The sequence below is a fragment of the Carex rostrata genome, chromosome 15, assembly GCF_964058835.1.
Source record: "Carex rostrata chromosome 15, lpCarRost1.2, whole genome shotgun sequence".
NCBI classification, from domain to species: Eukaryota; Viridiplantae; Streptophyta; class Magnoliopsida; order Poales; family Cyperaceae; genus Carex; species Carex rostrata.
Genome location: NC_135932.1, coordinates 9,585,119 through 9,726,923, shown reverse-complemented (window position 1 = coordinate 9,726,923; position 141,805 = coordinate 9,585,119). Strand labels below are relative to the sequence as shown.

At 35.1% G+C, this 141,805-nt stretch overlaps 12 protein-coding genes, 1 non-coding gene and 2 pseudogenes across 23 annotated transcripts; 8 read left to right on the top strand and 7 right to left on the bottom strand.

Moving 5' to 3' along the window:
* The first annotated feature begins 22,346 nt into the window (after window positions 1–22,346).
* Window positions 22,347–29,211, top strand: MGP2 (MALE GAMETOPHYTE DEFECTIVE 2). Its single transcript, XM_078316426.1, has 12 exons — window positions 22,347–22,600; window positions 23,558–23,851; window positions 23,957–24,036; window positions 24,407–24,493; window positions 24,589–24,666; window positions 24,770–24,861; window positions 25,396–25,597; window positions 25,816–25,906; window positions 26,327–26,385; window positions 26,480–26,628; window positions 28,313–28,394; window positions 28,582–29,211. Exons 2-12 carry the CDS (start codon window positions 23,737–23,739, stop codon window positions 28,969–28,971), a joined length of 1,425 nt encoding a protein of 474 aa, XP_078172552.1. The 5' UTR covers window positions 22,347–22,600; window positions 23,558–23,736; the 3' UTR covers window positions 28,972–29,211.
* A 2,217-nt stretch (window positions 29,212–31,428) lies between these two features.
* LOC144566389 (prolycopene isomerase, chloroplastic-like) lies at window positions 31,429–36,695 on the top strand. 2 transcript variants are annotated; one of them, XM_078316406.1, is made up of 13 exons: window positions 31,429–31,897; window positions 32,348–32,554; window positions 32,702–32,801; window positions 33,095–33,177; window positions 33,287–33,343; window positions 33,706–33,858; window positions 33,941–34,019; window positions 34,295–34,443; window positions 34,821–34,955; window positions 35,073–35,186; window positions 35,449–35,559; window positions 35,903–36,011; window positions 36,200–36,695. In XM_078316406.1, exons 1-13 carry the CDS (start codon window positions 31,487–31,489, stop codon window positions 36,271–36,273), a joined length of 1,782 nt encoding a protein of 593 aa, XP_078172532.1. In that variant the 5' UTR covers window positions 31,429–31,486; the 3' UTR covers window positions 36,274–36,695. The 2 variants fall into 2 exon arrangements, with proteins under 2 accessions (XP_078172532.1, XP_078172533.1); XM_078316407.1 differs by having other exon boundaries at window positions 33,706–33,862; window positions 33,945–34,019.
* A 544-nt stretch (window positions 36,696–37,239) lies between these two features.
* LOC144566388 (protein VAC14 homolog pseudogene) lies at window positions 37,240–40,095 on the bottom strand (annotated as a pseudogene). The gene has a single exon (XR_013515178.1). The product of XR_013515178.1 is annotated as a protein VAC14 homolog pseudogene (transcript).
* A 1,059-nt stretch (window positions 40,096–41,154) lies between these two features.
* On the bottom strand, window positions 41,155–43,221 carry LOC144566390 (transferring glycosyl group transferase). The gene is made up of 2 exons (XM_078316408.1): window positions 41,896–43,221; window positions 41,155–41,551 (listed from the first exon to the last, which is right to left on the bottom strand). The coding sequence occupies exons 1-2, from the start codon at window positions 43,197–43,199 to the stop codon at window positions 41,311–41,313; spliced, it is 1,545 nt and encodes a 514-aa protein (XP_078172534.1). The 5' UTR covers window positions 43,200–43,221; the 3' UTR covers window positions 41,155–41,310.
* A 1,043-nt stretch (window positions 43,222–44,264) lies between these two features.
* LOC144566278 (myosin-binding protein 7-like) lies at window positions 44,265–46,708 on the bottom strand. The gene is made up of 4 exons (XM_078316268.1): window positions 46,200–46,708; window positions 45,272–45,721; window positions 44,732–44,790; window positions 44,265–44,647 (listed from the first exon to the last, which is right to left on the bottom strand). Exons 1-4 carry the CDS (start codon window positions 46,572–46,574, stop codon window positions 44,536–44,538), a joined length of 996 nt encoding a protein of 331 aa, XP_078172394.1. The 5' UTR covers window positions 46,575–46,708; the 3' UTR covers window positions 44,265–44,535.
* A 1,496-nt stretch (window positions 46,709–48,204) lies between these two features.
* TRNAR-CCU (transfer RNA arginine (anticodon CCU)) lies at window positions 48,205–48,277 on the bottom strand. Its single transcript has one exon. It is a non-coding gene; the product is annotated as a tRNA-Arg (tRNA).
* Window positions 48,278–49,500: 1,223 nt separating this feature from the next.
* Window positions 49,501–93,354, bottom strand: LOC144566277 (ubiquitin C-terminal hydrolase 12-like). 5 transcript variants are annotated; one of them, XM_078316265.1, is made up of 32 exons: window positions 93,148–93,353; window positions 92,671–92,782; window positions 91,625–91,775; window positions 90,937–91,094; window positions 90,285–90,550; window positions 89,925–90,143; window positions 89,386–89,494; window positions 89,036–89,151; window positions 88,566–88,664; window positions 87,616–87,725; window positions 87,199–87,273; window positions 86,742–86,820; window positions 86,499–86,645; window positions 86,306–86,386; window positions 86,076–86,195; window positions 85,498–85,620; window positions 84,901–84,978; window positions 84,720–84,808; window positions 84,515–84,623; window positions 84,217–84,285; window positions 84,020–84,130; window positions 83,710–83,765; window positions 83,228–83,405; window positions 82,689–82,790; window positions 82,526–82,597; window positions 82,143–82,208; window positions 81,794–81,859; window positions 81,559–81,642; window positions 51,183–51,299; window positions 50,695–50,769; window positions 50,517–50,591; window positions 49,501–49,576 (listed from the first exon to the last, which is right to left on the bottom strand). In XM_078316265.1, the coding sequence occupies exons 1-32, from the start codon at window positions 93,175–93,177 to the stop codon at window positions 49,541–49,543; spliced, it is 3,378 nt and encodes a 1,125-aa protein (XP_078172391.1). In that variant the 5' UTR covers window positions 93,178–93,353; the 3' UTR covers window positions 49,501–49,540. The 5 variants fall into 5 exon arrangements, with proteins under 5 accessions (XP_078172391.1, XP_078172389.1, XP_078172390.1 ...); XM_078316263.1 differs by lacking the exons at window positions 49,501–49,576; window positions 50,517–50,591; window positions 50,695–50,769; window positions 51,183–51,299 and adding exons at window positions 79,626–80,067; window positions 80,452–80,538; window positions 80,641–80,715; window positions 81,101–81,217 and having other exon boundaries at window positions 93,148–93,354; XM_078316264.1 differs by lacking the exons at window positions 49,501–49,576; window positions 50,517–50,591; window positions 50,695–50,769; window positions 51,183–51,299 and adding exons at window positions 79,626–80,067; window positions 80,452–80,538; window positions 80,641–80,715; window positions 81,101–81,214.
* Window positions 63,505–72,265, top strand: LOC144566689 (LEAF RUST 10 DISEASE-RESISTANCE LOCUS RECEPTOR-LIKE PROTEIN KINASE-like 2.1; annotated as a pseudogene). The gene is made up of 3 exons (XR_013515263.1): window positions 63,505–64,265; window positions 65,273–65,314; window positions 70,984–72,265. The product of XR_013515263.1 is annotated as an LEAF RUST 10 DISEASE-RESISTANCE LOCUS RECEPTOR-LIKE PROTEIN KINASE-like 2.1 (transcript).
* A 5,112-nt stretch (window positions 93,355–98,466) lies between the features above and the next one.
* On the top strand, window positions 98,467–103,061 carry LOC144566493 (uncharacterized). 4 transcript variants are annotated; one of them, XM_078316524.1, is made up of 8 exons: window positions 98,473–98,884; window positions 99,629–99,691; window positions 99,947–100,042; window positions 100,355–100,513; window positions 101,171–101,332; window positions 101,908–102,024; window positions 102,128–102,235; window positions 102,369–103,058. In XM_078316524.1, the coding sequence occupies exons 1-8, from the start codon at window positions 98,567–98,569 to the stop codon at window positions 102,807–102,809; spliced, it is 1,464 nt and encodes a 487-aa protein (XP_078172650.1). In that variant the 5' UTR covers window positions 98,473–98,566; the 3' UTR covers window positions 102,810–103,058. The 4 variants fall into 4 exon arrangements, with proteins under 4 accessions (XP_078172652.1, XP_078172651.1, XP_078172650.1 ...); XM_078316527.1 differs by lacking the exon at window positions 98,473–98,884 and adding an exon at window positions 98,908–98,967 and having other exon boundaries at window positions 102,369–103,055; XM_078316526.1 differs by lacking the exon at window positions 101,908–102,024 and having other exon boundaries at window positions 98,467–98,884; window positions 102,369–103,061.
* Window positions 103,062–108,530: 5,469 nt separating this feature from the next.
* On the top strand, window positions 108,531–111,038 carry LOC144566009 (uncharacterized). Its single transcript, XM_078315869.1, has one exon. It carries the CDS (start codon window positions 108,531–108,533, stop codon window positions 111,036–111,038), a length of 2,508 nt encoding a protein of 835 aa, XP_078171995.1.
* A 2,115-nt stretch (window positions 111,039–113,153) lies between these two features.
* LOC144566482 (glucan endo-1,3-beta-glucosidase 8-like) lies at window positions 113,154–115,741 on the top strand. The gene is made up of 4 exons (XM_078316513.1): window positions 113,154–113,197; window positions 113,328–113,776; window positions 114,274–114,461; window positions 114,559–115,741. The coding sequence occupies exons 2-4, from the start codon at window positions 113,340–113,342 to the stop codon at window positions 115,584–115,586; spliced, it is 1,653 nt and encodes a 550-aa protein (XP_078172639.1). The 5' UTR covers window positions 113,154–113,197; window positions 113,328–113,339; the 3' UTR covers window positions 115,587–115,741.
* A 166-nt stretch (window positions 115,742–115,907) lies between these two features.
* Window positions 115,908–121,239, top strand: LOC144566829 (TCP-1/cpn60 chaperonin family protein). Its single transcript, XM_078316858.1, has 12 exons — window positions 115,908–116,238; window positions 116,884–117,146; window positions 117,580–117,726; window positions 118,059–118,220; window positions 118,633–118,844; window positions 119,298–119,370; window positions 119,449–119,526; window positions 119,625–119,747; window positions 119,880–119,974; window positions 120,216–120,425; window positions 120,698–120,755; window positions 120,849–121,239. Exons 1-12 carry the CDS (start codon window positions 116,091–116,093, stop codon window positions 120,921–120,923), a joined length of 1,644 nt encoding a protein of 547 aa, XP_078172984.1. The 5' UTR covers window positions 115,908–116,090; the 3' UTR covers window positions 120,924–121,239.
* A 1,622-nt stretch (window positions 121,240–122,861) lies between these two features.
* LOC144566916 (protein SINE1-like) lies at window positions 122,862–125,266 on the bottom strand. The gene is made up of 2 exons (XM_078316959.1): window positions 123,886–125,266; window positions 122,862–123,529 (listed from the first exon to the last, which is right to left on the bottom strand). Exons 1-2 carry the CDS (start codon window positions 125,233–125,235, stop codon window positions 123,050–123,052), a joined length of 1,830 nt encoding a protein of 609 aa, XP_078173085.1. The 5' UTR covers window positions 125,236–125,266; the 3' UTR covers window positions 122,862–123,049.
* A 2,945-nt stretch (window positions 125,267–128,211) lies between these two features.
* EIF3G1 (eukaryotic translation initiation factor 3G1) lies at window positions 128,212–131,014 on the bottom strand. Its single transcript, XM_078316292.1, has 2 exons — window positions 130,584–131,014; window positions 128,212–129,034 (listed from the first exon to the last, which is right to left on the bottom strand). Exons 1-2 carry the CDS (start codon window positions 130,930–130,932, stop codon window positions 128,502–128,504), a joined length of 882 nt encoding a protein of 293 aa, XP_078172418.1. The 5' UTR covers window positions 130,933–131,014; the 3' UTR covers window positions 128,212–128,501.
* A 7,090-nt stretch (window positions 131,015–138,104) lies between these two features.
* LOC144566828 (pumilio homolog 12-like) lies at window positions 138,105–141,440 on the top strand. The gene is made up of 5 exons (XM_078316857.1): window positions 138,105–139,253; window positions 139,535–139,700; window positions 139,896–140,059; window positions 140,584–140,845; window positions 141,150–141,440. Exons 1-5 carry the CDS (start codon window positions 138,196–138,198, stop codon window positions 141,258–141,260), a joined length of 1,761 nt encoding a protein of 586 aa, XP_078172983.1. The 5' UTR covers window positions 138,105–138,195; the 3' UTR covers window positions 141,261–141,440.
* Window positions 141,441–141,805: the final 365 nt, after the last annotated feature.

Below are 141,805 nucleotides of genomic sequence, written 5' to 3'. Positions count from 1 at the left end.
ATTTTCAAAAATGCTTAATAAATAGTAAAAAAATTTCAAAAAATGTAAAATTTGGTCTCCAACCACATTTCAATATGGATTAAACATCTAACTGTTCGGATCGGTCGTTTGGACTTTCAAAATAAAAATACGGCGTGAAGTAGAAACGCGTTTTACTTCACAACTCACCGTAGTCCACCTCTTGAATATATATATATATATATATATATATATATTTTTAAACAAAAGCAAGTACATGTCAACTAACTTCATAGAATTTTTTTCATAAACCATAATTAATAAAACAAATTTTACGGAATCAATATGATTGGGGTTTTTTTTCAAAAACCGTAAGGACCATACGTCCTTACGGTATCCAAAATTGTATTTTTTCAGAACGTAGGGACCACACGGTCTTACCTTTTTTTTTTAAACAAAAATTTAAAAAAAAAAATTGTATTAAAATATTAGAAATATTGAATATATTTCTTTGAAAATAGATGAAATATAATATAATTTGATTTATTAGAAAGACTGCAACAAATAACCCAGAACAATATTTTTCAGGACGGATTTTTCGTGGCTGTAAGAAAAATTAATATATTCCTTTATGTGTTATTGGGAAAAAAAATGCTTAGATTCTGAGTTATTGATCCTGGTTCAAAAGTCACTTCTAGATAATCTAGAAAATATTGTGATCCTTCTAGGACATTTAATTTATAAAAAGTTGTATCTGTTTTTGAAAAAAAAATAAAAACTTTAAATTATTTAATGATTGTTATTCAAAAAGAATTCTCAAAACAGATACACCAGGCATCGTCGCATCGGAAACATCAGAATTTAAAAAAAATGTCGTTTAGTGCCTCAAAAATCCAGTTTAAGTTTTCGTTCGACGGTAGGCTTTAAAAAATAGCGATTTTCAAACCATCTTAATAATTAGTAAAAAAATTCAAAAAAATATAAAATTTGATCTGCAAGCACATTTTAATATAGATTAAACATCTAACGGTTTGGATCGGCTATTTGGATTTCAAAACTAGAGATATGAGCGCGAATTAAAACTGTTAGTTTGTAATAATCTAGAAGTCAATAATACGATAATTTATCATAAAGCTTTGTTCATGAATTGAATGTTTATTTATATATCATTTTGTTGCCTTGAGTATTATTGAATTTATGGATCATTTCGAGTTCATGACTGAAATTGTGAAACTCCATAATATAGATGATATATACTCTTAAAAAGTCACTGACCAAGGTAATTAGCAGGAACACTAATTACCGCGATAAGGTTAGTATGTGGATTAAAAGATGGTTAAGTTTTACAAACCACCTGACACGAGATGTCATTTTAATCACATAGATACATGTTCTAGGAAGATGGTATTTGACAGACCTCGAATGAAACATTAAATAGAATTGTGTTCGTGTCATTTATGTTTTCATTCAGTGTCAGGTTCTACAGTATGAGATATTTATCGTTCCCACTGAGAAATATGTATGTGTGATTGTTATCTAACGCTGTCCGTAAAAAGCAGTCATAACGGTAGCTTTTCCATATGTATAGCTTAGCTGAGGAAGTGATAGTTTACCAAGAATACTATTTGTCCCTTGTATTTTATACGAGCTATAGCATCACTGGGCCCCTTGATAGAGTAAGATTATCTGCTAGCGGTATAATTACAAGAGTAATTATATTTGATAATCTGCTCAAGATCAAGAAAAGATTCAGTTAGCAAGGATGACACACATCTACCTTGAAACTAATCTGATAGCTATGAAACAGAAGAACAGACACAAGTAAATTGTTTACTGGAGTGTGATATTGTACTGTACAGCATCATCTGTGTAATTGGATGGTCATGATGTATACTGCCAGATACCGCTCATGATTATAGAAGTTAAAACAGTTTTAACTCTATTTACCAATATAACACAGATCCTATTGGGTCACACCATATAGGAGTTAATCGGAGAATCTTATTGTTATTGATTATAAATTGGTTATGATCAATAGTAAGATGGTTATAATTAATTATACGTGTTATAATTAAATTATAAATGTTATGTAAAAATAACAAGCAAATACATTGGTTAATTTATAAACGTGTGTGACATGTTGTATAAAAGTTAACCGGTTAATTTATAAATGTGCAAGACACGTTGTATAAATTACCGAAACAACAACCGCAAGAAATATAATTGTTCAGAATAATTATACGAATATTATTTGTATTCGGGCCGAGGGCATTCGGGTCTTTTCAGATTCGTTCTTATCCGCATGACATGTCATCGATCTCATCCAGATGACACGTCATCAATCCTATTCACATGACACCTCACCCCCTAGGTGGCATGCCTTGTCATAGGGGTATTTTGGTCTTTTCACACCATTTTAGAGGCTATAAATAGAGGGGTGCATGAAAGGATTAAAATACTAATTCACTCGTACCGTTTCGTGTCGAAACGAATCAGTATTTTCTCTCTTTCTCGGTTTCTCTCCCAAATAGTGTTTCGATTAAGGAAAGAAAGTTATACATAGTTGACGTATAATCTTGCGGGTTGTTGTGAAGTATATTTACGGGATCGATGAATAGTGTTTTCCCGAATTTCGCGGTATGTCAGTTTTGCTCATTGATGAAACTGAGTAACCGAAAATTCGTGTTTACGGGTTTTCGTCTTTTTTCTCTGTGAATAGTGTTTTTGCAGAATTCCACGGTTTATGATATTTCTGGCAAAAGAAATAAGCCACTCTCCGGTTAGTCCTGGTGGATAACCGATAGAGGCATCAGACGTCTGATGCTCCGAGGAGAATCATTCCCGTGATGTAGCTCTACTCGCTCGGTCTGCATTCCAACTGTGATTTGGAAACAAGGTATAAATATGTTATATTAATTATTTAATTGGTAAGTAGATTAAAGTTTTAGAAATCAATAATGGAGTAGATCTGTAAAAAGGATTAAATTGGGTTTTGATGCCAAAGGAATACTGAAGGTGGACCGCATTGGAAAGTTTCCTGACATACCCCGTTTAATCCTGAGCTTAAGTTGGCCGTTGAAATTTTTGTTCTACGGTCATTCCGCAGCTTAAGCCTAAACGGGTTTTGGTTACCCCGAAACCCAACAAAAACACCCCGTTTAATTCACGAAGTAGCGTAGCCTTAGTCTACATGTATATATATGTATATTATATATATAATATATGTATATATTTATAATATATACATATATAATATATTGTATATGTATATATTTATTATATATACATATATACATATAGAGTAGAGCTAGGGTGCTCTTAAGCTCACAAAAGTTTTGGTGAACTTAACTCTAAAACTCATCAAATCGATTTTAAATGACGAATTCGAACCGTTGAATCCCGCCTACTTTACGTGTGATGCATCTACATGTGAAATTTTTAGACATTCGAATTAATTTAGTATAAAGTCAAGCGGTCAAAATTAGAAGGTTAATAAATTAATTTTAGTGCATTCATTTTTTTAACGTTTTTTGACCGCTTGACTTTATACTAAATTAATTCGAATGTATAAAAATTTCACATGTAGATGCATCACTCGTAAGGTAGGCAAGTTTCAACGGTTCAGATTCGTCATTTAAAATCGATTTGATGAGTTTTAGAGTTAAGCTCACCAAAACTTTGGTGAGCTTTAGAGCACCCTAGTTCTACTCTATACATATATTATAAATAAATGAGTTTATAAAAAAAAAATTGTATATATGTATGTGTATATGTGTATATGTGTATATGTGTATATGTATATATTATACATGTATTATAAAAATCAGAAAAACATAAGAAGATCAACAAGCTTGGAAATTTTTTAATAAAGACCATGTCCTTATATTTAGACTTGTGATAAATAACTCACAAATAAAATCAAAGTTCACCAAAAAAAAAAAAATCAAAGTTATAAAGAATTACGACATCACTTTATAAATATATCAAATGTCTTATTTTTTGACATACACTGTAAACAAAAAAAATCACAAAATTATTAAGATCTCCAAAAAAAAAAGAGACCGCCCCTGCTAGGGGCGATCTGGTTGGGGTGTGGCCCGCCTCAGGCCCAGGTGGTCCGCTTTATTTTTGGGCCGCCCCTGGTGTTACGTTACAGAATTTTAACAATTTAATTTCAAATGATTTAAAAGCAAGGATCGAAAATCGTGCTAACAAAATTGAAGTTTAAACCTTAATTAAGGTTCCTCTAAATAAGTAAGTTAAGTGTGAATCGAAACCGCGTCGAAATTTTAAAGTTCTGAACCTTTATAGGTCCAGTGAGTCCGCACTGGTGATGAGTGCGGGTGACTGACCCGCACTGGATTCTGTTTTCCTTAAAATTTCTTTCTAAATTTCTGTGAGTGCGGATGGATTGACCCGCATTGGATCCCAATGGGTCCGCACTCATGAATTTCTGTGTTGATATGAAATTTCTAAAAATCAACTAAGTGCTAGGTAGAGTTTGAATAAAACCCGGGTCGGGTATACCCGACCATACCCGCCTGTACCCGTGCCCGGGTATGGATCGGGTACTCGGGTACGGGCAAAAACCGGACCGGACCCGTTATTTTGGACCAATACCCGACCATACCCTACCCGAGTTTACCCGTATCCGACTACTCGAGTACCCGTACCCGTATACCCGACCACTGTTCATCCCACCCGTACCCGTCCCGGGTATACCCGGGGTACCCGTACCCGCCCGAATATAAATACACTAGTGCTGGGTGCGGATGAGCTCCCCCGCACTGGAGTCTCAGTGCGTCCGCACTAGACTCGGACTTTTCTAAATTTTGCTGAAAAATAACACAAAGTGTTGAGTGCGTCCACACTGATGGTGAGTGCGGATGGAGGACCTGCACCGACACCAGTTATTTCCTCTGGAAAGCGCTGAAAAGATCATCTAAGTGCTGAGTGCATCCGCACTCAGATCCAGTGCGGGTGAGCGATCCGCACTGGATGATTCTGAGGGTTTATTTGCATGATTCTTGTGCTCTCTGTCTCCCACTTCATTTCCTTCCCATTTTCAAGTGAAATTATGCCAAAAGAGAAGAAAAAGAAAGAGAGAGTTTTCGTTCCGTCTCAAACCCCCGATTATTGCCAGAAATCGAAGTTGGAACCGAGCAAGCGGCCATAGATCTCTCCTAGCTCTCCTATTCGGTAATCCTTTCTATTCCCGTTTCTCTCTAAAATCTCGGATTTGTCGATTTCTCGGGTTTTTGTTTTAAACCCGAGATTTGTATTCGAATTGCTTGTAGACTAGCTCCTTGAGCTTCTTTGACCATTTATTTGCCAATTCCTTCCCGATTTCATCTCAATTTCGGATATCGATTTCTAGGGTTTCGTGCCAAAATCGAAAGTAGGCATAATCGTGAATTGATTAGTCTAATCCAACCGATTAGACTTGTAATCAGTAGGATTACCTCGTGATCTTGAATTTCTAGAACGTTTAACGATTAATTTGAGGTTTTTACCAAATTAGGGTTTAACCAATCAGTAAATCGAATTGTTACGGGAACCAAAATAGAGAACCGGTACCTAGATTGTTACCAAATTGAATTGTATATGATTTAGAGGACCTAGATGCAAAGGTGAGATTGTTGGTAAGGAAAGAGGAATAGGAAAGATCGGTACCAAAAGACACAGAATTGATTAAGGAAAGTATAAGCCCTAATATAACTCGAGTAAACCTCTCAATTGTGAACCAAGGTTAAACCAAGTATATGTGTAATATAGGCGTAGACTCGGTCGAGCAAGACCTTGCGGGACACTTCGAGACGTCTGATCCATAAGTACGCGGTACGCTCGTCGTAATCAAGTGCGGGGTTCTTGAACTTGTTTGATACTTTATTTTCAGGAATTAAACTGTTTATTCGTTTGTCATGTTGAATATCTGATGGATTGCATCATTGAATTGTTTAAATCATTTGCATAGCCCAATCAAATTAAACTCGAATTGATGTGACTTGAGTGATTTGCATGCTGGTATGGTTGTTGGTTGTGTCGATCTATTACGATCTAATTTTGATTGAAAGTCACCACGAACTATGTATGTGAATGGATTTACGAAGTTGAGCACTTGGATCCAATGAATTTGCAAAGTCAAGCTGTATAGCTGGCTTTGATTCCCAGGATCCTTCTGGCGCATTGGGTGAACGGCCTCAATGTTTCCCAGTACCGGTTGGGACGAGGGAGGGTGATTATGTTATGATGTGTGAATTGGAAATCGTGGGTGACATGTGTAACGTCTGTGGCTCGGTGGCATTCTCCTACGTGTTAATGCGTTTGGACGGTCAATTGAATATTACGAATATTGGAAATGATTCTAAAGAGAATTTTTTTTATGTGACTTGAACCAGACCTTAATAAACTGTTAAGCCAAGCAATTGCAGATGGGTGTCAGATAAAGGGTCCAGCTCGAATGTACATCTGCAGTTGCTACCAGCCCTAATGAATCGAGTTAAGCCAAATATGTGTTGTGTTTGAAATTCATCTTGGAAATTTTGTTAACTGTGATTCAGTTTGATTAATTGTTGTCAAGCATTGGCATTCTATTATTTATGAATATATATATCCGTTTGAATTGTGATGGTTTGGATTTCATTTTTGAATATGGAGTCTGATTGGAAGTCCAATAATCTAATTGTGGCAAATTTCGTACTGAGAATTTATTCTCACCCCCACCCTTCGGGTTATTTTACAGGTACGGGTGCGACTGATTCCGGAGAGGCACGCTAGCAGTAGGCCTTAGTAGTTTACCATCACATGACCCTAGATATGTTTTGTTGTATAGTTTTAGGGTAGGCCTCATGGTTGGTATCCGTATGATATACTTTTATTGTATTATATTCTGACCAGACTGTGTACTCTGATTTTATTTAGAAACTTGTTATATATTGCTTGTTGTTTGGATTAAATTGTTAATTGCCTGGTAATCATACACGGTATTGTATGCTTACGGCGGGGGACTGTTACGACTCGTGGCCACGGGGTGTGACACCAGGCCCAGGCGGTCGGGGCATTTTAAAAAAAATGACATATGGGGTTATTTTTTAAAATTTTGTTTTCTTTGAAGGGTATTAATAAAAATGGCCGACAATAGATCTTCAGCACAAGTATTTACAATGAGGATGGTTGAAATGCCTCTATTTTTTGTGCTTTCATCGTGCCTTTATTTTTAAAAACTTTAATAACTCAAAATTTAAATCTTAGAATTCAAAATAAAACCGTTAGATATGAACTACATCATTTTATCTATGCACATGTAAAAAATTATAGCATTTCAACTTTATTTTGGTTGTCATCTTGAGCTTGTAAAAATGTATACTAATGTGGATAATTTCTAGACGTTGATTTTTCAACTTATTGATTCATGTAAAAACAAAATCAAAATGTAATAATTTTTTATGGGCACATAGAGAAAATAACATAGATCTAACGGTTTTATTTTGACGTTTAAGTTTTAAACCTTAAGTTATTTAAGTTTTTAAAAATAGAGGCATAATGGAGGAACAAAAAATGGTGGCATTTGAACCTCGTCATTTACATTTACAATAGCTGTCAATCTATTCTTGCAAATAATCGTAATTTATTGGCGTGGATGTAATTTTGAAATTTTGGATTTTATATATTTTGCAATTGTCAATTTCAAACCAGTTACAAGTTGTTGTGATACTTTTAAATAAATTGTTAATTTAATAATCTTGCAAAGTTCTTTCACATTCTTATAATTGAAATTACAATTGTTAACGTTAGGTTGAAAATGTTCTCCTAGATAATAAATTTAAGTCTTGAGATGAATTCTTAGAGCATCTCTTTACCAATAAAAAAGTAATTTCACAACATGATATTACAGTTATAATTTTAATTAACAGAAGCAAAGCAATTTCTAATAAAGAATAATAATAAATGTGCAATTAATTTCAACTAAATTGTTTTTTTATAAAAGAAAAAAATTCAAAAACACAGATAATTATTTAGATGGGTTGAAAATTTATTCAAATATACATATACACATATACACATATATAGATACATATATACATATACACATACACACACACATATATACGTATACACCTGTACATGTACTCATATACATATATCCAAATTTTTTTTTTTAAACTCATTTTTTTATAATATATGTTCAACAGAATGACCCAATGAAAAAACGATATGAATTAATGAATACCCCTAGCCTTATGCATTAGAAGTCTAGAACTTATAAGTTTTAAAATAAATAAATAATAAATTGAGTTTTCTTTTACACTGTGATCGGAACACAACAGTAACAATTGTTGGAGTTCAATTGATTTCAATTCAACTTACTTTTCCAGCGCTACCCTTACCTTTCGCTGAGCGCAATTGGTCTTTTTTTTCTACCATTTTGCGAGAACAGTGTGAAGAAGAAAACGGAGCAGTCCTACGAGCTAGCCGGCGCTTGTAAGTCACTAGACCCTTAAAGTAAGTTGTCAGACATATTTTCTTAAAATCTCTCCAAAATCTTAAACGAGTCACTTCAATGTTCAAATCAGTCAGTTCGAAATCATTAATAAGTAACCAAAAAATAATTAAATGCGCTCCCAGTAATATCTCCTAAAACCGTCTAATCCTTAAGACTCAACGTGGTGTTTGGTTATGGATTAAAATTAATGACTCCTAATTTAGATCGATCTCAATTATTCATATTTAATTAATATCTAAAGTTATATCTTAACTTAAATTATTTCTTATTTGATAAGAATTTGATATTACAAACTATTTTGCCTTACAAAATTTGTAATATAAATAATAAAATTATTTTTTCGTATTTGTTTTTTCGTTTTGTTTGAAAGAAATTGGACAAGAAAATGAGTTATGTATAAATTAATAAGATTGGTTATTCTACTTCCATAAGCATATGTGGATATATTCTTATAATCGTTTTTACATTTTCAATGTCTAAATGATCTATCTGAAGCGCTCAATATATTCTCCGTGTTAATATGTGCTTGGAGATCAAATTTTATATTTTTTGAAATTTTTGTACTATTTTTTCAGAGTTTTAAAAGTAATAATAAAAAATATGAAAAATCCTATTTTGAAAAATTCTGAAAATATAGTAAAGAAATTTCAAAAAATGTAAAATTTGGTCTCCAAACACATTAATATAGAGAACATGTTGAATGCTTCAGATCAACCATTTCGACATTGAAAACGCAAAAATGAGTTATAAGCATATGCTCTCATATGCTTATGGAAGTAGAATAACTAACCTCTAAATTAATTCTATATCTTAGAGAACCACATTGCATTTTATTGAATCTTGTTTAATTAAAGTTATATGTGTACCAATTTATTTATCAAAAATATTTTGGGTTGACGAACAAAAAAATTATTATTATCTAGTACAACTTAAAAATATTTTATTAATTATTTTCTAGATTGCATATTTTGTTGATTTAGAAAGTTATGTTATTTAAAATATATATATATATTGATTCTATAATTAATAAAGTTATAAGTTCCTTCACACTTAAACGGAAATAAAATTAATTGCTTATTTTATATTACATCAAAAGTAATTAAAAAAATAAAATTCCTCATACTCAATTAAAATTAAACCACTTAGAGAGATGGGTTAGTTTAGACCAATTTAGACCGGTCTAAAGATCAGTTTATACTGTCTTAGCCCGGTTCAATTAAACCACATTTAGTGAAATAAATGAGACATAAATTCCTTATTCCACTGTTTAGTTCACAATCAAACATGACCCAAAGATTTAAATAATTAATGTCACTCCTTTTCTTTTATTTTTTTAATACAGTTTTAATGGTCTTTCTAGCTTCCTATTTTAGTTACAAATTTATTAATCAAGCTGTCACTTTTGTCTTGACGAAAGGAATGGGATTATCGGCTGTCCGAAATTACACGAGACAGGATGAGAATTTACTTTTGAAAAGGTGAAAACCACTGTTGTAAAAAACGATCTTAATGGCCGTTTAATTGTTAACAGCAGTCAAACTACTATGAATACAATTAACGGATGCATATTTGCGGATAAAAACGATTAATCGACCGTTTTACTGTTTAATCATCTTTTTATTTCCGTTTATTTTTATTTATTCCAATTTATTTTAGCGAATATTTATTTTTCACTTTGATTTATTTTTTCTGTGATTTGTGTGATAATAAGTTTTATAAATCGTATACTGTAGTTTTATTTGTGCCTGAATATACATTCAATATTATATATATTCTTATTTACATTGAAATTAATTAATTTATATGTTATTTATATGCCATATATTTTTCTAAGGTTTAAATAGCGTTTATCGCGTCATAGCAGACTGGCTAAAAAAAATAGCGCTATACTCAAATAGTGACGCTATAGCGCGGAATAACACTGATAGCGACATAGCTTTTACGGTTTGAAAACGTTATAATGGTGCTAGTTAGAACCTTGATTTTTCTTACTAATTACTAATGTAACCTTTTCAATTAGTACGACATGTTCATTTATGAAACTAAGTTGTTATCATAAACTAAATTTAGTGATTTTACGTTGAAATATTTCATTTTTTTCAAATAATATGTTATTATTAGTATTTGAAAAGGTTTAATTCTTGAATTTATTTTTTCATTAAATAAATGTGTTACTTACACATGTAAAGTGTTTATGCGTTAAGAACAAATAAACATAGTGTCATGTTATAATAATAGAATTAAGTTAAATTAAGTTTAATGAGTTAAATATTTTTTTTAATAAATTATGATATATATACATAAATTTAATAAAAATGTTACATTGTCCGCATAATTCCGATTAATCGGCCGCATACCAATTAATCGTTTAGCGGTACCCCATTCGTCCGACAACCGTATACCGTTATTTACAACACTGGTGAAAACTCATGAATATGAATACATATGTGATTGATTATTAAAATGTGTTGAAATGAGTATTCGGTTGTATCATGAAAATAGTTATAGAAAATTTTATTTTTCTTTTTAAAAATACTTGATACCTATACAATTATACTTATTAATAATTATTAATATAAGTAAATAAAATGATTAAACAATAACATAATAATATTTATTAATTATTATTTTTAAATTGAAATTTTGTAAAGAAAACCAACTATTCTTTTAAAATGCATTAAATATTTCTTAGAATGTCTTGCATATAGGCTTATTTTTAATCTTATGTTTCAATTCTTATATTAATAATTTAAAACTATTAGCTTAATTACAACATGACAAATGATAAAAATATATATTTTAGATTTTTATATACCATGGACAAGTCAAAAAGCATTTAAAATTTTCAACTATTAGCTAAATTCAATTTCATATTAATAATTATGATAAAATAATTCAATCACATCAAGCCAGGTAATAACAAAAATGATTGGTCTTTATGGAACTACTGTTGCTGCTCCAAGCCTCCAAATTATCAAAACATGCAATGGAAAAAAAATGCATAAATGTTACTTTTTAGGAGAATCCGTATCAGCCTAGATACCCGACGTGAATAATTTTAATGCTTTTTTAATGCTTGAATAGTCTCTTCACTTTAATTAATTTTAATGCTTTTTTAGGAGAATCCGTATGACCCTGACCTAGATAGTAGATACCTGACGTGCAAGTGAAAAATCAGTATCGAATTGAGTTTGATCCGAATGAATCTGAGCTGTTCGATTTTCAAATTGTACCGTCTCTGTACCTCAGTATCTGGGATAAGATAACACAGACTCTTTCTTACATTTACTCAAGTTACATTATCGTTATTTTAAGTCTTCAAATTTTTATATTTACGAAAAAAATTAAATTACAAATTTTCGACCATTAACAAAAAAATTATCAGTAATTTATTTATTTTAAGTTTAGCAATATAAAATCTTCAGTGTGGACTATTTGTCTTATTATCAGAACTAGACTGGACATCGACTCGGTAAATCTTCGATTCAACGGTTTACTGGTAAGACCAATAGATCAACCGGTTTAATTGCTGATTTATTCATATACAAACAAATATATATGAGATATGATGATTGTTATAATCATTGTTAATATTATATCTGTGAAAATTCACACGTACATATTCAATAATATAGTATAAAATCAAATAATATATATATTTCAAAATTTAATATCTAAATAGAATGGTAATACCGATTTATTAAAAATGATCGGATGTTTTTCTTTACAGGGAAAAATAAAATCTCTCAACTTCATTTATTTTTATTTGATAATTATCAAGATGCAATTTTGGTAAATAGTTACGCAAATTTTAATCAATGATAAAATTAAAATAACAATAATTGTGTTTTGAAAAGAAACAAATTAATATACACAATACACATACTTTTTGTAAAATATCTAAGTCTTTGAGGTTTAATGTGCAAATTTGACAAGACAAATCAAATACTAATTTATCCGTATACCTTTTGAATTATCACAGGAGCATGTATATGATCATGGTAGCCTAAGCCTAGCTATCTACTTTTATTCTCTCTTCATTTAATGCATGGAAAAAGCACTAAAAAACGATTAGTTTAAAAAAAAGCTCCTTTCTTTAAAGCTAGTTGCGGTTTTTTAGCCCAAACCCGGTTCGTTACTGGTTCAATAGCATATGCGGTCTGTTAAACAAACCAAGCCAGGAAAGAAGCCAGTTCCGGTCTGTTTTAATAACAGTGCATATAACTATATAAGTATATGTGCTTATAAATTATATATCTATTTTTTAAAGATCAACTAATAAATATGAACAATTTAAACTGATTTTCTTCATGAGAATTTTGTTCATATATATATTTTTTTTTAAGTTTAAATTATTTAGTATAAAGTTAAGCGGTAAAATAATAAATATTTTTTAGTTAATCTTGATACATTATTTTTCTGAAAAATCTTCATTTAAAAAATTCTAAAAATTAGTAAATAAATTTAAAAAAAATATACAATTTGATCTCATATTTTAATATGAAAATCATGTTGAACTATTCAAATCAATTATTTCGACCTCAAATATATATATATTATTTATAAACATATGTTCTTATATAAGTAGGATAACAGACTCTCCAATAATTACACTTGACATAATTATTTTAAATTAAAAGTCGCATATTCTTTTACCTTGCATACGTACTTCATTTTCGTTTTTGTGCTACAAATGATTTGCCTTTTGTGTTATATCATACAAGTACGAAGTCATTGTTAGGAATATATCAATATAAATAAATAGAATGTTGATGTTAACTTTCTGCTGATCAAAGTTGATAAACTAAATCATTTAGATCCAAATTATTTAATAGATAACTAATTAATTCTTAAATTGTATCAAATTTGATATACAATGTTATCTATCAAACTTTTGAAAATATTTTGTTAATAAGTGCTTTTATGAGTTGAATAGATAATGAGGATAAGAAGATAATTCGTAATGCATGCAAGAGTAATGATAAAAAATTATCTCGTATATATATATTTTTTCATCTCACTTTCAAACATAATATTTTTTTTAATAATAAATAATATTGTGAAAGTAGCTCGTGGGCTGAAAGATTATTTCATCAATTTCCATAAGAAAATAAATTTTCCTACAAAAAAAAGATAGCACACTCTTATGAGTTTTATTTTTTATTCTTTGCTTCAAAGTTGTTGTTGTTTTTTTAAGGAGAGCTTGTATTTTTTTAAGATTCGTGCGTATTTTTTCTTTTCGAAGCATGCTATAATTTTTTAAAGTATTCAGGAAAAAAAATTAAAGATTTAGAAATCAAATTGAACATTTAAAATTCAAGAACGAAAGTGAAGCATTTTTAAAACTAGAGAAATTGTCTTTCAGATTTGTTTCAGAAACATAAAGGATATTTTTTTAAGAGAAAACAAAGTTTTTAAAAGAAGATAATCCCTCCGGAAAAAAAAATGTTCGTCAAATTTTGGATAGAAATAATTTATTGGAACTAGGGCTGGCTAAAAAGATCGTAACTCGTGAATCGCTCGTGACTCGTCTCTAGCTTACTCTCTAACAGCTCTTTCGATAGTGGACCGGGCTGTTAACAAGCTGAGCTAGAGGTCAGCTCGGCCCATAACGAGCTATACTGTATAGCCCCACCCCCGTATAAATTTTGTGTGGATTTATAATATTTAGTTGTGAATTGGCTTGGCTGTTGGTATATATTAGTTGTGTGAATTTATGTATGAATTCTATCATATTTTATGACTTGGATTATTTAAATAATCAATGGGCTTTCTTATTTTATATTTTTGAATCTGTATAATAGCAGCCCAATAAAGCCCAACGAGCCAGCTCGGACCGGTTTGTCACAAGTTCAAGCTGGGTTTTTAGCTCGGGTGACCTAGATCCAGGTTTGGACTAGAATTAACAAGCCGAGCTAAGGCTCAGCTCGGCCTGAACCAGCTCGTTGACAGTCCTAATTGGAACTCATAAAGATGTATATAATGGTAAACAACACGATTTTAGTCACATAGTAATTCATTTAGATGATCTCAATAATATGTATTGCTTGAATAGTTGCATTGCAACTTGGCACGTCAAGGTGGAGGGATCTGTTGAGGCATTTTTGTCGGCCTGTTATTTTGGTGTAGACCGGCGCGAACGTCTCTGCAGATACACTCCCTCCCTTGAGAAGGTAAAAGGGGAGGAAGCTTATTATTTGATTGTGGGGATTCTTTTCCTTCCGACAGGCGCAAGCCACTGCCGTTAATTACCCTGGATAGTACCCAGGAACCTCCGATTAAGGGGCTGGACGAAATGACATGATTAGGGTAGGGTATCAGAAGTGCACTTAAGAAGAGAGGGTGATACTGAATCAGAGGGGTAGTACTGATTCAACCCTCGAGGAGCATACTAATGGTGTATGCTTAAGATTTTCTATAACTTTTATTTGATTTGGGGTTTGCCTAGGATTTTCTAGGACTTTTGTTTAATTTGGGGCTGCCTATTACATGCAAGGACTTTAGCTGGTTTTGGGGTGCCTAGGATTTTCTAGGGCTCATGCAAGGGCTTTAGCTGATTTGAGGGTGCCTAGGATTTTCTAGGGCTTTTGTTTGGGATGCCTGTTTCATGCAAGGGCTTTAGCTGAACATATATGTCATGGGCGACACCGGACTACTTGAGTAGGTGTCTGGAACACTTCGACAACCTACGGGTCGGACTGGCGCAGAGGGTTTAGACCAGGGCGTATCATGTGCCCGTGGCTTCTATAGGGTTTTCCTTCCCTTGGGGTGCCTGTTACATGCAAGGGCTTTAGCTGAATTTAGCGTGGAAGCCATTAGTTTGGGTGGCGTGGAAGCCTTTGTTTGGATGGCGTGGAAGTCTTTGTTTGAATGGCGTGGAAGCCTTTGTATTTGGTTTGGCATGGAAGCCTTTGTTTGGATTGGCGTGGAAGCCTTTATTTGGGTTGGCATGAAAGCCATTGGATTTGGATGGCATAGAAGCCTTTTATTTGGGTTGGCGTGGAAGCCTTTGCTTGTGTGGCGTGGAAGCCTTTGTTTGGGTGGCGTGGAAGCCTTTGTTTGAATGGCGTGGAAGCCTTTGTATTTGGTTTGGCATGTAAGCCTTTGTTTGGATTGGCGTGGAAGCCTTTATTTGGGTTGGCATAAAAGCCATTGGATTTGGATGGCGTGGAAGCCTTTGGATTTGGTTGGCATGGAAGCCTTTGGGTTTGGTTGGCGTGAAAGCCTTTGGATTTACTTTAACGAGTCAAGTTTATTCGTGTTTGGTTTATGTTTGGGCTTGCTCGGGTTTATGCTTGATTTTTCTTGGGTTTGACTTGTATTTGGCTTAATTTGGTTTTAGGTTGGTCTTTGACTTGGACTTGATTGTGGTTTGTTTGGCTAATTTTGGTTCACTTTGAGTTATTGGTCTGTTTGTATATGTTTGGTTTATTTGAGTATGTCTGATTTATTTGGTTAGTTCCGGTTCGCATTTAGTGTAGGTTTCGGGTCTTGGATTTGATTTCGGATATAATTTTGATATAAATTGGAGTAGCCTTTTGATTTAAGTCTTTAATATAAACTTGTCTCATGTTTATTGTAGATGTCGGTGAACTTGCTAAGCTCGGGAGTGTATGAAGATGAACTCATTTGGTTTAGGGCTTGAGCTTCATCTATCTTTAATGTGGATTCGACTTGAATTGGGGTAGTTTATGGGATTGTCTCGGTTTGTTGCAGGTTCGATTTTTGATGTCTTGGATTTGATTCACTTAAGTCTTCGGTATGGACTTATTTTGAATTTGCTTTAGCCTTGGGCTAGGTAAGGATTCACTCAACCGAAGATTGGGCAATTTGGTCGTTCCAGTGAGATTGAATTAATATATTTATCTTTTCTTTTGAAACTTGTGGGCTTTGATCGTAACTCGTGCCATCAAACAGTGCCTCATATAAAATCTCCTTTTTACCTTTTCTTTCTTGCTCAACGAAAGATGTTGTATGTCGTCTTCTTTTTTTTTTGTATTATTCTCACTCAATCTCTCTGTCAGAATTTTAGTATAGTTTTGGCTATCTCTTGATTTCTGTTTATGTTTAGATTTGAGTATATTTTTCACTCTATCTTCCGGTCTCTCCGTTGTCTCTGTGTATTCTTTGCTTGTCCTTTTATAGTGCAGGATAGGGGCACCTCTGTTGCCAAGAATCATGCCACTCTGTTCCTCAAATTAATCCAGCCGCGTGCAACATTTTAATTTCCATATCTCTCACAATCGCTGTTATAACTATGTCATTATGTTAGATTACACCTGTTATAGCTGCAGCGGAGAACATGCTTCAGTTATTATTTTTTTGTTAATGGCATCGAATCATAGGTGACTATTGTTACACCGTTACTGATCGTGCAAAATTTGTCTTTAAAGGATTCATGATTTGACAGCTTCTTAATTGCATCAAGATAGATAGATATATATTATTATTTTGTTTCTTGCACCGTTATGGCGGTGTCTCAATTGTATCAAGATTGATATCATTTTAATAAGCATCACTCTTTTATCATATATATTTATTTATGCTCTTTATCTTTCATTTATATTTTTATTTTCCAGGAGCATCATAATTTCTTTATATTTTTTTCGTTAACGTTTGTACAATATATCTTTATGAATTAATTTGCACTTTTGTTGCCGACTAAGCAAAAAGAATCATCATTGAATCTGGTCATTAATTTTAAGAAGCCATTTGGGCAAGATATGTCGCTGAAAGAGCCACCCCAGCAAATGAGGGATAAATTTCATTTATTAACGGTGATAGGCATTGTTATATCTATTAAACTCATGATTTATTTTCAGAGAGATTTGAGCATACAGCTTGCGTGAAATATATCATCATTATTACAACTGCGCACCAAATGAGATTAATGTTTAATGGGCCAAAATACATATGGCAGAAGGTAATAATCATGAATTAATATAAATGGGCTGCGGGCTTCTTGTTAACGGGCTCAAACAAATAGCGAATATTAACAACTCATGATGCGGCCCAAATAGAGCAGACTCGTGTTTCGGCACAAATTGAAAGCCTTGATCTTCTTCTTTTCTTTCTTTCTATTTCTCTTATTTACTTGTTTGTTTTTAACGTATCCCCCTTTTTTTATTATTTTTTGTTACTCATAAGGGTACATCAGCGACCATTTTGTATGTTCTCAATGTATATATATATTTTTCTTTTCTTACCGTGTTGCATTATTTTACAGTAGAACAAATATTACGGTCATCCATTTATGTAGGGTTTCCATCGTTATCATATTTTGCCGCAATTTTAGACTAAAACAGGATCCACTTACATTTTTTTGGTGACATCAAATTACACCTTACATTTTCAAAGATTTTAAAGTCTAAAAAGTCGATTCAAACCATTTAACATAATTGATATATTAAAGAGGAGGGTTCAAATGCACCCAAATTTTTGTGCACCCAAATGCATCCTATCTTTCAAAAAAAATTTCTCCGTTTTCAAAGTCCGAATAATCAATCCGAACCGTTAGATGCGATCTATATATTAAGATGTGCTTGGAGACCAAATTTTACATTTTTTGAATTTTTTTTACTATTTAATAAGCCACTTTGAAAATCGCTGATTTTACATTTTCTGGACCATTAGATCAGCGATTTTCAAAGTGGCTTAATAAATAGTAAAAAAATTCCAAAAAATGTAAAATTTGGTCTCCAAGCACATCTTAATATATATATCGCATCTAACGGTTTGGATTCACTATTCGAACTTTGAAAATGGAGAAAAACGATAGGGTGCTTTTGGGTGCACAAAAATTTGGGTGCATTTGAACCCTCCTCTATATTAAAATGCTCTTGCAAATCAAATTTTACATTTTTTTTGAATTTTTTACTATTTATTAAGCATTTTACAAAATCGTTATTTTCAGATCATTAAATTTTTGTAAACATCTTAATAAATAGTGAAAAAATTAGAAAAATATAAAATTTGATCTGCAAGCACATTTTAATATATCCATCATGTTGAACAATTTTGGATCGACTATTTGGAGTTTAAAAATGTAAAGTATTATTCGATATCATCAAAATAAGGTGTCATCCGATCCCTCCTCCTCTTTCAAATAATAAGAGAGTCATATGATCAAAGATAAATGAGAAGAGATATCAAAAAAGAATGTAAAGATTAACCATTTTTATACAGTATAAATTTAAGGAATTGTTAATGTAATTGCGTCAGAATTGTTTTGGTTTTTCGGGCAGCGTAACGTAGCAGGCTGAACATTAAGAGGCTTTAAGAATGTCTGTTTATAAGGTTGTCGTGGAGGCCCATTAATCTGCGTCATTATTAATTTTAAAGTTCTCCTGTCCATATAAAGTATGGCTAATATAACATCAGTGTCATTTCAGTCTATATAACACCAACTCCAAAACCTATCAAATCGAGTTTAAATGATTAATCCAAACCGTTCAAACCGATATACTTCATTAGTTGTGCGTTTACAGTTAAAATTTACAAGTTTTTGAGTTTGTTTGGTATCAAGTCAAGCGGTCAAATGTTTGAGCTTTTAAGTTAATTTTAATACATTCAATTTTCAATTTTTTTTGCCGCTTGATTTGATACTAAAATAACTCGAAAATATAAAAAATTTACATGTAAACGCATCACTCGTAAAGTAAATTGATTTTAACGGTTTGGATTCACCATTTGAACTCAATTTGATAGGTTTTGAAGTTGGTGTTATATAGAATGAAATGACACTGATGTTATATTAGTCATACTCGTCCATATATGATTTCATTGTTGTGTTGGAATTTTTTCTCTTTTTTGCGTTTTGTCCTATATTATTTTTTTGTCTTTTTCATCAATCACCAAAACCATCTGAAGAATTTTTTTTTTCTTTTTAAAATGAAAGATGAAGATCTAGTAGGGGTGTAAACGGATACGGATAATCCGCTCTGTATCGGATTAAACAAATACGGATACGGATAATTTTTGCATATGATGAAAAAATGGCGGATACAGATAATTTCATGAAGGTGAATATCCGTATTAACAATTATTCGGATCTGAAATTATTTCCAACTAGCTTTAACTTTACTGCTCCGAATAGAAGTTGTTATATATTATCTCATATTTATTTCAGTCTTGGTTGTGATGTAAATGATAATACGATATGATTTTTAATTTAATATCTTTTTTGCTGGTGATAGTGCTACAATAACGCAATTTCCTTTCCTTTTTACCTCCATTTCTTCATTCTTCATTCTTTTTCATTCAAGACTTTAGTCCTTGAATGTAGTATGCTTTCAGTCTCTGCTAAATTGATTTTAGTCATTGTTTCAAGACAACAACAAGTCATTTTTTTGTATCTTAAAGTACATAACTCAATTATCCAACAATTATTTGTTTTGTATCTGTATTCGTTGATTATCCGCTCCGTATTCGTATCCATTTAAGACAGATATGGTTTTAAATTTTGATATCCGTTTACTATCCGTATCCGTATTCGTATCCGCTCATTAAGAAATGGATACGGATATAATATTAGCATTATCTGCTCCGAATCCGCTCCGTTTACACCTCTAAAATCTAGCCTATCAGTTTTCTTCAAATTCAGTATATAACCATAAGATTTTTTTTTTTACTTTGTCACTAGATTAAAAGTTCGTTCTCCAAAAAATCTCCTTTTCCAAAAAGCTCAAACAACTCAAAATTCGACCTCATATTATCGTGCAAATTGGTACATTTTGAGCGTATAGTTGTACACTGACCTCTCCTTTCTTTTAGACTCTCAGATCCCATCTCTCTTGAATTTCTGAGTTCTTCGTTGAGAGAGGTCAGAAAGTTAACCGAGTGCATATCCATATCTCAACTTTTGCGTGACCCACGTGTATGGTGCCTATTCGGGGATAGCGCAGGGGCAGTATTATTTGTGCTTTGAGGTTCGTGCAAAATGTATTTCAACGGTTGAAATTTTTTAGAAAAACACACTCCAAGTTTGAGATATCTCAGAGAATGCAAATTCCACAACTATTTTTCAGAAAAACGCTTGGCCGCTTGGATTTTCACACTTACACTCTCTGATCGGAACAAAAATATAATAAAAGTTCAATTCATTTCAATAGAATAGAGTTGAAAAGAGATGATTTGGAATTGAATTATAGTGGTTAGAATGATTGATTTAGAAAGAAGAATTGAATTGAGAATAAATCAAAATAGTCATAAATTTCATCTTATTTACTATTATGCCATTAAGAGTTTCATGTGCCATTCTTATTACTCTCTCCCTATTTCTTTCTGGTCTGATTGGAATGAGAATATAACAAAATTTCAATTCATTTCAATATTATAGAATTGAAAATAGATGATTTAGAATTGAATTTTGATGATTAAAATGGTTAATTTAAAGAGAAGAATTGATTTGAAAATATATTAAAATAGTCACAAGTTTCTTTTTATTTACGGTGATGCCATTGAAATTTTTTCAGCCCCATTTCATTTCTCTTCGAATCATTTTCGCTTCATTCTCTTTCCCCCTCCGTGTCCACTATGATCCCCTGTCCTGCTCCAAAGTCTAAACCATTCTCCCTCTCCTCTACTTTAGTACTCCTTATTTAGATTCTTCTCCCTTTCATTGTTCTTTCGTCCAAATCTTTCCTCTCACTCCACTCCTTTTGCTCCAACACTAATCACAGTTCGGAGAAGATAAGGTTATAAAAGACTGTTCACGCCAGTAAATCAAATTCTCATCAAATATCTACCTTTCTCCCGTGATTTCTCCACAGGATTTGGCCTTTTAAAATCCCGTTAAATCATTTCTATTCTCTTTTATCTCATCGTTCTGATCACCTGATTGTGAAAGATTTTCTAGTTTGAACGAAAATCCCTCATTTCGATCACAGTGTTCCTCTCCTACGCCTCGTTGCATTTCTCTCTCTCCATTATGCTGTGATCAGAATGGAAGTATCACAAAAATTCAATTCATTTCAGTAGAATAGAGTAGAATAGAATTCAAAAGAGACGAACTGAAATTGAATTTTGGTAATTGAAATGGTTAAATTAAAAAGAAGAATGATTTGAAAATAGTCATAAAGTTCATCTTATTTACAGTGATTTTTCAGTCTCCTTTCCATTCGACTCATCTCTTCCCTGTTTCCTCTCTCAAGCTTTTCCTCTCCACTTCTCTCCTTCATTCTTTTTTTTTGAAAAATTAGCAGCGTCTGCCAAGGTGCTCCCCTCCTTTTCTGCTCAAGATCTCTCTCTCGAGTACTCTTCTAGTACTCTCAACTAGTCTATTGTTTTCCGTTCAAATTTTCTCTCTTCACTGTTCTGTTCCAGCACTCACCTTAGGTTAGAGAAGATAAGAGTATAAGAGACTTTTCACGTCAGCAGATTGAATTCTCATGAAATACCTTCCTTTTTCATGTGATTTAGAGCTCTTGAAATCCCGTCGAATCATTTCTATTTTTTCTCTCTCTGTGTTTCGATCAAATTGAGAATGAATTCTAATTCTTTCTAGTTTGAGAGAAATTTGCTCGTTCCAATCGCACCCTTACTCCTCCGTTCAAACATTTGTCCTTCTTCACTGCTGCTTCGTGCAGATCTTTGTCCCTCCTCACTGCTACTCCGTCTTTTGGATGTATTGAGAATAGCGAGAATAGCTAGCTATTCCGAATAGCGTTGTTCTAATTCATCCAAACGTACTCAATTTATGTTTGGATGCAGGAGAATAGGGCTGTTCTCAGAATAGTAACACTATTCTGAATAGTAGTGCATCCAAACACATCGACTGCTATTCGGAATAGCGCTATTCAGTGCTGTTCTCCTAACCCCACCAAAACATGGAATAGCGATTTCAGCCCAAAAAAAGGTGCAGCGTGAGGAGAGAGAAAGAGTCATCTTCAATTTTTTATTACTTTTATTTAACTGTCTTGAAACGAGAGAGATGAAAAAAAGGAAAGATGGAGGCGATATTGAAACCTAGATCTCCGTTGATCTAGCCGACGATTGAGAATAAGGTTGCCGGTTTTGACCTCTCCACGTCAGGACGAACAGTTAGACATCTCGAATGCCTCCTCTCGTCTCCTCTCTCTCTGGCCGATCCTCCCTTCTCCTCTCTCTGGCCGCTCCTCCCTTTGACGAATCCACAATTTGGTAAAGCTCTCTTCAATTGGGGTTAATTTTGTGTTAATTTGGGGTTTCGTCTAGTAGAAATCTGTTGTTAGCTCTCTTCAATTGGGGTTAATTTTTGTATCAATGTGAGTTCGTTTTGACTTTGTTAGCGAAAATCTTTTTGTTTGTTACAAAAAAATATTCATCGGTGTAGACCTGCGATTAGTTTAAAATGATCTGGATTACTGGTTTTTTATTATTATTTTTTGAAGAAGAAAAGCCCTGAGGCCTATTACTGCTGATATTTTACAAACAATCGCCTGATTCTACCCCTGCAAACGAATACGGATTTAAGTTTGACTAGCAAATAATCCAAATGGCATATCTCCATTAAGGTTGAAAAGAATGTGATCAGTTTTATTCTTGCAAATTCAGTAATAATTAAAAATATAGTTCTGAATTGTTTGTTTTTATTGTTCATGCTAGGTAAACTCAGTTCAGTCTCCTTTCCATTGGCTGGAATTACAATTGTTGTACCAGTATCCTTAGAATATTTGGAAATTTTTCTTATAAATTTTGAATGTTTTCCTACCAGGACATATTTAAATACCCTCTGGGTTATTGAAATATGTGGTAATTACTTGAATGCTTCATATTTCACTAGTTAGATATTTTTAATATATTTTTTTTATCTTCAACAATATACATATTGGATAAAAAGATGCTTTAAATATTTTTTAATTGCTCTTCGATGAATTCCCTATTTTTAATTATGTTGATGTATTAAATTAGCTAAAAAGATGCTTCAAATATTTTCAACAAATAATAATTAAAGATTAGAAGGTAGTTGCACAAAAATTATTACTTTATTAATTCCCTCCAAACTCTATTCCAAAGAGTGCATCCAAACAACTTTTTAGCTATTCCGAATAGCTTTGAGTTAGCGCTATTCTTAAACAGTAGCTATTCTAACTATTCTTAATCTACTATTCTCAACAGTAGCTATTCTAGAGTGCATCCAAACGCATGATCAGAGATGACAAGGGTATAATTGACTTTTCACATCAGAAAAATTGAATTCTGGATTTGGAGAAACCTCTGGTTCCGATCGCAGTGACAAGCTCACTATTCGAAGATCGCTTGGCCGAGGAGTATAATTTCGTACAGTGAGATCGCTGATGCCTAGGGTTCCTCCCGCATCCGGCGGTCGACAATCGACGGTCGTCATTCTCCTCTGCGCCGCGCTTGTCTTCTCCATTTCGGTCCTCTCCATTCAATCCTCTTTTTTCACCCGTGAGTGCTGTTGCATGTAGATTTCAATTGCATTTATTTTCTTTAGCATTTGATCCGTTCACTTGTTGATTTGTTTCTTTTTTTCTAATTTATTTTGGATTTTAGGGGGAGGCAAATCGGATCAGAGGGACAGTGAGGAGATCCGGAATCTTTACGATTTCCAAACTAGCGTCCAGCAATGCGTGGTATTCTGTTGCCATTTGTTTTGTTTTGCATGAAACGATGAATTTGTTAGAAATTGGTCCATCAGGTGTTTTCTATTAAATTCTAATATATGTTCATGTTGTTTAAAATGTAAAACTTACCACCTTTTGTTTCTATTGTTTCAAGCAATTGATAATGTTATTGAGGAGTTAGAATCAATTTCAATTAATTGCACATTTAAGTAGACTCAATATCATCCAAACGAAGGAATGCTAACTTCTTAATATAATAGTTAGAAACATTGAAAAATCAATGAATTGAAAAAGAAATTTTGGAACGAGATTGTGTCTATAAGATACATCTATCATTGGTACATTTATCATAGAGCTAATATTGAAATAATTTTTTAAGGCAAAAAGAGGTCTCGGAATGACTGCTGACATAATTGATCATTGCAATTTGGTACTTCAATTTCCTGAAGGCACCAACAGCACTTGGGTACTATTATCTCTTCTATATTTCAATTTCTCAATATTTCGGGGTTTCTCTTCATACCACTAATTGTTCAATGTTCCTGTTTACAAACTGTGCAGTACAATGCACAGTTCAAAATATTTGAGCCATTAGAGTACAAGTACGATGTTTGTGAGGCTATCCTTCTCTGGGAACAGGTGAGATTTCTCTTTTCTTTCTAATTATTCAAATTTTGATGCTCACAGAATGTGTTTCAAAAGTAGAACGGGGTACTAAAATTGAAACATATGTTATATGCAGTACCGTAACATGACAACGGTCTTAACAAGGGAATACCTAGATGTAAGACCAGATGGATGGTTTGACTATGCTGCAAAAAGAATTGCTCAATTGTAAGTTTATTTTCTCTCTTAAGAATAGCAATGAGCTAGTACTGTATCATACTACCAGGTTTCTTCTATAATGCATTTGAGCTCATTAACACAATTATGTTGCCATACAAATTGGAGGGAATCTCAAAGCAGTGCAGATCCCGCTCGTTCTTGTACATCATACCACATGCCATAGTGGTACGGGGCCTAATTGGTCTAGCATGGTATAGTTAGTAAATGAAATTCCATAAAACATATTTATTTACCTTAATTTAATTATTAAATTAAGAACTAGTTACTAAAACTAACAAACAAGATGAAGTAGTCTGGCACATCTTTGATTCTAGCTGCTACATTTCTTCTGAATGCACACCATAACCATACCGTACCAGTATACTTTAGTAAACCATGCAAACTGCTGCAACAAACAATGGTGTAATAGAGTTTTTTTGTATCAAGATCATAAATATTTACTTGTTATGAGCATGAAATCTTTGGTAGCATTAAATTTTGATATTAACAAAAGTGCCACTTTGGCGCTGATTGATGCAAAAGAGGATCTGACAAGTGCTACAACCGGTCTCTATGTGAAGAGCTACTTCACCCCATTTTACCAGCGAAGGCTCCTTTTCACCCGCGCCAGTTCAGTACATGCGCAGTTGTTGGCAACTCAGGAGATCTTTTGAAAACAGAGTTTGGAAGAGAGATTGATGAACATGATGCTGTTTTTCGGGACAATGAAGCTCCTGTTAACGAGGTACACAAATTCTGAATGGATATAATTTTATATGAATGAAAAATTTGTGGAATGAATTATCTTTTTAGGCTCAAAGACCAACCTGAAATTTTCCCCAAATTATATGTTTTTGAGTATTATACGGTGTCTGGTATTGATTAAAATACCATGCAGCAAATTCTTTGCTTGTTAGTTGGTTATAATTAAGACATGTCAATTTTTTCCCTTTTTTTTTACAGAAATATGCAAAGCATGTGGGGCTCAAAAGGAACTTTCGACTGGTCGTCAGGGGGGGCGCTCGCAACATGGGTGAAATATTGAAGGGATCCTGTAAGCTTAACTTTTTTGTTTTTCCTAGTGCATACTTTCTGGTGGCCGCCCACCACATGATGCTGTTCAAAAGAATTACTTAGGTAATAAATATTGAAAGGCAATGAATTTCATGAATTGGATGAAATTTAATTTGAAGTCCAATAGTCAGACATGCACACTACTTCCTTTATACGCTAGGTACTTTGATCCCAAAAAAAACGAACACTTTTAAAGTAGTAAATGCTGAACACCAAATTTTGGATAAGATTTATGGCCAGTGAGGTTCTATTATTGCATGTCAGTTTTGAAGCACTTTCGGTCCATACCCTTTAAACTAAAGCATTACTCTTTCCCAAGATTGGACAGTAACAAAAGTAGTATCTGAATCTGTGCAATATCTCTATCCAGACTAAGTGAAAAGTCATTCTCTGATTGCAGCTGATGAGGTGCTTGTAATAAAGAGTGTGACCCATAGGGATTTCAACCGAGCGATTAGGGTACAGTTTTCTTAACTTTTGCACTTCAAAATTATGTTAAACATGTATGTAATGTTATATAACATTATAATATGCTATTAGTGCCTTTAAGCAGGAGTTACCAAATCCAATATATTTATTCCAAGGCATAGTACTCAGGAGGGGTGCCAAAGGGACAGGAATGAAATCAATAGAGCTGGCTCTATCCATGTGTGACATCATCGACATGTACGGTTTTACGGTTGACCCTGGCTATACTGAGTGGTATGTATCAGAAAAATTGAATTATCAATTATTAGGATACTTGTGCAAATTGCACCCAGTGGTTTCTGATATATATATATGAGATGGACTTGGGTGAGACGCAGAGCACCACGTGTTTGTACTTCACGCCATATTTTCATTTTGAAAGACCAAACAACCGATCCGAACTGTTAGATGTGATCTCCATATTGAAATGTGCTTGGAGACCAAATTTTACATTTTTTGGAATTTTTTTACTATTTATTAAGCCACTTTGAAAATCTGAAAATCCGGGTGAACAGTAAAAATTTCCGGACCACCGGATCAGCGATTTTCAAAGTGGCTTAATAAATAGTAAAAAAATTTCAAAAAATGTAAAATTTGGTCTCCAAGCACATTTCAATATGGAGATCGTGTTGAGCGGTTCGGATTGGTTGTTTGGATTTTCAAAATGGCTAAAATGTACCATGGAGCACCAAACGCGTATACTCCGCGTCTCACCCAAGTCCATCTATATATATATATATATATATATATAAATTTGACTGCACTTTTGTATAAAGAAATATGTATCCGGTAAATACAAAAGCTCATCTCCTTGGTCAGGTTTTTTCTTCCGGAACCTTAATCAAAACGAAAATCAAGCATATGTAAATGTCTTGTATGAACTGTGTTTGATATGCTTCAGTCTAGTTGTAATGCAAAAGTATACAGATAATTTGGTTATTTGCATAATTTGGTTTTGGTGGTTAGGTGTTTGTTGCAATCAACCTTAAAAAATATATATATATATTTTTTTTTTCTTTCTGTTTTATAAATCCATAAATGTCTTGTATGTTTTGCAAATTTACTATATTATTTTGTGTGTAATTTGCAACAAAAATACTTGTGTATTTTACTTTCATTGGTAAAGTATAATCATTTCTTCAATGGCAGCATAGTTTTGCAATTGCTTGTAAATAACTAGATGTACTGCTCTCTTTGTTGTCCCCTTGCATCATTTCACTTCCTGACTTCCACATTTACTTTGTTCCCTCCAAAGTTACAACTTTCTTATACACCTAAAGTTTTTTTGGGTTCCTTTTTTGATTAATTTCCTGGATGAAATCCTGGTCAGCCAATGCTATAGATTGTATTGTAATTGAAACATTTTGGACAGAAAGGTTTTTTTTTTTTTTTGGGTACATTTAAAAGTATGGAAAGATGGGGACTTGCATCTGAGGTTAATTTTACTGGAGGTTCCTCAACTAAACTTAAATGTTTTCTTTTCGCTCAACTTTGATTTCCCTCGAGAACAATGGACCTGAGTTGGTCTGAGTTGGGTTCCTTCTTTTAGTAAATTCAGATTACAAGTTAAAACTTTATAACAATAAATCTTGTAATTCATCTAGTCATAGGTCTTAACCAGGAAACTGTCTAAACATATCCTTTTTTAAAAGCATATGGTCTTGTGAAAGGTCGAATCAGTTTTGTATTCTCTTGAAATTAAGGAGAAATATATACCTGAAAAAGTGCTATATCAAAATTCATAGTTGTGGGGCAAAAATTAACAAATTCACTGTTTTGTAAATCGGGAATTTTCTTTGTTTGGTGTGCCATTTATTTTCTGATTTCTTGCTTCTAGTAAATACTATGTCAGAATGCAAGGAATCTAATAACATGAGATACGGATAACAAATAAAAACACAAGTTTCTGTTATTTCAGGACGAGATACTTCTCAGAACCTAAAAAGGGACATAATCCTCTGCAAGGACGGGCTTATTACCAACTTCTAGAATGCCTTGGAGTAAGTGCAAGATGTTCTTTTGTTTCATTTTTCATTTGCTACAGGGTGTGTTTTGTGTGTTGGTCAATTGAGGTGAAAGAAGGAGGGGGGAAGGCCTCTTAATCTTACCCCTTAATCTTCTTTTCGGTAATTCAATGTATCTGTAAAGCTGTATATGTATCTGTAAAGGTCTCCCATTTTTCACTAGGTAATTCGGATACGCTCTCCCATGAGATCCAAGAGAAAAGAAGACTGGTCAAACATCCCAACCAAAGAAGCAATCAAAAGAGCACATGCCACTGCATTTCGTCTTAAGAGAAGGCAACTTGGCCAACCAAGAGAAATCACTCCCTTTAGCAATTGCAAGGTCTGGGGTACTGTGAGGCAGGACTATGGACCTGTTTCGGGATCTAATGACATGACTGACACCCGCCGTAACTCAAACTATAGCAAGTGGGAGTTGCTTCCAATTACTAGTCTACGAAAGGAGGCGCAAGAGCATTATGCGCAAATGGATCGTGTCTCACAATATAAGATGGATGGGAATAAGCTAGATGATCTTGTATGTGTGAAGCATGAGCTAACTTCTAATTCATAGAGGTGCTGAATTCTGAGTTAAGAGTTTGATTTTGAGGCTTTTTTTTTTTAATGGATTTTCTTAGCTTGTTTATGTACAAGTTTGATTAGTTGATTTTTTTGATACACAGCACTTATTTAGGATATAAAACCTTGTTTCATAGTTGGAGTTGGTTTGGCTTCTCTCTATGTGGACCAAGTTTCAGTTCCTTGTCATTTTTGGCTTGACTAACTATGGTTCTATTCTCTTATTAATTTATAATTCATGGTCGTTTGCTTAGGTTTTATATTTAGTTGGCTAACAGAACTCTTATCCACATGAGGCTAAATTAAATGAAAATTTTCATATTCATTTTTAAATTATATATTAATTGCAAGATCGTATCAACAATACAGAGTGGGTCAAAGTGCTAGTGGAATTAAAGTGAATATTTGAATGTACGATGTAAATATTTAATACCAATCTATGATTTTGGTATAATTCCGTATATTCTTCAAAAACATTTGTCACCTCGATCAAACTTTAAAATATTTCTCAAATCAATTCGAAATTACTCTAAATAAAAATAAATTTATAACTATGTTGTTAGAACGCCCATAACGTTACAAATCTTAATCATTTGTTATATGTATAATGTGAATTAAATCTATAATGTTAACTTTTTATTTCAAAAAATCGCAATCATAAAACTAAATAATTATGACCTTTTATTTATATCACGACGGCTCTTGACCGCAAGTGATGACCAAAATTCCATTCGAACAAATAATCCTACCAATACATATATTCTCTTATTAAGAAAAAGAAATAGGATCGGGCCTCTAATGTATATTATATATTTTTATTTGAGTAAAAAAATAATAATTAAAGCTAAAGATCTGATCATGATTTTTTTTTATATATATCTAAGTGGGACATTGACAATACTAATATTTTGTTTATTTATCAAAATGAAATGAGATGTTATTACATTCCTAATTTTGATTTCACGCGTGCTTAGATAAGATACAACTTTAAAACATGACCATGAATGATCTTTTCACATATCAATATGTGAGAAATGTTGTTTCCATCTCTAATTTTGCGGTGATTAGCTACAATTGTACAAATGGAGCAAAGTTGAGACTGTTATATGCTCATTAAAGAATTAAGTAAATATAACTCTAAAATTTATCGAATTGATTTTAAACTAGACGAATTTTAATCGTTGAAACTTATTTACTTCCGAAGTGATATATGTACATGCAAAATTTTGAAATTTATTTAGTATAAAGTCAAGCGGTAAAAAATTAATGAAAAATAAATGTATTAAAATAAGTTGTAAATCTTCATTTTTTTACACATATAAAATAGTATATTTTTTTTACATTTTGACTTTATACTAATAAATTTGATTTTTTTGAAATTTTGTATGTACACACATCATTAAATTTAACGGTTTAGATTTATTTAGTTTGAAGTACGATACATTTTGGAGTTAACACAACTTTGCTCGTACTAATTTTTTGCAAACGGTCCGGTCCAGTCCACGGGTCCGCATGGTTCGAGTTAGATGGTCCAAATTTAGAGAAGATGACCCAAATCCGTGCTAAGGACCATGGTCTAGACCCATACAGGTTGGTCCGGTCTGGTTTGGTTGTTCAACGGGTTAGACCATGGGTTTAGCACAATTTTGACCACAGGTTAGGACGGTTTTGCAACGGTTTTGACCATGAGTTAGCACGATTTTGCATGGTCCAGTCCGAGTTTAGTCCGGTTATGGTTCAGTTCGGTCCACGAGTTTAGAACCGTCCAAATTAGTCCAGATTTAGTAGAAAAAAAAACACCAAAAACCTTGCTAAGACCCTCTTTATCCTTGGTCCGGACCGGTCTGAATTTTAACCACAGATCGAATCAGTACGGATCAGTTCTATAGTTGGTCCGATCCGGTTCTGAACCGGCCAGTTTTTCCAAAACACTAGCTCGTACCAAAGTATGGAAAATCCCAAAGAACTCAAGTCGGGTCAAGAAATGAACCCATTAAAGGAAGCGGTATCGGATCCGCTTTCGCCTCTAGAGTCTGGTGACTGTTGAGGCCGTTTCTGCTCAGGTACCTGAGGTACAATTTAAAGAAACGAACGGTCCAGATTAATTCCATCCAGAACCAACTTCCTATTTTGACTGTAGGGGTGTGCTTTGAGATTTGTGCCAAGATTAAACAACGGTCCCGATCTTTCTCTTGCACCTCAGGTACCTGAGTGCGTATCCTCTGAGATATCTCAACTTTTGCGTGACCGACGTGTCCGGTGCCTATTCGGGGTTGATGTAGGGGTCAGTATTATGTGTGCTTTGAGATTCGTGTAGAACGTATTTAAACGGTTGAGATTTTTCATAAAGTCACGCAAAGTTTGAGATATCTCAGAGGATACGAATTCCAGGTGATACGGAGTCTGGTGACTGTTCTCTCATTCTCTGTCACTGGCCTCCTCCCAAATCGAGAACAGCTAACTAAACCATTTGAATTCTCCTTTCCTTTCCTTTCCTTTCCTTTCCTTTCATGGCAGGTACAGGTACAGGTACAGCGCTAAAATTAGGCTTAAACTCTCAACAGTTACCAGCTTCCTCTCTCTTCCCTCATCAAAACTGCTCCTTCCTCGTCGCCACAACCAACTTCTCCCTTAGTAGAAGTAGAAGCTTCCAAAATCACAACCCTAAGGCTCTTCTCAGTACCGATAACAAAACAGAGAGAAGAGATGCGGTTGCGGTGAGAGAAGGACACAAGTACGATGCTATAGTGATTGGGTCGGGTATAGGCGGTCTTGTGGCGGCGACTCAGTTGGCTGTCAAAGGAGCTAGAGTTTTGGTACTGGAGAAGTACGTGATACCGGGAGGAAGCTCGGGATATTATACTAGAGATGGATTCAAGTTTGATGTTGGTTCTTCTGTCATGTTTGGGTTTAGTGACAAGGTAATTAGATTTTCAAAGTTTCTGTTTCATTGTTACTTGAGAGATGAGGTTAAGCATGGTTAAATTAAATAAGCTTTTCAATTTGAAAGTTTAGTGCTTTCCTGTTGATCAGAGCTTATACTATTGTACCGTGATTGAAAAGCTCAGCTCAGAATTGATGCTTTTCATGCTTTATATTGATATGAGCTTTATGTGAGCTCATTGACCAACTTCAAATTATTTGAGGAATGTTTCAAGCAACTGTTTTAAGTCAAGTTTCAAATAATGCATCTTTCTGCCACACCTTTTTCTATTTTAGTATCCATTGCTTTTTCATTAAATGGTAGATATTTTATTACTTAACTCGCAAAAGATTAGAATGGGTACTTAATTCAGTGAAAGTTGTGTCAAATGACTACTCTTTAAATTGGTTTAGAGAAATTATCTTTTATGTTTTGAATATGTGATCAGGGCAACCTTAATCTGATTACACAAGCGTTGGCAGCAGTGGGTCACAAGATGGAAGTGATACCCGATCCTTCTACAGTACACTTCCACCTACCAAATCAATTATCAGTCCGTGTACATAGAGAATATGACAATTTCATTTCAGAACTAATTAGCAAGTTTCCTCATGAAAAGCAAGGGATCCTCCAGTTCTATGGAGATTGTTGGAAGGTATATGATTTGTTGTTTTTTACTAATTTAAATTTTTGAAGAAAAAAATGTTTGTACTGTAGGTCTGTCAGCTTGTCTGCCTGTGAATTTGATTTTTTTTTTTGGTTGCTGTATTGTTAACTAATTTTATTAACTATTTTTTCGTAGATTTTCAACTCATTAAATGCATTGGAGCTGAAGTCACTTGAGGAGCCTCTGTATCTATTTGGACAGTTCTTCAAGAAACCTCTGGAATGCTTGACTCTAGGTGAAACATGCAATCAGGGTTTCCAATTTCATCTTCCACTCATAGTAATGTTAATAGCCTAAGAAGTGTTAATCTATGCCTCAATTGTGCATTTAGTCCCACTTAAATCCAGTTTTGTGTCCGTTGCCAATTATGAAGTCAAATACTAGAAAAATCGAGACATCTAAAACACAAAATCTAGTACTAGCTGGTGCATACCAATTCATGCTTGTCTGAGATCTATATATTAGTGCTCCTGTACTATATATTAGTAATTTGCTGTCTTTTCACTCGGATTTTTTTTCTTATCTCAGCATATTATTTGCCGCAAAATGCCGGTGCCATTGCTCGAAAATATATTAAGGATCCAGAATTATTGTCTTTCATAGATGCTGAGGTGTGAACATTTTGTGAGTTTCACATATGTACAACTTTTTAGTAAATTTCTGTTTGACTGATATTTTAACTATATTTTTGTATTCACTACTTAAATTTGTACCTTGTAGTGTTTCATTGTGAGCACGGTTAATGCTTTGCAAACACCCATGATTAACGCAAGCATGGTGAGTTGCTTCTTCTCAATTACTATATTCAATTGGGCATATATAGATAGATATTAGTCTTCGCCATCCCTGTAAAATCCTCAAAATCACACTTCCCTTTCTACCTTTTCAAATTGTAACCAAAGATGCCCTCATTTGACCTTCATTCATGTAGTCAAACATGGAGGGAAAAGTTTGGGTACTTCTTTTGTGAAAAAAGGAAATAGGGATTTCATGCCTGCAGTGCATATGTAATGAAAAGATATTTCAGAAATCCTGTAAAAATTGTGGGACTGTATGTGATTATTCTGATTTTTCTGGGGTACATGTGGAGTTGCCCTTTACCAAGTTACTGGTACAAATTTCTTCATTCTATATGACAGGTTTTATGTGATAGACACTTTGGTGGGATCAACTATCCAGTTGGCGGTGTTGGTGGAATTGCAGAGGCTTTGGCAAATGGCTTGGTCAATATGGGAAGTGAGATAAAATACAAGGCGAATGTTACTAATATAATTCTTGAGGACGGGAAAGCTGTGAGTTTATAGGTTATTATCAATTGTCATGCTACACAAATAATTACAAGGTTTTAATGGAATTTACCGCATCCTGTAACAGGTAGGAGTAAGGCTTTCTAGTGGAAAAGAATTCTTTGCTGGGAAGGTGATATCAAATGCCACTAGATGGGATACATTTGGTACTGCTTTAGTTGGCACTGGTCGAGATTTAGTAGTATTGTTTTTGCACCGGCAGATTGTTGTTCAGTTTAATGCTTATTATAATTCATAATAGATGTGGTCATTGCTGAATTGACGATTATTAGGTGTAGTACAAGGATATGCGTAGAACGAGAATGAATTAAACCTGCAACCCAAATGAGAGATATAGCGTTCTTATTTTCACACCTAATACAATAAATTCTTGTACTATTGAGTGGTTACTAATCTTGAATTTGGTCCTAAATTTAATTAGGGAAACTCCTTAAAAAGGAAGAACTTCCTGAGGAGGAGAAAAACTTTCAAAAGAGATATTTAAAGGCTCCATCGTTTCTGTCAATTCACATGGGTGTGAAAGCATCTGTTTTGCCTCCTGACACTGACTGTCACCATTTTATACTCGAGGTAGTTTTTGTTTATTAATGTGACAAAATCTGGGATTATTTATCTTGTCCCAACCTCTCAATTTGCATTTGTACCAGTGTCAGCATAACACTAATTATCCTGATCCTGACTAATTTGAATGTACCTGCTAGGTTTAGCATTTGGTCTTTAATGGTTTTCTCTGAACATAACAACAACAACAAAAACAACCAAGCCTTTAGTCCCAAACAATTTGGGGTAGGCTAGAAATGAAACCCAATCGTAGTCACAAAGTCAAGGTAGATAGTAATAAAATTATAATGTTTTAAAAAAATATTTAAATCCTGATTGAGCATTGATCATAGCCCCAACCTAGTGCACATAGTTAGAGCTAATTTATATTTCTTTTCGATGCATAGGATAGTTGGGCTAACTTGGAAAAGCCATATGGAAGCATTTTTTTAAGCATACCGACTGTTCTTGATCCATCTCTGGCCCCAGAAGGACATCATATACTTCACATCTTCACAACTTCAGGAATTGAAGATTGGGAGGTGAACAATCCCTGAAAGCTTAGTAATCTCAATATGTAGAAAGCTGAATTGTACCTGCTGAGCTAACATTCTACTTTTTGGATTTCCAATATTTCTCTGTCTTCATACTTCGGTTAGGGGCTTGGCAGGAGGGACTATGAGCATAAGAAGGAAACTGTGGCAAATGAAATTATACAAAGGCTAGAGGACAAACTTTTTCCAGGACTTCAAAGCTCTATTGTGCTGAAAGAGGTTTGAGCATTTATATAAAATTTCATGTCTTGGAAGTGTTGCTAGCTAAATTTTTTTGGCTTATTTGAGGCTAATTAAGAGCTCGGAGGGTGATTAAGATATCAAATTTGTGGTCAAATAAATCCAGAAGTACCCAAATTTTATATCACCATAGTTTAGTTTTTTTTTTTTTTTAGCTAAAGTTGGTAAAATGCTATGTACATTGTTAGCAAGTGGTTACAATTTAGGTTGCGTAATTATCTAATTTCATTTTGTGTTTCAGGTAGGAACACCAAAGACACACAGGAGATTTCTTGCTAGGGATAATGGCACCTATGGGCCTATGCCACGTGGCACACCCAAGGGCTTGCTAGCGATGCCTTTTAACACCACTGTAAGTTCTTTGCCCACCTTTCATCAAGGTTACTAAAATTTTGTAAGATTATCCTATCAACTATTTGATTTGAATAAATTAGCTTTTGGAATGATTCAAATGCTGGATTTGTGTTGTACAGATAACTCCAAATTTGCAATTAAGCACAAGAAGCCTCAATTCTGGTTAACTCATCTCATGATTAAATATTAAATTGGCCTTAGAAAAATTCAACCTCAAAGGAGGCAGTAGAAAGTAGCACATAAACTGAAAATGAACAAAAAGATCTAAAATTGATTGTCTTGAAATCAAATTAGGAAGTCTTGGTTTAAGGATAGATTGAAATTGCCGATTTGGATTGCAGGCTATAGATGGTCTCTACTGTGTAGGCGATAGCTGCTTTCCAGGACAAGGTGTCATAGCCGTAGCCTTTTCAGGTGTGATGTGTGCTCATAGAGTTGCTGCTGATATCGGTATTTGCATCCTTTCTAGCTGCTTTGTGTATAGTTGTTACTTGGTTTTCCGTCTAAAATAAAATAATCAATGGCCTAATTAATTGTTTGGACCTCAGAAAGTGCTTTTTGTTTGGCTGTTATCTCATTTTGTTAGTAAACTAACTAATCCTGTTATCAGCATGATTTATAGTGTTGTAAAATTTTAGGGCTTGAGAAGAGATCTCCAGTACTAGATGCTGCTCTTCTGAGGTTGCTTGGTTGGTTGAGGTCCATGGCCTGACTAAAATGCGAGCTGTAGCCTTGATATTTCAGGTCGGGATTCTGAGGACTCCTCACTTGGAACTAACTAGTGTCAATACAAGTTGCATCTGCCACATAGAAGTATGAGTTTTGTGGATCTAGAGGAGAGAAGCAGACAACATAACTTTGTAATTAAGCAATTAATCAAATTTTGTAGTCTCGAGCTTCTTTTCTGCAATGTAATAGTTGTACAGTCCTGCAAATATTATATTACAGGGAACCTTTTGTTTTAATTTATAATTATCTTTTGAGGGGGTGGGGAGGTACAGTGTACAGTTGAGATGAAATATTGCAAAAGTTCCTATTGCTTACCAATTTACACCTGCCCAAGTCTCTTGTGTGCAAGTGAGCATGCATGTATCCTTGGCTTTCTATATCATTATGAACCATTTCTAACTCTCATTTCATCTCTTGATCGAATACTAGAACTGATGTGAACCAAAATCGTTTTGGATTTGGGTATGTTAGTGGAGGTTTGACTTAATTTGTAATCCACAGTACTGGAAAGACGGCTCCAAACATATTAGCCACTTTTAGTTTCATGCATTCTTATTGCATGGGGTAACAAGATTCATGGTGCCTTTTGTTTTGCATTCTGGATAAATTTATTGGTGGTAATTTTTTGAATGGAAATTGTATTCAATTGGATGACTACAGGAAAAAATCAAGTCACACAATCATCATAAGGTGTGTCTTCCCTATCTTACTATTTCTGTATGCTTCCTTCCTGATTAGCTTGTGCAAAGTATATCTAATACATTTTATCAAGGCCAAAACCTGAATGCATTTAAGGTAGCTATAAAACCAATTCTGTTGAAAACAATTAGTACGTAATTAAAGAGAAGCAGCTTGGTGATGGACTGGTAGTTAACTTCAATAGTTCATTGAAAAAAAAAAATAGTACAACAATGTTTTCTAAAAAATGTGGCAAGTGTTAACTAAATGATGCTGTCTAAGAGAATTTGACTGTATAGTAAATTACAATTTTGACTGGGCGAGTCATATAGACAGCAAATGTAAAAAAAGTGTGGAACAGAATAATTCCTGTAGGGTACATAGTCTTTGAAAAAGAGTGAACTTTGTGTCACCAGTTTCCACTGTACAATTAAAAATTACATTATACCAGGATGTCGTGAGTTCGGGGCACTGTGGGGCCCATATGCTTCTGGTCTTAGTACATCCTCTGTAGATGTCACCTCAATTGGATCTGGTTTTGGTACATAGGTGTTGGTCAGGTACTTCATCATTGTGAACTCCCGAACTGCTTCCTGAGCAGATGGCCTTGATGATTTCAGTCCAGAATCAAGGTCATCAGTAAGTGACAGCTTCGATTTGGCAAACTGATGCTGTTGCTGCTGTTTTTGCACAAACTGGTCTAGCTGGGCCTGGAAATTGATTGAGTGGTAAATAGAAGCCATGTCTTGTCTGGGGTTACAGCTGTCGTCTTCAGTTCTTATGGGTATACTATTATGGGCTGGGGATGGCTGGGCCATAGCATCTGACAAACGAGACATGGGGACCGTCTTCAGCCGGGTCCGCAAGATCTTGAATGCCAACCTTTGCTTGGATACAAAGCCTTCATCTGAAGTTTTTGAATATAGGTCGGGAGTCTGAGGAAGCAACATTAAAAGACCATAGAGACACTTCACAAGCCATGTATGCTTTTCAGGCTCAAGAAGCTGCAAACGTAGGTAAGAGAACATAGGGGTTTCAAGGAGCCGAACAAGCTTGTCAAGGTGAACCAAGAATCTTTTGTCTATGTCCTCCTCCTTCAATGATTGTATAACACAATTTGCGAGATAGTATGCCTGAGCAAGAAAGCAGAGTGTTATAGTCGCCATGGTGGAGTGACACCAAGAAGGGTACAAGGACAAAAACAATTCTTTGCCAGATGAGTTCACCAAAGCCTGTCTTAGTGTCGCTCTAAGCCCAGACAGTTCAGCTGATGTCACTAGAATCAAATTCAGAACCTGAATCATAGTGTCAGCAAAGCCGAGGTCACTTTCTTTCCCAAGTATAGCTGAAAACTCGCAATATACCCTTTCAGCTCCTAGAAGCTTACAAAGCCGCTGTACTATCAAAGGACCCCTCTTTTCCAAGAGGTAGTTGTTGGCTTTGAAGTTACAGAGTAGATGGGTCAAAAGATCTGTGAAATGGCGAGTCTCTTGGGCTACGCAAGCATGCACTTCTAGTACCAATAATACAAGCTCTTCTAAAGGATCCGAGAGTGAACTCAGAAGTGAAATAAAGATGTCGTCCATGTGGATTATAATCTCATTCTGATATTTTAGAACAAGATTTTGAATCCAGCGCATTGCTTCTATCCTAGTTGGCCCATGATAGCTATTTAATTCTCTCCTTGATATTTGAAGAACTTTCCCAACATCAAATCCTTCTGATGGATCAGGTTTCAGTTTGCGGAGCTCTTTATTTGTCTCACATGCAATTGCTCGTATTTTCTCTTCCTTGTCAGATATGCAAGGTAATATGGCCCCCACAATATCGGCATAATGAGCCACCAGCTGGTCACCACCAAGGTTAACAAACTCATTGACCCATATAACAGCTGTTAAGCGAGTGAATTCATCAGTAGATCCACAGCGTCTGACCAATATTTCAGCCATGCGACCATAATCTACATTTGGAGGGTTAGGACTTACCGGGGAGTTCTTAATCTCGTAGAGAAATTCAGAGAGAGCAGCATCAGCCTGCTGCCTTATTTCAAGGCTAGAATCACTCAACATGTTGAATAAACCATCGAGAAAATCGGGGAGGAAACCAATCATGGCAATATCTGGAACACTATCCAGAACAGTGATCCATCCCACCAAGAATTGCCGCACGTAAGGATTGAGTACATTCATCCTCTCTTTCAATAGAGGTACAAATTCTTCTATGCTGAAAGCATCACTCTCGGTGACGATATCCTTAATAAGCCTATCTAAGAGATGGGCAGCACTCTGTACATTTGCATCAGAATCTGCACTGAGCTTGCAGAGGGCATCAAATATTCTATTAAAAAAGACAATGAACTCCCCTCTCACAACCTTGGCAATGTTATAAAGAGCTTCACATGCATAGTACCGGACTCTGCTATCATGGTCCAGAAAGGAGTTGACTACAGGTGGAATAATGTTCTCGAGGTGATCAGACATGAAGTATTTCAGATCAAGGTGGGGACCAGCTTCAGTCGTCAGACCAACTGTCACTGCCGCCAGTCCAATTAATCCACCCTTTCTGTTATGTACCTGAGCAGAATAGGTGAAGTCGTCAGTCAGCATTTTAATAAGAGCTGCTATCTTGTCATGATCCCCTGATGCTGCCAACTTCTTCGTGATGCCTTCTATCTCAAGTGCCGCATTTTTCCTTTTCTCGTAAAGCTTATCTGAAAGGCCCCTTTGCACAGAAGTGGGAACAATAGTTGATGCCACAATCGCCATGGCGATGTAATATGATTTCTACCTGCTTCTATCAAGGATCAAAACATCAGTTTGCCTCCTGATTTTCTTCTCAATAATTGGAATATACAGCTTTCTCCTTGTCTCGAGAGATTGGAATAGAAAACCCTAGCTCTCGATCGAGCGAGCGAGTAGAGAAAGAAACCTAGCTAGCTCCTTGAAAAAGAGAAATGAGAAAAATAGAGAGAGGAAGAGAAAACGGGACCATCCGTCTTTTTCTAGTTTGTGTATATTTAGAATTCTAGTTTGCATATTTAGACTTCAGAGTATGGTTGGAAAAGCCTCAAGATGGAAGGAACTCCTGAGTATAATTGGAAGAGCCTCAAAATGAACTTTTATTTGAATTGTAGTTGTTGGTCCTTTTGGTTTGCATCTTCTTTTAGGATATCATATATCATAAATATTTTTATTCTAATTTTGATGATTTTTGTTCATTCTCATTTTTCTTTTTTCCCAGTTCATGATGTATTATCAAACGATTTATAAATAATTTTCAAATGTTTGTTAATTAACCTTCAATTGTGTCCAAATTTTCAAATATATACCTTTAAATGGTTCTGAAGGAAGTGTTCACAATCACATAATGATTCAATAATATATTCTGAAAGAACATGATTGTGAAGCATTAACTCAGTAGCTATGGCTGGAGAAATTTTTTGTTCCTGATGTGGCTTGTTTTATGTTCTTTCGTTGCATCTTAATTTGGAGGGTAACAAGTTGTACTTTTTGAAGGTCATGAGAGGTTAAAAGCTCAAACATTAAAAAAAATGTACTTGTAGATCAAATTCAAACAGTCACTATGTAATATGCATTATGAATCAAATTCGAAATGTACTCCCACTATGAATTAATATCTCCATTTTCAAAGTTCAAACAGTTAATTTACACTGTTCAACATGATCTCCACATCAAAATGTACTTGTAGCTCAAATTTTACACTTTTTTCTTTTTTCTTTTTTTAGATAAATAAAAAAATCACTTCATATTCTAAACCATTCAGAAATAATGATTTTCTACCTATCTGAAAAAAAAATAGTAAGAGAATTCTAAAAAAAACATAAAATTTAATATGAAGATCATCTTGAACGGCTCAACTCAATTGTTTAGACTGTAAAAGCAAATATATTAATTCATAGTAAGGACCACAATGTAATATGCATATTACCATGTCCTCACTCTATCTAACCAAACAAGATTTATTTATTTTAAAAAAAAGTCCTTCCCTTCCTCTAACCTCTTTTCCACACATAATTAATTATACAATAACCAACTTTAATTTATGTTTGGCCAAAATTTCTAGCTGTGGTGAATAGTTAGCAAGACTTGAAAACCTTCGAGAACTCCAGACTAATGATGAATTAGTTTAATCAGGCAAAGACCGCAATATTTAATCAGATAGAAAATAATTCGAAAGGGCGACATATCGATTATATATCTTATAAATCTTGAAGATACTTGTATTGCCAAATGGGCACTATAAAATAAAACAGAAGTTCAATTGCTATCCCGATTTCTGATGAGGGAAAAAAAAAATCAATTTCAGACCTTTGTTCAAAATCTCACAAAGCAAATTTGAAACCACCCGTACTAGAATCAGCAGCTGATTCCCAAAAGGTCAATTTTTTTTGCTTGGCAGCCTTCTCTTGGGCTTCTAGCTTGAGTAGATTGATCAAGCCAGGATACTTGACATCAATGGCATTCTTGAATTTATCATGTAGGTTAACCCGATCATTAGTTCCTGAGACAAGCACACTTGCATTGGGTTTATTTAGGAAGTCCAAAACGTTCAACAAATTTCTCCTGTGATAGGAAAAAAAAAAGATTCATATCAGTTCTCTGTTAACTTGAATTCTCATGTCAGAAGCTGAAAATTCCAGCTAGCAGGTACTAGTAAAAGTACTGGAGACAATACAAGAAATCTGGTTACACTGAAACTACACAATACAAACCAGCAATAACAAGTTTCAGTCCAGCACTTACTGGTAAACCAGGAACCAACCCAATACCAAAATGCAGCAAAACACAAGAAATGGGACTACAAGATCACTTTTACCTAATACCATAATCTGACTATTAGCAACAAATTTTTCTAGTTAGACTTGAATGTACCCATGTTGAAAGGCAAACCACATAAAGAATTGTACCTGCTCACATAGTTCTGAGTAATAGCAATCGACTCCTCCAAGTTAATCACCAAGTGCCACCATCCATTTGGTACAAATATTACCTCCCCTTCTCTACATACACATTCAACTGGTCTCTTCTCCCAGTCCCTGCACGACCCATAGAAGTTCATAAACCACTCCATTATGGAAACTGGGCATGCCACTTCAGCACCATCCGGGCTGGGATGCACCCCAGGTGGGACCACTTCAGGTGGAAACAGGATCCATTTCTTTGACCCCTTAATGACAGCATTCCAAGCTGAAGTTGAATTCGGGTCAACATGAAATGATGAACCCGAACCGGCTGGGCCCATTATGATCCACCTGTAATCAGGTCTATCTTGCCCCAAAACTGAGAATAAATCTTCTCTGAAATAATCAGGAACATCATAATCCAAACCTAATTGTGTGACTTCATCAGTGAATTTTGGGTCGAAAAGGTATAGAGGTCTTTCTTCCTGAACTAAATCTGAGTATTGGAAGTATCTTTCTAGCGGCATTTTGACAGGCCCAACAGCAAACTCAGTCCCTGAACAAGTCTCTAAAAGGTACCCACGTGTCCATTTCTTCAATGCTGGCCATGTGTCAATGCAACCTTCTAGAAGCACTGGCTTGTTTGGTTCCTCAAAGCAGGATATAAATTCTTCGACTGAAATGCCCCTTCTTCTTTGAATGTTATCTCTTTTGAGCCATTCAGGTTTGAATTCCATGTTGGCACATAGATAGCTCTGGAAGAGGTAGTCTGAGTAGAAATTTGTAATCTTCAGTGATTTGGGTACCAGAGGTGGTTTACCAGTAAGCGAGTTGACGTAAGTATACTTCCACGAGTGGACGAATGAGAATTGTCCTTCAAATTTTGAAAGTACCAGGGACCTCCATAGAGGATCATGGGACGAGAACACGTAAGTCGACTTGCTGGCAGTTGAAAACACCGCAAGGTCGGTTGCATCAAGGAGAGATAGAATGTCATGTAAGAGGTCATCAGGGAGGCAGTAAAGGGCACCGAGACCGGTATCTCGCAAATTGGTTTTTGAGGTGGGACCCAGGAGAAGGTTGCCTAGAGGCTGTATGGGGAAATGCGTGAGAGAAAAAGAGGTGGTTTGTTTGAGATTGAACGCAAAGTTGGAGTCTTGGTCCTGCTCTTGTGAGGATTCAGGGGTTTTAGGTTTCTTTTTCTTCTTCATTTTCATTTTGGGTTTGGTAAGTTTTAGCTTGGTGACAGCGAGAAAGCCACGAGGCATTTGTGTTGACAGGGAAGTCGCTGCAAGTGCCAAGCCCTTCATAAAGAAAGAAAAGGGAGGGGAGAGGTATCTCAACTTTTGCGTATCCTCTGAGATATCTCAATTTTTGCGTGATCGACGTGTCCGGTGCCTATGTAGGGGGTCAGTATTATGTTTTCTTTAAGATTCGTGCAGAACCTATTTAAACGGTTGAGATTTTCCATAAAGTCACGCAAAGTTTGAGATATCTGAGAGGATACGAATTCGGAAAACAGTGGGAGGAGGAAGGAAACGAATCAGGGGGCTTAGAAATGAAAGACTGATTAGTTTCGTTTAGGGTTACAGCGAGTAGGCCAGAAGCCCAGAAGCCCAGAAGAGAAATGGAAAGAATGGTAACAAAGCCCAGAAGGAAGGAAACAGGGGCCTATTAAAGCCCACTTATCTATGGACGGACATTGTCCCATCCCACCATAATTTGCCTTCTCTTGCTTGAATTAGACGACTTGGGTATCTTTATCTGGATCCATATCCTCCCAGGTACCTGACTCAACAAAATTGAAACGGACGGCCCAGATTTAATATCAGCTGGTGCCTGTTCGGGATGACAGAGGGGACAGTATTATTTGTGCTTTGAGATTCGTGCCACGTTAAAAATTTCAATCTTGGGCCGTCCAATTTAATTGTACTCAGTCAGGTAACCTGAGGGGATGTGAATTCATCATATCTTTACTGAGGTGGCAAGTTTGCCAGTTGGTGTTGGCTTTAACAGTTTAACTGGATTATCAAGAGTCAAGACCTTGGGTCTCTCTCAAATAGAAGATCTTGTCTCAGTCAGATTCAGATCATATCAATTTGGCGGGGTCACATTTTTGCGTCAGAAGTTTTATACACAGTTTGAGGCCGGGTCAGTTGAAAAATCAGGTCAAACTACGATGATTCACATTCAGGTCAGAATATGTTCCTCAGAGTCAGAGGATTTAGTTCAGATATATGAACTGTTAGAAATCCTCGTTAGCATAAATATACATAGAGATAAACAAAGACAAACATGACCAACTATAAAGAGAAAGACTAAGCACCCATGAGTTCTCTCTATTGTCATGTCTAGGCTCAGTACACAGAGAATTACAAGATTAAATTCTTCTAAAATAGATTAGTTTTCATAGTTCAGATACACCCGACGCTGTAATGTATCCAAAGATATTTGAACAGAATTTACACCAACCATTCAAAAGAAGGAAACAAATGGGATAGAAAATAGTGACAAAGCAGAACACGAATAATACCAAGAAGCTAGATCACTAGAATAGCAATCAACAAATAAAACACTTTACTTTCAAGTGATACATCAAAAGATAAACACACACTGGCTCCAGCATTGACATCGATGTGCTTCAAACTAAAGACCCTTTGGCTCTCTTAAGCAAAGACTTTTTCTTTGCCTTGTGGAAGGTAGCATATGTAGGAGCACTAACAACCCTACATTTTTCGCTGTTTGACCAAAAGTGTACCTGATATTTTCAACAGAAAGTACCAATTGAGCAAAAGTTTGACAGCACAACTCAAACAATGTATTCCAAGATGTTTAAACATACCTAATTCGCACAGGTTTCTTTCTGGTGAAAAACGTGGATTTGATCCATCGGAAAGAGCACTGGGTAATAATATCAGAAAAATATTAGTATTTTTAGTGAAAGAACGTGAGACATTGCTTACATAAAGCAAAATTTACGAGATTAGCTTTTGCAATTACACAACACCACAAGTACCTGTACCAAATAACTCCCACATTTCTTTAGAAAAAACTGACTTGACTACCACAACTATTTTCATATCAACTCATACAATTTTTGCTAACTTGAACACAAACTACTAAATAGAGTTAGCCCAATAAAGACAGAAAATAATAATTATTTGGGGTGCCATTGTCAATATTTAACTGAAAGCACCTCCATAGCCACTCTAATCTAACAATTAGATGTTTGGTAAATGTCTTGTGGTAACTGCAAATATGAAAATGTTGTGGACAAGTCATAGGTGTTATGTGCAAATAAATCTTGTTGATGCCTTTATATAATGTTTAATGCTTAAAGCAGTGAATTGTGAATATATAACAAGTAAATATAAAAAACCACCTTCAAGATAGGTAAAATTGAGAACCTCTTGAAGAAGTTACCCCGCTTAACAACCCTTTTCTTTTGTGGGGCTGCTTCCTCGTATAACTTTTGCTTAATCTCCTTCAATATAACTCCCTTCTCTCTCTTCACTTCCATAGAATCCATTACTTCCCTCATAGATTCTCTCTCTTTCTCCAGTACATTCACTCTCTCGCATAGCTTTCGGATCTCCTCTTCCTCCACAGCCACCACAAAACCAGATTTACTATCCATAGGATCTTCATAGTTTGGTATTGATGTACCGTGCACAGTGTCTATGATACATGCACGGTCAGTGATGTCATCAAATTCATAATTGTCAAAATCGAGTCGAGATCCAGAGCTAGAGCTTAACAAATGTCTAATCTGATTTGGAGAATTTGGAGATTGTTTGACAACCCGTTTCTCCATTATTGTTGCGTCATCCAACTGTAATATAATATGGAAAATTGTATGGAGAAAACAAATAATTAAATTAAAGTGCTTCTCTGTCTTTATTTGTAAACAGAAAGAAATTGAAGTATGCAACAATTCCAACTTCCAAAATGTGAAAAAAAATCTTTAATTTCAATACCATACATGGTTTATTCTTAATTCTTCTTATGTATTTCTATCATAAGTTGGCTGTTTGTTATATGAATCTAATTATGAGAATATTGAGGCTAATATGATGTTTTCCATGTCTAAGTAATAGTCATGAACTATTAGAGATCCAAGTCATGATTGAACTGCCCGGTTATAAACCAATCAGCTATACAACAGATGAAAAAAGCAATTATAAATATTGAACCATTTCTGATATAATGTGACAATGCAGCATCATAAGCAATGGATCTGATAATCCTGGAAAGACAATTGCTAAGGAATCAAGTAACTAACCAGGAACTTGACTAATTGATTCACTAACCGTGTCATTCACCCATTGTGGCATATCATCAAACACCTTCTTACAATCCTCAACCTCATTTGACAGCGACATAATAGTTTCCTCTCTCTCCACCAAAACCTCGTCCAAAGCCTCTATCTCAAAACGATAGCGAGCAATTTGCTCCTCGGCAAACCGCCTGAACTGCCTCGACTCCAGCATTGCGTCAGATTTCTCGCGCTGGAGGCGCCGAATCATCTCCATCGACTCAGCCGCGGCGGTGGCAGCGGCGGCGCGCTCAGCATCGAGCTCTGCCAGTAATTGGTCGATTCTTCGTCGGTGGTCGGAGCAGCAGCGGCATGGGGTGGGCTGAGATGACACGTGGCAAGGCGCGAAGTGGGGCTCATTGTCTGACATGAAGGGGTTTTGACTTTTGAGAAGGTTAGGCGGGAGAGTTCAGAATTTAGAAGGAACAGAAAAAAAAAAAAAAAAAAAGGGGGCGGAGTCTGTTGTGGGGTTTGTGGTGTCGTTGGTGGTTGTGCGCAGGAATTGAGTTGCTTGGGGAGTGAAATGCAAGTCAAGACAAAATGAGAGAGAAGGGTAGGAAGGGGAATCCGCATCACCCCAGGTACCTGAGGTGCAAGTGGTGAATCTTAACCGTTCATTTTACTTGGCACGAATCTCAAAGCAGATCCCCTACAGCCTCAACTAGGGGTGAAAACGGATCGAATACGGATCGGATAGTGATAAAACCATATTCGTATCCGTTTTTATTTTCCGAATACGGATACGAATCGGATATTAATCGGATACGAATACGGATCGGATATTAATCGGATACGAATACGAATTGAATATTAGTCGAATACAAATACGAATATGGATATAAATCGAATTTCTAATTCGGATATAAATTTTACAACAAGATTGTATAACATCAGTGTAGTGAATTAAAATTTTTAATTGTAAAACAACAAGTATCCACATTTGAAATCAGAACAAAACTAATTAACTAATGTGTTATTTAATAAAAGTAAAATGACCCATCATAAACAATAAATTACATCAAAACTCAATTAATTAAATGAGAAAATAATTAAAAAAATGATTATTAGTATTTTTGAAAATTTATTATGGATTTTTAAACCTAAGATTTAACTTAATGAGAGAAATAAAAATTCAAGATGTTGTTTGAATGACGATGGAGTCTCGTGGCAGGACTTCTCACTCACGGATGGCCACATAGATCCCACCTCTTAATTCTCCTCTCTCTATTTCTATTATAGGCGGACCCCACCTGTATCCGAATATCAGAAAAATTCAAAAATCCAGATATCCGAAAAATTGTCCGAAAAATTATCCGATTATCCGAAAAATATATCGGAAAAATGAAAAATTCGGATATCCGAAAAATCAACGTATCCGGATTCGGATAATTATCTGAATCCGTATCAGTATTCACTTCCGAAATTAAAATCGAATTCGCATCCGTATCCGGATAAATCATATCCGTATCCGTATCCGTATCCGGATAAATCATATCCGTATCCGTATCCGTATTTTTATCCGCAAATTATCCGTATCCGACTATCCGAATCCGAAAAATTCGAATACGAATCCAAATTCGGTCGGATAATATCCGACCCGTTTTCACCCCTAGCCTCAATCTGCACGGATTGAATTTGATATGAATGAAATTGATATGGACCGTCCATTGTTTTCAATTGCACCTCCGGTACCTGGGGAGATACGGACTCTAGGAAGGGTAAACCGGAAAGCACGGCCATTTAAGAAAAATTATTAGTAGTATATATTTGGATCACAAAGGCAATTTGGTTGCAGAATAAAATTAATTATAACTATTTCATATTTGACGATCTAAAACTAAATGATGGCTAAATTTATTATTTTTTTTGGTTTAATTCTCAATCAAACATGGACAAAGCTCAATTAGCGTTATTCCGCTAATTTAGCAGAAACATAGAACAAAAAACAAAAGCTAAAAAAAAGATACCCTCATTCCATTTTTTTTTTTTTTAAAAATAGTCGCGCCAGGTAGGGGTCGAACCTACGACCTTCTGCTTAGGAAACAGACGCTCTATCCACTGAGCTACAGGCGCTTTATGTCTTCTAACGAATCTTTTTTTATATATAATTACTACTTTGGAAATAAGTCCGACCATTCGAATCGATTTTCAAGAATACAAAACCGTTCCAGGCTGCAATTTATCCTATCACCTCTATTTTAAAATTTCTAGATTTATAATATAATTTGGATTCTGATTATCTCGAGAAATAAATTTAAAGAAGTACATATCAACAATCATGTTTAAGTTCAGATTTGAACGCAATAAATTAATTATTGTTATCTATGTGATATTTCCATCATGCATATAAAATCCTATTGAAAATTTGTTGCATAATTATGAGACGAATTGAAGAAGTCAATGATAAAATAAAATTAATTAGTTTCTGATACATGATGAACCATACAAATACAAAATTGTATAAAAGATCATATATATTTGAGCCATGGTAATGTCTAAAGACATAAAAAAATTTATGTGAATGTCAAATTAAGGATAGTACCAGACTAGCAGTGATCACATGCAAGTGGAACCAGAACAAAAGTGTATGGTTGTGATTTTTGATTAAAAGGCCAAGATTGGAATCTTTCAAAGTGTAACTTTAAAGACAGAGATCACTAGGAACTAGGAAGCCAAATTTATGGACAAACTTGCCCTTACTTGTATTTGAGAATAAAGAGAAGTTAGCTCAAGAAGGTTCATTTATTGGATCCTATTCCTGCCTGCCTAACAGCCCAAGGCATTACCGTCAGCTCATCAATTTTTAAAACATATCTATAATTTTATTTCTGTTAATTGTTGCGATTGTTAAATTAGTTTAATTGTCCATATATATATACCATCCCTGATCCCTCTATATTTTATTAATAGTAAAAATTAGCACATTAATTACAACATTCGCCGACAATATGAAAAGTTTGATACTGTACAGTAACGTGCCTATGAACTTGATGTTTATTAAATTTGTTTTCGTTTGATGTAAGCACGATCGATCTGTTGTTCGATCGGATCCCATCACGATTCTATCGATCTACAGTCGGTTAATGGACTCTCAAAAGCAAGTGATTCCAACAAAACAAAAATGAAACTATAGCTAGGAACAGAATAAAACAACACCGCAACTTATCTGTTTACATCATTTTAGAACTGAAGAATCGTAGAAATGCTCAAGTTTTACAAGTTTTTCTTCTTACCCAATAAAAATTAGGAACAGTTCAAGCTATGAAAAAAGACCATGGGTGTATCTTGGATCCCACACCCTCAATGGGATATCTTTGATAGCTTCTGGCATCCTGTTCACTGTAATTTCCTTATTTTGTACATTGGTATTACCTGTTCAGTAGACAACCAGAGAAACAATTAGTACTATAACATATCAATCTTGCAGTTTTAGGCTGCATAGATTGAAAATGAATTTCATTTCTGTGCTTTCAGAGTGTCCAACATATTGGCATGGCACTGAACACTAACAGAAATATTAATGGTGCTCTCATTATCTTTAGGGAGATGTCAAGCAAGTAGAAATGTCGTCTATAGTTGACCTCAGGGGCAGATCTAGGATTCTCGTCGGAGGAGGGGGGTAAAAAATTATCAAATCGGGTTTAAATTCATTAACTAATTGGATACTTGATAAGAAAATAATGTTTTGAATTATATTTTTCAATACTCTGACTTGTAATTTCTTATGCTCTAATTTATAATTTTAATTACCAATCATAATTCAAGAAATTTATTTTGATTTTAACCCTAAATTTAATCCAAATTACAAATTAAACATTCAAAGGGGGAAAAAAATTCAGGGGGGGGGGGAGGGGAGGCAAGTCAATCGGAACCGATAAATCACCACTAAAACTCAAAATTTAGGGGAGGCGGCTGCCCCCCTTGCTCCACATGGGTCTGCCCCTGGTTGACCTGACAGAGTTGGCATCTAGGGTTTCCTATCCACCCTCTTTCATTAGATTGTCTTTTGTAATAATCCTATATTTCTTCATAGTATTATCCTTACTATAATATATATGTAACTAGGGTTTTCCAACTAAAATATGTATGGTCCTTAAATTTTCACTACCATTTGAACGGTAAGGCTATATTCATAATCCCCCAAATTCTTTGGCCATACATGAAATTTTCCAATTGAGATAAGATGTTATGGAGAATTCATTTTCTTGTTAGAAAATGCTTAAAGCATAGGACCCATCTGGCATCTCACATGTATGGCTTGTAGATACATATAATAAAAAACCGAAAAGAAAAAAACATACATGGAGTTAACCTTCAATGGTCTTTTAGTAGGATCAGTGTGCTCCAAACCAAGGTACTGCTCCCACCCATGATATACATCTCTTATCTGTATCCAATCAAGAATGCAAACAAGCAATGTTACATTCAACAAAAAAATCAAATATGCATACAAACGAAAACATATTAACAAACGGATCAGAATTATTCACCTGAAAACGGCTGGAGACGACATCACTGTCCTTGAGGTACTCAGGGACATTCAGAGATAAAAATGCAAAATTCCACTGACAACAAATCAAGAAAAGGATTATAACATTTTGGATCAAAGATTAAAGATCTCAAACAACTTCCATGAAAAAAAAAAGCAGAATATACAATACAATCCTTTCAAATGAAGAAAGGAAAATCATCCTATAATAATTAAAAGGAGATCCATCTTCACTCAATTTCAACAACAAAAGAAATGAGAACTTTACTTGACACTCTTCAAAAACTCATAAGCCAGTCAAAACCCTGAAGAAATGAGAGGCACTCTACTTCCTCAAGTACCCCACAATTTCTATCTTCTAAGATATAAGAATGCATCTTATTGATGGAATCAGCAATGGAAAAGTAGGATACAATTAATAACTCCTAGTTTCTATAGAGACTTTATAGCAAATATTTAATACTTTACAGAGAAAGAAAGAGAGAAAACCTTGGCAAATTCCTCATCTGGAACTCGAAGTTTTTTCTGAATACGCTTTTTTACCTCCGCTAAAGTCTCGCCTTCATGAATTACCAATAAGAACGGGTCTCCAAAGTTATGCACCTGCTGTTGAATATTAAAACAAGAGAAAAAAGATTCACTAACGGAACTTTCCAAATATGGTAGTTCAAGTAGTCCGAATTTCTTCGCTCAAATTTTTTCTTAAAAAGTAGTACATTATTTGGTACTGCCTGTTTTTTTTACTTGTATATTATTTCTTAACCTGCACAAACTTTCAGGGTACCTGCCCCTCCCAATAGTAACAACAGTCGGAAATTATAATTAATGTGTCATTTTGGGCTTTCCAATTTGATAAAAACCAATTTTGTCTTAATACAAGGGAACTGAAAGCATATTAATTTTGCTTGGAACAGTCAAACTAGGTTCACTCGGTACCAGCTTATGATTTGGATCTTTCATGAAATGGCAAACATGAATCCGCTGATCCTGAGACCCTAGGTTAGTCTCTTCCTCCGGTATCTGTCAAATTAGAGAGGAAAACACAATAAATAGAATATTACACAACTATTGGTGCGTGTGACCTTGTCTTTGTAGCCAACAAATGTAAAAGATAAGATCATAGGTATACATTTTGTTGTAGACAATAATAAATCAGGAGTTGATATAAGACATACCTCCTCTGCACGTACTGTCCAGTAATGATCATTTATATTTTCTATCTTCTCAGAGGGAGGGTAAATCTACCATGGAGTTTAAGAAAACCAAGAAAACCAAGGTTAATGTGATAGCACTAAAGTGAGAAACAGTTTTTATTGTCTTTCTATTTGGTTAATAATCTACAAGTTCATAAAACAGAACCAGAAAATAATGAAAAAAGAAGGGGCAAAAAACATTATAGATCTTGTGATAGAACAACTGAAGCAACCGAAGTTCCGCATCTGGATGAGCAAGCTCCACCTGAAACATATATACAGAAATTTAGACATGCAAATTGTTATGAGAATTATATTCTAGAATTAGAACTCAATATGATTAAGCACACAACTATTTCCATCAGGTGGCCTCATTTGATTAGTCGCACTCACAACTAACCTACCTGCTCATGTTATCTGACGGGTTGGGTTAGTACAGTACAAACAAGTACAAGTCGTCTTTGGCAATGAAAACCCAATTCAAAATGCAGAGTACCTTTGACTTCAAGTCATTGATCACATCACCAACAGTGCTATTCTTTGGGAACCTTACAGTATGAATCACCACCTGTTCACCAATATCATTGTATCAAAAGCATTCAATAACAGATATGTTGGATCTTTTGCAAGAAAATGATAAGCATCAGGTTGCAATGTACCTCATCCTTTGTAGAATGGTGAAATTCGACTTTAAGAGTTTTCAAATCCTGCAACTCAGGCAGTGGGATGTCCAACACTTCATAATACAAAATATCTGAAGTCTATGCATGCCAAATCATTAGGTAGTGAAACAATCTCACATCTTCATAGTGGTATATTTTTTTTTAAAACTGCTGGATGCTTAAAAGAAAATGCTATCAAGCCCCATTGTGGGTAGTGATAGCAGATAACAGGAATTAAATTGGAAGCCTTTAGTTTCACACAAAATCATTTATGCAAAGAAGCCAAGACCAGTGCTGGAATGGTACTTATACCACGCTATTCTTGTACAAAAATTCAGTCTATTTTCTAGTCTATTTTTGTACTTGATTTCTATATTCTGTCCTTTGCAGTAAACAGCTGCTAAATTCTTATATTTATAATTGTTAAGAAGAACTTGCACTTAAACAGCTTTTTTGGAACACTACAGAGTGGCAAATCAGTTATTACAAATAGTGCTACAATCCGGTGGGTAAGATCGATATAAGAAATATGAACACACCTGATTATAATGGATAAGCATGTCAGAGAGATACTCAACACCTCTATACCGAATTGGCTGAGGCTTGGGCTGTTGGGAGTAGCAATTATGAGAGGTAAGACGTATCTTAGTCGGATCATCCAGTCCAATGTGACGTGCAACTCTCTCTACAACATCATCATATGTGTGAAGCTTTGACCTGTAAACAGAAGAAAAAAATTATATAAATGTATCTCAAAATAGAAATAATTGGCTTTCTTTTCCCAAGTAACTAGCTGGTACATATAGGCCGGTACCATTAGGTATAGACAAAAATAAATCACTGCCACATTATAGATCATTCTGTTCTTGTTTGGGTTATCATTTTTCTTCTGTTTCTCTCTGGCAATTCAGCATATATGGGGTTGCCTTTTGCACTGGTAAATATCACTGGGTACTCAAATAGATGAACACGTATATTCTTAATCTCGACTATTACAAAATAACAAAAGTTTGCTTACAGTTCTAGACTAAAGTCGACTTCCTTTGGTTTTTCCAGAAGTCTGAAATGTACTACTACCTACATTATGCATTCAGCAAAATTATTAGAGGGGTTTAATCTTTGCAATTTTTAAGGGAGTAAAATAGTAGTCTGTAGAACTTTTACTGGTAAATGTGAAATGGGCTGTTACAGGGGAATAGGGTGCGTCCGACTACCATTGGACTCAAATTTGAGTTCAATGGGTTCCACTTCCGTCTGATCCGCTTTTAGATCAGTGTGCATTGCTTCAATATTTGTGCGGATCTAGCACGCACAGATCCTAGAGCAGATCAGACAGAAGCTGAATCCATCGAACTCAAATTTGAGTATGATGCGCATTGGACGCACTCCTTTCCCCTGTTACACAGACGTTTTTCTTAAAAAAGAAAAAAATTAAGAGAGTCATTCTATAATTTTTACATTTCTGCACTGATTGTACACTCCTTTGTTATGTCATAACAGACCTTGTTATTTTTTAAACTGATTCTCTTGTCTATTGGCTCACACGTGATGTTTTGCTCAAATTTAATCTCCAATGCCTCTATCTCGGTACAACAGCGAGCCATTTGCTCCATCGACTCAGCAGCAGCGGTGGCAAAGGCAGCATTATCCGACATGAAGGGGTTTTGAGAGGGTTAGGCAGAAGAGTTCGGAATTTAGAAGGTTCTCGGTTTTGAGGTTTGTTCTGCGTGGGTGGTTGTGCGCAGGAAGTTGCTCGAATCCATATGTAACGTACTATTTATGGTTAGATATGGACACGTCGGCATTGAGATCAATCCGGGGTGGAATGCAATGATGCGCACAACCCTTACTATTTGGTTGGCTATTTTGAGCTAAATTTTTGCAATATTGAGATCAGAGAGAAATTTTTTTCTTTGAATATCTGTTTTACTTTTGTACTCTCTTTGCCATCTATTTTAATTAATATAGAGAAGTTAATATAGAAAAAAGTTAATAAAGAAAAGTACTTTTGTTAGAGAAAAAACAATCTGTTTGAATCCCAGAAATTCTTAATAAAGTTAATAAAGAAAGGTACCATGTCGCATTTGTTGAAGAAAAAAATACAAGTAATTATTCATCTTCATTACAAATGAAATATGAAAATACGTGATAAATTTGAAGATTATGTAAATCTTTGATCAACTAATAAAACTCATGAAGAATTAACGTATACCATGTGGATTACTAACAAGCTTCATTATGGAAATAGATCTCTTGATCTGACAAGAAAAAATACATATAACATATAAGAGATATAGAGAGATGGAGGAAGTCGAGAAGCTAATTAATAGATCGTTTCCGGTTGAATGCACTACCCATGGTGCTGTTCGGTAAGGTTGAATGCACTACCCAGAAATCGAGCTTTTTGGGGAGGCATCTGTACGTGAGGCAACACTCTTCAAGCAAATTTTGCACGATTTCTCCAAATTCTCGGGTCAACAGATAGGACCGTTCAAAAGCTCGATTTGGTTTAGCCATACCCCTCATAACAACACCAGAGAGGAAATAGAAGATGTCTTTCAAGTCCCAAACCAATTGGGGGCTACAAAGTATCTGGGAGCACCTATTATTGCAAATTCGGCTGGTTATGAGTTCTTGATTGAAAGATTGTCTGGGAAGTTGCAAGCATGGAAGGGTAGAATGCTATCACATGCAGGAAGGGTTGTGCTAATCAAAACGGTGCTTCACTCGTTACCAATATACTACATGGCGACTTCCAAAATCCCGCAAAAGGTAATGCAAAAAATAAAGGGCATAATAGTCAGATTTTTCTGGGGAAAATCGGATAAAAAGAGATATATGGCATATGTGTCTTGGGAGAACATGTGTCAGCCAATCACCATTGGTGGCCTTGGGTTCAAAAATTTAGAGGCTGTAAATGATGCCATGCTACTAAAACAGCTCTGGAAACTTGCTTCTAATCCAAACTCACAATGGGCTAAGTTTGTAAAAGCAAAATACATACCTAGATCAGCCTTATGGACATCCAAGCGCACGTATAATTGCACGGGTTTCTGGAGATGCATTATGGGCCTAAGGGAGGTGCTCTTGCCAACCTTGAAGTGGGATGTTGGTGATGGTCGAACATGTAGAGTTATAGGGGAACCTTGGTTTGAGGGGTCTATGAATATCCATAGTTCATCAGGATCAAGGCTATCACTCACAATCAACCAATTAGTCGATACGGAAACTGGGATGTGGGATTCGGCACGAGTGATAGAAGTTTTTGGATACGTTGCAGGCCTAGAGATTATCTCAAATATCAGACCTCCGACTTTGGTAGAAAGCCCTGACAGCTTGGTTTGCAATCTCTCCTCCAACGGGAGTTATACTGTTAAGGGTGGTTACAAGCACCTCCTGCAAAATCAACAAGAAGTAGACAGGGAGCAGGTGGATTTCTGGGATCTTGTATGGAACAGAGGCGACTTACAGCCCCGCGTGAGGCTCTTCATTTGGAAGCTGAGCAAGGGAGCATTGCCACTATCAGCAATTATTTCTTCACGTATCACCAGTGCAGACCCAACCTGTGCTACTTGTGTAACAGGTACTAAGGATGTTGCTCACCTCCTTTTTAATTGTCCCTTCTCAAGAGGCTGTTGGTTTGCAAGCTGCCTTGTCTTAAGATCCGACAAGCTGTGGGAACTTTTACAAGAAGGCCCCCGGTTTCTAACCAAACACCTATCTGATGAACAATGGACTGACTTTGCAAATATCACATGGGCAATATGGAGATGTCGAAACGATAGGGCATACAACGGCAAGATCCCAACAATTGAGTTGTTCCACAGGTATTTCTATCAAATCTCGTCTGAGTCGAAAATTTCAGCAACTGGGAAGTTTCTCACCAAATCAGCAGTGCATAATGAGGTGTTACCAAAATCGGAATACATATGCTGGTCAGATGGGTCCTGGTCCACAGACTGGAAGGGAGGAATTGGGGGAGTACTATTCAAGAATGGGGTTTTAATTGCTTACTGGTCCAAATCTGTCAGGGCATGCTGTCCACTTTTAACTGAAGCTTGGGCTTTAAAAGAAGGAATCCTTGAGGCTTTGAAATATGGGTTAACGGGTTGCCTGTTTCTCACGGATAGCAAAGAATTGGCGGGTCTGGTTGCGCAATTGTCCCCGCCTTTACAAGCTGATTGGAAGGTGTTTAAGGAAGTGCAAGAGATATGGAACCTGTTGCAGGACAACAAAGAATTCAGGTGTCACTCGGTGCCAAGAAGCCACATTGAGATGGCTGATTATCTGGCAAAGAAGGGGCGCTATGAAGACTGGAATTTAACAGGGAGTACTTATCCATTGTATCAGGATTACATGGGTGCTTAGTTCTCAGTTCTTACCTTTTTTTACTTTAAGTGTCCCTTGAGAGTATACGGTTTTCTTTTCTGACATATCATATGTAACTCAATCCATTTGGGATTTTAGTCAGATGTAAAAATTGGCCTACGGGCCTTCTAATGATCAAAAAAAAAAAACTATACTGAGCTGACTGAATCCTATAATTTTAATACCATAATCAAAAAAATGATAAACCAAATAACCATGATTCGGTGGAAATTCGAGAAATCATATGGCTGCATCTAGGCAAAGCGGCCCAGAAATAGAATACTCTTCTAGGGGATGCCCCCCCCCCCCCCCCCCCCCCCCCAAAACCTGAAATTGTTATTTCTATGTTTTGATTTAGAAATATTAACTTAATATACGCCTAACAAACATGAAATAAATATTCATTATAATAAAAGTACTCCTAAATAATAATATTCAAAATACTACAAAAAACAAGCAATGCACAACATAAAATTGACTACTAAATAAAAATACTTTGCTTGCCTCTCAACCTAAAAATTGATAAACAAAAAGATATTGTTATTATTAAATCTCAATTTTTAAAATTGGAATTTAATTTAAAAATATGAGTTAACTACCTCGTTATCTCGAACAGCTCTGTTTTATTGTTCCTGTGTATCTCGGCCAACCTGATATCATCTCCTTCTATTATGCAGTAAATCAAGCCACATTGGAATCCTATTGACTCGCCTTCGATCCAAAGTAATATTTTCGTCATTTGGAACAAGGATCGTGCCTTCATTTTTCGGCCAATCAGACTGATTGTCATACACATATACACATGTCATTCACCCATCCATATGTTGATCAGTGTTTGGATGTGGTAGTAGTAATGTACAAACCTGTCAGGGTCGAGGCCTCGGAGACAGCACATTGCCAGAACATGAGAACACAGTATTATGTTTAATTGCGGCTTCTAGCATGTGCATGTAATCGTGTTCTCATCCGTGATTATCACCGTATATTTGAAATTCGCCTTAGTAAACCGACCAAAAGCGTCAGACATGTATGCATTAATTTTCTCTTGTGTGGATGTTACCTCAAACTCATTCCAGTTGCCAAATCCACCGATCGTCTTCATAGAATTTGATCTCCCTCACCGTTTGTTAATCGACTACGAAAAATTGATGATATTAATGTTTTAAAATATATAATTTTAATAAATATAAAATAATAATTTAATGACAATTACAAAAATAAAATACCTCGTGCATACGACATGAGAATTGTTAACCCTGGTTTGTTTCAAATTGCGCTTTTGCCCTCCTTTGAGCAAACCATTGTTGACATTTGTTAAATGTGTCCTCAATTATTGTTGCTAGAGGTGTTCATTGGGTCTGGTTTATTCGGTTTTGGCACTGTATTCAGGGGAAGACTGCATGATGGCCGTTTTGTTGCTGTCAAAATTTTGAACAACTTTTCATGTGGTAGATAAGAGCTTTTGAATGAGGTCCTGAGCATTGGCAGAACTTCTCATGTCAATGTTGTTAGTCTACTAGGCTTTTGCATTGAAGGCTCTCTAAGCATGCTCTAATTTATGAATACATGCCAAATGGATCACTCGATAATTATATATACTCTGAAAATCCAAAAGCAGTTCTTGGTTGTGAGAAACTATATGAAATAACAATTGGTATTGCAAGAGGTTTAGAGTATTTACACCGAGGTTTTAATGCACGTATTGTGCATTTTGATATATAACCTCAGAACATTCTGTTAGACGAAGATTTCAATCCAAAAATTGTAGATTTTGGCTTGGCAAAATTGTGTTCGCCAAAAGAGAGCATTATTTCAATGGCTAGGATGAGGAGGAACCATCGGGTACATTGCTCCCGAAGTCTTCTCTAGGAGTTTTGGTATTGTTTCAACGAAATCTGATGTTTACAGCTATGGAATGATGGTGTTGGAGATGGTAGGAGGAAGAAGGAATGCAAAACCAAGTGCTAATAACCCAAGCCAAGTGTACTTTCCACATTGGTTTTATGATTGTCTTGTGGAAGGAAGTCCAATACAACTACAAGATTATGATGTATTATCAATGGAAATTAAAGAAATTGCAAAGAAGATGGACATAGTTGGTTTGTGGTGCACACAAACGACGCCGGCTAATCGGCCCTCAATGAACAGAGTTGTGGAAATGCTGGAGAGAAGTTCAAACGAGTTGGAAACCAAAACCTTATTTCTGTTCTTCTCGCCTCATTCCACTATATTATCATATACTTCTCATACTCCCAAGTTTGGATTAAATTCAAAGTATGATTCTGACTGTTTAATGGGGGCTAACACACTATGAATATATGGGTATTCCGTTTGACGGGTATATATTCTTCAATGTTATTTGAGTAAAATAATTGAAATTTGCGTTTATATTTGGAATGTTTACATTTGACGCTATATCTAAATTTGGTAATTTTATATTTCACATTGTTTTAACTTTTAAAAACACTGATGGAAAAGAATTAAGATTTATGTACATTTATGCATATTTAGATGCTACCAATAATGTATCTTCTTCAAAGTATCCTGTAGTTAAAATGAAAAAGTAGAAACCTTGCTCTGACCGCCTTTGTCCTCCGCTGGTATTACGAAATGTAGTAATATATATCATCTTCTTCAACACCTCCAACTGGAAAAGGAGATGGGCCCAAGGAAGTTCATGCGGTTCACCAAAACTCATGCGATTTAGTCTCAAACCGCATGGAAACCATCAGGTTTTAGAATTTTTCTGACAGTTACGACTTCAAAGATTACTCGGCCTCCACGCCCCACTACTCTCCAAGGACTAATCAGAGGCCTAGAAACTATGTCATACCACACAAATGAAGCCTAGCTATAAATAGATTAGATCTAGAGTTTTTATTTATCTTCCAATTTAGAAAAGTTAGGGTTAGTCTAAGGTCAATTTCAAGCAGAAATCTGCAAGGGGCAGAGATGATTTATTGGAGACTAAGAGAAACTCTCTAGATATATTTCTTCCACCTATCTTCTATTGAGGTACAAAAGACATTTAATTAACATATGACATTTTGAATACATTTCAAAATGACTATATATGTTTTTTTTTTTTTTTAACAATAGGGCATTTTAGCCCTCCCTCATGGTATGCTCAGTATTAACATTGCGCCAATACATTCACGAATAATCATCGCTCAAATACAAGAAAAGAATTAGAACTGTGCAAATCAAAAAATACCGTTTTAAAGCACATGATGAGACATGTACACGAACTACCACAAAAAGGGATCTTCTATTGCTCATTTTCTAACGGTTTAGACCGATCCTGGTCTGCAGCGGATAAACTAAAGGTATTGTGTCAAATTAGTAAATAAGTTGAAATATTTGTCTATCGGTTGGGCTTTCCAGAACCAATAGGATATGGACATATTTCTTCTATCAGTCTGTTGTAGTGTACCGATAGTAGAGTTTTAACTTATTATAGCGGTAGTGTTGTCATACCAGATCATACACATTAGTACCGATAATAAGGAAATGGAACTTGTTCTATTGGTTGTGTTTTGAATCGTTAGAATATAGAAACTTTAATTCCACGTCTCTTCATTGGATCGAGGTATTTAATTTTCACACCGTCCCTGTCTAATCTAGTTAAATTCTCTCCACTCTCTCTTCTTCCTCTTTATTTCTTCATTTTGTCTCTTAACCCTCCTGTTCATTTTTCTCTCTTCTATATCTCTTTCACAGTGGTAGGGACAAACTTAGCTCATCGTCAGTTTCGGGTGCCACCCTACTATATATTTTAGGTATTGGAAATTTGACACAATGACACGCGAAACTCTTGATGAGCTCAATCACTGATTGCAAGACCGACCTAGGGTTTTGGTTGGGTGATCTATGTGGCTCACTGACGCAAAGCGGTCCTATTACGATCTTGCCCTTTAAGCTCACGTACCGGTTAAGTAGTAATAGAGAAGATTAAAAAGTCACAAATAGAAGAAAACAACAAAACAATACATATATATTTCCTTTCTATCATTCACTAAATTTCCAAGTAGCTCACGTACATATTTAAAGTAAAAATGATAATCAAAGCTAACTTTGAAAATGGAAACAAATAAATACTTTTAATACTAGTCCCAACGAAAATTTAACTCTTATAAAAAAATCCATGCAGTCAAAAATACTTAATTGCTTCATGAATCTTGAAACCGCCCATGCATGCATGCATCCAATTGAATTATGGCACTCCTAGTTTCAAGATTCTTGAAGACCAACCATGCAACTATCCGTACAGTCAACAAAATTTTAATTCGATAGCCTTAGATTTAATAAAAGCCCATTCCATTAAAGCACAGCCCTTGATTGGATTGGATTGGATCTGGTGTGGCCATCGTTTACACACCTCGTCAGGCTCCCCGGGTTGATTGAAACTTGACCTCAAACTTATGTTTTCACCATAGGGCCCAAACTTGCATTTTCTCAAATCTTTCTTTTCTTCATAGAACTCTTTGAAACAATACAATTTCAGATCAAGTGCTATTAAATCTTTGTAAACCTCTTTCGAATTGGATTTTCTATGAATGTGTTTCGTCAGATACTGGGCACAGACATAGGTTGCAAATAAATCTCCATGTTTCCACTGCACTGCTCTCGAAATCAACAAACTAAAGCCAGCTTCAATCGTTAACGGTTTGGAACTTAGTTGTAAAAATGGATAGTTGTAGTTGGGCATGAATGCTTCATTGTTGGTCACACACAAATGTTTGGCTTGCAACAAAAAAATATATCTAACCTCCATGGACAAAGCATTTGCTAATTTACTCGTAAGCATCGGAAATCACCAACAAGATGAATTCTCAACGATCTTTGTTTCTGTCTTGACTTCATCTTTCAAGGTGTTGACTCTGCCTTCATCATCGAGCTCTTCAATTTCCTCAACTGCTACAAGCCTATCGACAAGCTCATCCGGCTATTCTAGGCGCTCTTCCACTGGAGTGGTTGCCCTTTGGTCACTTACTTGTTGGGAACATGTGCTCAGTGGGGTGTGGTGTTGATGTTGAACATCTTCATCATATGTCACCAAAGATTTGTTGTTGTTGAATGGATTGATCTCTTCATATTTTTTATTAAAATTTTCTTCTTTTGATCCACAAGGCAAATTTTCTTCATGTACAAAGCCTTGAAAATTTAAATGGTTGTAGATTAAGATTTAAAAATTTGAAAATTTAAAGTACTCATGAGCTTTATTTTAAACAAAAAAATGACTTAAAAATAACTCAAAAGTATTTCTTCATAGATTTATTTGAAAGATAAAATTGAATATAAAACGTTCATATTTTTAGATTCGTAAAATTTTCATCACGGATCATTGGAAAAATGGACGATAATGATAAGAGAAAAATAAAAATAGAGTGGGTAAAAGGAATATTTCTTTTTTTGACTTGAAGACAAAAATAATTAAAAGTTAAAATTATATAGATTTATAATTTTAATACTTGCAGATAGAAATTTCAATACTTTTGAGTAGTATTGTAAAATGTTATAAACAAAACTTTAAAACTTGAATATGAGCGCTGGAAATAGAAGTTTGAAAAAATTAGAAGATTTTTTCTGTTAAATTAGTTGGAGGCATACTCGGGTATGATGGCTCGGAGAACAATGACATTTCTCTTCTCAAAAACTGATACCATGTTAGTATAAATTTACCAATTACCAATGCAGTCATTTGCACGGCAAACAATTATTGTGCTTGAATTGTTTTTTTTTCTTGGAAGATTGCATGTGGTTTCAATTGTCTATTTATCGTTACCCAATCTACATGCTATATGAGTCCTCTCTGGACTTAGATGACTTTGAATATTCTACTGTTCTTTTCAAATGGTCAATTTTATTTTTATTTTCCCCTTCATATCTATAAAATATTTGATACAAAGGCATTTCGAACCATTACAGCAGAAAAATAAAAAATATAAACAAAAGTAAGGATAACTACAACGCACATTTACTTTGTTAGAGAATAATTTTTATCCTTTTTTTTTAGAAAAAAAAATGTATCACTATACCTGTTTCCCTTTCTTTTTAATTTGGAGACGATTTTTCGCACACAATATCCTTCACTCAACCATTTTCCCAGAGAAATAAACATAATAACTGTACAAGTGTACAAATTGCTACTAGTAAAGGCATAATGGATATCTTATAAGACCAACATCTTTCCTAAACAAGTTACAATTTTTTATGTTTTTAAAAAAAAAGTATAAATGGGTACTTTATAAATTGAAAATGAATTTTAATATAAAAGACAATAAAATCAATAAATTTGTGAGTTTTTCAAAGTTTAGAGGAGAAATTCGTAATTTTGAAGTTTTTGAGGGGTATACATGAAATCTCCCCTACATTTGGGGATATAGTCATATAGTACATATCTTCTCCAAAATTTAGAAATATCTTTTTTTTTTGAAAAAACTGATAGTGGCTATCAGCTATTACATTATCCTAACAGCGAATTACATCATTGCACTAAAAGTAAAATTACATCCTTCTCTTCCCTGCACTAATAGGAATACCTCAACAATGCCGCATCCACAATTGTGCCTCCTGTACCGCTATATCAGCAGCTCTTCTTGGGTCATTAAGCCTTCCATCAAAGATGCTTCTGTTTAAATTTAGAAATATCTGTAACTAGATATCTCGCTTGGTTCCATCTTTAATGGCCACTTCAGTACTGACCTGTCTTATTTTCATTTTCTTCCTTCCCAGCTGCTTCTCAAACTCATGTACAACTACACTTCCATGTGATCCTTCTATTCAAATTAAGCCTCCTTTCTATTTCCAATCAGACATTACTATGGATCCTAATTGTCGTAGTAATTTACTGATTGGATGTGACAATAATAATAAGCCATTTCTCTCTTTGTTTTTTAAGTTATTACCATTGGAAAGCATCGCATATGATACCAGCATCAATAGGGTTCAAGATCCTTATCTTAGTAGTTCTTTGGAAGAATCTGGCTGTGGTAATCTTTATTTTAATTTTTCTAGTCCTATCAATGACTTTAGCTATGACAAGTATGAGTTACTCAATACTAGCCTTTCTTCTGTGAGATGTTACCCTCCTAATCAGATACAAATATCACCCAAGATATTTGGAATGGATTACAACCTTAGCTACTCGTCCTTCAATGAAGATGATAAACATCCGCATCATTGTTTCAGGCCTGATAATTCCCTTGGGTCTTTTGAGTACATTTTCTCATTCAAAAATGACAGCAAACAGCTTTCTCTGATATCAGCTGTTTACTCACGTAACCTTGTAGCACAGCCCGATTGCTTTACAAACTCGACAGAGGTTTTCGATCAAGAGGATGGTAAAGGTTACTAGCTTGCATATATTATCAGTTTATCCTGTTATTTTTCTTTAACCTATTTGTAAATTATGGACAGTTCATCTCATTTTTTGGTAGTTTTTCTTTAATCTCTTTGTAATTTGTCAAACTCGACAGAGAAATCCAATCTTTTTGTTTTCCTCTTGTGTATTTCCTTATTCCTTCTACTTTCATAGTTTATTCTTTAAGCTGCCATCATCAATACATATTTGTAATTTATCGAAGGATTTGTTATACTTTGTTTTCTCCATGCATCTCTTGTCAGCTGCCACAACACAACTGTCCTTGTAACCATCATCCCTGCATATTATATAGGCTTTCTTATTGGGTATCTAATTATGTTTCTCAATTAGCGGAATCAAATCTCCCAAAAAAAAATAGAAAAAAATTGTTGACAGTTCCTTTTTAAAACTTCTAGTTGATTAGCTAGCTTGTTTCTTTTAGTCATCAGTGAAGTCAATTTTATAAGAAAAGCTTTCAGTCTGAAAGTAATGTGACAGAACAATTATTTCGTGATTTTTTCAATTTTGTTGCAAAAATCAGTGTGGTGGTGGTTTCCTGAAATCGACAGGAGAAGACTTTGACCAAGTCTACTGTCTTTTCTATTTCCTCTCTTATTAAATATTGACAATGACTTTGCTTTTTAAATGGTTGAATTCACTATTAGATATGTATTTAAAATTCTTAAAGGATCTTTACATTCAGTTGGCCATCTATTAGATTATTTCAGAAAAGATAAAAGAGTATATGTAATACTTAGCTTTCACTTGGCTATAGAATTATGGAGCATATGTAATAAAAATCATAGTCTGAGGCAACTATAAAGGCTAGTGGCTCACAACAGAAAGACCCTATTAAATTCTTCTTTATTTTTTTTTTCCTTTTGAAGCTCATAATTTGTTTGCAACACGTCTGACACTGATGTAATCTAGAATTTTCAGATTCCATTACTAATCACACTCACTGACCTCTCTATTTTATTTTATGCAATACAGGAAAAAAGAAAATACAAGCAAGAAGGATAACAATTTTCATAGGTGAGGATAGTTTTTCTTCATCATGATTGATCTCAATACAACACATCTGAGAGTAATTTTACTCTTCAATTTTTCACACTTAAAAGTGTTCATCATTCTCTATTTTCACCTCTATATTTTGTAAAATATTATTTAGCTTGCATCCTCTCTATTCATCCCATTTCATTACATGTTTTTTCTGACTATTCTTTCAGATCACCAGACAAGGTGTCAAAAACTCTGAAAGAAACTTCACTTTAAAATTATGCAATATTAGGTTATATATTAGATGTAAGCTTGTTGAGGTTTGGAGGCTGGCATGAATCTGGGACGTTTTGATTTGGTTTCATTTATAGTATATTTTGGGTAGTATGTTAAGAAATCTTTTGTTTATTGCTTTTGTAAAGATGTGGGAAATAAGAAGCCACGTCTATTTTATTCCTTATTGTTTTAGGTAGTTTTTTTTATTTTCTATATTTGAATGTAATTCAAGAATAAAAGCAATGAGAAAAATCAGAAAACGGTGCGGCTCTTTTGCACCACAAAACTCTTCTTCTCTATTTCTCTAAACACATAATTATCTCTGAAATTCAACATTTGGTATCAGAGCATAACCATGGGCGATGATAATGCAAAGGCGACGGCAGCAGCAGCGGCTGCAGCGGCTGCAGCAAGTAATGGACCAAGGATAGTAGTCAAGGGAGGAGGAGTCCCAGTTCAATACCCAATGTTAAACGACACGAACTATGGGTTGTGGGCAGTGAAGATGAAAATTTTGCTGCGTGCATTGGGAGTATGGGATGCAGTAGAGTGCGAAGGTGAAGTCGACAAGGAAAAGGATCAAGGTGCCATCGCGGCAATATCTCAAGCAATTCCTGATGCGACGATCATGGCGATTGCAGAGAAAGAAACAGCTAGAGAAGTCTGGCAGGTAATCAAGCAGATGGCAGTTGGAGAGGACCGTGTCAGAAAGGCAAGGGCACAGGTAGTAAAGAGACAATTTGACCGATTGGTGATGTCTGATTCATCAAGTTTGGTTGAATTCTCAAAACTGTTAGTAAGCCTGGTTGGTGAATTGCGCTCTTTAGGGGTGGATTTGAAAGAGAGTAGCGTAGTTGAAAAACTTTTTAGTGCTGTGCCAGATAGGTTTCTGCCTATTATTAGCACTATTGAACAGTGGGGTGACTTGGCTACCATGACAGTGGCTGAAGCAATTGGTAGATTGAGAGTTTTTGAAGAAAGTTTGAAGGGTAGAAAGCAGCACAAAGAGGCAGAAGAAGAGAAGTTGCTTCTTACTCGTGCACAGTGGGAGGCCCTGAACTTGAAGGAGAAGACAGGAGGAGAAAACTCTGAAGGTCAAGGTGGCAGTCAAGAAAGAAAGCAGAAAAAGAGGTTTGATAAATCCAAAATAAAATGTTTCAATTGTGGCATTTATGGGCATTTTGCATCTGAGTGTCGAAAACCAAAGAATGAAAGGGCATTTGTGGCAGAAAAGGAAGATAATGAAGAACCAGTGCTACTAATGCATGAAGTGGTTGTTGGCACAAAAGGAAAAGGTGCTGAGATTGATGTTGCAGAACTGAATCTGGGTGAAGATGTGAGTCAGAAGAAGCATACTTGGTATTTAGATTCTGGAGCAAGCAATCATATGACAGGTAATCTTGCTTGGTTCTCAGATCTAGATTCAAGTACATGTGGTGCAGTGAAGTTAGGGGATGGACATTTGGTACACATTGGAGGAAAGGGGACAGTGTTGATTAAAGGAAGAAGTGGTGAACACAAGGCACTAACTGATGTGTATTACATTCCAAAATTGTCAAGCAACATCATTAGCCTTGGCCAATTAGAAGAGAAAGGGTGTAAGGTTGAGATGTGGTTAGGTGAACTCACTGTTTTTGATACAGAAGGCAAGTTGTTAATAAAGGTGAGAAGAACTGAAAATCGGTTGTATGTGCTAAAGTTGGAGATTGCTCAACCTGTTTGTATGTCAGCAAGTACTAATTCCAAGGCATGGAGGTGGCATGCTCGATTTGGGCATTTGAACTTTCAAGCTTTAAGAAGGATGAGACAGGAGGGATTAGTGGAAGGGCTACCTTACATTGACCATGTAGAGCAGGTCTGTGATGGTTGTCTAGTTGGCAAACAAAGAAGGGCATCATTTCCACACAAAGCGCAGTTTAGAGCAAGTGAGACTCTGGAATTGGTGCATGGTGATCTCTGTGGACCAATACAGCCTTCAACACCTGCAGGCAATAGGTACTTCTTGCTCTTAGTTGATGATTTCAGCAGATTCATGTGGATAGCTTTACTGTCTAGCAAAGAAAAGGCATTCACAGCTTTTAAGGCAATAAAGGTGATAGCTGAAGTTGAACAATGTAAGAAACTGAAGGTTTTGAGAACTGATAGAGGTGGAGAGTTCAAATCAGTTGAGTTTGAAGATTTTTGTACAGAAAATGGCATTAAAAGACACATGACTGCTCCCTATTCTCCTCAGCAAAATGGAGTAGTAGAGAGGAGGAATCAAACTGTTATGGGTATGGCAAGAAGTATGATGAAAACAATGAAGGTGCCAGCTGAGTTTTGGGGTGAAGCTGTTACAACTGCAGTATATATCCTGAATAGATCTCAAACCAAGAGTGTTGAAGGGATGACTCCTTATGAAGCATGGTACAAGCACAAGCCATCTGTGCATCATCTGAGAACTTTTGGCTGTCTTGTTCATGTTAAGGTGACAGGAGGACAGGTGAAGAAGTTGGATGATAGAAGCATTGAGATGGTGCTCTTTGGTTATGAGAAGGGTTCTAAAGCTTATAGAGTATACAATCCTGTTACAAGGAAGGTGGTGGTAACAAGAGATGCTGTTTTTGAGGAAGACAAACCTGGTCCTTGGTCCTTTAACAGTGAACAGGTGAGTAAGGAGAATGAAGCAAGCCAAATGATATCCTTTCAATTGCAGGATGAAAGGGTCATAGTCAATGAGAGCAATGGTGGAACCTCTGAACTTGGCATGCAGCCCACTAATGAGGATGATGGAGATAACATTGAAGGTTTGGATGATAACAGAAGTCACCAGCAGACTCCAGTCAGACTGCGCAGTATTGCTGAAATTTATGAAGAGACTGAGCCTGTCAGTTTCTTGGGTGTATGTTTGATAGGAGTAGAAGAGCCAACATGTTTCGATGAAGCTAGCAAGGAAGAGAGTTGGAGACAAGCTATGAAAGAAGAGATTGACTCAATCAACTCTAATCATACATGGAGTCTTGAGGAACCAGTAAAGGGCAAAAAGGTCATTGGGCTCAAATGGGTCTATAAGCTCAAGAAGGATTCAGAAGGCAAAATCGTGAAACACAAGGCACGTTTGGTTGCAAAGGGGTATGTGCAGCAGCAAGGTATCGATTTTGATGAAGTTTTTGCACCTGTAGCAAGACTTGAAACAATTAGGTTGATCATTGCTTTGGCTGTGCAAGAAGGTTGGTTACTACATCACATGGATGTCAAATCGGCATTTTTGAATGGTGATTTGAAGGAAGAGGTTTATGTAACTCAGCCACCAGGCTTTGAGGAGAAGGGAAGTGAGAATAAGGTGTTGAAATTGCATAAGGCACTTTATGGTCTAAGACAAGCTCCTCGGGCTTGGAATTTCAAGCTAGACAAAACATTGAGTTCTCTTGGTTTTGCAAGAAGCAAGGTGGAACATGCTGTGTACAAGAGAAAGCAAGGTGTCAATTGTATTATTTTGGGCGTATATGTTGATGATCTCATCATCACAGGGACAAGTGAGCAAGAAATTGAAAATTTTAAGTCACAGATGAAAGAAATTTTCAGAATGAGTGATTTGGGGCTGTTGAGTTATTATCTTGGTATTGAAGTCAAACAGGAGAAGGGTGAAGTCATGTTAAGTCAAGAAGGCTTTGCACATAAGATTCTAAAGGAGTGTGGTATGTCAGATTGCAATTTGACAAAAACTCCTATGGAAACTCGGCTCAGGCTAAAGAAGAATAGTGCTTCAGAGTTAGTTGATCAAAACAGGTATAGGAGTATTGTGGGAAGTTTGAGATACTTGTTGCACACAAGACCTGATTTGGCCTATTCTGTAGGGATTGTTAGTCGTTTTATGGAGTCTCCAAGATCAGAACACATGGCAGCTGTTAAGCAAATTTTGAGGTACATAAAAGGTAGTGCAAGTCTGGGTTGTGTGTATAAAAGATCTCTTGACAGTGAGTTATACTTAACTGGTTTCTCAGACAGTGACTTGGCAGGAGATTTAGATGATAGAAAGAGTACCACTGGTGTCATGTTTTTCTTAGGAAATAATCTCATCAGTTGGTTTTCTAGAAAGCAAAAGGTTGTTGCTCTATCTTCTTGTGAAGCTGAATATATAGCAGCTGCTTCAGGTGCTTGTCAAGGTGTGTGGCTTGAGGCTCTTCGTTCTGATTTGCTGAGTCATAATTTGAAGAGGTTCAAGCTCAAGGTAGACAATCAGTCAGCAATTTCTTTGAGCAAGAATCCAGTATACCATGATCGAAGCAAGCACATTGATACGAGATTTCATTATCTCAGAGAAAATGTTGAAAATGGCAGGATTGAAGTTGAACATGTGGGAACTCATGACCAATTGGCAGACATTCTGACAAAGCCTTTGGGACGAGTTAGATTCTGTGAGCTGTGTGACAAGATTGGTTTACAGGATGTGAGAAAGTGTGCAACAAGCTTAGGGAAGTGAATATTAGATGTAAGCTTGTTGAGGTTTGGAGGCTGGCATGAATCTGGGACGTTTTGATTTGGTTTCATTTATAGTATATTTTGGGTAGTATGTTAAGAAATCTTTTGTTTATTGCTTTTGTAAAGATGTGGGAAATAAGAAGCCACGTCTATTTTATTCCTTATTGTTTTAGGTAGTTTTTTTTATTTTCTATATTTGAATGTAATTCAAGAATAAAAGCAATGAGAAAAATCAGAAAACGGTGCGGCTCTTTTGCACCACAAAACTCTTCTTCTCTATTTCTCTAAACACATAATTATCTCTGAAATTCAACAATATTTACTTCTATGTCACTAAGTTTCATCTTGCAGTTCACTATAGCAAAAAAGGTCATAGCAAAATGAAGGAAGAATGTACTTAATAGAAAATTAAAGCCTTTTCAATTACCTGATTTGTTTTGTCAGAAATACTAACTGGAACTAATGCTTGTCACTATCCATTCTCTTGTTACTCCTTTTCCTAATTATCTCTCAATCCCTGCTAATTTTGTATTTATTCCCTAATCTATTTGTTTTGTTCTCTTTATTTTCTTCCCCCTGTATGTCAAACCAATATTAATTCTTTGATATGAAACCTAAATTCTTTTGGTTAAAGTGAAACTGATCCTAGTAATAGAACTTACTATATACAATATCAGCTACCAGACCAGTTCCCTAGCCATGATCTCTGTGTTGAGCTATCAATGTAAAATATCACAACATGCTAAAAATATTCTACCTAGAGGAAAGTAATTTTAATTTCATATTTTATATATTAGTGACTTCAATGGTTACATATGCAAGAGATTGTTTGCCAGTTTAAATGATTAAAATTATTCTCCTGTTTGCATTAAATCTCTAATTAGTTTCTATAAATAATTAAAAATATTTCCACTCTATAGTTTGTAATGTGTATACATACTGATTACTTGTATTTCGTTTTCTTGTAGGTACTACAGTAGGATCTTTAGCATTCCTTGGAGCATGCCTTATTTTGTATTTACAGCTTCGAAGAAGCAAAAATCCGGCCGAATGCATTTCATGGAGCAAAGACAGGCCTCAAGGAAATATTGAAATTCTCCTAGAAAAATATGGATCGTTTGCACCAAAAAGATATAAACAAGCAGAGGTAAAGAAAATTACCAACTCGTTTCAGCATACACTAGGTAAAGGAGGTTTTGGCACCATATACAGGGGAAGACTAGATGATGGCCGTTTGGTTGCTGTCAAAATTTTGCACAACTTTTCATGTGGTAGAGAAGAACTTTCGAATGAGGTCCTGAGCATTGGCAGAACTTCTCATGTCAATGTTGTTAGTCTACTAGGCTTTTGCATTGAAGGCTCCAAGCATGCTCTAATTTATGAATACATGTCAAATGGATCACTCGATAATTATATATACTCTGAAAATCCAAAAGCAGTTCTTGGTTGGGCAAAGCTTTATGAAATAGCAATCGGTATTGCAAGAGGTTTAGAGTATTTGCACCGAGGTTGTAATGCACGTATTGTGCATTTTGATATAAAACCTCAGAACATTCTGTTAGATGAAGATTTCACCCCAAAAATTGCAGATTTTGGTTTGGCGAAATTGTGTCCGCCAAAAGAGAGCATTGTTTCAATGGCTGAGATGAGGGGAACCATCGGGTACATTGCTCCCGAAGTCTTCTCTAGGAGTTTTGGTGTTGTTTCAACGAAATCTGATGTATACAGTTAGGGAATGATGGTGCTGGAGATGGTAGGAGGAAGAAGGAATGCAAAACCAAGTGCTAAAAACCCAAGTCAAGTGTACTTTCCACATTGGCTTTATGATTGTCTTGTTGAAGGCAGTCCAATACAACTACAAGCTTGTGATGTATTATCAATGGAAATTGAAGAAATTGCAAAGAAGATGGGCATTGTTGGATTGTGGTGCACACAAACGACACCGGCTAATAGGCCCTCAATGAACAGAGTTGTGGAAATGCTGGAGAAAAGTTTAGATGAATTGGAAATGCCACCAAAACCTTACCTCTGTTCTCCACCTCATTCCACAATATTATCAAATACTTCTCATACTCCCAAGTTCGTATTAAATTCACAGTCTGATTCTGACTGTTTAATTGGGGCTAACACACTATGAGTATATGGGTATTCAGTTTGACGGGTAGGTATTCTCCGATGTTATTTGTGTAGAAAAATTGAAATTTGCGTTTATATTTGGAATGTCTACATTTGACGCGATATCTACATTTGGTAATTGTATATTTGACATTGTTTTAATAAAAACATTGATGGAAAGAAATAAGATTTATTTACATTTATGCTTATTTAGATGCTCACTTGTACAGAAAGCGTGACCATACACTTCATATCATAAACATATGATAAAAAATTACACATTAATGATGTGTAATGGGAGGAGGCACTTGCACGAAAACAAGCTCATACTTATCTATATGGTCATTTAAAACCCAACCTTGTACTAAAGCCACCAATATTGTACACGGTTTGCATTATTAGTGAACCGTGCATGATAATATTGATAATATAAAATCATACACGGTTAGTGAAAGGTCGTGTATGACTAGCACCAATCTCCAAACACGGATTTTTACTTTTTAACGTGTAGAATTTGTTCTCGCTTTCTCAACCAACCTTTCTGAAGGGCCTCCTCACTATGTGCGTCTTTTCACCTTTTACCCCTCGAATCCAATTTAAGTCCCGCCACTTCTCTCCTCTCTTCATTTTCTCTCTTAGGATCTTATATGCCATCTTCATTTTTCTCTCTTTTCTCTCTTATTTCATGGTGTGGAGATTTAGATTATCAATTGTGTCGGAGCTCATATATCAAGATGAGATCCGACACAATTAATAACCTAAATCTCGACTTCACATGTATTCACTTGATTGTTTTACACTTGTAAAGAAGAAGACCAGATCATATATCTTGAATTGACCAATATGGAGGAAGTGGAGGACATGTCATTCCGAAAGAGCACTTAAATAGATGAGCTTTGTCCTTCTTCATAGTTTTCCTTTCTTGTTTTTCAACCCATTTATAAATTATGTTTGTTGTTTGTTAAATCAATATTTTATTCATCATGTTCCATATAAATCTATATGTGTAGAATCTGTATATATACATTTGATTTTTTTTATTAATATTCTTTTAATCTAGTAAAGTGAATATGTTTGACTATTCTAGAAATTTCTTAATTGCAAAATTAATTTCAGATTCTTCTAACATTTTCTATTTATAAGATGTATTGGACCAATGTTGCTTTCTGATATCATGTTATTAGAAACCTAAATTAACCAAACCACACGTAAATATATATCTACTCACGCACAAGATTTTAAAAATAAGTCAACAATACAGTCAATTGCACGGCAAACGATTATTGTCCTCGTATTTTCCCTTCTCCTTGGAAAATTGCCTGTGATTTCAATTGTCTATGATGTATCGTTACCCAGTTGTCTACATTAATTTTTTTTTTTTTTGGTTAAAGCCCGTAGGCGCTTCATTAATTCCATCAAGGAGCTTACAGGACTTTTACAGAGTTACCATTATTATATAAAACAAACCTAATTCCTGTTACCAGAGCTCCATTTTAAGTGCTTCTATATTCTGAGAAGGAAGGAAAGGTGAAACCAGTATAGTTGAACTCTTCCACCCTTGCCCTATTAGCCAATAAGTCGCCCTTGGTATTCTCTTCTCTTGGTATAAGTCTGCAGCAAAATTTTGAGTATGCTTTCAGAATCAGAGCAATCTGGTTCATTTCCGTGTAGCATCTCTAGTCCACCACCTGTATGACTTGCCGCCTTCTTTTGGGTTCAAAAGTATCCACTAGCAGTTTAGAATCCGTTAAGAACTGACATTCTTAAATTTTTAGAGAAACCGCTTGTTCCATTGCCATTAACAATGCAATGACCTCCATTTGAAACAGTGAGCTAGTAGATTGAAAACCTCGCACTTCATACACAATAAGCTGCTGATTGAATTGAATCACTTATGCTGCTCCTCCTTTTCTTGATGCATGAAAAGAGCCATCAGACCATGCACAGTACCCCTCATGACACTGAATCGGTTGTAGAGCTCCTGATTCAAGATTGACAGTTCGGCTTGTAATTGAACCAGCAAAAAGAATAGGTTAGTCGCATACTGATGATATTTGCTGGTACAGAAGTGACATCTTGGAAGACTTGCTTGCACCTGGCTTTCCAGATATTCCAAGCCAATGGCATGAAGAATGCAACATGCACCTCAGTAAGACAGCTCCAGATTTGAGACAGGGTAACGAGCAATTGCTGTTGAGGTAAGTCTGATGTTCTCAAGCCCAAATGAGACATGAACCAAATTGCTCTTGCATGGGGGCAGTGAAGCATCGCATGAGCAGCATCCTCAACCGGGAATTGACATAGTTTGCAGTGCAGTGCAATGGTACGTATTCTTTTTGAAAGCGCTCCAGATGATGGCAAAGCACCATTGATCGCCTTCCCAAAGAACATACACACTCTGGGCACTACTCCTTTGGTTTTCCAGACTTTTTTCCAAAGTTGTTTTTCCAAATCAGTTACTATTGGTCTCTCCAAAGCTTGCAACGAGTCGAGCATATAGTTGATCAATCTCTGAATATCCCAATGCATAGAATTGTTATCGAAGAGGGACACTACCTTTAACAGCAGCTGATGTGACGTTGGTTTCGGGAGCTGTCTCCAATCATTTAACCATGGTTGTCCATAGGCCGGACAGGTTAGCCCATCACCCAAGGACCATCTTGAGTTGTGTGCTAGCACTGCACGAAGTTGTACCATCGCTCACCATAACCTTGTGCATGGGGCATCCCTTTGAGTGAGCCAAAAGGATGATGCCGGGAAGTATTTCGCACGCATAACTTGAACCCATATTGCCTCATTTCCAGAGACTATATTCCAGGCACATTTTAAAATCAGTGCATTATTCATTGTGGACAGATTTCGGAAACCCAAATCCCCGTCAGACTTTGGCCTTGTCAATTTATCCCATCTGACCAAACAGATCAGCCTAGTCTCAGTTTTACCTCAGAAAAATTGCACGTATTTTGACTGAATTTTATCCAATACAGACTTGTGAATCGGTGTGCTGCTCATATGGTACATAGGGAGTGACTCCAACACTGATTTGATGAGGACCAACTTACCAGCAGGCCATGACACATTTACCGGGCCTCCCAGATAAGTCTCATTCTCATCCGCAAATTTTGCCCCAAATATTCGCATAATTGATCTCACCTGGGCCAGGGTTGTAACTCTAGAAAACCAGAGTTTTGATTTTTCCGGAGATATGCGCTGACCTGAGAGATTACAGAAGGTTTGGAGCACCTTGTTGATGAGCTGAGCCTCCTGCCGATTTGCTGACCCATTAAAAGCAGGCCATCTCCATACACGAGATTTGTCAAGGATGGTGCTTGTTGTGCCAGGATGAGTCCTCTTATATTGCCTTGTTGAAGCTGGTGTTGCAGCATCGAAGTTAGAACATTAATGCAGAGAATAAAAATGTAGAGAGACAAAGCACAACCTTGCCGGAGTCCTCGCATGGGAGTTATGAAACCACCCCTGATCCTTGAAATAGGATAGTTAAGCAAGCGGATCGTACACAAGCCATAATCCAAGTGATATATGGCATTGGGATGGAGTGCGCAGTGAGGGCCTTCTCAATGAAAGTCCAACTCATTCTGTCAAACGCCATAGACAGATCCAACTGTTAAGTAGATAGCTTGTTGACGGAAATTTCTTTGTGAAAAGGAATTTTTCTCATGATTATGATTTGATCTGAAATCGAAATGTTGCTCAAAACATAAATAATTGCTTTCTTTCCCAAGTAATTATCTGGTAAATATAAGCCAGGATCATTACGTATAGACAAAAATAAATCACTGCCAAATTATAGATCATTCTGTTCTTGTTTGAGTTATCATTTTCTTTTGTTTCTCTCTACCAGCTCAACGTATATTGGGTTGCCTTTTGTATTGGTAAACATCACTGGGCACTCAAATAGATGAACATGTATATTCTTAATCTCGACTATTATAAAGTAACAAAAGTTTGCTTACAGTTCTAGACTAAAGTCAACTTCCTTTGGATTTTCCAAAAGTCTGAAATGTACTACTACCTACATTATGCATTCAGCAAAATTATTAGAGGGGTTTAATCTTTGCGATTTTTAAGGGAGTAAATTAGTAGTCTGTATAACTTTTACTGGTAAATGTGAAATGGGCTATTACAGGGGAACAGGGTGCGTCCGACTACCATTGGATTCAAATTTGAGTTCGATGGGTTCCGCTTCCGTCTGATCCGCTTTTAAACCAGTGTGCATTGCTTCAATATTTGTGCGGATCTAGCACGCACAGATCCTAAAGCAGATCAGACAGAAGCTGAATCCATCGAACTCAAATTTGAGTATGATGTGCATTGGACGCACTCCTTTCCCCTGTTACACAGCCTTTTTTTAAATAAAAAATAAGAGAGTCATTCCATAATTTTTACATTTCTGCACTGATTGTACACTCCTTTGTTATGTCATAACAGACCTGGTTATTTTTTAAACTGATTCTCTTGTCTATTGGCTCACACGTGATGTTTGGCTCAAATTTAATATCCAACGCCTCTATCTCGGTACAACAGCGAGCCATTTGCTCCATCGACTCAGCCGTAGCAGTGGCAAAGGCAGCATTGTCTGACATGAAGGAGTTTTGAGAGGGTTAGGCAGAAGAGTTCGGAATTTAGGAGGTTCTCGGTTTTGAGGTTTGTTCTGCGTGGGTGGTTGTGCGCAGGGAGTTGCTCGAATCCATATGTAACGTAGTATTTATGGTTAGATACGGACACGTCGACATTGAGATCAATCCCGGGTGGAATGCAATGATGCGTGCAACCCTTCATATTTGGTTGGCTATTTTGAGCTAAATTTTTGCAATATTGAGATCAGAGAGAAATTTTTTTCTCTGAATATCTGTTTTACTTTTCTACTCTCTTTCTTATCTTTTTAATTAATATAGAAAAGTTAATATAGAAAAAAGTTAATAAAGAAAAGTACTTTTCATAGAGAAAAAACAATCTGTTTGAATCCCAGAAATTCTTAATAAAGTTAATAAAGAAAGGTACTACCACATCGCATTTGTTCAAGACAAAAATACAATTATAATTCATCTTCATTACAAATGAAATATGAAAATAGATGATTAGGGAGAGGTGCTTACAGTGTTATCTAATAATTCACCACCGGTGATAAAGATAAATTTGAAGATTATGTAAATCTTTGATCAACTAGCAAAACTCATGAAGAATTAACGTATATATAACATATATGTGGATTACTAACAGACTTCATTATGGAAATCTCTCTCTTGGTCTGACAAGAAAAAATACATATAACGAGCTGTAAAACTAGGGTGTTCCTAAGTTCACCAGGCCTCTTGGTGAACTCAAGTCTAAAATCTGTCAAATCGGCTTCAAATAACGAATTCGAACCGTTAAAATCCGCCTACTCATGAGTGATGCATCTACATGTAAAATTTTTAAACATTGGAATTAATTTAGTAGACATGTGAAATTTTTAAACATTGAAATTAATTTTTAAACATGTGAAATTTTTAAACATTGGAATCAAAATTAGAAGGTTAATAAATTAATTTTAATGCATTCATTTTTTTGAACGTTTTTTTACCACTTGACTCTATGGAAAATTAATTACAAAATTAATTTTTTTTTTCTTTACATGTAGATGCATCACTTGTAAAGTAGGCGGGTTTCAACAGTTTAGATTCATCTTTTAAAGCCTACTCGATGGGTTTTAGATCGACTTGAGTTCACCAAAGAACTTGGTGAACTTAAGAACACCCTAGTTCTACTCTACATATAACATATAAGAGATATAGAGAGACAGAGGAAGTCGAGAAGCTAATCAATAGATCGTACCCAGTGGAATGCACTACCCATGGTATTGTTCAGCAAGACTTTTTTAAGCCTCAAAATTAAAGAAGTCTCTTTTATCTTCCTTAGCTGCTTAATTTTGCTGAATACTGATTCCTTAGCACGGATCACCTCCTTTAGCCTCTTTTTTTATTCAAATCTTAATCCTCTGTTTGAGTCTTAAGGCACCTCTACGGCTCTACCCCTTCCTTTAAATTCCTTAGCTACCATCCACAAATTAAGACAACCAAACATTATCGATTCCTTAAATCTCCTTAGACTTAACTCTAATGCAAATTAAGAGGTGTTGCCGAACATTTCTTATAAGTATGTTCTCCATTAACATAAAACATACATGTGTGTGTTTATATTCAACTTCCAGTATGTTTCTATATTTCAAATTTATTTTTCATGACAAAGTCTTCAGCCGCCATAACATATATATACCGATTATATTCAACTTGCAGTATGTTTATATTAGTTAATGATATATAGCGTAAAATTTATATATTATAATATAAAGTATTGTTATCATAGCATGAATATTAATTAGTGTGACACTGTGACCTGATAATTAATGAAACTATTATATGGTCAGCTATATATAGTTGATGCACATATAAAGTAATTAATTAATTAATTAATGTTAGTAGTTACTTCATATATGCTAAATATGATTAAAAAAATGGTAAAATAAGTCTTTCATAACTAAAATATATATGTTATTAATAGCATTATATTATGACAAATACATTACTTGAGAGGCTGAAAAATAATTAAGAAGAAATGAGATATAGAAAGGAGAAATTAAGAAGATATGGAAATTAATATGAGAAGGAGAGAGGAGACATGGGATTCCAACATTTTATTTTACTTTTCTTTATTAATTTTGAATTAAAATTGAGACAGAAAAGAGAGAGAGTAGAAGGTAAAACATATATTTAGAAAGAAAAAATTCACTCAAGCTCAATATTGTAAAAGTTAAGCTCAAAATAACACTCTCCTTAATATTTGTGCAATTAATCTGACCTTAACAAAGGACTTGTGACAAAATCCATTCACATAAAATACAAAGCCGTATGTATGCTTCATAGATTAATTAGAAATCGATTGAGTTATGCAATAATTGACAAATAAATTTTTATAGAATTAGACTCTATCATCAATGAATTTTTATATTGACAATCTCAACAATCATGTTTTAAGTTTAGATTTCAACCTGATACGTGGTCAGGAGCTAATAAAATTATAACCCTATTGATGTAATTCAATTAATTAGTCAACAATTAGGCAAAATTTAAATCAATCAACCGCTTAATTTTAATATTGTACTAAATTTATTACATTATGATACAAACCATCAAAACTATACAAAGCATATCTATGATCTTATTTATTTTTTTATTTTAATAATTATTTTGTTAATCGTTGCTTCCCATCCCTATTACAATATTCGTCGACAATATGAAAACTTTGATACAATAGCGTGCCTATGAACTTCATGCATATTAAAAAAAAAAAAAAAAAAATTCGTTTGATGAAGGCACAATCTGTGATTTGGGTAATGGACTCTTAAAAGCAAGAAACTCTAAAGAAAAATGAAACAGGATGATGTAAAACTATAGGGACTGAATAAAATAACACCGCTTCCCATCTGTTTACATCATTTTTAGAACTGAAAGATTCGTAGACATGGTAAAAGTTTTACAAATTTTCCTTTTTACCAAATAACAATTAGGAATAGAGACATATAAAAAGCGAAATAAACGGTAATAATAAAACATATTCTGACTAGACTAATTATCCCTGCTGTATACATGAACCCGTTGCCAAAAAACCAAAACTTTATGCACTAGCCTTTTCCAATGAGACATCCTTCCTAATGGGGCCCTTTTTTTATAAGGAAAGACAACAACAAAAACCAGCAATAAAGTATAGTCAAAAAGCCTTTGTTTCTTACGACTTTTAATAAACAATCTAATCAATTCCTCTCATTTTTTTTTTTTTCTAGTTCTGAACTAGGACCCAAACAAAGAGATGAACCACTAGGAGAGATTCCTCGAACACTAATTGTAGATCTTCACTGGTTTTTCATAAGCGTGTCGGTTCTGCATTAAAATGAAGGTTTTCAATGAAAAGATGTAAACAATGCTTTGAAAAATCAAATTGCAAGGCATGTAGAAATTGAGACAGAATAAGATGTTCTGGAGAGAATTCCTTTTCTCATTAGAAAATATGCTTAAAGCAACCCATTTTAATTGTATCTCACATGTACAGCTTGTAGACATAATAAGTTAATAACCCAACTTTGCACTTTGCACTTTGCACACGCTAGTTTTATAAGATGCATAATTTTTTTTTTTTTATCTTTCAAGCACCTCTTCTGTTTCTGATGGAAATAAAATGAAGCAGGTATCCCCCAAGGAATTAACTTTCAGACATGTCTCTAGAAGAGAGAGAGAGAGAGAGAAACATGTATGACGTAGGTATACCTGATTTGCAATCATTGGTCTTTTAGGAGTAGTATCAGTGTGCTCCAAACCAAGGTACTGCTCCCACGCACCATATACATCTCTTCTCTGTATCCAATAAAGAATGCAAACAAGTAATGTTGCATTTAACATAAAACAAATATCCATATAAAAGAAAAAAAGATTAAGCAACAGAGAAGAATTATTCACCTGAAAACGGCTGGAGATGACATCACTGTCCTTGAGGTACTCAGGGCGATTCATGGATAAAAATGCAAAATTCCACTGACAACAAATCAAGAAGAAGATTATACATTTTGGATCAAAGGTTGTAGATCCCAAACAACTTTCATGATACAAAAGAGCAGAATATACAACACAACAAATGAACAAAGGAAAATCATCTTTTATAATTAAAAGGAGATCCATGTTCACTTAATTACAACAACAAAAGAAACAAGAACTTGACACTCTTCAAAAAACCAGTTAAAACCTGAAGAAATGAAAGGCATTCTACTTCCTCAAGTACCCCATCATTTTCTATCACCTAATATCTAAGAATGTTCCTTATTGATGGAATCATTCTGTATAGAGATTTTATAGCGAATATTTTATACTATATTTCTCATCAAGTGGCCTAATTTTATATGGGAGAAAGAAAGAGTGAAACCTTAGCAAATTCCTCCTCTGGAACTTGAAGTTTTTTCTGAATACGTGTTTTCACCTCCGCTAAAGTCTCGCCTTCACGAATTACCAATAAGAACGGTTCTCCAAAATTCTGCACCTGCTGTTGAAAATTAAAACAATAGCGAAAAGATTCACAAACGGAACTTTCCAAATATTGTAGTTCAAGTAATCCAAATTTGTTCTCTCCATTTTTTGGTACTGCCTGTTTTTATAATTGTATATTTTTTCTTAACCTGCACAAATTTTCATGGTACCTGCCCCTCCCAATAGTAATAACAGTTACAAATAATAATTAATGTGTCCTTTTGGGCTTTCCAATTTGATAATAAACAATTTTTCCTTAATACAAGGGAAGACCACAAGAATCAGAAACTACTGTGATGACGGAACTGAAAGCATATTAAATTTGCTTGGAACAGTCCAACTAGGTTCACTCGGTACCTGGTTCTGATTTGGATCTTTCATAAAATGGTAAACATGAATAAGCCGATCCTGAGACCCAAGGTTAGTCTCTTCCTCCGGTATCTGTCAAAATAGAGAGAAAAACACCATAAATAGAAAATTGCATGACTATAAGTGTGTGCGACCTCTTGTAGCCAACAAATGTAAAAGATAAGATCCTAGGTATATATTTTGTTGTAGACAATAATAAATCAGGAGCTGAGATAAGATATACCTCCTCTGCACGTAGTGTCCAGTACTGATCATTTATATTTTCTATCTTCTCAAAGGGAGGGAAAATCTACCATGGAGATTAAGAAAACCAAAATTAATACAATAGCTGTAAAGTGAGAAACATTTTTTATTGTCTTTCTATTTGAACAAACTCAAACTTTCTACAGAGCCAGATGCAGCCATGTCAAACCCATGACATACCAACCACATACAATCAAAGATGCAGCTTTGCTGCGGATAACAACAAAAAAGGCTCATCCCAAACACAGTCAGTAGCCCCAGCTGAGTAGTTGACAATCTACAACTTCAAAAAACAGAACCAGAAAATAATGAAAAAAAGGGGGGAAAACCTTGTAAATCTTGTGATAGAACACCTCAAGCAACCGAAGTTCCGCATCTGGACGAGAAAGCTCCACCTGAAACATATATACAGAAATTTAGACATGCAAATTGTTATGAGAATTATATTCTAGAATTAGAACTCAGTATGACTAAGCACAGAATTGTTTCCATCAGGTGCCCCCGTTTGATTAGTCACAACTAACGTACCTTCTTATGTTATCTGACTTTGCAGAAAAATGTCTGTCCCGACCATTTTGTGATTGACGTCTAGTCTAAAACCCAAACAAAAAGGCTGGCAATACCACAAAGATCCTAACTGGTTGGGTAGGCACAGTACAAACAAGTACAAGTTGTATTTGGCAATGAAAACCCAATTCAAAATGCGAAGTACCTTTGACTTCAAGTCATTGATCACATCGCCAACAGTGCTATTCTTTGGAAGCCTTATAGTATGACTCACCACCTGTTCACCAGTATCATTGTATCAAAAGCATTCAATAACAGATATGTAGGAGCTTATGCAAGAAAATGATAAGCATCGGGTTGCAATGTACCTCATCCTTTGTAGAATGGTGAAATACGACTTTCAGAGTTTTTAAACCCTGCAACTCAGGCAGTGGGATGTCCAACACTTCATAATACAAAATATCTGAAGTCTGCGGATGCCAAACCATTAGTTTGTTAAACAATTGCATATATTCATAATGGTATATTTTATAAAAATGCTGTAAGCTTAAAAGAAAATGCTGTCAAGCCCCATTTGAGGGTGGTGATAACAGATAACAGGTCTTAAATTGAAAGCCTCTAATATCACACAGAATCATTTATGAAAAGAAGCCAAGACCAGTGCCTGAATGGTACTTCCACACTATTCTTGTACAAATATTCAGTCTAATTTCTAGTCCTTTTTGTAGTTGATTTCTATTTACTGCCCTCTTCAAGCAAATAGCTGCTAACATTCTTATATTTATAATTGTTAAGACGAATTTGCACTTAAACAGCATTTTTAGAACACTAAAGAGTGGCAAATCAGTTAGTACAAATAGTGCTACAATCCGGTCGGTAAGATTCGATATAAGAAATATAAATGCACCTGATTATAATGGATAAGCATGTCAGAGAGATGCTCCACACCTCTGTACCGAATGGGCTGAGGCTTGGGCTGTTGGGAATAGCAATTATGAGAGGTAAGACGGATCTTAGACGGATCTTCCAGTCCAATGTGACGGGCAACTCTCTCTACAACATCATCGTATGTGTGAAGCTTTGATCTGTAAGAAACATAGGAAATAAAAATATAAATGTAGCTCAAAACAGAAATAATTGGCTTTCTTTTCCCAAGTAATTAGCTGGTACATATAGGCCGGTACCATTAGGTATAGACAAAAATATATCACTGCCAAATTATAGATCATTCTGTTCTTGTTTGGGTTATCATTTTTCTTTTGTTTCTCTCTGGCAACTCAGCACATATGGGGTTGCCTTTTGCACTGGTAAATATCACTGGGCACTCAAATAGATGAACATGGTATATTCTTAATCTCGACTATTACAAAGTAACAAAAGTTTGCTTACAGTTCTAGACTAAAGTCGTCCTCCTTTGGTTTTTCCAGAAGTCTGAAATGTACTATCTACATCATGCATTCAGCAAAATTATTAGTCAGATGATAATCAAATAAATAAATACAAGGTAACAAAACCTACAACATCCAAATCTTTTTCTAGTCTCATTTTATAAAGAAAAGTCATTCTATTATGGAACAGATATAAGTTTCAAAGGGGAGAGGGTGGGTACAGACTAGAGATACAGAGAGAGAGAGAGAGTTGCACATTCTATAATCTCTTCATTTTGACTTTTATTAGGGATATACAATATTTACTGTACCTGGCGGTTATGGACATACTCCAAAAATGAAGGAACATCAGGATAGCGATAATTGGTTTCACTTTCGGGTACAATAGCTTTCTGGATGCAGATAATATCACCATCTTCAAGCTGCAAAAATTAATTTAAGAGAGTCATTCCATATAATTTTACATTTCTGCACTGATTGTACACTCCTTTGTTATGTCATAACAGACCTGGCTATTTTTGAAACTGATTCTCTTGTCTATTGGCTCACACATGATGTTTGGCTCAAATTTGATCTCCTACAAACACAAAATGAAGTAATATGAGAGTTATCTCAAGAAATAAACATGTCTGCAAATGCACCAGTTGTCATCCATGTCACATGTAAGAATACCCATGGCAACCTGACATGACAAGTTCAAAATAAAAAAACAAATCCAAAATTGAAAAGCTTCATGTATAGTCTGATGTGCAAGTGTGAAAAAGATAAAAGATAATATATATTAAGTTACGCATATGAATAAGCACCTCATAAAGTTCAATCTCCTCATTATCTGGGAACCCAGCTAGTTCATTCAACTTTGCAAGAATCTCTATTGGCTTTCCTGCTGCCTTGAGAAACAGTCTCCCCACATAACTAAGTTCAGCATGGACATCAAAATACATAATCAGAAGAGCTACTTTCTTTTATCGGAAAAAAAAAATACACATGCTACATAAATTTAAAAAATACCGAAGCTCTTCCTTCTCGGGGTCATAAAGCTTGAAATAAATCAATATATCTTCCCTAGATTTATCAGGTAAAGGTAGCACGCTAACATCCTAAGCAAACAGAGGAAAATATGTTATCAAATAACTTTATCGCCCAAATGAAATTTATAGAACAGGTACTTGAAACACTTTCAAGGTATTACCACACCACGCTCTACTTCTAGGAACAGCTTCAGCTCAGCATTATGTGCCTTGTTTGATACCTCTCTAAGAGTACCAACCTGCATAAATAGAACATGGATGTAAGTCATCTAAACAACATTAGTTTATATCAGCAATTGTGGGTCATCAATGAAAGGCACAAAATCAATGGATGTACCAACTGACAATGCCCTATGTCTGGGCTAACACTTATACAAGGTATTTGTTACAGGCTCAACAAAAGAAGGTCAGACTGCAAAATCAATGTACTTTGTAATGTTGGTTTAGAATCAACATTGAGGGGCTTGCTAAGAGCATCTCCTATGGCTTGCAAATGCAATTGCAAAGTCCTTGTTGCCAGTTTCATTTCTATTTTCAAATATATTGAACCCTTTGAAAATTTGAAAGCTTTCAAAAGCACTTTCATATAAGAAAATTGGCAGTTACTATTCTTTCATGAATACATTTATTTTGCAATTAGTGGCTACTTTCAATTCGACAATTGTCTTGCAATTGCTAATCAATTGCATTGATGGAGATGCTCTAATGCTTGCACTTTACCAATAGCTCCCAAATTATTCAATAAAAAAGAAGCTTACTGTTTGTAGTTCTTCATGGGACGTCAGCGGGCGGTTGGGGCGGTAAGTATGGTTTTGGCGCTTGGCCCACAGCCAATACCTTTGGAACTGCACTGGTATGCCAAATTCCTTGGCAACTTCATCCTACATAAATGTACATCAAATTTCAGAAGATGCCATGTTTACGAAATATCAAGAACTGGACAGGTTTTGTATTTACCTGCTGTGGTGAATACAAGTAACAACTGGAAATACCAGATCAATATTTAGTCCCTTTTCGGGTTTTTCCTACAGCAAATACCAGATCAATATTTAATCCCTTTTTGGGTTTTGCCTAGTTCGATCCATTTCAATACTTCTTATATGTTTATTAGATATGGAACTACTTCAACCCTTCTCAAGGTTGTCAAAGCACACGAAGGAGAGAAAAAAAAGTAACTCGCGGCTTCTCAAGGCTTGTCAAAGCACACCAGGAACGACTGGAATACAAGTAACTCGCGGCTTCTCCATAAAATTAAGAAAGCTATATAATTTTGACCTTTTGTAGCCTTAATCTCTAACAGAGCGGCATCAACCGTCAAAATTAAGGCAAAATGTACCTTGAAAGCAGTGAACGGTAATTGTTTCTGAATACGGAAGCTGCGGACTTTGTCATGGTCCACCAAGTCAAAGTATATATCCTTCCCAATCTGTGCGTGTAAATCCTCATCTCGTGCAACCTTTACAGTTTAATTAGCATTTAAAGAAATCAAGAGGATTAAAAAAAATCCAAATGGCTAAGGATAACAGAGTATATATCATTAATAAAGAAGAGGAACATGGCTAATACCTTTATGATGGTATAAAGGTGGGCCTCAGCTTTTTCTTTCTTCTTGTGTTCCTTCTCTTCTTGCTCTTTCTTCAACCTCAACTGTGACGATATATCAAAAGCACATTATCAATATACAGGAGAAAAGGCACAACAACGAGGGAAAATATACAAGTACAAAAGGCAAAATTCACATTTAATACAAGAAAAGTACCCTCAAGTGCTCCGCGATGTCCTTCTCATCCACATTACACATTATTTTATCCTTGTCACTCTCACGAATATAGACAAGCATGTATGCATTTGAATACTTCGTGAATTTGAACGGGGTGTTGTTAAAGCCAGGATTGAGTTGAGGCAGCTGATTCAGGGCAAAGGATATAAAGACAGAACGTTTCAGTTTTAAATATATTATAAACAATCTTTTTTATTTGCAGCAATTCAAAAAATATTTTACCTCTTCCTCGCCACCATATTGTTCTTCTAATGCTTTCTTTATGTCTTCCTTTGTTACTCTCTCATCATCAAATTTAAACCTGAACATAAGGCATCCTCAATCCAAAATTACAAATACATACTGGTAACAAACCTGCCTGATAATTAATAATAAGGAATAATACATATATAACCTCTACAGGCATTGTTACTTGTTCAATGCCAGAAAAAAAAAAAAAAAAACTAATCTTTTAATTTGAAAGCCACAAACCCACTACAAAAACTAAAATAAACAAGGAGAAAAGAAGAAGAAGAAGAAGAAGAAGAAGAAAATAAAAACTATATTACCAGACAAGAAACCAGTAGTAACATGTATTGCTACCAAAATCTTTAAGACTACAGATGTATTCAGGAAAAGTATATGCAAGGCCAGATACAAACATAACCCACAGGAATGAACAAATATTTCAAGAACATACCACTGATCAGAGAGAGATGGTCGAATAAAAGCATAGTAATGTCCACCATGCACCCCACCACTGTGAACAAGAACACTACACAATAATTAGAGAGACGTTAGCACTCAAAAGATTGTCAACACCAAATCAGCAAGACTAGTCAAATTTAGACCTAACATATCCTTAGAACATATTCGAATTTCAAAACGTAAGCCTCACTTAGTTTTGTGGCACTTTGATTTTTAATCGAGGTTTCTTTGGGCAATAAATCATGCCACAGTGTAGGCTTGAAGACTATATTCTTTTAATAAGAATTAAGAAAAAATAACCCCACCCATCTTTCTACAACACTATCAAAGTAACAAATGCCAGCAAGTACCGCTAATCCTGTATGCAGTATAGTATATCTCATCTTGATACAACAATCAAATCAAATACCTGTGAAGAGTATAAAGGTTCCTGACACTTCTATCAGCATCAGGAGCAAGATACTTGCCATCATCTTTGTCAAGGTCAAGTTGAAGAGGGAACTCATAACGGTCATTTATCTGATATTGGCAACATAAATTAACTTACATAATCCCAACAACAACTTACAAATAATATTACAGTAACAATGAACCACAGGCCTAGCACAGATGGTGATAAGCCATGTCGCCCAACATGGATGCCAGGTTTCACTGGAGCCCTTATTTCAAAAATAAATTTACAGTGACAAAGTATGAATGAGACCTGTAAGTAAATGAAACAGATTCTATGACTTATTTCGTTCTTTGCTTGTCTTTGTTGTATTAATTACAGGTCAAGTTACTGACTTGTGTTAAGACATACTTAATTTATTCTTTTGTAATGTTCCCTTGATTTGCCCCCAAAATCACTCTACAGTACTGGAATTAGAAAAGAGCTAACAATAAGAACATTTATATTAAGGGTTGGGATCCATTGACAATTAAGTTAACTTGCAAATTTTGACAATATTTTTCAAGTGTCGAGTCAAAAAAACTCAAAAATAGAAAGAAAAAGAAAAAAAAACAAAAATCTTCCCAAACATAATAACATACATATGGACTGTAGCAAATTTTAAAGCATTTGATGAACAGTAAAAGTTGTATTAAATTACATCATCTTTTATGTGCATGATATAGATATTACTATAGATCATATTCCAAATGTCAGATTTCAAAACCAGAAACTATATTTGACAAATGGCCAAATTAATCCATTTTCACTGGATACTCACTCATTAAGTAATAACAACATATATGCTACAGGCTTTTTACCACACAAAAAAAAAAATACAAAATACTGATACACTTTTCAACACCAAATCTAGTACCATGTGAAAAAATAAAATAAAATAAAATAGAGTAATGAGGGTGGATGATAACCTTAACCATGGTGTCTCGCATGTAATCATACTCAAAGCGCTTCAGCTGGAGTTGCAAAACAGGTGGGAAATCAAGAAAGAGGACTCCTTTTTTAGCATCCTGTCAAGAAAATAAATTTGAATTGTTCCAGTTAATAAAGTAGGTTACAGAATAATTAATTCAAAATAAGACCCTTTCTTTAAGTAAACAATGTTACATACAAAAATCTTAGAATTGTGTTTTCTCAACTTGTATTTTGTTTGAGCTCATATATGATTTATCAATTGGAATTTCCAAGCAAAGAACTTTTTTGTCTAACAACAGCCACGATCAGCTAGTCCTTGCACAGACTGATACTACTCTGGACAGATTCAATACCAGAATGCAATGTCCAATGCTGATCGTATTCAACTAAATTTCTAAATACTTGTAAATAACATTTTCAGAACAATGAGTTCAAACCCAAAAATTTAGAAGTTGCTAAAACCCACCTGGAGACCAAGTTGCTCTGCATGATACTTGTTATCACCCTCAAGCCGTTCAACTTCAACATATTTATCAAAAGATGCATAGACATCCCGGCAACCTTTAACATCAAGTTGGAGATCTGAAGAAAACAAGCCAAATCATGAGAAATGTCATACCATGCCCAATTAAAAATATAAGAAAGCTTTAATTAGTGCATGCCAAATCACATATCCTCGTGTCTCAAGGTAATCCTTTTATCGTGTCAGCATTTCATACCCTAGTCCTAGTAGTACAAGTCTATTCTCACATTAAATGTAAGAGCCCCATTATATTAGCATCCTCGTGCTGAAATAATTTAAGACTGATCACATACCATAGAAGGACTCCTTCCGGTTAGATTTGTAATCCACATTGATACATTCAATATAATTTATGTGATGCCCTTCAAATAACTGCTGGATTGTCCCCTCCACAACAGTACCCTGAAAAGAACAAAAGTATTATCTGCTTAAAAACTGACTATCTATACGATCTACACTGCCTGACTTGATACTTCTATTACCATTACTAGATGCTCCAGAAACTGTAGGCGGGGAAGAGAAGGGGAGGTCCTGGTTGTGCGCACATATACTAGGGACTTTGTATAGAGATGGAACTTCTCCCCTCTTTAACCTCTACCCTTCAAAAAGGTTTAAAAAGTTGTGGAGCGAGGTGAAGAGTTCAGGCAGGACCAATTGCCCTCTTCCACCCTTTCCTCCCATCTTGCCCAATTCGAGCACAACCATAGGTTGTATGATACAAACTTGATCAAGCCGGATATTGTTTAGTCATAGTATATTTTGGGTGCTCTCAATTGAGATTAAACCTAAATGGGGACTGCGATTATAAAAGAGAAGGATTAAATTCTTGTACCTTCATCTTATCTTCCAATTTTTCACAAAGAACCCGGTTCAATTCTTGAACATCATGCTGCATGAAAGAGTCATAAGTGTCCCACCCAAAAGACTTGGTCAACTCTTTTGTAGCAACACTGCTGTCACTATATTGGAGCTTGTAAAAGAGGCTCTGGAGAGCCAACGGGATGCTCCCAGATGGCATGTCATTCTCAGTTGTGGGCATGTGATACACAGCCTGAAGCAATAGAAGAGAAATAAGTTATTCCCTATACAGTTCCAATAATAGATCCGCAAGGATCTTGCAGCATTAAAAGAAGGGGACAAATGCTGTCTAAGAAATGGAGAGGCAAATTAGTAAGGTCTACGATTTCCATACCTTCCTGAAATATGGGATATGGTAGAGGGTCTGTAAAAGAGAGTTCATGTAGCAGGTGGCACCTTGGTTCTTAAGCCCAACAAAACCAGTTTCCTTCTTAGAGTCATATGACCAGTAGTCGAGCATTTTACGCACTGTCACCTCAGCTTCTACCACAAGAGTGTCGTTCAGGAGGTAACCCTTTCCATGGTCATACACTTCACTTAGAGGCATAAAGGAAGTGAAGCCCCAGTCGCTCTCGCGTGCATTGAACTGATGCTGTGTTTCTGCCATGCAATATGTAAGTGAGAAGAAGGCACTGTATATTTCAGTTGTTTCTATGACTAACAACAAGGAACAATTATTTGAAATGCAAGGACAAGAAAAAAGCAGCTTGCTTAGTGCAAAAATGGTTGCAGTACTTAATTTAAAATCTTATATATTTCTGACATGACAACTCTAGAAAAGAGCGGCACATATAACAACAAACGTACATATTGTCTTTTAGCTGTCAATATCTTAATATTGTGATTGATACCAGTTACAAATGTAGAGCTAGTGATAAGCAATATATATTTAAAGAGGTCTCAAGGCATGACCGATTGATACATCAATAGAAGGATACAAACTAACAAGTACATAAATGAAAATGCCAAGCCAGCAAAATAGTTACCTTTTCGAACTGTCAACTTGGGATGTATCTGATTTACCACAGCCAGGCTAAACTGAGCAAAACGGCTCCAGCCATAGGGCAGACTTGTTGAGTCGGCAACATCCAAGTACATTGAGAAATGATCCACATTGTTTCCCTTTGGAAAAATCAGCACCCGCCTAAAACAATTAATCATTAATTGTGCATGTTAATTCTCCCAAAAATGTCAGGTTTATTTCTCCACAAACAAAACCAAATACTAAGTCCTGGTGTGCCCAACCAGAAGTACAAGTATGGCAAATGCTTTATTTGCCGATAATTCAGTTCTTTACTGGACTTACCACTACACAATGTCCCAAGCTTTCATATGAGAATCAATCTATTTGGACACATCAAAGAGCAAAGCAAAATTAAAGAAGCTTAAAGCTTTCATAACCTAATTCAAGTTCAGCTTCTACTGGTATGGTCTAGATACCTGAAATAAACATACTGGGAAATCGAGCTTCCATGTGATATCTCAGACACTACTTTCATCTTTTTCAGAAAGAGTAAATATAACCAAAACAAATATTGCCACCGATGTCTAAGAGTGCCATGTCAAAAATAAATTTAAATCATGATGTTAACTGGAAAAACAGTAGCAGCAGCAAGGAGAAGCATAAGTGCTTAGTTGCAAACAATGGGACTTAAGGTGATTTTTTCTATTTACCATTTGTAGAGTCCAACAGCAAATGAATCTGAATAATGCTTCTTTGTGTTAATCCTAGAGAAATTCTCTATGGTCCATGTAAACCTCGATGTGGCAGGATCTTCAGGAGGCTGATTCTCTGCAGTTGATACTGTTTCATTTTGTGCCACCACTATCACCAAAGAAACAACAAAGAGGATTAGAAACTCTGAATTAACTGATTATGTTTTAAACGACTCAATTGAAGGAAATCATCTTTCCTACAATTAACTTATATCACTACTCCGATATCATTTTCTTAATATATTTTATCGTTAAAGTGCTGGCAACAAAAATGCTGAGCTCTTTTTTGACAGGATTCTCTTTGGTCAGGACATAGTGGAAAAATGTTTGATCTGCCAACAAAAGTCCCAGTGGCATAGATCACCAACCTAGTTTTTTTCTATATACTCACGGTATATTTTCTAACTTAATAAATAAAAATACTTGTCACAAAATTACATTGATGAAGTTGCACATCCCCTAATACAAAAAGGAGCATACAAAGGATAACACATGTAACGAAGTATGCTTGACTAGTCCACTAAACAAGCACAGCTAAACTTTTAGCATTTCCACCATTGACTCGTGTCACATGGTTTAATACACTAAACATGTTAAAGAAAAGATTTGAAATTTAATAGCCCCTTTTTCTTCAAAAAAAGTTAACAATACAATACTTGATGCTAGAGTGCGGCACCTCTCTCATTTTACGTGATATTAAAATCAATTAACCAACAAGAAAATAATAAAGCAAATGTCCACCTTCGCCTTTTTCACCAAAGATGCATGATAAAAATCATTATAAGAATGTAGAAATCTCATAAAAAATGCAGGAGTCACTGACATTTGGGGACTTTGTCAAATTAATCCCGAATATTCCAAATGTGTGCCGAAAATTTTAAAAACCAACCCACCCCGCACTTCAAAAATGCAATATTTCAAATTACATAATCACAGAAGAAGCCTATAAGCCACAGAAATATCTCAATTGCATGCAGAACATTTATGGTATTGAAATTAATCACCTTCCATAGGCTCTACAGAGTGTTGTTGCTCTTGTGGCTCCTGCTGTTGTGCTTCATCAGCATTGACATTCTCTTGATGCGGGACCAGCATCTCCTCATCCTCCTGTGCTTCCTGTGATTTCCAGTAAAACAACATCCTCAGATCCATTAAACAGCGGATCAAATAGCAATCAAAACCCTCGCTACTGGAACCTACTCTTTCTATAATCTATAAATCTCAAAGTCTCTTGCTGCTATAGTCGAAAGAATCCACAAGAACGAGCCAAAAGAAAACAAGTTTTTTTTTTTCTAATAACCCGTCCCACACACCTAGCTCACGCGTTAAATAATGGTTCCAATAAATATTGTATAGTAATCAAGCAACTCATAATACGATCCAGATCAAGAGAGAAGAGAAAAAGAGCTCAGTAACGTGTATTCTCTGCTAGGGTTTTGCATAGAGAGAGCGAAGATTTATAGGGTATAGGGTGTGCTTACCTCGAGAGGAGACGGAGTCATTATCGTCATGGCAGAAGAAGGCGGAGAATGAGATACGGTGGTGATCGGGTAGGCGGTGACCGAAGGAGGATCGAGAGGAACTAAAATTGACGAAAGAGAAAGAGAAAGAGAAAGAGAAGGAGAGGGGCGGAAGTAAGGAGCGATGCCACGAAAAACGAATACGGGGGAAGGGTGAGGGGTATGGAGACCGGGGCTATTTTGGGAATTTGGAATAATGTGCCGACGTCGTGGACCAGCGTCAGTGTGTCAAATATAACTGTGAGTATATGGGTCCCACTGTCAGTTGTTCGTACACCCTATGGTGTATCAGTGCCCAATCCACCCAGGGTAAAACAATGGATTTATAGTGCAAAGGTAATTGTCGTATTCGGTATTCCTCTTCGTCTGGGGTCAGGATCCCTAAAGTAATTCAATCTTTCAGTTTTTATCTTTACCGTCTGATTAGAATCCGAGTAAATCCGGACTGAGGTGGAATGTAAGGGAGCCTTTAATATTCGTGTCAAACACAGATTGGACGGTTCGGATCCAAACTCAAATATTAGGTTAATTTTTGATGTTTTTACTTATATTTCTAATTATCAATTATAATCAAAAAAATTATTTTGATTTTAACACTAAATTTAACCCGAATTACAAATTAAACATTCAGAAGAGGGGCAAAAAAAATTTCAGAGGAGGCAAAGTCGATTAGAATCGATAGATCAGATCACCACTAAAACTCAGAATCCAGGAGACTACATATTAATTTATTGGGAAGTGTTATTTTAAGCACAACAATTGGATTATTTAGCACAAGAGAGAAAATTCTCTTTATATTCAATTTATTTATTTATTTTCTTAATTATAGTAGGAATTTAATTAAGCATATATCAAATATGTAAAAGGAAATTACCAAATGTTATTGAAAGAGAATAAAATAATGACTTTGCTTGTTGCCTTTTTTTATTTTATTTTCTATGGTATCAGTGTATCACGGTTATTTTGAAAGTTAAATACCCAATATACAGACATCTAAATTCATTTAATTTGTTTAATTTGTGTTGTAAGATTTCAATATAATTCATTATATTGGCTAGAATTTTATATCAAAATTTCATTAATAAGATCGTAGTTTTTACATATACATGATTACATTATTTGTAACAAAATTCATTCAATTTATTCGCTCTTTTAAGTTGTATTCTTTTTTGTTCAATTTTGTGTCTGATTTTTCGTTTGCACAATTTTATAACATTCAACAAAATATACATTATGTTTGTTTATTATATAATTAATTCATATGCTCAAAATGAAATGTTGAGGAAACAGATTAAAATTTTGAGCAAGCGAAAAAACTAGATATGGACTAAACAAAAATTAATACAATTTTGTTGCAGATGGTGAAAAAATGTCTATGTTAAATATACAATTTTGTGTATGAAATTTAGATGTAAAAACCTCCGAAATTTTTATTTGTACCCTTTAAAAAAACGATAAACCAAAACATCCTGCATTATGAAAAATTTCACATTTACGCGGACTGCTAAGTCAATCTGCGGCCAATTTATGAGAGACCGCAGATTGGTTTAGAGGTCCCTCAAACTTGAATATATTTAATATTACAGTGCAATTTTTGGGCTTTTGAGAGACATCTAAGGTGGGCCGCAGATTGACTTAGCGGCCCGAATAAATGTGAAATTTTCCATAATAGTGTTTTAGTTTATTTTTTTTAGAATAATTATTTCAATCCCCACACTCCAGTACCTACATTGAACTCCCATCTCTTAAACAGGTTTTAGTTTATTTTTTTATTACGATATAAATAAAAACCTAGCCGCACGCACGTAATGAATTTTATGGATATCTTATAGCAGTAACAGTCTATGTTTCTATACTAGTGAGATCTCTTCCTCTTGAACTTTAATAATTAATCACCACTGAAACTTTAAAGATTAGAAAAAAGTTTCTACAGAATATTTTTTTTTTTGTTAGAGTCAAAAGGTACTTAAAAAGCATACCATACTTTACCCTTTATTTAAACAATGCGAAATGCGCTCATGCACAAAGAAAGACTTATCAAGCAAGGAAGATATTAATCCGAAATTTTTATCTCTAACATAAAAAAATAAAAATCTCTGTTTCTGGAGTTTTTGAGAATTACCCATGCTGCTGGCCCATTATGTGGCCTCAAATACTGAGGTCCGCACAGGTATTCTGTGGTTCCAGTCTGAGGTCCGTACAATGATTCTGCGATCCCAATTTTTTTTTTTTTAAGAATATTTATTAACTAAAAAATAAAAAATTAATTTATGTGCCAGCAATGTCTAAATTGTACTGCAAGTTCTGTTAGTAAATTATAACAAGAAATATAACTAGTACTACAAGGTCTGGCACAAAAACTATTTTTTTATATTAATAATTTTTCTGTAAAAAAAAAAAAGTTGGGGCCACAGAATCATTTTGCGGACTCCAGTTTTTGGGACCGCCAAATGCCCCTACGGCCTGAATATTTGTTGAGTTTTGACCAAACGGGAGTGTTTTGATTTATTTATTTTTATTACGATACAAATAAAAAATTTAGGATATTAATTAAGGGTAAATTTGATATAAAACTATACAAAAAAATTGCATTGAGCATCCTCTCTCCTCTCGTTTGAGAAAAATACATGCTTATTTTTAGTATAAACTTTTGAGCAATTGACAATGTTATTTTTTATATGAGATTTTAGAATTTTATCTGATAGTGTTTATAGAAAAATGGTTTTATTAATAGATATTATATTTTTTTAGAGCGAAATCAGAGAAACAATCTTAATTTGCAAAGTGCTGATTACTTCATGAAAAATTTAGAAATATGTAAATTCTTATTAAAAAAAAAAAAACTTCTTTAAAAGGAAGAAATCAAAGTTAACCGTTTTGTATATTTTCTTTTTCAATTGAATTATTTATTTTCCTTATTTTGTAATTGGACTTTGACTACTTCTATTGAGCTTATGTTTTATTTTTATTTTATTATACTTTTCTACAGCTAATTTTTGAATTTTGGTCCAAAAATAAAAATATATGTTGGAAAAAAGTTCATTTACAACGTTTGAAAACATAAATAGAAACAAAAATTAAAATTTTGAAATTAAGATAAATTGTCAGGCTCTTGAACCTGCTGTGCAGCAGCATTTGTGCATATTTTTTAATAAATACATGGAAGGCATTGCCCATAATATCGGTACATTTTCGCCGCATCTCAAATTTTTTAAAGTACAAATATATGTAATATTATTATTATTATTATTATTATTATTGCTGCTGCTATCGGTAGAATTATTTGTACTACTATTTTTTTTTATTACCGTACCTTGGTTTTATGATTCCAGTTGGATTTAATTTTTAGCTTATTTTAATTTGTTTGAGACTAAAGACTTAATTGTTGTTGTTGAATATATAATAATAATAATAATAATAATAATTTATGGAAATAAATCATTTGTCTCAAATTTTACAAACAAAAAAAAAGACGGAACGCGGTGACTTGTGTTGGGATATTGTTCACCATATCCAATACGGCACGACGAATCCCGGTCACGTGTCAAAATCTTTTTTGGTTGACAAAATTATGTCGTGAAGGATACGAGAAGTGAAATGTTTAACATTTTATCATTGTAATCAATAGAATCATTTTCCCTTCTAATTTGAAGTGTAATGGATGGAAATAAATTTTGTTGCAAAATATATTTAGAAAAAATAGTACAAAAGATCAGCTATATATCTTACTTATATAATTCTTATAAAAGTTTTTTGTCATAGTACTACAACAGTCATTAAATTTCTCATTAACCTTATTAATTTTAATCAACCAAACAAGAAATAAGACAGAAAAAAAAGTTAAATTTATTTTTTCTCATTAATTATTCAAACACTTAGAAATTAAATACGTTAATTTTCCCTTTCTATTATTTAGCTCCCGTTCCTTCCTCTACTCTCCATCCAATCATAACATTAGTTGTATTCATTGTACTTACTAATTACATGTGATGTAACAGTTTATTCAGAAATTAAACTCGGTTTTAGCTAGATTTCATTTCGCAAGGTGTGAAGTCTTGTTTTTTATTTTAGTTTTTATATTTTGAAAAAGCCCGTGTGGGATGTTAATTGCAAAGTCGTTATCTTTGTAGTTTGTTTCATAAATCAATTTCAAATTTACTTTGCAGAACTTATTGCACCTTCCTTCTATTACTTTTTTAAGATTCGTGCAGATTAGATCTGCATTAATATTAAATAACTCCTTGTGTTATAAGTAGGAGTCGGATTGACTCCGTTTAAGATCAGACGATTGAGATTCGTTAACTCAAAAGAGAATTAATGCAGATGATATGCATTCCAGTAGAATAGGAAAAGATGTGGGAAAGTCATTTCAAGTTGTACGGCTCCGCACACAACTCCGTATTTGTGTGCTAATGGATTAGAGAATGGGCGTGGAGTGGGTTACATTTTAGATTCAGTGTGGAGGTGGGTGCGTGAGGTTATAGTCATAATCATAGTAATAAATGAATAGTTTGGGTTTGATTTGGCGGGGTGAAAAATTCGTGATTCAGGAATAATTTGGGTATAATTCAGAAATGATTTGGTAGTACAAGAAAGAAGAAAAAAAAAATTGCATAAACGTATAATGTGGTTTTTTTTTTCTCTGTGTTTTATTCGATGTTCGGTTCAGAAACGTCAAAAAAACAAATCGTACGAGAATTATTCGCGAGTGTGTAGTTAGGCACCGGACACGTCCGTTACACACTCCATTTTTTATGATATGTCTGTAATTATCTCACGGGTCGTTAGCTGACCATATAAGTATAGTGACATGACTCGCGTTTTATACGCATTTAATTCGCGTATAAATCGTTTCTTTGACGTTTCGGAACCAAACTTCAAATAAAACACAAAAAAATGTATAATACATTTTATTCGCGAATAAAACGCGAGTCACGTATTATTCGCGAGAAAAACGCAAAAAAAAAAGACCATTTTTTTTTTTTGAATTTTTGCTTGATTTTTTTTGAAGAATTTTTTTCTTCACTTACTTATTGTACCGAATTATTTCTGAATTATACTTGGATTATAAATTTTTAAATTGGCGGAACCGAATCCAAACTTAAAATTTTTGAATTGGCGGAACCGAATCCAAACTTTTTGTTTGTTAATTGTCGACGAGTACTGCCCGGCCCAACCCGCTACTGATACGGACACACTTCGGTCGGTGGTTTGGACTTAGAATTTATTGGGACCCGTTTTCCACTGGGAAATCTGTCCGCCTTCCCTTCCCACCGTCGAAAAACCTAAACCTACCGGTACCCTAATTTCTAGGGTTTACCTCTCTCTCTCTCTCTCTCTCTCTCTCTCTCTCTTCCTGCATCATTGTGGCCCCTTCTCCATGGCACCGAGGTCGCGTCCCAAGGCTAAATCCGACCCTTCCGACGAGGCCCACAGGGCACAGACGGTGGTAGTGTTGACTAGCAGCGACGACGAGAAGGCGAACGAAGACCTATCGTTAGCTGTTATAGAGAAGGCCAACCAAAGCAAGGGGAAGGCGAAGTCGAAGTCGAAGGCGAAGGCGAAGAGAAAGAGTGTCGAGGGTTCTTTGGTAAATATCTCATCGGACGAAGCAGATAAAACTGGCGGCGAAGAGAGTAGGAAGAAGAAGCGGTCAAAAAAGAAGAAGAAGGAGAGAGATGCTGTTGAAAGCGAAACTGTAAGTTGCGTGTGCTTTACTGTTCAAGCTTTATCTCTATGTCAATAACTTTTCAAGGGTTGAATTGGAGAAATTGCGGAAAGGTAAAAATTTTTAGGGTTAAATGTCTTCAATTATGGGTTCCAACGGCTAAACCCCAATTGCTCTGGATCTAAATAAGTTACCGTCTTCGTTTGGAAATTAGGAGCTAATTATTTAAATTAATCAGTTTCTTAGCATTTATCGAGTTGTAAACTGCATATCAAATTAATCAGTTTCTTTATATATTTATAATAGCAAACTTCATATATGATGCAGACAATATCACGCTTTTTCTAAAACTGTAATGTAATGATATTTATTGATTTTTTTGGAATTTTCAGAACTCAAATGTATACTGACATAAAAATGCTTTCTCAGAAATTACCATTACAGATCAATTTGTTTGACTTGATAGTTGTGCGGATTCAATAGTTCAACAAGTTAGGTCAAAGTTGTGTGTAATTTGAGAGTAAAATGGTCACGGTGTTCTTTTTCTTTTTCATGTGCATTACTCAGTGTTCTTTAATTAATTAATGGAAACAATCAGGACAACATTAAGATGGCTTTTTTACATGCAAAGATTATCATCAAAGAAAAAGTGCAAGGGGAGGTTAAATATGCTCAGTGCCTCAGTGTTGAAACTTTTTTTTTTTGTAAGAATTTAGTTTAAAACAAACCATGAATAAAGGAAAGCAAGCTAAGTATCTTTACCTTGATTTTCAGCCACAGGCTGACAAATCAGAAGCAGAACCTACAACTGCAGCCCCTGAAGTATGCAATTCTTTCGTAAGTACGGCCATGGCCTATCCTTTCTCCTGTAATTACTTCTTTGATTTTTAACATTCAATCCTTGTTTGAAAGGCCACCTTTTTTTTGTTGGCATCAGTCGATCGATAATGATGTGTTACTGGATCTAACTTGATATTATTTTACACCATATATGCTTTAGAGAGACCTATAGAGAAGACCATTTCCATTATTTTTCTCTGACAAATCAACAAACAAAAGCCTTCTCATTTTTTTTTTTTTTTCTGGTCTCAGGTTGGCTTAACAGACGCAGAACCTCCTGGCACCAAAGAACCTGTTTTTACAGATGGAGATGAAGCACCAGATAACAAGATCCTTCGGAAGCTTCTTGTAAGTATGATATGTTATTTCTCTTTGAATTACTTGCTGGATTGGTTTGCCATCAATACATACACCATTTCTCTTAAATTTGCCTAGTGTACTGGAGAAGCAGCAGCCAATCTCTTTTGCTTTCTCTTTGTCAGATATTTTGTCTTCTAAGTTTTTTGGAGTTTAATTGAAGTGATAGACACAAGGTACTAGCCTTGGTCGAAGGCGCAGACATTAAGTTACAGCCAAAGTAACTCAAGGCCACCAACAAAATCTTAGAAGTACCAGTCAAGAAGTTTCAAATAAACTAATTGCGTTCACTCCTATTAACAGCGTGGAGCAAGATACTTTGATCCAGGGGAGAGACTCTTGGGGATGTGCTTCAACTGTGGTGAAGAAGGCCACATGGCAGCTAACTGCCTTGCCGAAAAGAAGAAGAAGCCATGCTTTCGCTGTGGCCAGTTTGGCCACTTCGGCAAAGATTGCACTCAGGTCAGTATATCTGTTATGTGATCTTTGAATTTTCTTACATTTGCTTTATTTAGCTTCAGTTCTAACTATAATATTAAGTCCAAGGACCACCAAAAGGCTAAAAATTGCCTCAAAGAAAGAACTAGCAAACCTGTAACATCAGGTTTCAGTTCAGCTAGCCCCCCTAATATTTGTTATGATGACTCAATTGAATGCACTGTAAAAGTAATTTTCTTATGATGGCCTCAGTGAAGAAAAGTTAAGGACGCAAGGGATCAATATATTTTCCAGTTGTTTTACTGATAGGTAAGAGAATTCAGCGAATTTGTTTGCTAGCCATGTCCATGGAGGAATTAAGAAATAGGCAGGATGTTGGGACTGCCAGTTTCCCATAAACAATTTCCACCTCTATTGTTGACTTGTTGTTATGTCTGAATCACTTCAATTTTATGGGACTCGCAACGCCAGTGTCCCATGCTCGATGAAATTTCATCCTTGCTAGCTCGGGACTATTTTTCAAAATTCTGTTTGATTGTGCCTATAGTTTCCCTTATTTTTTTTTGCCTATTAATAGAAAAATCAGATATATTTTTGGATTTGCGTTATTCCTATCTTTTGAGATTAGTCATTCTATTTTTCTTGGTCTAATCTGTGATAATATCTAACGTCCATTGGCAGGGTCAATACTGCTATACTTGCAAAAAAAATGGTCACAAGGCAAAAGAATGCCCAGAAAAGAACAAAAATGCATCTGAGAATTCAAAGGTTTGTCTAAAGTGCTGTGAGGTGGGTCATGATATGTTTTCGTGCGCAAGCCACTATCCACCTGATGATATGAAGGTAGTTTCTCAGTACCAAACTACTAATGACCACAATTGCAACACCTGTTATTGTTATTATAAAATTATGTTGTAATGGCATAGTTCCTCAACTACCTTGTGCCTTGTAATGAAAATACCACAAGTTTGATTGTTGTTTTATTCCTTCAATAGTAAACATCACTGTCAAATTCAAATGTTTTATCCCTAACTTCTAGGGGGATGGTGATTAGCAAATAACTTTCATGTTTGTATCTAATTTTTAGATACTTGTGACATGCATCATACCATTAAATTACTGTGACCATCCAGCCATAGTCTTAATAAAGTATTGACACTTATGCCTACAACTCCAGTAAGTTACTGTTTTTCTTTGGTTCCCTTAAAATAAATTCAAACTAAAGAAGAATTTTTATTAATTGTTTATTGATATTCTAGTTTAGTGAAATTAACATGAAGAATTTTGCTAAGATCGAAAAAGTTTAGGGTACTAAATTTAAATATTGGCACCTGAATGAATATTATTTTTTTTTTGGCGGCATCAACTAGAAATATGTGGACATATTTAAAGTTGTTTCTAAAAATGGACTTCTACAGGAGATTCAATGCTATGTCTGCAAAAAGGAAGGACATCTTTGCTGTGCAGTTGTGTCGGACAGTTCTACAAAAGTTGTCTCATGTTACAATTGTGCAGAATTGGGTCACACTGGAGCTGTGCGTTGCTGCTGAATTCTAATTTTGTACTTAATTCTGTTTTAGTCATCTTCTTTACCCATGTATTTAAAATTATGTTGTTTGGATTTTTTTTTTATAATAGGGATGTGCAAAGCCTAGACGAGAAACTGGTACAGTTGTAACTTCAATCTTATGCTACAAGTGTGGCGGTGAAGGACATTTTGCTCGTGGCTGCAGAATTACTAATGGGGTAACTTATTATAGAAATTTTTTTATTTCCTTTACCACCCCTTACACATTGCAATTGAAGAGAAGAGAGACTATAAGCTGTTAAATTTTACTCCTGAAATATTTTCTGATATGTAAAAAACTTTTCTTTACAGTCTATTGTCAGATCTGTACTAGGAATAACTCCAAAAAGCAAGAAATCAAAGGTGCAAGAAAGAGAAGAGAAATTTGGGTTTAGATCAGCACCTGAAGGAAAGATGGGTATGAAAAGAAAAGGCATGCAGTATGACAAAAAAGGAAGTACTAGTACCCCTCCAAAATCACGAAGACAAGGCGGGTTGCTAGATGTTCGAGATGACTATCCATCATCTTCTTCATCAAAGAAGTTCAAGCCCAAAATCTTTGGCCAGAAGGACAGGAGCTATGGAAATTCTGGCTATGAAAGGGATTATTCGACCCCTTATTCTTCAGAGAAGCGACACTGGCAGGGACATTCGTCTCCCAGAACAAACAACCAGTGGAATCAACACAAGCCCAGGTATTCAGAGTCTAGATATTCAAATTCGCATACCCGTTTTTCCCATACTTATGAGTAAGCATGTTTCAGTTGGAGAGAATTAGATTGTACTGTGAGAAATTAGCAGTATTGTACTCTGAGGTTTCGATGTGTGTATTTATGCATCTCCTGAGTAGCCCATCATTTTGCCTTTAATATAGTATTTATTCTTCTTTAATGCTTTATTTTTCTTTTTTAAGTTGCATCCTGAGATTCTGTTTTAGAAAATTTTCACAAGGCAGTGGAAAGAATTAAATGTATTCATTTGGAAGGAAAAATTGTTTTTGGTAAACTATTTTTGAGTTGTGAATTTGTTGTTGGGAATGGAGGAGGAAAAAGTTGTGAAATTACTTGCTATCTTGTGTCGAATGAATCAGTCTTTATTAGTCCAATTTCATCTGGGGTCCAGAAAGCTACTCATCTGAAGTAGCATTTTCAAGCAAATCTCTTTATTTCATTTCATTCATGTCTTTCGCCTCTGATGATAGTGATACAGTGTGTCGCTTGTCAGGCCAAAATTAAAAAGTCTACAGTTCCATTGTGGTCTTTAAATTAAGTTCCATTGTGGCCTAAATATATGTTTTAGAATTATTAATTAATAAAGGCGCATGTGAGGGCGATTGAAGATGGTTTTATCGACAAAAAATGCTCCAAATCAGTACTGTCTTCAACCTATTATACATACATAAGGTGAAATCCTTCGAATGTAACCAAATGCAACAATATCTCATCACGCCTCTGCTCACCTCCGCCCTCTTTCCGTTCTATTGCGTAATTCTTTCTGGAGCAAGCTTTAAAGAGAATCAGTATGAATTAATTTGAATAGGAAGAATGATATGATTTTGTAGTTTATAGGTTTCAGCCCGTCTCTATAGAAAATATTGACTTCTAACTGCCTCCTTTAAATATCAATCTTAATTTATTTAACTCCCAATCTTTAACTTGGTAAATATTAATCCTTGACTTCTTAACAAATGGCAAATCTATAAACATGCTTCGGCCGATTAGAGTTTTATTCTAGTTCTAGGTCCATAAATTTGGATGTTCTTATGTGAAGACTGAGTAGTAATAATTACCCAAAAATTTTATTATAAAATATATATATATATATGGGATGGGCTTATGGAGTAAAACGCGTTTGTAGTATTTTCATTTTGAAAATTCAAACGACCGATCCGAACTGTTAGATGCGATCTCCATATTGAAATGTGCTTGGAGACCAAATTTTATATTTTTTGGAATTTTTTTTACTATTTATTAAGCATTTTTTAAAATTTCTGTTTTGCTGTGAATAGTAAAAACAATAAAATTTTCTGGACTATCAGATCAGCAATTTAAAAAATGCTTAATAAATAGTAAAAAATATTCCAAAAAATGTAAAATTTGGTCTCCAAGCACATTTCAATATGGAGATCACATCTAACGGTTCAGATCGGTCGTTTGGATTTTCAAAATAAAAATATGGCAGCGTGGAGCACCAACTCATTTTACTCCAGTAGGCCCATCCCATATATATATATATATATATAATTTAACATTTTGCACCCAAATTTGGGAAAATTCAAAGTCTGCACAATCCGGAGAATAATTCTCCGAATTCAGCACTTTTTTTTAGAAAATTATTCTCCAGATCAGAAGGTCTCTTTCCAAATAATTATTCTCCGGATTTGAAATTCCTTTGTGTTTTTTAATTAAATAGAAAATGTTATGATTTATTTATTTTTTGTATTGAAATATTAGAAATATTAGAAATATTTTTTATATTTCTTTAAAAATAGATATAATACTATATAATTTGATTTATTAAAAAGACTGCGACAAATAACCTAAATCATCATTTTCAGGTCGGATTTTTTGCGGCTGTAAGAAATATTAAATTTTTTTCTGTGTTACTGGAAATTTTTTTTTTTGGATATGAGTTATTGATCCCGGTTCAAAAGTCACTTCTAAGTAAACAAAGAAAATATAAGTTTTTCTAGTATATTAAAATTCTAAAATACTGCATCTATTTTGAAAAAAAAGTTGATATCAAAACATTTCCTCTGATAAATGTCATTTTTTTCGAAAATAGATAAAGTATTTTACAATTTGAATGTACTAGAAGGATCAGAATATTTTCTTAATTTACTCAGAAGTAACTTTTAAATCGAAATCAATAACTCAGATTCAAAATATTTTTATTTTTTTTCATTAACACGCAAAGAAATATTTTAGTTTTTCTTACAACCCTAAAAAATCCGGTCTGAAAAATGTTGATCCAGGTTATTTGTTGCTGTCTTTCTAATAAATTCAACTATCTATTTTCAAAGAAATATTAAAAATATTTATAATATTTTAATAAAAAAAATCATAACATTTTTTATTTTAATTAAAAACCCAAATCGGGAGAATTATTCTCCAGAAATTCAAATCCGGAGAATTATTCTCCGGATCCGCGTTAATCGAGACGTCTCTAGATATGGAGAATAATTTTCCGAAAAGAAGTCTAGATCTGAAGAATAAATTTTGCATTTCTCAAATTTGGGTGCAGGATGTTAAATTTTATATATTTTTTTGAATATTAATAAAAATTTCAGAATAATTGCAATATGAGATCTTTTGTAAAATTAATAGCGTACTAATATAAGAATTTGAAAGTAATTACCACACAAATCTTGCACGAGAGAGTGAGAAAAAAAATGTTTGCAAACCTCTTTCTAATTAAATTGGCATGTCTAATTTGCTTTGAAATCCCAAAAAAGTTAGTTGTAATTTTCCGTCTCGCATTTTATAATAATTTATGCATCATGTACTAATTAATGAATTTGACTTGCCTTAATGATAGATGACCTTCAAATTATATACTAATTAGTGACTTTGACTCCCTTTTTTTCTTTAAAAATAAAATAAATGAAACCTCATTTTTTTTTTCAAAAAAAGAAACTGACGACTTTGACCAACTTTTGTTATATTAGTGCTATATAATAATTATATGAAACGGAACATATAATTGTGTTTATGATTATTTTGATTGAAAAAGATTTTGCTTGTTTCTAAAGCCTATATTTTTATTAATACCCTAAAAAATAAAGAAAATATCAAATCTGTTCTCTGATTTTTTTTTTAAATGCCCTGACCGCCCAAACGTGGAGCGGTCAGCTTTTTCTACGAAATTGTCCCGCGTTGGGGCGATCAACTTCTTTTTTTTTTTTGACCAAACCGTCAAGGAACGGAGCGGTCAGCTACAATAATATTTTTTTTCCTAAAGAAATGATCACTACGCCCGTCCAGAAACACAGCGGTCAGCTACAAGAATATTTTTTTTCCTAAAGAAATGATCACTACGCCCTCCTAGATATGTCAACCAATTGGTCTTATTTATTTAATATCTTTAATTCTCAATATTTAACTTGTAATTTATTTTAAGGCGCTTGTAAATATTTTTTTTTATATTGTTTAATGATAGACCTATAAACAAAGTAATGCGACTAGTGTCAATTCTTGCTGCTGAGTTTGGGTGACACAGGAATAGCGCTAACTCATGAATAGTTACTATTCATGACGAGCTATTCTCAATTCAACACGTTTGGATGAAAAAAAAATGCTATTCTTAACAAAGGAATAGCTCGGGTTAGCTGCTATTCCGCTATTCCTTAGAAATGTCAGATTAACTGTTATTTCGAACTATTCTTTGTTTTATCCAAACGCACCGGGATGTGCAAGCCTCTTTCTAATTTACTTGTAATTTTTTTTTTTGAAGGCTATTGGCTTGTAAATATTTTTTTTTACTCTTTTTTTATATTGTTTAATGATAGACCTATAAACAAAGTAATGTGACTAGTGTCAATTCTTGTAACGTACTTATGTGAAGAGTAATGATGACAATAGTGAGATTTTTCAGAAACATTCTTACAAGAATTTGAATTTAAAAAAAATATATATATATATAGGCGGGTTTAAATATGGAGTCATAAAAATTAGCAAGCCTCTTTCTAATTTATTTGGCACGTCCAATTTGCTTTAAAACATAACAAATTAAAAATGAAATAATGATTTGTCTTCTTGCAGTTGATATTAATTTTTGCACTATATTCCATCAATACCAACAATTTAGCTCATTGTTTTGCTAAATGGGAGAATTTCATGTACACCACTCAAAAACTATGAATTTGCGTATTTTCTTCTCCAAATTCTATAATACCGTTTTTACCATCCCAAATTCAAATAACTCACATATTAATCAATTAATTAATTAGAATTTAGAATAGTAAATATGTTATTATAGAATTTAAAGGAAAATTACGTAATTTTATAGTTTTCGAGTGGTATATATGAAATCCCCCTTAAAAATAACGTCCATTTGGACTTTAAAATATGACATGAAGCTTATCAATAATTTTGTCTGGTTGTATTAAATGATGATTTACAAAATATATACTAATTAATTACTTTGACTTATCACTTTTGAATTATATTATAAGTTTATATAACAAATGTTTTCTAACCATATTTTACATGTTAGGCTTGAGAGATTAGCATAACAAAAGAATAATGTAAACAATTAGAAAAGCATTACAAATGGAGATGTATATTACTTGGTGATGAAGTATTTAGTTTCTACAGTTTTACCCTCAACATTTTTCATTTTGTGATTCGATGCTTGATCCACTATGAAAGATGCGTATTATTCACGTGTCCTCAACATATAAGAATTAAATTTTTTTATAACTGAAAGAGGTACGTAATGATTATGCCAGCTCAGCATGGATATTTCGAGTCCGCATCGTCTGCATTGACTCTAAAGAGCATCTTTTGAGTGAATACATATTGCCCGTCCGATTCTAAACGGAGCCCATCCAGCCCTCGCCTAAAACAGGTGGTCTTTAATATTAGTGCGGATTTAATTCGCACGAATTATAAATCTGATCGGACGGTCCAGATGCATTAACTCAAAAGATTCCTTTTTGAGTTAATGCAGAGGATACGAATTCGGATATTTCAAATTCCCATAGTTTCCAGGAAATAAATCTGCTGTTATTATCGAGGAATGACAGGAACTGCGATTCCAATCCGGCAATCCCATCCGTTCACATATTTTTAAGCGCGAATCTAAAAAAAAAGCTTTTTTGTGCGCAAATCTCAATAACATCAACGGATGGGATTGGAATTGCAGGTTCCTGTTATTCCTCAAGAATAACAGCAGATTTGTTTCCTAGTTTCAATTACTTGCAGAAACTTGTACAACTAATGTTTAAAAAAAAAGAAAAGAAAAAAAGAACACACTGAATCGCTAAGGATTCAGTACAAAAAGATAAACACGCATTTCACAAGTTTCTATCAGAGCGTCTTGTGTTATTGTTGAATTTTACTGTCTAGGGTGTTGTCTCCAGTGCAACTGTGCAAGAGAAGAAATCAGCAGGCTATTATGCCTTGAGCCAAAAATCCCCTCATCTCCAGTTAGGAAGAACTGGAGATGAAGTATCGTGGACTTCATTTAAGGCTTCAAATTATTTATTTATTTACTTCTTCTTCTTCATTACTACTGTACTACGGAAGCTTCAAACATCGAATACATAGTTTGTGCAATAAAAGACCTTCCCGCTATATATATATATATAAAGCATCTCTCTCTCTCTCTCTCTCTCTCTCTCCTCTTAAATGGCAACACCACTTGCACTTGTTTCTATATATTTCATTCCAAAATTCTCTGCTATATAATCATTCCTTCCTTATAATCTCCTTCCTTTAAAACCCTAAATTTCCTTCTCCCATTAGGAAATTCATGGATCATTCCTTTTCTTCCTCTCCTCATTATTTCACACCCACCAACTCTTCCTCCATGAATTTCAATATTGAACAACCTATCCAATCCACACCAATTGAATCAGATTCGCCAAGCCATGACGTGCCGACCCCACTGGCACGGGCTCGATCCTGCGACGTTTACATTGGTCACAACAGGCTAGGTCCACCTATTAGCCGTCGTCTCGTGAAATGGCTAACGGCTGAGCTAGAAATGCTTGGCGTTTCAGTTTTCACCGTCGATCGAAACAGGAACAAGGATGCGATCTCTCACTATGCCGCTAGAGAGGCTATGGATGTAGCACCGGTTGGTATTGTGGTGGTCACAATTCAAACCTTATCAAGTGCTTTTGGTACGGAGGAGATGCTTTTTTTTTCCCGAAATAAAAAGCTCGTGCCGATTTTTGTGGGTCTGACAAGGGATGATTGTGTTTCCCTTGATGTAATTCAAAGAAAAGGGGGTTTGTGGAGCCGGTTTGGTGGCGAGCTTTGGATGGATTATGGAGGGAGAGAGGAAGACTGGATAGAAGCTGTGGATGGTTTGTCTAGAGTTGATATGGAGTTCAAAGCTAACCCTAATAATTTGAGGGATTGTATATTGAACACAGTAGCTTTTATAGGAAAAAGATTGGGCAAAAGAAACATTATTGAATCAATCCAAAAATGGTTCGAATCGGACTTGCATGAGTTACCGTTTTCTCGCAACAACAACTTTATCTGTCGCAAACAAGAATTGCGGCAACTAGAGTTTCTTCTCTTCGGTTACGTTGAAGGGTGTGATCATAAAGAAAAGTTTACTGGTTTAGAAAAAGGAAAGGGGAAGATGCCCTTGACAAATGAAGAACAAGAAGAAATTATGAGTCGTAACATTACCGGAAGAGGTATTGTTTGTGTAACCGGAGAAACTGGTATCGGTAAAACAGAGCTCTTGCTCGAATTTGCATACCGGCACATGCAGAGGTACAAGGCTGTCTTCTGGGTTGGTGGTGAGGCAAGGTTTTTGAGGGAGAATTACATGAAGCTGTCAGGTCCACTAGGTATCGAAGCCGGTATAGACAACGGGTCTGGTGTTAGCAATAATATTGAAGAGGAAGCGATCCGTAAAGTGTGTAAAGAGTTCACAAGAGATATACCATACCTAATAGTGATTGATAATCTAGAGATGGAGAAGGATTTTTGGGATGGGAGACCGATATCAGATCTTCTTCCCGGTTTCACTAGCCAGACCCATGTGTTAATCTCCACCCGTTTGCCGAAAGTTCTTAACATCATGCAATTTAAGCTTCCATATCCATCTTTTCATGAGGCCATGGTTTTCATAAAAGGAGAGAGTTCTCTAGACCTAAGAAATGAAGATGATGCTGCTTTAGAGATCATACAAGAGAAACTTAGGCAGCTTCCATTCGGGCTCGTGCTTGTTCGTGCGATCTTATCACACCTCACAATTGATGCACAAACCCTCTTAGAGTTACTAGACAATGCAATGCTTTCGGAGATTTCATATACCCCGAAAGAGGACCCCGTTTTCCAGTACAACCCTTTTCTCGTTCAACTCCTTGACGTGTGTTTTTCTCTCTGTAACAAATTTTACAAAAGCACAAAAAATAATAATGTGGCATTGAAAATGGTTGAGGTGAGCACTTGGTTCGGACCATCTCCGATACCAGTCGGTATGCTAGCATATGCGACATGGGGTGACAGTTGGAATTCCAGCTCGAATATCTGGAAAAAATTGCGTGACAGCATGTTATTATCATTTAAACCATGTATGGGAGCATTGAATGCAGAAGGCAAGGAAGCAGAATTAGTGTTGTCTATGCTCATGAGGCTCGGGATTGCGAGGAGCGGGACCCGTCCTGGACTTGTATATTTCCATGACATTTTCAAACTGTACGCGCGAAAGAGAAGTAATGTACAGCCAGGTAGCTGGTTTGTTGAGGCAATTATCAATGAAGGGTTTTTACCAGTATGCAGTGATCATGCCTGGGCAGCATGTTTCCTGGTACTCAAGTTTGGATTGTACCAGTACCACCCGGTATCGATTGATTTGGGTCCACATGATATGTTAATCTTCATAAAACGGTTAGTAATTCCTCTTGTCACATATAGCCTCAATGAACTATCATTGTGCAGTGCTGTTATGGAGATTTTACGGGTCGCCACCCGAAGGCTGGAATCATTAGAGAACTCTCTTTTAAATGAGGCTGAGGCCATAAGGAAGAACAAGTCTGTATTCAGTACTGGGAAAAGCCAATCTGTTATCGAATCTGAGCCGTCAATTCATCGTGATATCGTCACATTACGTGCTGTTATTTTGGAAACTAGGGCTAAGATGATGATAAAAATGGGAAAATACAATGTGGCAGAGGATCTGTGCAGAATTGCTATAAATATTAAAGAGGTGATTTATGGGGTGGAGCATGTTGAAACTCAATCAACTCATCAGATTTTGGATTTGATAGCAAACTTTAAATCAGGGATTTATTAGCTATGATCAATAATGGTTTAAAAAATGTTCTTTCTATCTTTCCCCTACTCTATCTCTGTGTTTGTATTATCTTCATCTATTTATTTCAATGCATCCTTTAAAATTAGTTGGGTTAATTTAAGCTTAATTTGCTAATTTAGTGCTTCTTCTTTTCTTTGCCATTATTAATTAATTAATTTATTGCTTATTGGAAGTGATTCTTCTCAAATAAAATCAACTATTTAAAAATATAAATTTTACTATTGTTTACTATTGTATTCCCCTTTTAAAATATCTTCTCAAATAGCTGATACTAATATTTAGTATCGGCTGTTTCAAAAGAACCAACACTAATACTTAACTATTAGTGTCGGCTGTTTATAAAGAGCTGACACTAACGTATTAGTGTCGGCTATTTATAAACAGCCGACACTAATAACTAAGTATTAGTGTCGATTGTTTATAAAAAACCGACACTAATTGTATTAGTGTCGGCTTTTTGTAATCGACCGATACTAAAGTATTAGTGCCGGTTTTTTGAGGCGACACTAATTGTACATTCTCCACTAGTGTAACTAGCATTAAATATAATATTCATAATCGTAAATTTAAAGAATAAATTGATAATTATCTTGAATTTATGCAAAAATTTGGCAAGAAATCTTTTTTGGCAATATGTCCCTTGAATGCATAAATATGATAAAAATTTAATTAGGGGTTTGATAATAATTGCCTGAAGATTTTATCGCCAGCTTGCCAATGCCACCCAATAATTACAATTTACAGGACACATTTTTAGTGATTCAACATTTATTTTTCTCCATGCATTACAAAAAAAAATAAAAAATACTATAGATAAATCTTGGTGATATACTATATATAGACAAATTTGTGTGATATTTTGTGGTGCTAATAGTCTAATATTATTATTTGCATTTTTTTTCTTCGGAAGATATATATCATGTACATCACATAAACTTTAGCACATACAAATTAAGTAATTTGTATAAACTTAGCACTCAATAAAATTAGGTAGGTTATTTGATCACCATTAATTAACAAATTGAAAGGAGAAATTGGTTGCATGATCATATTACTTCTGAATTAAAATATTAATTTCTTGTTTTAATATACAAACTAGATAAGATGTACATGTTTATTACATTGATCAGAGTGCCTTTCAAAAAAATTTAGATATTCTCTTCTAGCTATTTTTAAATCTAGGCACAATCAATGGGGGTTTCAGTTTTCCCTATTCAATGCAACTTATGTAATAAGAATTTTATGACCTATTAATTTAGAAACAAATAGTGAGGCTATGGGAATATACATATTACGGATCGACCCGCACTATGGATTCATATTCCTATTTTCAAAATTCAAATAGTTGATCCGAACAATCAAACATGATCTACATTTGAAAACGTACTTGGAGACCAAATTCTATATTATGTATAATTTTTTTTACTAGTTTTTTAGATAGATAGAAAATTATTGATCTAAATATTCTGGACCATCTGAAAAAAAAAATGTAAAATTTGGTCTCCTAATACATTTTCATACGGAGATCCTGTTTAACAGTTCATATCGACTATTTCAATTTTGAAAATAGAGATATGGATCCATAGTACGGCTCGATCCGTAATATGGATACATCAGCTGGATTCAGTGCCAACTTGGCACTGGTACATATATAATGGACCAAACAATTTTACTTAACTTTTCCTACCTGAGCTTGACAGAAAAGAGGCAAAACAAAGTTGTCTATTGAGAATATTGATTTGTAAAACATCCAAATAACCTAAAAATGTCTGGTTCCTACTAATAATATACCAGCATGTATCATGCTGTATACATTCTACAACAGGAAAAGCCAGTATACTTTCAGAACAAGAAATAGTCCTAGTTTCTCCAAACCAACCAATTTGTCAACGTGAGTTACCGTTTCTGTTATGACCGCAAAAGCGTACTTCTCATCACCACATTTTTTCCACCTCTATTTTTCCAAATTTAACCTAACAACCAACAGCACAAAAGATTCAGATTCTAACTAAACTACCTATTTATATCTATTATTGTCAGTTGATATCAGTACATTTCCTTTTTCCTTTTCGTTTCCCTTTGTTTCGATTGATTATAGGGAAGACGGAGAAGGAAATTTTTTAAAAGAAACTTCTTTAGTTGAGTTATCATATATTATTCATCTCTCCTTTTCTCCATCTTTCTTTCCAAAATTTTAAAGCTGAATAACTAGATTGAGCTCCTCTTTTGAAACCTATTTAACTAATTGTGCATTTTTTCATGTGCTAGATAAATAAAAATATGGAGGATGTCAAGGTTTTGGTGAATATCATCCTACTCATTTTGGGCCTTTCAGTGTCATGCGGTGCTAGAGATGTAGCTGCCGGAAACCTAACTGCCGCAGCGCCAGCAGCAGCTGCTGCGGGCCCAGCTGCATCTACTGACAGCTCAGGTTTGAGTGCTGTTGCTGGATTGGGGGTCAATTGGGGCACGGTGACGTTCCATCCATTGCCTACGAAGACGATGGTTCAGTTGCTGAAAGACAACGGCATAAAGAAGCTCAAGCTTTTTGATGTCGACCATGAAATTTTGACGGCTCTGGCAGGCACGGACATCGAGGTCATGGTCACTCTGACAAATGGCCAGTTGGCTGAGATGGGCAGCTTAGATTCAGCCAAGGAGTGGGTCAAGGTGAACTTGACTCGTTATCTCGACCTCAAAGGAGGGGTTAACATTGCGTAAGTAATTAATTAACTCGGTAATTATTTCTTATATCCTGAAAGAGAGCATATTAATGTGACAATTTACCTCCTTATAGAGCATAAATATATCTCCAACATACTAAAAATAAGAAGAGTATAATTTACACACGGTTAATTTTTTTACTAGGAGATATAGTGGCATAAACAGGGATTCTTTTCCTGATAATTTTTTTGGAATAATGACATATAAACATTACATACTTTTCTTTTTTTGCAAAATGATTTGAATTCATCTCTTAAGGTTATGACCAGTATAAATAGTCTTCTGAAAATGTAAATAAATGGACCTAAAGAATAAATGAAATTAGGTTAAGCCATTTATGGAGTATATTTTTGTTGGCAGTTCATTGAAATTAACTAATGATGATGTATATTTTTGCACAAACCATATGTTTTGCACTTTTCTCTGCTTATATGTATCAAAAGTATCATCTAGAATTCTGAAAAACTGGTTCATGTATTGTCTGCTCCAGTTATGTTGCTGTTGGTAATGAGCCGTTCCTGAAAGACTACAATGGCACGTTCGACAATGTCACCTTCCCTGCATTGAAAAATATTCAAAATGCCCTCAATGCCGCAAACTACAACCACATCAAGGCAACCATCCCAATCAATGCTGATGTCTACGACTCTCCTGACGACAATCCAGTTCCTTCAGCTGGTATTATTAAAATCTGATGAACTTTTAAAATATGCAAAAACAAATGCAATATTCATTTTAAATGTTGAATTAAATTGAACGCACGATATCTATTCAGGTGTCTGGCGTGATGACATTGCTGATCTGATGGACCAGATCGTTGCGTTCTACCACAACAATAGCGCGCCATTCACTGTCAACATCTACCCGTTCCTCAGTCTCTACTATGGCAAGGGAAAGTTCCCAGTAGACTATGCCTTCTTTGACGGAAACTCCAACCCTCTAATGGACAAAGGCGCTGCCTACACAAATGTTCTCGATGCAAATTATGACACATTGGCCTCGGTCTTAGATAATGCTGGTTACAAGGACATGCCGATAATCGTAGGAGAGATCGGCTGGCCAACTGACGGTGATAGTAATGCAAATGTGACGCTTGCGCAAAAGTTTTACAAAGGATTGGTGAAGCACCTTGCAGCGAAAAAAGGCACACCGCTCAGGCCTAATGACCAGATGAATGTATACCTCTTTAGTTTGATTGATGAAGAGGGTAAGAGCATCTTGCCAGGTGATTTCGAGCGCCACTGGGGCATCTTTTCCTACGATGGCCAACCCAAGTTTGATTTGGATATCACCGGGAAAGGAGGCCAGAACACGCTTGTTGGGGCAAAAGATGTCAAGTACTTGGCAAAGCAATGGTGTGTAGTAAATCCTAGTGTCACAAATAAGACTGCTCTGGTAGAAAACACAGATTATGCTTGCCAAAATGCCGACTGCACTGCACTCGGCAATGGATCGAGCTGCATTAGCCTGGACGACCTCGGCCAGGCATCATACGCATTTAACAGCTACTTTCAAAATTTCAATCAGCAAAATGCAAGTTGTCATTTCGACGGTCTTGCAACATTGACAACCAAAGATCCTTCTACTGGGTCATGCAAATTTAATGTGCAACTTGCTCTTCCGCCACCTCCAATGGCACCGGCACCTGCTCCAGGGCCTGACTCTGCTGATGGTCCATCTGGCTCTCATTCTAAATCACCGTCTGATCATGGCACCAAATCCGGATCGGTTCAATCTGCATTAATGCCAATTGTCACACTTGTGTCTTTGTTCTTCGGGTTATTGGCCTTCCTCTGTGCATAGACTATTCGAATCGGGCTAGCCGGTCTACAAAAACGGATATAGTGTTCTAAAAGAGAGATTATTTAAGCATGACTTGATCTAAATTTTAGTTATTTTAATGTTTACTAAAATCTATTTCTTATGCTATTTTGTTTATACAGGTAATTAAAAAGAAAAATAAAAAGTTAAATAGTAGATGTTACTAAGCATGTGTTCATGCGACTTTGATGCCAATTTTGCACTCAACATAGAGGCCCAAATAAAAAGGCCTGTGAAGTTTCAGCCCAAGTAAATAATGGGCCGGACGAGCTTTTTTTTACGGGTTAATGGACCTAAATTGAGCTCCGATTCGAAAGTTCTAGGTTTTTCTTTCTTCGCTCCTTCTCTAGGGTTTACCGGCTTTCCTCTCTCTCTCTCTCTCTCTCGCTTTCTCCACTCGCGCTTTGAGATCCTGTGATTTAAAATTGTTTCTCTCTTTTTATTGTCGATCTCATTACTCATTGTATCAAGTTCGATAAGAGCAAGATGGGGTTTCAGATGCAACCGTACGGGATCCAATCGATGCTCAAAGAGGGGCACAAACACCTTTCTGGACTTGACGAGGCTGTTGTGAAGAACATTGATGCATGTAAGGAGCTTAGTGCGATTACTCGCACTTCTCTTGGACCTAATGGTGAGTATGAACTTAAAAGAGTTCCCTCTTATAATGTTTGATTCTGATGCGGTGGTTTGGATGATGCTAACATTTCGTTTCATGATCAAGCGCGTAGTTCGTTTTTTTAATTTTATTGAACGGTAGATCATCATTTTCTAGCTTTCTTCTAGTTAGTGAAAAACACACTACAGAAAGGGAATCAATGCACAACTTGAGTGTATGTGTTAATTAGACATTTCGGCAACAATGTACATATTGTATTTTTTTTTTTTTAAATGCGTACAAAACCTTTCCTGCATTGCCTCAAACTTCTTTGAGAAGCCCAAGTTTTGGGAAATAAAACAGTTACTAATGCATATCAGTAAAGTTAAGGTTATGGTTCCTAGACCTGAGATCGAATTGCCAATATTGTCAATGAGACATTTACATTTTGCTCTCCACACACCTTTACACTCAGCCAGCCTACTGTTTCATTCTCCCAACAGAAGAATAGCCTAACAATGGTCATTAACAGAAGAATAACCTAGCAATTGTTATATGATTTTTGACAGTGACCTCTATGTACTATAACATTTTCATAATGACTGTATTTTGTCACATCGAGAACATTGTCAGAGAATGGACAATTTTGGAAGTTCTTCTCATAAATGTCATGACATGTAGGGATGAATAAGATGGTGATAAACCACCTTGACAAGCTCTTTGTGACCAATGATGCTGCCACAATAGTAAACGAACTAGAGGTGCAACACCCGGCTGCTAAAATCTTGGTTTTAGCCAGCAAAGCTCAGCAGGAGGAGATTGGTGATGGTGCCAATCTCACTATATCTTTTGCCGGTGAACTACTTGAGAAGGCCGAGGAGCTTATTCGGATGGGTCTCCATCCAAGTGAGATTATTAGTGGCTACAACAAATCCATCAATAAGGTGCTCTACATTTGTATACAAATTTTTCTGAGAATTCTTTTCGGAACATTTTTGCTAATACTTGCTTTTGAGTTTTTATCAAGGAACTTTGTTGACCATTTTGTGAGCTTACTGTGAGAGAGAAAATAAGTGGAAAAAAAATCTAAGCACTTGAGCCATGCTACCTTAAAGATAGTTCTCAAGCCTTTATAGTTTTATATGGTGGAAAATAAAGGGAAAGATTGCCTTCCATTTGCTTCTTTCCCTGTTGTTCAGTTTCAATATTATCCTTTGAAATAATTAAATTATATGACACTGTTGTACTGTACTGCACCATATCTTATCACGGTATGGATGTTGAACAGGTACTGCAATTGTACTGTACTGACACGCTCAGTCTTGTATGGCCGACTTCTTACCCCTGTATTTAATTGTCTTTCCTGAAATTGAGCAGGCAATTGAAGTCTTAGATGAGTTGGTGGAGAAGGGATCTGAGTCAATGGATGTCAAAAACAAAGATGAAGTTGTCTTGCGCATGAGAGCTGCTGTTGCGAGCAAGCAGTTTGGTCAAGAGGATCTTTTATGCCCTCTTATTGCTGATGTATGGCACCCCAATATTAAAACTGCTGTCATTTCTTATATTTAGACAAATTAAGCGTAATGAACTCAAATTGTCTTTTATACAATGATACAACATAAAAATCTTACATTACCATGTAGTATAATGAAACATCACCTTTAGATTCTTCTTATTGATTCGCAACAGTATCCAAACTACCTCTTATTCTCCTTAATTTTGGCATTTTTTGACAAAAATTAGTCTTTAGGTACTTGTATGAATCATTTTTTTTCTGCTTAATTTTTCTATCATACACTAAATAGCCCCTTTTATTTTTGTTGAATTGCGGGCTGACCTGCTATTTCATTTACCAGGCATGTATACAAGTTTGCCCAAAAAATCCTGCAAACTTTAATGTTGATAATGTACGGGTTGCAAAGCTGCTTGGTGGTGGTTTGCACAATTCCACAGTGGTTCGTGGTATGGTTTTGAAAAATGATGCTGTTGGTAGCATCAAGAGGGCTGAAAAGACAAAGGTAATGTAATATTTGTACCCTTATTTTTATTTGTTTAATGAGGGTGTACTTGGTGTATTTCATTTGTTTACATTTTATAAAAGCTAAAGCTCTATATTGAAAAATATGATTATTACACTAATTCTTGATTACTTGATAGCATGGGACCAGTTCCTTTGTACTATTCTTAAAATAGTATATTTTGTACATGACTAATTCTTGAATGCTTGGAACCATTTGCTTTTCTTAAAATTTAAGCATGTTTACACCTTTTGATCTGTTTCTAGGTGTTGTTAGATATATTACACTATTGTTATTGAAACATCTCATGTTTAACAGTAGTTAGTAGTCATCTGTCTTTGACTCATTATTCGTTACATGGATTCACATGCCTCGCTAGCATGAATAATTTTGAATTCTTATTTTTTATTAGGTTGCTGTGTTTGTTGGAGGTGTCGATACATCAGCAACTGAAACAAAGGGAACGGTTCTTATTCACTCTGCTGAGCAGCTAGAGAACTATGCCAAGACTGAGGAAGCGAAAGTAGAGGAGCTCATTAAAGCAGTTGCTGATTCTGGTGCCAAGGTGATTGTCAGTGGAGCTGCGGTTGGTGATATGGCATTGCATTTCTGTGAGCGTTACAAGTGAGGCTTTATTATTGGTGTTAATTTGATGTTCATGCTTAAAATGAGGTTCTTGATTTTTGTGCATCTTCTTTAACAGTCTAAACTAAACAAATAGGATTCTTAATCTTTACATTCAAGGTGGTATGTAGAAAGTTGAATTATAGCATATAGGAAGGAAATAAGCACATGGAGCTCAATTCCAAGCAAGCAGAATCAATAAAAGCCAGATAGGACTCTAGTAGAGTGATCTTGTATATTTTATGAAAGTACATTTCGACTAAAGGTGCAGACGTGAAGATATTTTGAAGATATTACATTTATGATTAGTCATAACCATGGTCGATCAGACAAACTGGCTTTTAAGTTCTCTATTTGCATTTTTTCATTGAGATACTGCTATTCCAATTATGAAGTTAAAACCCCGGCTTTGTTCTGGTGGATGAATTTTGTTTAAATGTGTTATATTTGCAGACTCATGGTTTTGAAGATTAGCTCAAAATTCGAATTGAGGAGATTTTGCCGCACAACCGGTGCTGTAGCTCTGGTAATAAGCCTCACGTGTAATACCTTTCCCCTTTGTTAAGTGTTAATATTTTTTTAACATGAATTGAAATTGAAACAGCTGAAGCTCAGTCAACCAAATCCTGATGAATTGGGCTATGCTGATTCTGTTTCAGTTGAAGAAATAGGCGGTGCCCGTGTAAGATAATTTTTTTTAATTGTTGTTTAATAGAAAAATTCTGAGCTATGTTATTTCTTTTCTTTTCGTTTGTATTTACATTTTTATTATTTTGTCAGGTTACTGTTGTAAAGAATGAAGAAGGTGGGAACTCCGTCGCAACAGTGGTTTTGCGAGGTAGCACCGACAGTATATTGGATGATCTCGAGAGAGCAGTTGATGATGGTGTCAATACATACAAGGTCTTTTTCTGCTTCCTGAGTTTTGCTCTCATTGATGTCCTTTTTTTCTACCTGTTTGCTTTTGTTTTGTTTCTTTTTTTGTGTCATTGAATATTTCTTCTAATATGTCATTTTTCTTCTTCTTTTTATCAGGCTATGTGCCGGGACAGCCGCATAGTTCCTGGTGCTGCTGCCACTGAAATTGAATTGGCGAAGAGGCTGAAGGAGTTCTCACTGAAGGAGACTGGGTATGTGATCTCTTTGTTAGCTCGGATATATAATTGAAGGGCAAAATTCTTTTTATTGCAAAATATAATGTGGTTGTCCTCCATATCTCAAACTATTAACAGATTTAAAACACATTATTGCCTACTAACGCATTATTATTGTTCGCGTACATAAATATAATTGTAATGTATTTAAGTGGAGAAATCTATGTGGTTGTCCTCACTTTTCTTTATGTTTCATTTTTCTTTATTCTTGTTTCAGATTGGACCAGTATGCTATTGCAAAATTCTCAGAAAGCTTCGAAATGATCCCAAGAACCCTAGCTGAAAATGCGGGGCTCAATGCCATGGAAATAATTTCGTCATTATATGCTGAGCATGCTGCTGACAGAGCTAAAGTTGGAATTGACTTGGAGAATGGGGTTTGCAATGATGTTGCAGAATTGAAAATCTGGGACCTCTATGTCACCAAGTGAGTACTGTATTCCGAGTTAATGTTAAGTTATTTTGTTTTGTTCCCCAAAGAGAACTGTGAAGAAAACATAACATGCTAGATAAAAAGCAAGGACAGTCTCCCTACCTCTTTATATTGTTGTTACAATTATGATAATATCATCCAAAAGTTGGGAGGAATGTAATGTCATACGATTTTGTTTAAAGTTTGAACATTGAACATTGAAGTTGTATCCCTACCACAAGATATTATGATTAAAGTGAAATTTTTTATTTTGTTCCATTGAATAGATACTTTGCTCTCAAATATGCTGCTGATGCTGCATGCACTGTACTGCGTGTTGACCAGGTCAGAAATTTTCCTCTTGGATGGAAATGGCATTTTTGTTGATATACACATTATTTTCTTTTATTTTGATGTTGTTAATATTCTGTGATGCAGATTATAATGGCAAAGCCAGCTGGTGGCCCAAGGAGAGGAGATCGTCCTGCTGGTGCTGGCATGGATGAGGATTAGTTTTCCCACAGGTCGTGTTGCATTTTCGTGTTGTTGAGGGGGGGTTGAATTTATGTAGTAGTGCATCTTGGGTTTTTGTTTTGAAATTTTGTCGGTATCTGAGCTGACTTGTGTTTTCTTGATACTTGATGTATTATGAGAATTTTATTTAATCTAAGTTTGTGGTAGCCTTAGCATTTTCTGTAATGCAGTTAGCCTATTGTGTGTATACGTAATAGGACAAGGGAAGTTGTTATCCACTTCCCCACCAGGAGCTTAGTGCTGAGATTAGGAGGTTTGTTGTTCAAAATTTTGAATTAAGCATGATTTGGATTGGTATTGCTGTGCTGTATGAGAAGTCTTCAGGAAAGTACGAGAATTTGTGTACAGCACCACGAGTTCTTCAAAATGCAGTTGACGCTTAATATTTTTTATATGTGAACTGAATGAATTATCCTTTTTCTTGTTGAAGTAAATATCGCAGATGCTTATCTGAAAATGCAGAGCTTGATATTGGAGTAGGTACAACATCCTTTTAGATTAATGAAGCAACAAGTTGCATAGCATCGCAAAATAACGAAGAAAACTAAAAGAACTTGTAGCTCGTAGTTCATGTTAGATTGGATTGAAAATTCTTGTAACTAGCGTGCATGATTCTGGCACAACTCGTTATTAGTGAGTTCAAACTTTATCTGGTTCGATTTGGGTTTGTTTTGTTTCTTTGCTTCTTGTAAGAAAAATATGAAGTTTGTGGATATTTCTATGCTTATTATGGAGTTGTTAAGTAACAAGAGATTAAAATTAAAGAATTAAGAGGGTGTTCGGCATGTTGGGTAGGATTAAAAAAGTTAAAAAAGTGAATGCTTAGCTTTCTTAAGAAGTCATATAGAATGACTCCTTGGAACTTTGAGCAAGCTTAAAAATGTAGGCAAAATGAGGGTTAAGAAAGTGGTTTTAAGTTTTACAAAGAAACAAGCGTTTGGCAAGTTTTAACATTCCTTAGTATTCTAAGGAGCTCTAAGGAACCTTAAGGAGGGTATGCTAAACACTACCGTAGGTAGTGTTCGGCAACCATGTGAAGCTTAAATTTTAAATTGCACTAAGAAGCACCCGTTCGGCAATAAAGTTAAAAGTAACTTTTTTAAGAAAGCTTTAAGCTTGGAAAAATGCTTTAAGTAACGTGAATCGATGACTTAAAAACTTGAGCAAGGTTAATAAAGGTAGGCAAAAGGTGCACTAAGGAGATGGTATTAAGCTTGATAAAGGAGTACTCGTTCGGTGAGCTTAAGACACCTTAGAGCACTAAGGTTGTCGAACACTACCACAATAAGAGCTTAAGGAGCGTTAGCGTACTGATCTTCGATAATTTTAATCCGTTGGTAAAAGTTAAGGAAACTAAAGGAAATGTTAGAGGTATCTTAAGGTATAGACAGAGGATTAAGATCTGAGCAAATATTTGCTCAAGGAGGTGATCTTAATCCGCGCTAAGAAACTATTGTTCAATAAGATTAAATGGCTAAGGAAACTAAAGCGGATTAAGCTTTAAGGAGCTTAATCTCTTGGGTCATGTTTGATTGTGAAGTGGTGGATTAAATCCTCTATTCATCCAAACAAGAAGTATATTTGACGGAGAAAGATGGAGTAAATTCAAAGTTACTTCACTTCGAGAGTAGTTTACACCATATGTGAATCCCTCAATTAATAAAACAACATGTTACAATTTTCCCTTTTTTTGAACTTATTTTATCGAGCTCCAACCAAATATAATTATTTTAATCTAATTAGCACAGAATTACTCATATTTAAACTCATATAAAGCGCTTGGTTTGAATGCAGTAAGGTTGAACAGCCCCGTAAAATATGTTTACTCAAAGAATCTCAAGTTAGACATTGAGACTAATTAACCAGTAGCTTTTTACTGAAAATTGGAAACTGACCAACCAGTGGTCTAGCTTTTCACCAGGAAAAACAGCTTAATAAAAAAATTCTACTTAATTAGAAGTATTCCACATGCTAAACAACTACTAAAGAAAACCAAATCACCGTCAATCAACACAATATTGACCTTTTCTCTTTTAACAAGGCCCACAACCAAATACAAATTTTAATCTACATTAACTGAGAGCTACATTTTTGGTACCAAGTTTTCATGTCGGTACCAAACCACCAGGTACAACATAGCTGTCATCCTCAAACGACACCCACAGAATGACGACTGCAATAAAGAACATAATCACACTTAACGCAAAACCAAACAATCCTTTCGAACTTTTTCTCCGTTTCACATCGTTGACAACTGTCACATTCTCTGCAATACTGTTTTCTCCCTTGTCAGAATCACCAGACACTTGCTGTGCATTTTTTTCAGTGACATCATTGGTAGAAAACACGGATTCATTTCCATCTAGGTCATCTTCAGATTCTTTGCTGCTAGTTATTACTGAATTTTCAGACTCCTTTCTCTCTTCAGCTTTGCCATCCAAGTTCCCGGATTGAATATCTCCATTTGAAGCTATGTTTGTACTTGCACAATTCGGGCTTGTTTCGCTGGAAGTCTGGAGCGAATGAAACAGCTTCCTAGGAGTCGAATATATCTTGATTTCATCCATCTCATTCCATGCCTGCCTCTGGCATAAATAGGATTTTATCAATTATGAGTTAGAGCTCCATTCAATTGAAAACAGGAAAGAAAGCAATCTGGAAAACTACAAAGGAACATACAGTTCCAGATCGATTCAGCATTTGATATTGTAATGGTTGACAAGGGTTCCAATGTAGCAGGACCATTTGGTACTCATACGGAACATGTCAGTACAACACCCCAAGTACCAGGGTGGAGGCTTAGTAAAGAATTAAAAATCATCACCAATGCTGGTTAAGATCTAATGAACTTTAGTTAGGGTATTTAATCAAAAATATTATATACACTTACATAAACAAATCATAGAAGCTATTTTAAAACAAGAAAGACAATAAAATGCACCTGAGGGCTAGGGGTATTCTCAACCACTGCACTGCTTTTTGGGCAAATCATTGTAAAACCAGAGAAAGATGTTGTCTGATCCGTTTCACTTTGCATCAAGTCTTTATTCCTGAATTTCTCATTTTCACCAGGGACATTTGATAAGCATCCCCTGAGAAACAATCCATCCTTTAGGGACACATCTACACTACTATTCTCACTACTGTTCTCTATACTCCATAACCTCCTACTGCTCCTCTTGTTATACCCAAAATTCGTAGAACACTGACCGACTGATGAAATGGGTGAATCAAATGATCCATCGTACTTTATAGAAGATTCCACAACTTGAGACTCAGGAGAGGTGAACTCACTAACCTTTTTGACCGGACCTGTTAAAATTGGGCTCCTAGATGGGCTCTTGTTTTTGCCCTTGAAGCTTGCATTTGAAATCGGGCTCAAACCAACTTCATGCCTCGACCCTTTCTGGCCCGAGATACTTTTAGCAGTCTGGGATGCCTCAAAGGCTGCGCCACGAACAAATGGCATGCGGTCATTCTGACACCGCTCCATAATTTCAACTACTTTTTCAAGCTCAGATTGTATGCTTCTAGGATCAACAAACTTCATCAAAAAGTTTATCATTTGAATCGCCGACAACCTCTTCTGTGAACTTCTATTGGATTCATCTTCCAGGATCCGCAGCCCAGACCGAACCAGAGACCGGGCATAGGCTTCTGCTGTCAACCCGTTATGCTTCACCAAAGCCATCACCAGACCCATGTGGGCATTTGACTGAGTTGATTTTTCATGCAAAGCACCAGCAACTTTCAAGCACACCTCATTGACCATCTCACTGGAGGCAAACTTCCAATTATTCGATTCAATAAGAGCTTTCAGGCACAGCGCAGATCCCGATGCACTGCTCTCTTGTGGGCCCATCAGAGAATCACACAAGGGCTTGCAAAGTGAGCCTATGATCCTTGTTTTTTCCTCATCAGGTGTGGATGAGTCCATACCATACCGGGCAACTGCTGGTACTACTTTTGAGCAAGCTTGGTGGAGAGGGAAGGAACCTCCACTAGAGGAGAGAGTGCACATGATGGTACACATGATGTTCTCAATTTGTGGAACTATGTTCTTGCCATGGACACGAGCAAGTACCTCGTAAAGGGAGATGGTGAACTCACCTGAAGGGGTGGTTGTTGGGACCTGCTTGTCAGAGACCTCAGCAAGGAATTGGGGTATGTTATTGGTGTCAAGGTGTTTGGCATATGATGTTAGGGCTTTCATGGCTGACTGACGGCTGTCAGTATCCTTGTCAAGATTAGCAAGCTCTTGACGGAGCAAGGGGCTGAGACTCCGGCCCATCAGGGTTTCCTTTTGAAGTGAAGTTTCAAGATCTGAAAAAGAATGGCCAACATTCAAATATGAAAAGGATTGCTGGTGAAAAGGATTACAAAAGGCACTACTCACAAGAAAACCCAAAAAAAAAAAATTCGGCAGATACTTTATAGAAAGATTTCTGGTAAATGCAATATCATAAATGGTACCAGCTTGTAACAGCCAGTGTTCCAGAAAAGGACTAATTTTGGTTTTCTTTTTCCTTTTCAGCCTGTAGCATGGATGTTTCACATTTACTCTCTGCTTCCTTTGGAAGGGTGCTAATTAGTAATTATCCTAAGGTAGTTTTTATGTTCAGAAACATGAAATCGAGAAAAAATGAAGCTGCTCATAAAAAAGATTAAGAGCAAACCAGAAATTGTTTCAAGATTTTGGTGCATAAGTGGGAATTGCTTGGATTAATTAATTCCTGTGTGAAATTCAGTATCCACCAAGCAAGACTAAAGGCCTGGAACACAATAATAAAGCTCCTATCTTTAAATCTCTGTTAATTTATTTTTCCTATCAAGACCTGAGGCTGAACACGCTCAAATTAACAGAATGAAATCAGGAAGAAATAGAAAAATACAGTAATGGAGCTAATCTTGTACAAATTTAAACTAAAACTAGGGTTATGTTATGTTAGTTATTCACTAAAGCTGAAAATCAAGAATAAAATTGGGGAGATCTCTTGAGAAAACACACCTCAAGATTCAGCCGTGGAGAGCTTAGAACTAACTATCGCCAGAGCAAGAACACAAGAAATCTAAATAAGGTAACAAGAGCATCTGAGCATGGAGCTGCTGCTTGCTTTTATTTTTCTTTCAAGTTACTTACAGAGATCTGGAGATGGGTTTTTGAAAGTTCTCAGAAGACATGCTCCATCTTCTGTTATTCAAACTTAATAAAGAGTATCTAGAATGTAACTTTGAACCGTCAGATATAAATCGAACGGTGTACGAGTAGATAACACAGTCTGTTATGTTCGAAGAATAGCAGAAGAAAAGAACTCATTCCCTGTTAGGGTTTTTGAAAACTGCGAGGCGTTAGTCTTCTTCGCACAAAAGACAATAGCTTCGATCTATTGTGACGTTCCTACATCTAAATTCGTGTTGTCGACAAACTGACTTTGAGGGTCCACACTTCATAGGAGATTCTCTTTGGAATACTTGATTGGAGCGTACTTGTCAGTGACTTGCAACACATAAAGGTGTATTGGAAGGGTTCACAAAAGATTCTCTTTGGAATATTTGATTGGAGCGTACTTGGGACTTTGGGAGGGAGACTATTCTGAGTGAAAATTCAAAATTTGGGTAATGCAAATTACCGCCTCTTTGCTCTTTGGATTTCCATTTTTTTTTACTTTCTGAACCCGGATTTTACTATGTAGCAAAAATGTCTTTATTTCTGAAAAATAATGAAACATTTTACTGTTTAAAATTTTACAATTTAGACGTAGATGTTCAAAGGCTTACTGTTGGAATATATACATGCAGATCTTAGACATAATTTTACAAAATTTTGGAAAGAATATTATTTTATTTTAAAATATTTATTTAAGTATTTTATAATTCCAAAATATTTAAAACAAGATCTAAAACGTATGTAGAGTCATGTCATGTGTGATAGTTTTTGTTAAAATTTGATTTTTATTTAATAAGAAATAATTAAATAAAAATATTATGAGAATGACTGTCTTTCCATTTTTCCAATTCCTCCAATAACGTTTCCGTTTTTTTTTATTCCTACTAATAAAAAGTTCAAGTATTAAAACCACAAGTTCCATTTGGCCCCCTTTTGTATACAGTTAACAATAATAATACGTCTTCATAAATAAAAAATAATATTTAAAATAAATAATAAATAATATTCATAAACTAAATATTCAATTACATCAACACGTAAATAACTTCCTTAAATAACATGCATGTTTTTTTTTGACATATTTTCATACAAAAAAACTCATACAAAATGACAAATTATATGACTTAAATATAAAAATAGAAATAAATAAAAACATTATCAATTAATCTAAAAATATCTCAAGTGACATTTAAAAAATGAAACGTAATAAGAACCAATTAGAAAGATGATACAATATGTATTTGACAAGTACACGTCTAAATAAATTTAAACTTCTACGGGTAGAAAAACGTTAAAAAGATATATAGATCAAAAGAAGACAAACTATTTATTTGGAGAACTGATATTCAATCCAAATTTCAACTTTTGATTACAATCGTTGTCAAATCAGAACATCTATACACTTAATATGAGAATGAAGATATATGAGTACAACAACTAAATATACATTATGTAATATTTATATTATGCATTTGAAGATGCCCGAAATATTACGAAATGAAATGTTTTTAGTCTGGGTGAGTTCATAAATAGTATATTGATTTTCACAAATTTAACAATTAGTAAGACTAAAATTTAAATTTAAAATCCATCACTTCCGAGAATATATATAGACTCTTAATGCAACTGTTTATATAACATATTCATTATAAAAAAAAAAATTGTACAACTGTTACTTATAATTTTGATAATCTGAAATTAACAACTCTTAATGCAACATTAAAGAATATATAAATTGCCTAAAATTTAACTATTAGATTATCAGCGTTAAATAACATGCCAGTTGGTGTTTTTTTCAATTTATTTATAAAAACACTATTATCAGTTAAATTTAAAATCCAACACTTACAAGAATATATATGCTATTCATATAAAAAAAATATACAATTAATTGTACAAGTAACTTGAAATTTCGGTAATTTAAAATTAACTATTCCAAATGCACCATTCAATAATATTAAAATTGCATAAAATTTAACTATAGATTATCGATTTAAAATAACATACCTGTAAATTTGTTTTAAAATTATACTTTAATTTAATTTTATAAAAAAAAAAACTATTATGACTATTGTCAACCCCAGCAAAAGAACATGTTCATAGTTGGTTTACCAAATCTGAGTATGCATCAACATTAATATATAAAAAAGAGTACGCCTACTGACCTTAATACAAAAATGACCAACTCAATATAGAGTATTTGACCAGACAAAAGAAAGGAAAATGCAACAGAACAAAATCTCCAAGATGTACTGACCAGCTTAATTTCACAACTATTTCCTACTTGAGCCTTATCAGCGACTCCAAACTTCATAAAAAATAGCAAAACACAAACAAAAATGCTCCTCCCAGCTTACTTCAACTGTTCAACACAACACAATTATGACGCCCTAGTTAGGCCTTGGGGTGGCCCACTCAACTCTAAGAATGAGATTATCATAACCATAACCATTAAGCTTGTTAATTGCCCGCTCAGCATCCTCCCGATGAACAAAGTTGACAAATCCGAATCCCCTGCTCATCCCTGTCTTTTGATCAATTGCCACGTAGACACGGCTCACAGGACCGAAAGTCCTGAACAACTCAAGAAGATCAGGCTCACGGGTGTCCTCTGACAGATTGGTCACACGGACTGAGTTCTCATCGTTCCTGCGGCGACTCATCTCTGTGCCAGTCCTCTCAGCACCGCCACGCAAGCTTGGAGGCACATAAGAAGTACTCTTGCCCGCACTAGGAGCTGCACTCGGGCCATCGGCAGTTGAGGGACGATCAACAAACGTTTCAGCTGGTTGTGCTAGGTCCTTGTAGGGGCATTTGGAGGTCCAGTGATCACCCTTCTTGCCGCAGGTACGGCATACCATGAGAACAGCGCCTGGTTGAACTCCACCCAGCCCATCTGATATGGTTGCTTCTTCCTTTGTCCCTGCAAAATTCAAGTACAGAATTCAATTTTAAAAACTCACTGTGGTTGCTTCTCTGATAAGCTAAGATCCAGAAGCACTAAATAATTAGGTTCACAAAAGAACAAGCTTGTTGAGCTTGAACTAAACATACAATAGGAGTTACAGGGTTGCATGAAATGTCTGCCTGTTTTACTCGCACAAAATCTACACAGAAACCGCTTTCAAGAATGAAGATAGGCACTTCAGTGCTTGCAATCTTCAAGTACTCTACAAGTACACTTTTAAGAAATACTCCCAAGTCTATATGCTAAATTATCTCCTATCAAGAAAGCTATAATAAAAAGTTTTTAAAGTGATTCATCCTTTATAAAGAAAAAATTATTAAAGCGGAATTACAATTCTAAAATGAAAGTCATTCTAAGAATTTTTTATATCTCAACGAAATAAAATATAAAATACCATACTCATTCTTTTTTCCAAATCAGAAAGAAATGTTTAATTTACCAAACATAATATTTTGTATTGAAAATTCTTGAGCTTTTTTTTAAAAAAAGAAAATTTGTATTTTTATATTTATAAAAAAAATATGTTACTATATTTTTGTAGTAACAAGGAAGAAAAGAGAGAGGTATTTAACACAAAATTGTACAAACTGCCCCACATCTGAAAAAGTTCAAACAAAATACCCTCCCACTAAATTTCTTGAAAAATGCATTTATGGGACCCACCCATGTCAAAATTTCCCCTCAGTTTACTTCCATCATGAGCTTCTTTCCTTATCATTTCTTCGCCCCCCAAACTTTTACTCTGTTTGTCGTTTTTAAAAACCTTCATCGCTTTTACTTGAAAACTATACTGGTGTCAGCTCTTCATACTTGTTCTATTTAAATCACGTGAATCAATTCAATTCCCATTGGGGTAGACTTAAGTTTGTCCTTTATGAAATCAATTTTATGTTTATCGATTCTTAAATGTCGACTGGTACATGAACATAGGAACATCTAACAAACATCAAAATTATTTGGGGTTCGCATGTCATTGTTTATCATCATGATCATCATTCTTGTTTCACCTTAATGTGCCTGAAAGATTCAATCCAAATGATGCAATTATGCAACTAAATCAAAAGAAGAAAATGAAGACATAAAGATCAAAGGGACAGCTGACAAGGAAAGAACAACAAAATTGCAAATTAACCCCCGCTGTTTCATTATTTTAAGATTTGACAGATTCAAAAGAAGATAGGTGAAAATCATGGAGTGCTTATAAGTTATAAGTTTAAGATTACCCATCTTTATATGTCAAGTAATTAAAGCATTCTCATTTCAATATATCAAAGTAGTATCTGACAATGAGTTCATGTAAAACTTACGGATTGATCCCTACTCTTTTTATTAGTACACTCTAGTAAAGTAATTGGGAGAACTTGGATCGTAAGTTGTAACAATTAGCTAAAATTGATACCACCTTGCAAATCAACACCCTTAGCCCTGATTTATAAGATCTATTGAGCACCTGATTGTGAGTTATAATAATTAGTTAAAATTGATAACCATAAAAGATCCAAACCTGGGGCTCGGGGCCTCTCGAGAAGAATCTCCTCAGTGGAAACCATGGTGAGCCTACTCCCCATATCCTCTTGCAGCGCATCGCCAAACTTGGCCCAGTTGCGGCGTTCCCTCGCCTTTTTACTAACCCTAGATTTTCCAAGCTTGCGCACGCGAGTCGTGGTGGTGACCTTGACCTTGTTCCCGTCGTCATCAAATCGGTACTCGATTATCTTCTTGATCCCGTTCTCGTCGGGGCCCTCCACGACACGAGGCGGGAGGAGGAAGTCGAGATCGCCTCCGTCGTCCTCATCGAGCTCTCCCCACCGTAGTTTCGCCGCCTGAGGCCGCATCGAATCAATCGCCGCCATTAGGTTTTCTTGTGCTTTTCTTTTCGGGAGGATTTCTTTATCCTTCTCTTCTCTGTTTATTTTTTCTTTTCTTTTTTCTCTTTGGGCGATTACAGGCTCTCTCCTTTATTTCTCCTTTGTAACCGACTTTGATCTGAGCTCTGATGAAAGATCGTATTGGGCCCATTTCGGCCTGTTTTATTTCTTCTTTGTAACCGACTTTGATCTGGGCTCTGATAAAAGATTGTATTCGCTCCGTTTTGGGCCTACAGGCTACAAGTGAGAAACTGAGGCCTGTTTTATTTCTCCTTTGTAACCGACTTTGATCTGGGCTCTGATGAAAGATCGTATTTGCTCCGTTTTGGGCCTACAGGTTACAAGTGAGAAGCTGAGGCCTGTTTTATTTGGGTCGGAGATGAACTCGCATGGGATTCTAAAAGACAGCAGGGTCGCTCTAGTGAGCCTGAGCAAATTCTATAATTTGTTTGGTTACTTTGAAAAACAAATTATGGTGCGTGATTTACGGGTTTTGCCACTAAATTTGCCTCACTTCCTGTTCTCCGTTTTTTCATTAAATACCCTAAAAAAAAATTAATGAATCTGCCCTAAGTTTTCAAATATTTGAAAAAATACACTAACCGTTCCATTATAGAGCGGACCACTTCCGTACCTGATTGCTATAAATTTTTTTTTAGAGAGATATTTAGCATGTATAGAATGAATATTTTACATAAATACACTAACAGTGATTTAGTCTCACTGCTTTTGTGATTATATTTTTCCTTTTCTTTCTCTCTTTTTGGATACTCATATTCTTTGATATTGTAAATAAAATATATATGTGTGAAACTAGAGCTGAACCTTAGATATTATATAGAACCTATGTATGTATAAAAAAAAAATATAATCCTATTCTCTTTCATAAAATATTGACAATTTTATTTTATTTTTAAGCCATTTTGTGTCAATATTCATAAATCATACAAAATAGTATAAAATTTCAAAAATAGTAAAAATTGATGTTCTACAAGTTCGTTATATAATCAATTACTAAGCTACTTAGATCGAAGTTTCAGTTTATACATTGGGTGACTTATCGTTATTTTTCATAAACTTCAATTGCAGTTTTGATGCCTTAAATGATTTTTTATTTTATTCTGAGTGTGCGGGACATTTTTTAAGATAAATCTTATCCATCTTTCCTCCTCCTAAGCTTTCTAAAAGGTCATTGAACATTCAAAACGGAGTTTCCTACATAAAGTTATAGTCAATCAAAGTTCGGTCAAAGTTAATCCCCTCTCAGTTTGAGCTATTTTAGACAGATCCATTCGAATTTCAAATTGAATGTACATGACACATTTAGCTTTCAAATAACTCAGGTAGTATTTATTTATTTACTTATTCTTAATAGATTTTGGATTCATATTACATCATATTTATTGTGAGACTAATATAGGCCAAAATTAAACAATAAGAGTATCCAAAAAGAGATAAAAAAAATATAGAAATCGTAGAAGCACTGAGACCGAAATCATCCTAAACAATCTCTCTAAAAAAAATCACAGCTAAGCGCCCCACAATGGGGCGGTCAGGTATAGAAGCAAACCGCTCCATAGTGAGACAGTCAGGTTTTTTTCAAAATATTTGAAAACCGAGGGCAATCTGAGTAATTTCTTTTTTTTTGGGGTATTACTAAAAAATCGGTCTTGATCTTGCTATTAATAAATTTCTCTTGCCAATGAATTTGTCTTGTGTTCACAAGGAATCAATGCAGATTTAAAAGGATTGACAATTTTGTCTCGCAAGATATCACCACCCATTCTTTTTGGTTGCCTATTTTGAATCGTTTAACGATGAAAATTTAAACTTTTGAGGATATATTTGGATGTGAGTTAATATAGTTAGAATTATAGTTCTCAGATTCGCTTTTTATTTACAAATAATTCATGAATAAAATATTTTTTTGACGTTTTCGAACCGAACAATAAATAAAATGCGAAAAAACGTATTTTACGAATTATTTGCGAATAAAATATTTTTTTACAAATTATTAGTGATAAAACGCGAACGGGTCTTAACTTAAAGAAGCCATAATATCGATTTAAGGAAACTTAACAACAACAAATTTCTTTATTGAAATGCTGTAACAAATTTCGAATAATAGAAAACGGATCAAAATCTGCTATTATTTTCAGCAGAATAATGTAATCCTGCTATTTCTTTTTCTCTCTATCTCTCTTTAAAGAGGAGGAGAGAGAAAGAGGATAGCAGGAAATTTGAATAACAACATATTTCATTTCATAGAAAACAATGGTCCTTTTGGGGCCAATTTTTTTAAAAGAATATATTCTTGATGCGACTGAGCAACTCTATGCTATTTGTATCCGGCTTTGATGCCAGTCTCGGTCCCAAATCTCAACTCCTCTAGTGATGGGTTTTGAAATGGTTTAGTGGAATTAGAAACAATTTTGTAAGAGGAGAGATAGAGATTGCTCTGATACCACTTGACGACAGTGCGTCCCAAACTCTACTCCGCGTGTACAGGTTTTGTTTGGTTTAGTGAGATATTGAAAAAATTAGGAAGAAAATCAAGACAAGAAGAGAGAAGATAAGAAAATATTTAATATATTATCAAAAGCTCGAAGAAGAAGATGACATGTCATCTCTTCTTATAATACATCCATCACATAATAAATTATATAGAAAAATTAAAAGTCAAACTTATAAACTAACACAACATAATGAACTTAGAAATTCTAACCAACTCTTAGAAACTAATATAATTAAAATGATATAGAAAATATAGATAGTCAAACCTAAAAAATAGTAACACAATAAAGTCTTATAGAAAACACAACATAATTTAATATTGCAATTATTTATCACAGGAAATGATAAACTAGTGGGACCCGTGAGACCCCTTATTGAGACTTGTGTCTACCCATTCAAAAATATTGAAGAATAATTAACCCATATTGAGTCCGAGTTTGAATTCGAGTCCAGATTTGAGTCCAAGCCAGAATTTTGGTTTTCATCAGGCTTCCTGTCTCACAATATCTACAAATATGTCTAACAAAATATATATAAGATAAACTTTGAATATTTATTGGCTATTTTCAAGATATTTGACTAAAATCATTTTCTTAAACGATATACATAAAACAAACAAATTTTTTTTTTTGATATATCGGCTAATTCAAATAAAATATTTTTATAAACAAGTATATTTTGTTTTCCAATTAAATGGCTAATAAAATACAAATTAAGGGTCAATGAAGCTAACTAAAGCTAAATAAACCAAATAGAAGCTTGAAAATAGGATTGTCACAACTAAAAAAAGTTGGGGTGTTCTTTCATTTTATTTTTCAGGGAAAATAATAAATATTGATGATCTGTCAACATTAAATAGCTGACAGGTATGGTAAAAATCTAATTCTGAACTTATCCTCGTTGCTTCCGTATATGATTTCACATTTTTAAAAGAAAAAAAAAGGAAGAATAAGATAAATATATAATTTTGGTTAATTCTACTCTACACCAAAAATAGATTCATGTATAAGCAGACTATTGTTTATTTATGGAGAAAATTTTGCATATTCCTTTACACTGTTGACAGCTTACAATCTGAATTAGTTAATATACGGCAGTCTGCAATTTCATCCTCTAGTTGTATTAGTAAATTTTTCTTTTGTCTATCTCTGATAAAAATTCTGACTACGTTTCGGTTTATTATAGTCCATCCTTGATGATCCATCCATCGATACTTTTGCATGTGCCTTCTAATTTATTTTTATTATAGATATATTCTTGGCTATTTAATAAATTAGGTATTTCAAATTTTACTAAAACTGAAAGATATTATTATCTATCAAACAATTCCTCTTGACAAAATGTTAAATAACATTGGTTGCATAAAAAATATAACACTAACCCATTTAAAAAATAGATGATGCATCTAAAATTTATTGTTTTGTTTGTTTAAATAGCATATAACACGTGAAAAATAGATGTACAATATAACAAGTCCATTACATTAAATAACAAATAACGATAATGTTGAAAAAAAAGAAAGATAAATTCTCAATTACTTGTATAAATTTTATAAGCGGTTAGAATATATATCAGTCTTCATTCAAAGAAAAACCGTGTTACACTGATATTTTGACTGTAGATCTTCTGTGGCCAAACCAAACCAAACCAAACCATGGAATGGAATGGAATCACCATAAACCCAAAACCCTATTTATGAAAAGATGATTCACGCGGGAGATGCTTTCTACTCTGGAGGGGCACAGGTTTTTCTCCAGGCACAATGCATCACCATCCAAGTAACCAAATGCAGTAACCGTCTCATTCAAAACAAAAGTGATCAGAGTACGGATTTTCTGTTTCTCCCGTCCCTTTCACTTCAAACTCCGTCATCTAGTAAACATATTAAAAAACCAGTTTTGGCTTCATGCAGGACATGAACAGTATATAATTCTACAGTCTTTGCGCTGCATGAAGCTAAAACTACCCTGTTAAATTATTTGGTCAGTGGGGTCCAGATGTCATATCATCAAGCGCAGAGTATGTGTCCATGTGAAGAAACAGAGGATCCGGGTTGACTCACTGGTCTTCTTCAATTAGTGCACCCACTAAAAACATGAACATTGGCTGTTCACCTTGCCAAGTTTGGGCTTGAGCAAAGTTTTCCTCTCTTAGGTTTCCCATGACCAAAATAGCAGCTTACAGCTGTACGGACCCACAAGTTCCTCCTGATAATTATATTCATTTTAGTGTTTTGGATTGAAATCGGACGGCTTTGCTGCTACCACGGCATACAACGTTAATTGTAGAGGATATGGTATGGTGTCTAGCTACCTAGTCTAACGTTGTACTTAACCTTTCGAGTCATAAATCAATTCGTAAGTCATAATCTGTTTATTATATTCTTTAGCAGCTTGATGGAAATGCTTTCTGCCACAACGTGTGTACCCAGATTGGAAACATTGAAATGACCTAATTTTAAAATGTATTTACATCAAAATCACACAAATATTCAGAATTTGTAACAATAAAATACATGGCAGATTAAATGCCAAAATAACAAATCAGTTCCTAAAGACATTCAAAATCACAATTCTTCATTGTTTCTCTCTCTCCCAGACCAGTTACCAGATAAACATAAGAGTTGGCCAAGAAGTAATTAATATCACCAGAAATAATACATGATAAATTAAGAAATGAATTATCACTATGCGTTATTTTTAACTAAAAATACATCGTCGTTTTATACGCGGCAAGAAATTCCAATAAATTTATACTTGTTAATTAGAGATATCACTCTAACTAATTTTAGAGCTGATCTTTGCTCTTCTGTTACAATTTTTTTTTGTCAAAGAATTGTAATTGTAATTGTAATTGTAATTGAATTAAATCAAGGCAGAAAAAGTTGATTAAAAGCTCAAATCAAATTTGCTAATCTAAGCCATTATTTTTTAGTCAAACTTCTTCAAATAGCTCATGTGGAAGCTTCGTGCTCAACACACTTTCATCAAATTTATCACCTTTGAATGTCACTTTTGAATTTGTTTTCTTCTTCCCCTTTTTAGGCACCTAAAATTAAACAATTTCTTACGTAATTTCTGCCATGTTGCATTTAACTTTCATTGAATCTATTTAAGACAAACATGCTCAAGTTGCAATTATGAAAAAAAAAAAATGTACCTATTTGACTACACTTTAAATAAAAGTTCTTCAGATTTAATTAAATCATATATAATACTAATCAATAAGTGTCACCTAATTTATATAAAAAATATATTACATAAGCTATGCATGATTAATCTAACTTTCAGCTAAAGTTTATATTCAAATGATAATTTAATATACTCTATAGATACCAAGCATTACAAATTTGCAATAGAACTCTAGTAGTTAAGATAAGTTGTACTGTACCTCAGGAGATTTTTAATTAATGTTGTTCCAAACCCAAACCAAAACCCAACCCAAAACCAGATTAGGCCTTTAAAAATAAAAATAAGGCCACTTGCTAGGGCCTGAAAATGCATGCAAAACATGCATGCATGGATATGTAGTATGACCCCGAATTCTCAGCCTCTGAGATATCTCATATTTTGCGTGATTTTCTGGAAAATCTCAACCGTTCAAAAATATTATGCACGAATCTTGAAGCAAAAATAATACTGGGTCCCGCGCTATCCCCGAATAGGCACCTGACACGTAGGTCACGCAAAATATGAGATATCTCAGGGGATGCTCTCCAGTCTCCCCCTCACTCTTCTATTTTTTTCCCTCAGTAGAGAGAGAGAGAGCCCCATTGTTATGTATGGAAAGAAAATATAGACAGGGATGAAGAGAGAGAAAGTGGAGTCGAGTCCCATTTATAAGTTTTGACGACGCCCCGTTGATGAATTTTAAGACCCTTTTGTTTTGTTTTGTTTTGTTTTGTCTTTCTCTCTCTTCTCTTCTATCTCCAGCTTTCTCTCCTCTCTTAAGCAAACGCTTCCTCTCCCCCCCACTTGAAATTCCACAAATACCCTCCCCTCTCTGTCTAGTACACTTGTAAAACCGCCGACTTCTACGAACACATCGCCTTCGCCTTTTTTCTTGGTAAATCTTCCCTTTTCTTCGAATTTCTGTGTTGGGTTTCTCTGTTTCAATCTTCATAAAAGTTAACAGGAGGTTTTAAGATGTATTAATCAATCGCTAGAAGAATAGAAAATGTCTCCTTTTCTTCTCTTTGATTTTGATCAAAGTGATTCGGTTCTTTTTGGGGGTTTTGGGTTTTCGGGTTCATTACTAGTGACGAAAAATCGACATGCATTTGTAGAGCTATTGTCGTAAGAGACTGTTTTGATCAACCTTTTTATACTAAAAATCTAATCTACTGTGTCAAATATCTGCAGTTTCATCTCAATTTTATTATTTTTTTAGATATTTTGTCGTCTCAATCTGTTGTTAACTTGTAAATTTGGTATATTCTCTGTTTTAATGCACCCGATATAAATTCTTATTTCTTTCTCTTTTACAAAAGATAATTATATTACTACTTGTGGGATTTTTGTCTCCAGATTTTGGGTTTTAGAAACAAAGATACATGGACTTTAAATTGCAGGAAAACTTGTTTATTTGTTTGATAATATTTTATAATCTAAGCAAAAATAGCTTATTTGTCATCTAAGCAAAAGTGTAAAACCTTTGTTTCTCTTTTGTAGGCTCCTTAATTAATTTCTAAAAAAAAAGCTGGTTGATATCCAGCTTTTACTGGTGTGTTACACAATGAAAGGAGTTGCATGTAACCACAATTACGAGGAACTCAAGGAGGATTACAAGGAACTCGGGGTGCTAGTAAACGGGATGCCGCAATCTCCCTCTGACAGCTCTATTCAAGAGACATCAAACTCGCCATTGCACAAAGTTGGCTTCCAAACTAATGAAAAACACTTACCCGCTTACAACTTACCGGACGAGGAGCATTTTGCAACTACATTTTCAGATCTGACCTTAACAGACTATAACGAGAGTAGTCCTTCTTGGAGGGACCGGGACCCCCCGTTGGATTCTTCTTTTGGGGCTAGTTATGACGGCACAAGTTATAACAGCTCTATACCCCATTATAGCCTTCCAGTTTATAACCTGTTAACAAAATCTGATTCTTCACAAAACACTCCAGTTTACACGTGTAATCTTCCAGTTAATTATGCCAACACAAGAAGGCTGGCTGAAGTGCCCGGTTCGGCAGATTTCTCAATTTTACAGCGGTACAATGCACGATACCGGCTAATGTACCAGTCCGATATGGCATTTCATGAAGAAGAGGCCAAGATGTACTCTAGCAATGACCACGTGGATTTTCAAAACATTCGCCAACCAGGACCCTCCAGTCATGAACTGTACCAGAGGAACACCCAGATGGAGACGAGTGCTGATTATCAGAGCATTTGCCGTAATGGGTACAACTCGGAATTGTTGAATGGTGAGGCATGTTGGGTCCAATATGGTGAGGCACGGAGGCATCCGGTGTTCAACCAAGCATTTAGCGAAAGGACTACACCAAGAACACATGGGCTGTATCCACAGAGGATCTCTGAGCTGGTGAAGGATCAAAACGGGCGTGTGTTTTTGCAAAATGTGATAAAGGAAGGGAAACCACTTGACGTAGAGAAGCTTTTTGGAGATATAATAGGCAATATTGTGTATTTCATGATTGACCCGAGTGGTAACTATAAGGTTCAAGAGTTGCTTGATATATGCAATGAAAATCACAAAGCTCGGATTGTTTATGAAATTACAAAGGTACCTGGCCAGCTATTGTTCATCTCCTGTGATATGCATGGGTATGTCTTTGTCGAATTTTCAAATTTAATGTTCAAATTCCAAAAAATTTATATTTTCCATAATAAAATGAAATATGTGCATGACTGTATACTTATATTACCTCTCAACAAAATGAAACCACCTTTAGCATAAGTCAGATTGGACATACATTGTTTTTGTCACATTTCTAGGTGTGTAAAGTGATATTTTTCACAATTTTTTGTGGAGGTATTCATTATTTTGAGGTTTCGTTGGGAACCAATATTTGTAAAAAATTTAATTTCATTTTCGGAAATTGTAGGACAAGAGCTGTACAAAAGGTGATCGAGTCGATTAAACGGATCCCCTTCCTTATTCCAAAAGTCATATCGTCATTAAACCCTGGCGTACTTGACCTCATGACGGATGCCAACGGTAGTCATGTCATACAGAGGTGTTTACAACACATGGATCCTGAGTGTACTATGGTGAGAATTAAGTATTGCATTAAGAAGTGGATTATTCTACTACATATTTATTATTTTTTACGCTACAAAGATGTAGATTTTGCTTTATTCCAAGAGTATTTTTCCAATTAATGTTGTTTAACTAATTGACATTTTTGGTTGGCTGATTCCAAGAGTATTGCTATATTAAAATCCTTTATATTGGTTATGTTGCAGTTCATTTTAAAAAAAGCACTAGCACACTGTTTTGACCTAGCCAAGAACCGGCAAGGCTGTTGTGTGCTCCAAAAGTGCATACAACACTCGACAGAGAACATAAAGTACGAATTGATAAACAAAATCACTGCCAATTCTCGTATCTTATCTGAAGATCCGTATGGGTAAGCTCTCTTTTCTGCCATATTACACATTATAAGTATGTCTGCTGTGTACTGTTCATGAATTGTTGACTTGGCTGCACTGTTGACTTCTCATAGTGTACCATTTAGTTCTTGTTTGAAATAAAAAAAAGGTTCCATTCAACAAACAAATTGTATTGTAAAATACGTTCTCTCAGTGATTAACAATATATATACTGTAAGAAAAGCACATCAATAAGCAGAGGAGGGATTACACGCATGCATGACCCTGATATTGTCTAATTTTTAAGCATATCCCTGCAAAAGTTGAGGAATCCGGCACAAACCCTTACAAAACATTAACTGCATGCTTTGCACTTCCCTTTCCTGTGTCTCCGGTGTATAAATGTAGAAGGAAAGAATATGGTTACCATGTTTTATGGGACCCATGAATTATTAGAAGGGCAATGCAAGATATTTGATGATGTAGCCTTTTCTGTTACTTTGAGGAAGAGAGCGATCTCTCGATTACATTTTTTAATACTGGAAATATGTACTTGGTGCAGGAATTACGTGATCCAATACATAATAGATCTGAAGATGCAAGCATTTACGAACCGCATAGTGAACCAGCTTGCCGGGCGGTTCGGGGCTCTTTCAATGCAAAAGTACAGCAGCAATGTGGTAGAGAAATGTCTCAAGCTTGCTGGTGAAGCCGAGCGCGGAATGATCATCAGTGAGCTGATTCTCAAACCTGATGCGCTTCTTGATATTTCTCTTGACGAATTTGGTAATTATGTAGTTCAGACGGCCATCTCCTCTTCTAAGGTACGTAATTGTAGTTCTCATTTCAGTAGTTGTATTCTAAGGTAATTTTTAATTCAGAACGGTTTGTTTTATTTGAAGGTAAACCAAATTCACAGGCAGGCTTCCGTTTTTTTACTTCTTTTGATCTTAGTTTTTCAATTTCTATCGTTGCTCTTAATGGGATGGTCGTGAGTGGTGGGTATAGTAGGTAATAACCAGGCCGTATTCTGGACTAACACCTTAACTATTTTTTTATGTTTTTTTGCATTTTGTTAACACTTTTTTTTTGACTGATACTAATTTATATTTGTTTTATTTTTTGAAGGGAATGATTCGTACAGCGCTGGTGGAGACCATTAGGGTTCATGCTCCTGCACTGCGTAACAGCAGCTTTGGGAGAAGGGTTCTGGCGAGAATCGGCATGAAGAATAAGTGAAGTGGAATTTCTCTTTGTATCATCTGGAGGTTTTGCACAAAGATGCAAATGTTGTTTGTACTTGTAGCAGCATTTACTTTTGAGGTTTATAGCAAAGTAAAATAAATGGTAAAGTTGTTTTGCTTTCTTGTATCAAGCATAGTTTTTTGGGTTTGGAGGCTGTAGTTGTGTGCCATTTATGTCTCGTATAGGTTGTACTGCTATCATGGTTAACAAGTTTGTACTGGTTGGCTTGGATATTATATAACTAAAGGTGTACATTCATATAATATATTGTAGTTTGTTGGATAATATTTTTATCATGCTTGCTTAATGTGTGGCTTTTGCTAACTTAATTCTATGATATATGATTTGGTTATAAGATGGTATTGAAATGCACAAACTATTTTCTAATTGCAAAACAGTAGAAACTTTTTTTTACCCCAATGAATGGAATTTTTTCTTATAAACCATAATTATATATATAATTTTTTTTTTTATAAAACCAACATGATTACTTTTTTTTTTATAAAAATCATAAGAACTGAAATGTCATTTCGGTCTGA

Excerpts from the sequence above, each read along its gene's own strand:
- MGP2 (XM_078316426.1), top strand. The coding sequence starts at position 23,737 with ATGCCTAGGGTTCCTCCCGCATCCGGCGGTCGACAATCGACGGTCGTC. Across the intron at positions 23,852-23,956 it reads TCAATCCTCTTTTTTCACCC|GGGGAGGCAAATCGGATCAG; the intron begins GTGAGTGCTGTT and ends TTTGGATTTTAG. Across the intron at positions 26,386-26,479 it reads ATTTCAACCGAGCGATTAGG|GAGTTACCAAATCCAATATA; the intron begins GTACAGTTTTCT and ends GCCTTTAAGCAG.
- LOC144566829 (XM_078316858.1), top strand. The coding sequence starts at position 116,091 with ATGGGGTTTCAGATGCAACCGTACGGGATCCAATCGATGCTCAAAGAG. Across the intron at positions 116,239-116,883 it reads CACTTCTCTTGGACCTAATG|GGATGAATAAGATGGTGATA; the intron begins GTGAGTATGAAC and ends CATGACATGTAG. Across the intron at positions 119,748-119,879 it reads ATGGTGTCAATACATACAAG|GCTATGTGCCGGGACAGCCG; the intron begins GTCTTTTTCTGC and ends TCTTTTTATCAG.
- LOC144566009 (XM_078315869.1), top strand. The coding sequence starts at position 108,531 with ATGGATCATTCCTTTTCTTCCTCTCCTCATTATTTCACACCCACCAAC.
- LOC144566482 (XM_078316513.1), top strand. The coding sequence starts at position 113,340 with ATGGAGGATGTCAAGGTTTTGGTGAATATCATCCTACTCATTTTGGGC. Across the intron at positions 113,777-114,273 it reads AAAGGAGGGGTTAACATTGC|TTATGTTGCTGTTGGTAATG; the intron begins GTAAGTAATTAA and ends TGTCTGCTCCAG. Across the intron at positions 114,462-114,558 it reads CAATCCAGTTCCTTCAGCTG|GTGTCTGGCGTGATGACATT; the intron begins GTATTATTAAAA and ends ATATCTATTCAG.
- EIF3G1 (XM_078316292.1), bottom strand. The coding sequence starts at position 130,932 with ATGGCGGCGATTGATTCGATGCGGCCTCAGGCGGCGAAACTACGGTGG. Across the intron at positions 129,035-130,583 it reads CGAGAGGCCCCGAGCCCCAG|GGACAAAGGAAGAAGCAACC; the intron begins GTTTGGATCTTT and ends TGAATTTTGCAG.
- LOC144566390 (XM_078316408.1), bottom strand. The coding sequence starts at position 43,199 with ATGAAGGGCTTGGCACTTGCAGCGACTTCCCTGTCAACACAAATGCCT. Across the intron at positions 41,552-41,895 it reads ACTCAGAACTATGTGAGCAG|GAGAAATTTGTTGAACGTTT; the intron begins GTACAATTCTTT and ends TTCCTATCACAG.
- LOC144566493 (XM_078316524.1), top strand. The coding sequence starts at position 98,567 with ATGGCACCGAGGTCGCGTCCCAAGGCTAAATCCGACCCTTCCGACGAG. Across the intron at positions 100,514-101,170 it reads TCGGCAAAGATTGCACTCAG|GGTCAATACTGCTATACTTG; the intron begins GTCAGTATATCT and ends GTCCATTGGCAG. Across the intron at positions 101,333-101,907 it reads ATCCACCTGATGATATGAAG|GAGATTCAATGCTATGTCTG; the intron begins GTAGTTTCTCAG and ends GGACTTCTACAG.
- LOC144566916 (XM_078316959.1), bottom strand. The coding sequence starts at position 125,235 with ATGGGCCGGAGTCTCAGCCCCTTGCTCCGTCAAGAGCTTGCTAATCTT. Across the intron at positions 123,530-123,885 it reads AGAATACCCCTAGCCCTCAG|AGGCAGGCATGGAATGAGAT; the intron begins GTGCATTTTATT and ends TATTTATGCCAG.
- LOC144566277 (XM_078316263.1), bottom strand. The coding sequence starts at position 93,177 with ATGACGATAATGACTCCGTCTCCTCTCGAG. Across the intron at positions 92,783-93,147 it reads TGACTCCGTCTCCTCTCGAG|GAAGCACAGGAGGATGAGGA; the intron begins GTAAGCACACCC and ends TGGAAATCACAG. Across the intron at positions 84,286-84,514 it reads AGGAGATTGAACTTTATGAG|GAGATCAAATTTGAGCCAAA; the intron begins GTGCTTATTCAT and ends TTGTGTTTGTAG.
- LOC144566828 (XM_078316857.1), top strand. The coding sequence starts at position 138,196 with ATGAAAGGAGTTGCATGTAACCACAATTACGAGGAACTCAAGGAGGAT. Across the intron at positions 139,254-139,534 it reads ATCTCCTGTGATATGCATGG|GACAAGAGCTGTACAAAAGG; the intron begins GTATGTCTTTGT and ends CGGAAATTGTAG. Across the intron at positions 140,060-140,583 it reads TTATCTGAAGATCCGTATGG|GAATTACGTGATCCAATACA; the intron begins GTAAGCTCTCTT and ends TACTTGGTGCAG.
- LOC144566278 (XM_078316268.1), bottom strand. The coding sequence starts at position 46,574 with ATGTCAGACAATGAGCCCCACTTCGCGCCTTGCCACGTGTCATCTCAG. Across the intron at positions 45,722-46,199 it reads CACAATGGGTGAATGACACG|TTGGATGACGCAACAATAAT; the intron begins GTTAGTGAATCA and ends ATTATATTACAG. Across the intron at positions 44,791-45,271 it reads CAATTTTACCTATCTTGAAG|TGCTCTTTCCGATGGATCAA; the intron begins GTGGTTTTTTAT and ends ATTATTACCCAG.
- LOC144566389 (XM_078316406.1), top strand. The coding sequence starts at position 31,487 with ATGGCAGGTACAGGTACAGGTACAGCGCTAAAATTAGGCTTAAACTCT. Across the intron at positions 31,898-32,347 it reads TGTTTGGGTTTAGTGACAAG|GGCAACCTTAATCTGATTAC; the intron begins GTAATTAGATTT and ends ATATGTGATCAG. Across the intron at positions 32,802-33,094 it reads TCTGGAATGCTTGACTCTAG|CATATTATTTGCCGCAAAAT; the intron begins GTGAAACATGCA and ends TTCTTATCTCAG.